General features: G+C 29.0%; 2 protein-coding genes across 5 annotated transcripts; one reads left to right on the forward strand and one right to left on the reverse strand.

Annotated features, from left to right (window-relative positions):
- Window positions 1–14104: 14104 nt before the first annotated feature.
- On the reverse strand, window positions 14105–81317 carry LOC113553759 (unconventional myosin-Va). Of its 4 annotated transcripts, none has more exons than XM_026957264.1 (19): window positions 81108–81317; window positions 70533–70812; window positions 30694–30924; window positions 28180–28490; window positions 22356–22527; window positions 21999–22171; window positions 21561–21720; window positions 21339–21455; window positions 20979–21226; window positions 20488–20787; window positions 20076–20249; window positions 19334–19523; window positions 18266–18437; window positions 17320–17531; window positions 17031–17229; window positions 16234–16397; window positions 15614–15813; window positions 14604–14703; window positions 14105–14541 (listed from the first exon to the last, which is right to left on the reverse strand). In XM_026957264.1, exons 2-19 carry the CDS (start codon window positions 70810–70812, stop codon window positions 14384–14386), a joined length of 3561 nt encoding a protein of 1186 aa, XP_026813065.1. In that variant the 5' UTR covers window positions 81108–81317; the 3' UTR covers window positions 14105–14383. The 4 variants fall into 4 exon arrangements, with proteins under 4 accessions (XP_026813065.1, XP_026813063.1, XP_026813066.1 ...); XM_026957261.1 differs by having other exon boundaries at window positions 14384–14541; window positions 30607–30924; XM_026957262.1 differs by lacking the exon at window positions 81108–81317 and having other exon boundaries at window positions 14106–14541; window positions 30607–30924.
- A 12917-nt stretch (window positions 81318–94234) lies between these two features.
- On the forward strand, window positions 94235–103945 carry LOC113554901. The gene is made up of 3 exons (XM_026958992.1): window positions 94235–94367; window positions 102350–102459; window positions 102856–103945. Exons 1-3 carry the CDS (start codon window positions 94365–94367, stop codon window positions 103772–103774), a joined length of 1032 nt encoding a protein of 343 aa, XP_026814793.1. The 5' UTR covers window positions 94235–94364; the 3' UTR covers window positions 103775–103945.
- Window positions 103946–144179: the final 40234 nt, after the last annotated feature.

Here is a 144179-nt window from a genome sequence, read left to right on the forward strand (position 1 = left end):
TGTCTCTTATATAAATAATTGCAAAATGGCACAATTATTGCCAATTGGCAATTACTAATTTTTATGTACTTACATATTATATTATTTATAATTATTAACAAAAACACAAATAACATTTTACTGTAATTATAATAGGACATTGGTACTGTTTATCGTTAAAGTTTGATAATATTTCAAAGTCATTGTGTTAACATCTAATATTATTTTAACCTGCGAGAGCAAAAAACGTATAAATAGTATAGATATGAAATAGTTTAAGGTGATTTAAATGTCATAGTTAATAAAAGCTTTTAACACTTAATAATATTATCCACAGAAATTATAGTCAAAGGTTAATTAATAATTTATTTATTTATTCCTTTAGTGAATATTATAATACGATCACGGGATCCAACGTGCACGATTATTATTTTAGAGATAACATTGCTGATTGATAAAAATATTTTTTTGTGATAATGACTTGTTTACACAACTATATACATATTACATACATAATAACTTTTTTCAACAATGTTTCTATTTGGTAAAACATACATAATTTATTCAATTATAAAAATATGTAGATATTATCAAAATATCGATTTATTTATTTAAGTCATTATTATAAATACTGAATACCTAGCTAACATATACTTATTACTTATAACTTGTATTATACCTATTTTTTTATTCGTTAGATATCTTTTGAAGTATTTGTGCCTTATATTTTTTATATTTAGTTATTATTAGAGTTAGGATGTTGATGACCTAAAAAATACACAAAAATTCCCTAAAAAAAAGTGCAAAAATACCCTAAAAGCTTCAAAAAATTACCTTGAAAATGGTCTAAAAAACTAATTAAGTAAGTGAAAAAATGTATTTATAAATACATTATAATTTTTATTAGAGATATAGGCGTGATAACGGGTGTAATAGTAATTTTAAATATGAATTATAGATTATAATATTAATAAAGTAATAAACAATAGTATACATTTACATTTTAAGCATTAAATAAAATTATTAAAAATAAATTAATTTAGATTTTAAATAAATTAAATTTGTTTCCAAACTCGAGTTTAACACTTGCTCCAAAATCTAAAATTGCCCCACAATGTACAAAAACTACAAAAAATGACTTAAAAAATGAAAAAATGACGTTAAAAATCAAAAAAATGCATTTATAGCTAAAAATGCCGAAAAATGCAAAATAAAATTAGAATATTCTGCATCAAGAGAGCATGAATCAAATTTTTAGCTAGAGTAACATTGTATAGAATTAAAGGAAAAAAAATGCAAAAGTCATTAACATCCTAACTCTAGTTATTATACTTACCTTCATAAACACTAATATGTAATATGTAGAGTATAAATTTAAATTTAATTTTAATAAAATCATACAATAGATACAAACATTAGCCGCACGTTATTGCAATGACAAGTTTGATACATCATAATACTTATAAAATATATGAATATTTGATGATTATTATAATGATAATGTATTATATTATATTATACATGTATAATTCACACATGGAAATATTGGAGTATTAAAATGAAATAAAATGAAACGAAAGTATATAGGTATTGTTTATAATTTATATGGCAAAATGATTTACTGAAATACCCATAGACTTATAGTTATTTTTTTTCTAAATAAATATTTAGCTTTAAGTTAGATAATTTTGAGCGGAGCGAATATTAGATATTGATTTTACAATGATGTTTATTTTGTGCATATTATGTATGTACGATAAGTAATCAAAAAATTAAAATATTTATCATTATAATAATAGATAATATTTAAACTATGAACAGCAATATCAATATGTTCATTATTTTGTTATAGCTCGTAAACATTGTTTGTGAATAGAAATTAGAATTTAGTACTTAGAATTTTCGTATTACTATCGTATTTTATACACACAATGATATTTTCAAATACATTGTTTTTGACAAAAATTAATTCACCTACGACCTACAGTATTACTAATAATAATTAGTAAAATATATTATTTTGTCTAATAGCAATATCAAAAACCGTAATATTTAATTAAATTTATTTTGTTAATGATTTAATTATTTCAATTGTATTACACCTAACATGAAATATACTCAGAGATAGAGCCTGATAGACTGTCTTCACTCAGTTGTTGTTCGTATACATTATATTATGATCCATCACAGTGACCCACTCAAAACCTACAGTACAGCAGAACGGTACCCTATTTTTCCTTTTGATTTCAAAAAGTTGTTATGCGGTAGTTGTTATGATATGTAAAGTGTAATAATTAATACGCTATTTCAGACGATACAACATCCGCTTGCAGTAATGTCTCCACGATATGATATTTTAAAATGTACATAACATTTATAGTTTTAAAATGCTCATAACTTGCTTTGTAATTAAAATATCAATTAAAGTTTCTGAGATTTCATAAATAATAATATTACCTGTACATTTTATAATAGGTTTATTCTCTAATTTTAAAAATAACAGAGTAGAATGGATTATTATCTACAATTTGCTGTTGTACGTTTGTAAAACAAACAACACACAAGGTGTGGCATCCTCTTAACAATTATATTCAATTACTAAGCCAATTAGTATGTTGTTAATAAGCTTTCATAAAAATTATCTTTATTTCTAAACTTACTAACTTAGTGCATGTCAAAAGAAAATATTTTTAGTTTTACATTTTGGACTTAAGTTAAATTTGTATTTACTATGTACAAGTGGGAACCTTAATCAATAATGCTTAATAGTTAGTTAACTTTAACTGTTAAAGCTTAGGTCAACAATTGTTATTAGTATGTATAATGCTATACTATTAATAATAACAATAGTAGTAGGTAGTAATAAAATATTAATTAATTAATAATAATAGTTATATAAGTATTATAATTAACATCGTGATTAATATTTTTATAGATATGACATGGGAGTGTGAGAACTATATTAATATTAAGAGGACGCCACACCAAAAGCGAAACGTATACACTATAATAATATACAACGACCGAGAGAGTGTCTGTAATAATATGTTTTTATATTAATTATATTTTGGCCAAAAAAGTTTTTGTATTAAAAATTAAAAATACATTATAACTTAAATTAAATTATATTGTATTATTATCTTAATTCTAAATTATACTAATTAAAAATAAAATATAAATTATTTTTTTTTACAATTAGTTATTTAATGTTCATTAAATTTGTTCATGTATTTTTTTATGATAATTTCTAATATAAATAAGAAATATAAAATATGTATTATAATGTGAATAAAAAACTCATACTAATCAATATAATACAATAATATTAATTTAAACATATTTACTATGTACGATATATCTGCCTAATTAAATTACTAAAATAAACATATAAATTTAATTTCATTATACCAATTTTTTATTAATACATACATAGATAGGTATATTATTTATATAATACTCAATGACGGATATCGTACACAGTTCACGTGTTGTTTCATCAAATCATTCAAATTATACATGTATATATAATATTTATTTTATTCCTTAGAGCACATTAAATTCTCTTCTATACAATAACGAGATGACAAAAACTTGTAACACTAATTACTAGGTAACATTAAGTACCTATATAGTATAGGTTTACACAGTGTAAATTGTAAATGGCACGCACAAATGCACAATTTAAATGTTATTCGCTTATATAATTTATAATTTTATATTGTTACTTAATGACACTAAATTTTATGTAAATAATTATGTTCTATACTTTGTACCACGGCTCGTTCTGTTATATATAAAAAAAAAAATAAATAATAAAGTTTTATTTATTATTTTCGTCGGCCTAATCGATATTTTGAACTTGTTTACATTTATGAAACCAAAATTGTTCGATTTCATTTCGAATCGTGTTATGGTTTTTATGTTGACGTCGTAGAAATACGTTATATGTCTTTCGGACAAGTGCGCAATTGGAGTAAAAAAAAAAACTAATGATCATAAAATATAAAGAACGAAGAATTGAATTATATAAATTATTTTTTTTAATCAAAGTTTTTAGTTTTCATCATCAAACTTGTAGTATTTGGTTCATCGTACAAAATCAAAAAATAAAACAAAATAAAAATCTGACGAATTCAATCGTTTTTTTATATGACTTTTTCATCTTATGTATATTTAATATAACATTGTTAGCAAATAGCAGTGAATAATTGGAAAGATACTAATAATTAGTAATTTATTTTACGATTTCTTATAGATAACATTAAATACCCGTATACACCCTACTAATTGCGCTATGGTTTTAGAAACAATAAACATTGCAGTAATAACTTAAAAGTATTAAAAACGAAAATCGTTTTACATAACACATCAATACAAATAAATACATGTGTAATTACTAATTTGACCTGATCTCATTGACATTGAGAAACTATATCGTGTCTGTCTTATAATCTTATATTTATTGATAAATAGGTTTGATATCTAACGCTGCTTTACGTTTATGATATTTGTGAAGATCATATCATTGAAACTCACTTGGTCTAATAATTTACAATTAAACGATAAACACTTCTATACAATACATTAAAATTGTTATTATTGTACTACTTAGTGCTTTATGAGTTATGGCCGTTATGGGTATGCTATACGAAATCAGTTGCATAGTATACTCAATACTTGTATGATTACTAATGCTGCTTATGTGCATTTACTGCATTTGTAGTACATTACAAAAATATACTTTATATTTTTCAGTTCATTTTTGGGGGGGAGTATTCAGATAAAAAATTTTCATTTTAGAGTATTATGGTTACCCGTTTTCTATCTTTTTATTGCATTTTTAAAGTTGTTATATGGTTATTTAATTTTCCGTCCTAATGAGATCACACTCAAATTAATAATATACCAACTATCTATTATAATTCGTGACTATTAAGTATTCTTAATTTAATAATATTTTATTAAAGTGATATTATTTTATTTGAATAATATAGTCCAATATTGTAATTGATATCGATATTTGTAATATAGTTATAGCCAATTCGCCGAGTGACCAGAACTGCGTGCAGACATAAACTAGTCGTTCTTTCCTCATTACAACACCTTACTGCTACGGTCCATCTACTTAATCGCCTGTCGCTCTAGATATAACAAGTTTATTTAGTGTCATAGGCATTTTATTTTAGTGATTAAAATCCATATTATGTTGTATTCGATATTTTCAATCACGTCGGAGCGTCACACTACTATTTTTTTGCATAATATAATAAAACAGTCATGGCGATAGGTTTTTTAACAGATTGCCCGCATTTCCGTCGAACGTATGCGCGAAGTTGTCTTTCGATGAACAAACTATAGAACTGAATATTTTCAACATCAAAAACAGTAATACACTTAAAACACTAACAATTCACTATACTACTAGAAAATACTGAATAGAGATTTGAATGCAACCATAATTAAACCGAATAGACGCATTTAAATATGTATAACAAATAACTATTTCACCTCCTGCAAAACAGCAAAGACGCAAAGTTTACTTTGTGTACCTACCGATGTTTTATTAAGTCTAAAAATACATTTAGAAAAAAATTATAACGATGAGACGAGACGTTCAATACTGTAAATAAACCCATCAGCAAAGAACGCGATTCGTCGATGTTGAAAGGAACGGATTGTGGTCTCGCGGTCATAATTTATTTTCAGTTTGACTCGTATTAAATATTAATACCTATAATCTATATTATTAGTACTTGCTATGACTAATTGTCATCAATGTAAACACGGTACAGGTGTCTGGTTCATAATAAACATTGGTAATATTAAAAGATATAGTATGTACATTTAGGTATATATTATATCAAACGAAAACTGAATCGAAATTCTCGCGAATTCAATATAATAATATGTTATAATGATAAAAATGACCTTCGTCCAGTTATTGGTTAACTTTTCAAGTTCATTGTTAATGACGAAAATAATCCATTGAGAGTGAATTTTATAACTAAAATAAAACCCGTTTTACAGCCGTCAGCGTGGGTATTGTACGAACCGTATCATGCAAATATTTTTCGATTTATATTATTATTATTAAGTTATTGTGATATGAGCGCAAAACTAATAATGATTCGAATGAACTGTTCAACCCACCGGACATAGTAGTAGTAATGAAGAGTAAAAGGATTTGTTGGGCAGAGGCACAAGGCATGTTTTGGCGCGCAGAATGAAAACTGTTGACTGTGTAGGAAAAAATGACTTTGTGGGACGTGTGTATTGGAAATGAAAAGACCCTCGGGAAGTGGGGACGACCGAGACAACGATTACAATATGACACCGCGTGTATCAGGACCTGAGATTGATAAGAGCAGAAATATATGGCAGGAATAGGTGTAGGTGGCAAAAGTCAGAGACGGGTGTGAAGAAGTGGTCGTTGTGGCTAGTGATGTTAATGGCCTGCATTACACCAATACAAAAACGAAAAAAATTATTGTATATTGCTGGGGCCTGGGGTGCCGCCACTGGTGATTTATTTTCCTTCTAATTTCTTACCAGTTTACCTGTTTACCACCATCAAACGTACTTATTATACTTATAGTGTTTATATTGTTGTAGACTGCAGATTGTTAATTGTCATATTTTAAATAGATAATAATAATAAAAAAAGTTATTGTATAGGTAATAACAGACTTACAGACAACAGGTAATTCTTGAACAGTTGATCTATATATAGTGCTAATTACGAAAAATTGAATTGTATCTAATAAGGTATCGCAAATGGATATTTATTATTATACATTTAAATCGTTGCAAAACGGTTCTTGACATTGGGATTCTTTACTGATGTTTAACACACGAATACTAACACAATAACGGCATAACGCACCGCATTGCATATTGCTTGTTTTATCACAATAAACTAAAAATGTCATCATATTAATTATGTATCAAACAACTCTATTTTTGTCCAGTTTATTATGTAATAATTTTTAATTAGGTACTATGTTGCAAAATATCTGTTTGATGACAATATAATTATACATTTTTAAATTAGTACATTATATTTGTTTTAGCAGTCTGTCTGTGTGATATGACTTTATGTTTTATGTACATCACAATGGAATTGAGTCTTAATCAAGTTAAAATCGAATAATAATCGAATGTTCAGTTCAATCGAATTGGTATTTGAAAATGTAATTATAAAGTAATAAACATAAACATCATAATATTTTCGTATTTTACAACAATATAGGGTTTGGTGGGCAGTGATAATATAATTTGAATGATTATAATTTATGTTGTGTTATAGACCAGTGTTTCTCAACCTTTTTAGCTTCGCGACCCCCAAAAAAAGTATAGAACATGGGTCACCAAATGGCGGTCCGCGTACACATTTTATCCGGTCCAGGTCGTAACATACTATTAACAACATTATAATGTGTTATTATTGTAAATTATTATTTTTTTTTTAAATATTATTGGTTTTTAAATAATGTAAATATGTATTTAGAATTTTGATGGCCCATGAAAAACTTTTAGATCCCTAATTTGGCCCTTCAAAAATATTAATTGGGGACCCCTGGTATAAAATATGCTCAATCACTTGACGACCCTCTCTCCCTATCTATATTAACTATAAATTTGTATCATATCGTTGGGAAAACCAAATTTTGAACGAAAGGTTCATTTTGTAAATCGGTATTTTATTATTTTTGACCACCACGACCCTTAGCCAGGGCAATCGCGATCCCTAGGTCGAGAAATGCTGTTATAGACTATAGTATCATAGGTATACACGGTGTGGGTGTTACAACTTGCAAGTAGAGATAAATGCAAAACGTTCACGCAAGGGAACAAATTTCAATTATAAAATACACGATGTACGTACACTCGATTATTATTGCAAGTAAAACAACACAAAGTCTGTTGCACGTGTGCAGTATAATATATTATTATACTGTGTGGATGCATAATCGTCAAAACCAGATTTTCAGATGTAATTTTGTTTTTAATAAAAACCCATAAACACGTTTGACCTTCAACACGTTTGGTACAAAACAATATTTTTTACTAATCTGTTATATTCGTCATTATATCGTCAGATACGGCCATACAGGTCGGATAGTAGAAGGTATATCAAACACGTCATATTACATACGTTACATTATGTAATATTCAGATTCCGGATTAGCGATATTAGTTCATTATGAAACGCTCAAATGCTGCGAATTAGTATTATTGTAATTTGCGTACAAAAAAAAAATACGCTTGAAATTTATGGTATAATAACATAGCATTAGTACGGGCGTTTGTACATACAGAACACATTATTTGAACTATAATCAAAGTTACCTACAGTGTCGTAAAATCACAGAAATTTCTACTGACAATATCATACAAAACATTATAGTGTATACATTACTCTATGACGTAGACTACCGGTTACAGAAAAAAACATCTAGATCTATCCATATAATAACCATGGTTATGCATAATTGTATATTATGTATAAGCAGTAGACGCTAAAAATATTGCGTTTTCCGTTTCTGCTAATTCTCAACAAATATTGTAAATTCGTTAACAACAGAACAGCGTTTTTTTAGAAAAAAAAAATGCTATACAGAGTCATTGAATACTTATATAAGTTGTAAATTATAAATTTATGATTATTGATAAAAACTACGTGTTCAAAATTAGATTTTTATTTATTTCAATTCTAAGAAAAATATTCTATTTTGGAATGTGAAATTAGTCATTTATGTTTTTCATTCATACAATTAAATATTGATAACGAAAAAATGAATTGTAAAAAGCTGTCAACTAGGTAACAACTCCGCTATATACCTACTAAGTGTAGATGAGTGTAATTCTTAATTAAGTATCAGTAGTCTCAGTATAAAGCAAGGCATGTTAAATTTGAACTCAATGATAAATCGAAATGACGAAAAATAATTTTAACCGAAGTCTAACTTTTTGATAGCCATAAGACTCCTGTAAAATGTAAACAAATTTTAGTAATTTTTCGTTGTTGCCGATTTTTTAAAAAAATATTTATAATTTTTTGTTCCAACTAGATCTAATTTGCTACCAAAAAATCTATCTCAAAGTTGATAATCGGAAAATTATATCTACTAATAGAAAAAACGATTCCTGGCACAAAACGAAATAAAAAAAACACATTTTTGTAAAACTGTAAATTCTTTGCCCAGAATCTAAAATAGAATTTTTTCAAAAATGTTCATTTATCAAAACGTTATTGACTATCGAGAAAATTAGTGTTTATATTAATAATAATCACCTTGTATATATAGGCGGTATACGAATTATATAATTTGTACAAGTTAACATTGTCGCGTTGTTATATAATATATAATAATATTGTATTGTAATGTGTTGTATATCATTACATTTTATACATATTTTACCCAATAAGTAACTATATTATTATAATTCATTATATTTAAATATAAAAGATTACATGTGCGTTTGACTATTTTATACAAGGGCGTCGAATTAATTAGCTATATAGTGTGAAGTTTAGAAGGTAATGATCGAAAAACAAGTCGAACAGCTGACAGTAAATATTAGTTATAAAGTGATAAATCTGTGAGCTACAAAATAAAAATAGCAAACATTTTCTCAGCCGTATAGAATAACAATGAATCGTAGATAATATATGCTTCAGCAGAATAAAAGGTATTTATCAACAGTTCTAAAAACGTTATTCAAGAAAAAACAATAATGAAAATTGTTTAAATTCAATAGCTTTTTCGATTAATCGACAAATAAAAAATAATTATTAATGTAATTTTTATTTTATTTTTTATCACGATGCTCATTTTTATATTTTCAGCATTTAAGATAAAATAAATTTAAACATGTTCTACAGGGTAGTTCATCACGCATAGGTACTCGTTCTCTATTTTTTCTTCAAAAATGTAGATATTCAAATCCGAAATTTGGATCATATTTTTATATTCTTAACATTTATTGTACTATTTAGGGATGAGTGTTCTGTTAACATACGATAAACATCTATTTTTTAAATGAGTACTCCCTTTCTACTGTAAATTTTATAGCCGATAGTTTTCCATAATATAGTTCCATTCAACCATTGTAATCGGTTAGCTATGGAGGCTATGGTGAATTGAAACTAAGTTTTAGTAATTAATATAAATAATCTGTTAACATTTATAATTTGTAAAAAAGATCCAAGTATAATAAACATTTGATTCAATATTACATTTATTTTATATTTTTGTAAAACTATTTTTAAGGACTATTTATTATTATTATTATGATTAGTACTTTTAAACCTTTTAATAAATAACTGATAAACTACTCTTTTGAATTTTGAATCGTACATTACATTTATTTTTAAAAAACTACCCAATTAAATAATGTACAATAAACAAGAGAAGTTTCTCATTTGACGAAATAGAAGTTTATATGTCCACATGGCACTCCATAAGTACTTAGTACAAAAAACTCAATAATTTGAAAATATGGTCTTTAAGTATATTTAAAATAATACAAAAATTAGAATTTGAATTAAGTAGCCATGTTAGATGAATCACACTGTATAGAAACATGTATTTAAGTTATACACGTTTCTATTACATAACCTCGTAAACCTTATATTTACCAAAAAAAATCTATTAAAATGTATAATATTATGCTTTTTAGAAAAAAAAACTTGATGATGAAGTACAAATACTGTAAGAAATGTTTATAATATCTACTGGTTTATTATTTTTTTAATCTGTAATTTTTGTTTTTGTTTGCTTAGCCGATCGAAAAAAATGTCACAATTTAAAGTCGTACTATTTGTTTAAGCTATTAGAATTTAACATTTCAACTTATAAATTATGGGATATGAGATGCGAATAAAATTATAATAAAAAATATTACTTTGTCAAACACAGATATTGCGAATCGCAATAAATCGTAGTTCACGCAAGCCGTAATTAGCGATTTAGCAAAATTTACTGACATTTTGTGATAGCGCTATAAGACATTTTAGGATTTAACCTTATTTTTGTGTTTTGATATAAATATCAGCAACGACCTAAGGTTTGAAGGTTATTAAGTTAACGAACCATTTATCATTCGTTCGCATTCGATCAATCTAATTAGTGTATCTACTTATATATTTATTATAATTTATAGCACTCTATCGAAATTCGTTAAGCAAATATTTTTCAACTTATTTATAAAAATAAAACCAAAGGATTTTAATTGAAGTGAAAATTGGTCAATGTCAATTCGGGTTTTAAATACATGTGAATTTATTGAATGCAAATGGTGCAATATTGTAAAATCGAATAGTAACATGTTTTTATTATTGTGTATCATTTTTTCGTAAGCGTAACCAACACATAAAAAAGTGAAAAGTGTCATTTATTAAAAAAAAAATAATAAATAAATATAAAAACGCTGGATGTATAACAGTATATACTCAAAAGAGATTTCTACGAGGGACTATAAAAGAGAGTTTATAATTTACACCACTATAATAGGCAGCAGAAAATAGTAGATAATTATTTGTCGTCGCCGTCTCAAGCGGATAAAAATAACACGATATTTCCACAAAACTACGAATGATATTAAACAAGAAGACAAGTGGCCAGTGGGTACCGCTTCTACTGTACATTAGGTGTCAAGCGGATCACTTTAACGTGTGTGATAAATTTAAGTTTATCGATACCTTTATTGACTCTCGAAAACCGAAAAACGTTTTGAGCGGAGACAGTCAGTCAGCTTTTATTATCAAGTACATTTCATGAAATATTTTTCTTTTTGTTACTTAGTCATTTATTTTGTATTTAATATAACGTTATGTTGATAAAAAAAATATTAAATATTTTATACGTTGTTGCTGCAAAATAATTGAATTACAACAAAGAACAAACATTTTTGGAGGAGAAGTAATTATTATACGGTTGAATATCCAATGTCAAAAAAAAAAAAATTTGAACGGTCATTAAAAATTAATTTGACTCCGGTAGAAATATTTACTAACAGCTGCTCAACTTGTAAAGAACCATTTATTGAATTTCGAAAGTATATTTAAATGCCTATAAAAAAATATTGTGATTATAAATATTTAATACTTTTTAATTGGAAAATTAATATTTTATCGAGAACCTTGTATTATATTACAAAATATTTATCCATTTTTTACCTATCGTTCGTACATTTTTTATCAGCATCTAAAAAAAAATACTATTAATTAAATAATATAATAATATAATAAATACTATATTTTTCATGCCTATAAATTGTTCAAAAAGAGTCAAAATATGTTAAAAATTGTACCATTTATAGAAAATAGAAATATAATTATATTTTAATGAAAATTCCAAGTATCTATGAATATTAGTTTTTAAATTACAACTAAAATTTGATTTTTTTGAAAACTGATTTTGCGTGAAAATTCCCAATTTTCTTTAGTTTGTTGTTTATTTTTCCCCATTACATTGAAAAATACTAGACATTTTTGATTTAGATCCAATTTACTATGTAATACCACCCTCAAATTGAAAATCGAACCATTTTATTTACTACTAATTATCATGCGCTCAAACACAAAAACATCACATACATCGATACACCGTTGTAAAATTCATCGTTACGCTGAGAATCTAAAATAGTTCTGCGCAACTTAAGATATCTAATCATTCTGTATACCAATATTAATTTGAAGTGAGCCTGTCGATCGAACGTTAAACGTTAAACCACTCGATTCGCGGAGGAACGGCAATAAGAATAAATAATTTTTATCTTCATAACATTATTATAAGGTCACTATTTTTGAGGGGTTCGACGTAGGCAACTCTTGCGACGTATCAGCGCCAAAATAATATTTTTTTGTGATTCGAACGTTTCAAAATTCCGACGTCCACGTCAAACGCAAGTGATCATTCGACACACGAATATTCAATATACCAATTTTGATTGTTGCCATCCAATGGCATATATCTGCATAAACTTTTTATGGTTGGAGAGTGTAACCATTCAGGGGAAAAAGTCCAACCCAAAATGTACAACAGATGAGCCGCGGTTTAACGAGTCATATGAATTATTTATGTAATTTTTTCTAATTCGTCAATTTATGTTTTATTAATAATTGGGTATCAACTACAGTGGTTGGAACATCGGGTTATCAAGTATAGTGGTGAGTTGGACGATTAATTATATGGATGGTGCGCGGGTAAAAGGGTAACGGGTAATCACTACTTAAGTCACTAGTTTTCTGGAAACAGGATGTTATTAAGCATCTTCAAAACTAGGTACGCAGTATTGTTTATTCCACTAGATGGCGCGTAATAATCGAAAAAAAAATCCTAAATTTACTTATTTCCTTTCGACCGCGCACCGTCCATATTATTATCTGTGCGCCATAGAAACTCGCAAGCGTAATTCAAATAAACATTTCACATTGACGAAACATGAAAAGTATATTCAAACGCCTCGAATCCCGATCATTATTCATTATTCTGTCGATTAATATGCACTTTATAATTTTATCGCGGAATAGAATTTGTTTTGTTTTTAGTCACTTATTATTAGCAATTAACGTATAGATTTCTGTCATAGAGTACGGCGAATGGTCGGAAAACAGAGACATCCGGTCTTTGAAAGCACATTACACAAAATATTTCTATAGGCAATATAAACGCATTTTCAAATATATAACAATATTACAAATACATATTATGTATATACATTATTTGTGATAATTAGCTAAATAATATTATTTTAGATATTTATGATTATGAACATCGAAAATCGTAATGTCCTAATATTTTCGATAGCCTGCGAAGGAGTTACTGTATTCTACGGTAACGTTTTAGGTCTCTTGTAATTTTCATTCCACACGAATTACAAAATCGTATTACAATGAACGAGCTGTGAATTAAAAATTGGATTTTCGATACAAACAAGTTGAAATTTCATCTTTAATGAGTATTCATATTATATAATATTGGCACAATTGTAATCATAATATAAAACAATAAAACAATAATTTATTACATCGTATAGTTAATTTCTTTTAAATAAATCCTTTAAAGATAATTAAAACTTAAAATACTTATATAATGACGTATTTTATGATAAATATATATTATATATTTATTACTTAAATATAAAATTATATTTCCACGACAGGCATGAAAAACATCAATTTGTACTAAAATGTATTTTTTTTTATATATACAGTACAGTTAGTTAACAGTTATATTATTAAGATAAGCATTTTTTTCGGAAGCGTATATATATGTAATTTTATACACTAGAAATTCAACAATCAATATTTATATAATACATAAGGCGAACATAAATTAACGTTTGATCATAAGTTTCGTGTTTGAGCATCAATGTCTACATTAAGGGGAAAATGACGTTAGATGGCGACGGGTCTTGGTTTCAGTTCCAAAAATTGGAATGGCACGTCCAAGCTTCTATTGCAGTGCTCGACCAGCAGGTGTCCTCTCCTGTTGGATGTACCCACTACAATCACAGAGTCACCTTTCATCAGCGCGACATCACAGTTTCCTTCTTCTGAAAATTGAATCGTTATTAGATATCGAGTTATTGAATATTGTGAAATTCAATATACATACCAGGAAAAGATTTTTTCATTATACGGCTTTGCGGATATCCCATTTTTGTATTACCAGATATCGTGTATGATCGACTTGGAGGTAATGGTGGAGGTCTTTCCTGGAAAATAAAAATAGTTACGTTATAAACTTGTCACCTATAGCACGATTATAACCATTAATTGCCTATTTTATTAAAGTCAGTTTAAAGTATATGTATAATGTTGAGAAACTGATCTTGAAAAGCTATGAAATTATATTTCAGATTTTAACTCTCCAATGGAAATTCAGCTGCCAAGACCCAGTTGTTGGGCCATGGGCAGAACGTAACGATAGTAACACGTTATTTAATTTATTACGTAGTAATGTAATATTGTTAAAAAAATTTTAAGTAACGAAAATAATATAATGGACATTACTCCTAAAATATAATAACCCATTGCCATTTCGAGCATCTATAATTAAAATAATTTTAATTAATAGAAAAAATAATAATATCATATATAAATTTCTATAATGCGTAAAAATTTTTTAGATTTTAACGAGTTACAATTAATTTTTCAATGTTTTGGACAACATTAATATTAACATTTTTTTTGTCTTGTTCAAGTCATACCAGCTATTACTTATATTATGGGCTAATGGATTTATGACTTTAGACTAGTTATACGTTGGTTTTCGTCGTTTTCGATCGACAAAAAATCAGAGAAATATACTCGTGTTCTGTTTTTTTTTATCTTTGTAATGTGAAAGTAACACAGTTAATGTTTAAGTAACACTTAAAGTAAGTTATTTTTAAAAGTAATTTATCCAAAACTATTGATTTAAATTACTTCTAATTAATGTTAAAAGCTTACTCAAAGATTATTATTAAGTTTAGATTGTTTATTAAGTTTGTCAATTTAATAAGAATAACAAATCACTAATACAAATACAATATTAATGCCAGTACATGGTACATTAAAATATGCATAAATGTAATTTAAAATCCTAAATAATTCTTATATAATTTATTGCTTAAAAATATTTACCAGATTCAATCCAAACAGGTTACAAGTCTGTATTATTTTCTGATCGAATTTCTCAATCTGGTCAGGAGGAGGTGTTCCCGTTATTGGCTGTGGCCTGGGTCTAGTCAAAGTCGCTGTGCCGCTGTTGGTTACTCCGGCGTTAGGAAGTTGACTACCAGAAGTCATTTTTCTTCCACCCATACCCATTTTGTTGTTGAGGCCTATAATATAGATGAAATAAAACTATTAGATAAGTTTACAAGTGAGCGTACGCATACATCTTAAATAACTAACTGAGAGCATTGGAAAAAATAAGATATCGAGTGAACGAGAACACCTAATCATATATTAATATTAAACGCGGTACGATAATAATAATAATAGTACCTGTTTAAAAACTAAAAGACATGTTCAATATGTATTAATAGTTATGGTATTCAATTAAACTCAATACATATTTTATACATATTGATATCGTTTCCGTCGATTATAATTAAACTATAGTCCTAGAGTCGTGTATCTGTTCTTAGCTAATATTAACATTGATATTAGCATAGAAAATTACGGACAGAATATCCTGAAAGTCGCGCTATTTAATTTAGATACTTAAAACTACTCAAATAAGGCATAAGCACACGTACATTGTACAATCGGGTTAGACACTTGTTGTATTTGCATCATGACTCGCTTAGTGCCCGGCCATTTTCTTCTGGTCCTCCAGCTCCTCCACGTGCACTGTATCAGTACAGCAGCATTGTGATGAGTCTGCCACCGGAGTTTTTCCAGATGTTGCCTTACGCCCTCACTGAAACATGAACGATTACATAAGTATGTCGTCGGTATTAGATGGATGACGTACAACTAGTAACGGTTTTATTGTTCTTATAAACAGTTTTTTTAGACATTTATGACGTTTCGTGGTCAATGTGTGTGGCGATATGTAGAAACAGTGTAGCCGCCCTTTTATTGGCTTAAAGAAAGATTTTAAAGCCAAAGTTCTGTAAGTATTTTCAATAATAGCACACATTTTTCTTTCGATACATAATTATACATTTGTGGAATACTTTTTAGACAAGCTGCGATGACTTGTGATTCTAGGTTATCTCGTCGATATACTGATAAAATTAAATCGTTTAAATTTAAATTTACTAGGTAAAAATATTATTACTTAAACTCTTTCTGATAAAATCAATGTTTTTTTTAAAAAAAAAAATACTTTTGTGGAAAATGTATATCAACGATGAGTGATGACAAATTTGGAATGAATGTATACTCAATGACTAGTAACTGATGAAGTGATGAACTGAGCTTTTTTTTGGGTTCGGCGTGGGATGTTATTGGGCGTTACTCCTCTCTACATTTTACTATAAGTGGTGCCGCCCTTTGCTAGGCAACGTGCGTCACGTGTACGTAAAAAATGTAAGTAGCAAATATTCACCTTAAGAAGACATGTCTCTTGCCAAAAGCCCAACTCATGCTCACTTCGCTCTGTTTCGTATCAATTTTGTCCTCGATGCATTGTAATATCAGATGGCAGTCTTCGGTCGCCCGATCGTCGGTTCGCAAGAGTTTGTTGAACGGTGCCAGCATTTTATACCTCAGGTTGAACGCCTTGTACCGCATCCGATGCGGATAACCTGATGAAAAATAAAAATTGTTATAATAGTACGTGGTTAAGTCGGTAGTCGTTATAATATAGCCGTTATAGTGAATTATCGTCGACTTACCTCCAGCCATCAGATTGACTGTTTCTAAGACTTGTAATGACCGTATCTGTCGCATGACTACCGCTCTGTCGAACTTGTCCGGGGTCTCGGTCGAATTCGCCTTAATGCAACGCACGAAATGTGGTCGGGCGTGCACCAGCGATCTTAGCAGGTTGTCAAGCCGCGTGTGGAAGTCTTGAGTTAACGTCGATACAGGCTCGTTGCCGTTTAAACTGGAAACAACCAACGATTATATTCGATACAGATTTTTAGTTCAATCCAACACAGATTAATCAATCTGAGCATTATGAGAACATGATGTATTTTAGACTTTAGTCTCATAGTATACAATACAATATGTATTAATAATATTATTATATAATTGATATTCGGGGAGGCCTGAGTTATTGGTAGATTTATGCAAGGGGATGAAATGTTATAGATAAAAAACTATTCACCAAGCTTGCTCACATCCACTTTACTCCATTTACTTCAATAATGATTTAATTCTAATTCATAGAACTTTTAAGTATATTTAAGCAGAAACTTTTGCTACATTAATACAAAGATTTTTCAAATAAGAGTTACCTATTTTTATTGTATAATTTCAATCAGAAAACAATTTGATATTTTTTTTTTTGTATTTGTTTTACGGAAGAGGGAAACGAGGTTATCCCCCAAAAGACAAGTGGATATACGTAAAGTTTACTAATTTGCGTATTCCGTATTTGTATTGTATAGAAAACTTCAAAAATACGTATAGATATTTACGGGTCATAAATAATCGAATTTTCTTATTTGCTAGTGATACCTGTCGGAGAAACGAATAATATCGTCTATCGGCGCAATATATTTTTTTTATGTAGTATAATTTGTGTACTATCAATATCGTAGGTAATAATCGTTATAACATCATTTATAAGTTACTGAATTTAAACGCTAATTTACTATATCATATTTGACTTACAGATCGGAATGCGAAGTCGGTGATATTCGAAATTTGATTCCTCTGGGTACTGTTTCTATGCTGTACAACGCTTTCAGTTCACTCCCAAACAGATGCGTGGCGAAACCGAACGAACACGACTGCTTGTGAAAAACGGATACTAAATCATCGGGCACTACGTCTTTGTTGGTTTCTGAAATAACAATTGCAAAATATTTATACGTCAGATCGTTACGGGATATGATAGTAATAATTGGACCTTTTCTTATTCTTATGATTGATGTAAATCTTATATTTTTATCATACAATTTACCAATAGGTGTCTTTTATTACTGTTATTACTTATTAATTACAAAAAAACAAAAATATGCATAAAAAAATTATATAAGTAATGTAGGTGCTAACATTGCCAACATAGGAAAAATCATTTTAAAAATTGTAAACCTACTTTAAAATAATACTTTGCACATGGTTGTACTATACTAGGTATTTGATAATTTAATTAAAGTTATTGTTAATTGACTATATTAATTAAAAAATAAGTTGGACGTCACAAACTCGATTGTATAGTGACTAGTGATAGATGATAGTATTTAAGTGGACGTCAAATATTGTCTCCGTCCTACAAACATACAACATAGCAAATTTATGTTTAACAGTTCCTATTTCGTGTAGTAATCTTTAATAATAGAGTGTAATGACCTATTATCAAACGTAAAGGTAAAAACATCATCTGTGTTTTCTAATTAATTGTAGTTGTATTTTAATAGTTAAGTAATATAAATACGAAAAATATTTAAACTTAAAAACTCTCATAACTTGGTTAAAAATTAAAATATCGTTATATACCCAAAAGCGTGTTACACAAAATTGGAACTATCGAAATCCATATTTTGGTATAATTTACATTTATTTTGTAATACAGAGATCGTTTATGGTTGTGCGTCTTCCTAAAGACCTAGCACATATTATTTCTGTAATATAGATACTTAGCAACTATCTATGAAAAATTTTCGAAATCGAATTACAAAGCATTATTATAAACTTTGATAGAAACCATATTTATGACGTCATGTATCTATTCTATACCTAGGAAATCCGAAGCGTCGTACACGACTCTGCCGGCAAAATGTTGTATGCCGAATGATTTGTGTTCAACCGACTTGGGTTCGAAAAGTCTTGGGTTGTTTCTGTGTTGAGATTTCACTTTTCTCAGATACAGTTCCACGGATCCGTTGATGGAACACTCGACGTCCAACATGCTTAACAAGCCAGTTCTCTGTAAAAAAAAACCACCAGTAATAATTAGTTACGAGCGTGTACAATTGGGAAGACAAACAATTTATTACGCACTAACATATTATTTAACTTATTAAGTATAATAAATTATGTAAGTTTGGAGAAGTAAACGATATATTATGTATTATTGTTGAATAGACTTTTTTTCTATTTCATTAACAGATAATCAAATAGAAAATTATTTAGATTGTACGCCAATTTCACATAGTAATATACTAATATATTTATTTTTGAATGTTATTATAATATGTATTATTTAAAACTTTACATACAAAGTATAAGGAAAAAAATGAATAGTATATTTTTTTAATAACGACTAACGAGTAATGAAAATTAAAAATTAAATTCAATTGGGCCAATTGAAAAATGATTGTGTTACTTTTATACCAACGTGGCCAACGCGGAAATCAATTAATTTAAGTTAGTATAATCCGAATCAATTAAATTAGTTAACTCGTCGACGCGGGCAGTCTCAATATGGTAAGTTGTTTCGATAAGTAAAGTATACGTACACAAAAATAGGTTTACTCACCAACGAAGATATGAGATCTATGCAGGGAACGTTGTCGACGTAATCGACTTCCACGTCGCAGTGTATCCCCTCGTCGCGACAGGATTCGATGCTGGATTTGAATATATGTGTATTGTAGAAATGCTGCATCGTCTCGGCGCAAAGATTGATACACAAGTGTTCGAGTTGACTTGGCTGTAAATTTCGATTAGGTGATTATTATTTTATGCGTATATCCAATTACGAAGTATAAAATTATCTAGTACCAACTTATTTATTTCCATGCCCACCCAATCTAAAATAAACTCTAATCTCACAATTTATTCTAAGCGATATTAAAAAATTAATCATCAACACTCGTTCGTTTTTGTGAGGCTACAATATAGTAGGTATATATAGATACCTCGAATACTGATATCGTATCACTACGTACTTTTGGTTCTTCGAACCCGAACATGTCCAATATCCCGATGGACCCGTCCGTGGCATGCCTAGCGATGTTCACGGCATTGTTGAGCGCGGCCATCGACTTGCTCGACTTGGAACCGGCCGTGCCGATGGTGGAAGCGTGCTGACTGGCGACCTCGGCCTGATTGTGAACCGAATCGTTGGAATCGCTGCTCAACGTGCCCAATGTCGAACCTAGTCGTTTCAGACTGTTCGCTCGGCGCACGATAGTCGCCACCGTCCTGCAGTACAACGCCTTGGCCAGAGAATCTCTAATCGAATTGGCCTGTGGAACGAGCAAAAGATATATGTAAAAAGCTGCACTTACCCAAGTGTAATAATTTGAAAATTTTAACTTTTTCTACGTTTTCTACTACACATTATAATATGTAATTTGTAAAACTCGATGCCACATCGTAGTGACGTATCATACCCAATAATGTTAAATAAAACTATGCTTCATGTTGATTGACTTACTGTGTTTGCGTCGCAAGTCGTTTTTATCAGTTGGGTGTTCCCCCGGGTAGTTTCTGAATGTGTCCTGGTGGTGATGCCGCGGAAGAGCGACGGGAACGTGATGCCCAGTAGTCGGGCCACTGACGCCAATTCGGTTTCGCCCTTAGCCACTACCTCGCCAGATCCGTTGTCGACGAAATTAACGTTGCCCAAAAGCAGCACCGCGGCTAAAACCCTCACGACGTCCATGAATGGAATGCCGAGGAGACCTGTGTGAACAGAAAACGAACCATATTATAATATTACGATGAGAACTATTAACATCACGATTGTTTGTTTTTAAACGTTGTATATACGCATAGTTATGTTATAGGCACATACCTAAGCACGATTTCCACGATTGAAATCTAATAGCGTCTTCGGCTTCATCCTGTCTGGTGTCGCCTTGCATCAGGTACTGGAGATTAGACGGCGAATATCCTTCCAAGTTTAATTTCACTGAAAATGAAATACAATATGAATATTATTTTTTAACTAGTTGTAACGGCAAGAACTATATATTATATTATAATATATACGAAGACCCTCTATAACAGGACCCACCTCTTTCTTCCTGAGATAGACCGGCTAGCATCTGGTAAAATATATGATAGTTTTTTTCGTTTGGCAGAGGGTGTACTACTCGGGTTTGGTCCAAGAAATAACAGTGTATTTTAGTCCTGTATAGAGCACCGTCGGTTACTTGTACTTCAATGAAATGACCCTGGAAAAAAAATGTCATAAACGATCGTTGTACACATTAAATTATTTTTCAACGAGATTTTTATCCCGCACAGTTTTTAAACACCATAATACATGACAATAGTAGACTACAAGACTACAATTTTTAAATGCCTACTAAAACATTTATGAAGTATTTTAAAATGTATACTTTGAAATTTCAAAAATTGTAAAAAATTCAAGCGTGAAAGTGGGTAAATGTACACTAAAAATCATCTGAAATAAATATTAGAGTAATATTACGTATTTGTCACGACTTACGATTCGACTAGATTCCGAATTCGAAGACGTTTTGGCGGATCCCAATGACCTCAGAACGGTGAACGCGGCGGCCAGATGTTTGAAAGCGTCCGTTTCAGGTCCACCTCCGGCTACGTCGAACAACTGTCTCAGTAGTAACATCGAAGCGTACGTCTTACCAGAACCACTAACACCTTTAAACAAAAGTCCCATCGTCACAACAACGTTATAAAACAATATTTCTTTGTACGGTACTTGATGTTTATTTATTTTTAACCGTACTCGAAGGTTCGGTAGGATAGGTGAGATGTTTCCTAACTTGTGAGGAGTCGACAATAACTTGTAATAATAGCATGCAACAACACAATATATACTAACCAGACAGTATGATCGCCTGTGGATATCCGGATTCGGTCTGCTGTCTCACCGCGTCCAGAATTACCTTGTGCAACTTTAAGTCTAGTGTAGCGCCTCTCATACTGGTGAGCGTCATCGGATTGCCGATGTCTTTGTACGAGTTCATACACAACAGAATTGGTCCTACGTTGGTCTGCAACAAGCACAAATCACGAAACATGAAACACCAAGTTTATTTTGCTTTGGATTCGTTTCGCGAATGTTAAAAAAAAAAATAATTTCAAATCCTCCGCCGATCGAGTTGGCGGCGTCTTGGAAAAACGATAGCGGTTCGCGTGTATTTGTCCGACAGACGATATTATACGATATTTTGTTACATATTATTTAATATTCAAGAAAACTATTCGAATATAAATCGGAATGTTATTTTACTACAGCTATAATTGGAATTTTAAGTTTTTAATCAACTCGTTTTGAAAACGAGTAATTTTACACTACTGTGATATAGAGGCAGAAGAGATTATAATACGACAATATCTATACGTATAATATTATATTCGTTAATTTTTAATAAAATAACTAATGAGTACATTACAATCACGTGTTTATACCGTCCAAAGTTTCGGACAAAGCCTCTTTCGATTTCCCCCACATGAAAAAAACAACAAAAAGTAATATCAAGTATATAGGAACTACTATTATTATATGTGTCATGTATATATATACATATATAGGTTTTCGTTATAACTCTAGCAGAGCATATTAATAAAAAAGTACTTTCGGTTTGGAAAATTAATTTCTCATGGATTATTATTTTTATTTTTGTCGTTTTCTGGTAAGTACACACACACGCACACGATCGCGCGCGTGCTCGTACGTATAATAATTCGTTTCGGCTTGGCGAACAAATTAGGGGTTTCTCGTCAAATCCGCCGGCGTCGAATTCGAGGAGCCCGCCCTGCAGCCCGACTGTATACGTATATATATATATATATACATATTTATAAATATTTTTTATTGAACGTCGATGCTTAATAGCTTCGTCCCGAGGGCAAGATCCTATACATATAATATAATATACTTTCGTACGTGCAGGCACACACACATGTGCGCGTGTGTGTGTGTGTGTGTGTGCGTATGTGCGTGTGTGCACTGGGCGCAGGTATACCCGATTTAGGTTTTTAATTTCACATCCTATATATTTACTGTATGTATATTGTAATTATCGTTTTATCATAATATATACGTAGTACAGTCACCACCGCTCCCTTCCACCGCCGGAGTCGCAAAAGATCCATCGGACGTCGCCTCCGGGCGTGCAGCGTATACGACGCGCACAGGTAAATCGATATAAATATATAAAATATATACATAATAGTAATAATCAGCGACGGTTATATTATTATTTATTACTATCGTCATTATTATTATTATACAAGACGTATTCGTCGTACTAGTAGGTACCCGTGTACGTATATACAGATATTATATATATTATGGTATATACACAGTGCGCGAGTATATCGCCGCCACTGATTGGAATGCACTCACCTCTCCCCCGACGACTTTTTACGGATGTGATCGTCAATTATTAATGTAATTAGAGATCTAAATATAAACACATTATTCAGTTGCTAAAATACATACTCGACTTATTACTTTGTAAAATATAAACATAAATCATATATAAATGTTTTTAAATTTGTTACCAATTCACCATAAGACATCGAATAGAGTAATATTGATGCATACGAAATTTGCACGTGTTTTCAACGGTCCCAAAATTTTGATTTTAATCTACAGACGGATCCGTATGTAAAAATTCTAGCACGTATTACACGTTAAAGTTTACCTCTAATATACATATGATGTCTACTATTAATATTATACAGAACGTTGATTTTTAAATTTTAATAACATATAAGAGTTATAGAGTTATAGAGTATACAAGAGTTTTTTTTGTGCATATATTAAAAAATAAATGATAAATATATTTAAATAATTAATTTCATTCATTTGTAGGTATATTCTGTAATATTTCTGTTACTTATAATATTTTTGTTATCTATTTATTAACTAAATTATTAATTTTTGTACTGTATTATGTACAGCGGTGTTTAAAAGACAAATTTATAATTGAGAACATTTTTTCGTAACACAAAATTATTATAATTATACCATGAACACAATAAGGTAGGTAGATTATTTATCTTCTAGCAGATTTCTTACGGGCAATGACAGTGTTCGTAATATACTTAGGTACATATATATATAGAGAGAATTTTTTGCAGGATAACAATTAATATTAATCTATTTTGCAGTAGATTCAAATGTGATACGTGTGTACACCGTTCGCGATTACGCGATAGTCGAAACGAGAAAAATACATCCTCCTGGCTGTATCGAAAAACGTCGTGGTTAAAGGTATCGAATTTCGGAAATTGGTGGTTTTTTAGATCGACGAAAGGCCCGGGCGTATAATACGATAGACGGATGCACGATTTGCCGGATGCAATCTAATACAATATGTTGTATCGGCTGTGGTGGGCTTACCGATTGCCTATATCTATATAACTTCTCGAAACACAATACTATAACACGTTGTTTTTTAAAGAACGAATTCCCGTCATCTGTCGACACATTGACACACCCTGTACATACGTTACGCGCATAGGGTGTTCGCGTGTGCTAGCGTCGCGTGTGCGTGAGGCGCGCACATAATTATTATATTATTATTATAACGACGGTTTGACGCGCGTGTTCGAAAATACCACAACTATAACACACCATAGGCTATAGAGTGAAATCTTCCGCCGCCGCCGTCGTCGTCATCATCATCATCACACCTACGTAACCTAATATATTATACGTGAGTTCACTCGACGTGATAACGATATTATTGATCACGAACCGCGGCGCGCTGGAAAACTGTTAAGGTATAGACAGTATTCACGACACCTGTATGACACCTGTTACCTGTATAATATTATAATATTGTTACAGTAGATCCATAGTATACGGCCGTGTTTGTTTAGCCGCGCACACATAACGCTTATACACATAAAATAATGTTACGAGGGTCGTACACATTATTATACTTTTTTACGAACGCGACGAGACAAAACGATAACACCGCCACGGTTTTATTACTTCAAATATCAATGCGCTGCATTTGTATTTTGTAATTTTGTACGCACGTGAAAACGTAATATGTGAACGGAGCGCGGATGAGGCAAAGGTGTACTTACCACTCGTGTATGCGTGTATAATATGCATACGGTCTATGTAAATAATACGTCGAATAAATTATATTTGATCCTTGCTCGAGAGTCTATAGATATATTAGTATTAGTATATTATGATAATTTGATACGAAAAATTTATTTCATTGCACTTTATTGTTACATTAACTTAATGGGTATCCATGATATGTAAGGTTGGCCACGATGCTTAACAAAACTGAAGCTTCTGAGTTTTGACAAACAATATTTTTATTTACCGATGATAAGGTTTTGTACTTTTATTCGAAATACGGCTAAGAGAAACGTCGAGGGATTTCTGTGGATAGTTGGAGGTCATATTCCTAGCTTTTTTTTTTAAAAAAAAATGTATATACTTTTAATTTTTGACAATACATATTTTTTTTTTGATTAGAATCAAGTCTATATTTTTCTCCAAATATTGAATAATTTATTAATTTTTTAAGTAATATTAAATTATTTGTTTTAGACATTTTATGAAATTATGGCATTACCTGTGTTCTTTGATTTTTATAAACTATTATATTTGTATTGTATATGTGTGACGGGAATCTCTACTCACATTATCACCATTCCTGTATTTCAGTGACCTATTTTTGAAGAGGGTAGTTCGGGCCCCGAACCGCCTACTTTACACCATAAACACTACTGCAAGGAGGATAATAATCACGAGCACACCTGCGAAATTTAACAATTTCGGCGATTGTATTCCATCACACACGACCGGTAGCAAGAGGTTTGAAGTTTTCACACAATAAACGGCAGGCGTTAGTTAATTATTATTATTTGATTGTTATACATACATTTTTAAGACAAAAAAATAATATAATAACAACAATGGAATTATATGCAGAAACTATATTATACCAGACGATATTATTCATGTGTATTTTCCTCGTGACTACGAGTGAACACAATATAAAATAATAATGTTATAATGATCCGATAATTATATACGTTTCTCGGTTTAAAGCTGTTTGCACGTAATAATGTACCTATCTATTTTACGTAAAAGTTCGATGGTCGTGTGATAAAACGGGTTGAATTTATCTAGTCTAAGACGCGCGAGGTTAGTACAGCAGAAGGATTAGGTACATATTAGAGACCGAAAACCGATGAGTTTAGCCTTCGAGAACAGTAAAATGTAATACAATATGATCTGTACGTGCGAACTGTCCTAAGAAATTTGTGCAGTTCAGCTACGTAATAAAATTAAATTCCGTAAAAATGTCCATTCACAAGTGGACTATTATACGAATGTTTAGCGATACGTGTTTGGAAATGGATACGCGCCAAACCTTTCAAACACTATGTATATACATTATACACTGCAAACTGCATGTCTATGTATATAATAATATACTAACGAAGAGATCGTGCAGCGGGGGGTATGAACAAGGTGCGGGTAAACGAAAATCACGAAATCGCCACCCGCTAGAGATCGGTGTCGGTCGATAAGAGATATGAAAAAAAATCTCGTGATCCCCTCCCATCAACCGGATCCAAACGCCTAATAAAAAAAACCTCTTCACGGGTAATATACACGTATATTATATATACACACAATATATGAACCGTGTAGACAGTATCCGACGTATCCGTACAATAAGCGTACACATCTAAGTATAATAAATAATTAGAGATGTACCTATAATATACACCGAGTGATACACATTTATCGCGAACAAGAGGCCGGATATAAACAATTATGTTCTGCGTGTTTTAATTGTATGATTTCGTTATTTGTTATACTTTTGAAGACTGACGGTGAAAACAGTTGAAATTTAAAAAAAAATAAAAATACATATGGAATTATTGGAATTCAACAGACTACGCTTGTGAAGTGGTGCTATATATACTGCAGGTATGACGTGTCGTGTACGACGGCGTTGAAAAGATTTAAAGAAGTTAAATCTTACGATACATCACAGTGATTCGCGGGCGTATCACCTGGGTCACGGTGTAATAATAAAAAAAAAAAAAAATCACGCTGTACGTAAAAGTATCGCGCGCGCCCGTATATACATGTACCCGTTCAGTTCCCATGGGCCCAGAGGTTTTGAGGTCTAGAGGTTCAAGGTAGTATGGTAAGGTACGCAGTGTACGTACTGCACCTTACGGAGTTCGCGTTTTTTCAGGTCTAAATGATAATGTACCATACTTATATTGTGTGCTAATGAAACGTCATTTGGTTTTACTATGCACCCGCGGATCGCGATAAAAATAAAACTGCAGTGTGCCAATCATCGCAACGATTTTTCAATTAGAAATCGAGACTACTCGAACACTCATAATCGGACAGTATTCGCCACAGCCGTCTTTCGTAAATACTACTCTCGTCCGTATGCTATTCGATCGGAAGAATTTTTAATAATATTGCAATTATAATTCATACATTTTAATCCATCAGAACTTCATGCTTCACACAAAGTTTAAAATTTAAATTTCACGTGATTTACCGTTTTCACATGAGATACGTTTATTATTTTAGTTTATGCATCTTTTGTGAATTCCAAAGGTCGGATTATATAATAATACAACATTTATGTTGAGACGAAAAATAAATAAATATTTTAGGTACTCACAAACATTTGCGTGGCGCAGAACCGACTTTGCAGCGCCTTGAGCACGGCATCCTCGGTCAACGGCCCGGGGAGATGGATTAAGTCACCGCCTCCGCCCGCGGTCGATCCGTTGCTGCCGGGTCCGTTTCCGGCGGCCGTCGGCGGTCCATGGAACGACCGGCGGTGTGTCCGCTGGTGATTCGATTCAGTCTTTTGCTGCGTTGCCACTGCGGTCGTCGAAGTCGCCGACTGCGTAGCATTTAGACATTTTGCAACGGCGGTGGCAGCTTGGCCGCCGTTTTGCGATTCTTCTTTGCCCTTGAACAGTTTATCTGCGCACAGTTAAAAACACATTGTAAATATAATTTGAGTACATATTTCACAATTTAGTTAGGTATTTGAAAATAGCTGATGGTGTTATTATATGTGCTATATATTTTTTCGCGTATAACGATAAAATATTTTCTAAATGTATTTGAAAAACAAAAAAAATCTTAAATAAAATCAACAGGTATAATTAATATACGTCTTATTATTATTTTTTTCATATGAAGACGTCTTATATATGTCTATACAGACATCAATACAAACGGCTTTACGTGGGAATTATTATGACTTTTCGTTTAATGTGAAATGGTTTTGAATTGGTTCTCCAAAAATCAATTTATACTTATTTTGAAAATACGTATGTTACGTTATTATAATATGATAATAAAGCGTCGTGATTAATGACATGCTCGTTATTTTTTAAACTATAAAAATTTGACAAATTGCACAATCATTTTTCACGTTGAAAACCAAATATTTTTCCATGCGTATACCTATTAATAATTTACATATTATATTATAATACAACATGAATATAATATGACGATTTAGTCGTAACTTATAAGTCTATTATATACAGCTAGATACCTAAGTAGTAATATTTATATTCGTCGCTTGTTGTCCGATAAGTTATAGGCATTATATTATAGTGTTACAACGTATACGCTTATTAATGCCTATATTGCACCGTTAGCACACGATTTCATATCAGGAAAATCAAACGAACTGTATTCGTGTGAATTATACAGTATACTCGATATTATTATCCTCGTACAACACACCGCCACCGCTGCAGCTATATAGTCACTACTGCAATCATATTATAACCATAGCTAAGTGTTCTTCTGCAGGATGCGATTATACTTTTAAATTTTAATTATTACTTTGCAACTCACAACTCCACAGTTATTATACAACCATTTTTTCCCATAGTATAGGATGATGTACCATCATTAAATAATAAAAGCACCAGCTGATGATCATTACGTTACAAAATAAATAAAATAATGATAATAATTATTATTTATACTATTGTAGTTGTTGTCGTTGAGTACGAGGAAATTAATTTCACTAAAGGTATAATTATTACTATATACACGTTTAACATAATGCACGTTGCTACATATAATGGATATATTATTATCCACGCGCGGGACGGACGGTTCGTATTAATAGGATATTATAATATTATTATGTCCGACTTTTGGTTGATGGAGTAATTACCGACGTTATTACGCACTCGGATCGCCATCATAACTTACGTCGTGTTTATATCGCATCATAGATATTTCAAGTACGGCGGTGCGGTATCGGACACAGGTCTTGAGGGGGGGGGGGTGGGAAAAAAATTATAATCGATTATATATCTACTGAAATATACGTACTATATAGGTATTGTATGCACCGAAAATTTGAAAAGCCAATTCTATGACGACTGTTCTTGGTTTTTTGTGCTCAATAACGATGAAAACAATTATATTACGTTATAAATACGTCATGGATACGACCATTTTGATTATTAAATTGTACACAATTTAGTTTTGTAATAATTTAAAATGGGTTTGTTTTTCAATTATCATGTCTTAATTATTTTGTTACATGGACGATAGATACTATTGTGTATTATTTGTATATAAACTTCGGCCAAATAGGTGATAAATATTTTTGTAATATGTGTACAACATACGCCGAATCCATAAGAAAATATTGCTCGTGTCGAATTTCATTCGACGTCGTGCATTCGCTATATACACTACTACAGTATTGTTATCCTAATATATAAACGCTTTTCGACGGCCACAAATAATATACCTAACAATAATATGCGTAATGTGTACAATAAACCGCACTGTAAATTTATTCGAATTTTAAAAGCCTCGAGCGTCGTAAAACTGTAAAAGCGAATAATATACGACGCGTGGCATACGCGTATATAATAAGTAATAACATATATAGGTATGATATCGAGTATCGCCGTTCGTAATATGATATAAAAGACATTTTTGCAAGACGTTTATTTTGCAAATGGGCTCACGATAATATTTATCTTATGTTATTTGTGGTTATTTTCACTACGCGTTTGGCACAAGTTCTGTCACAATTTATCGTTGAATATAGTACCTGAAACGGGTAAAGTGGGCAACGAAGTCCTCGGCAACACTGGAGGTGGTAACGTAGACTTCGATGGGCTGCTAGGTGCGGACTTACCGGCGGCCAGTATGGTGTTATTGTTGTTGTTGTTGCTGTTATTATTGTTGTTTCCGGCGAAATTCGATCCGGGAGATTGTTTGATAGCAGCCGGCTGAGGACAACCCTGGCCACCGTGCGCCGCTGCCGCTCCTTGGCCCTGGTTCAAACTGTTCCGGAGTGTGACCAACTCGGTGCTTAGACTTCGCAACCGTTGTTGCAAGTGCACAGCCTCGTTTGAACAGGACGCGTCTGAAAGAGCAAAGAAAAAAAATTGTACCATTAATACTTTGCTCGAAATGCTAAATATATAACACATGAAAATGTTATTAAATCTCGTTTTTGTCGATTATTAAAATAAAATCGATAAAAAATTAAAAAGACAATATTTGACAATACACTCGTACTAATTATTCATCAGAATCGTGGCTATTGACTCGTGAGCCATGGCTATTCTATCGCTGTACAAAATATAATATCTTTAGGCAAAGTTATAGTCTTGTCAAAGTAGAGTAGTGGCCAGTGGGTACTGGGTTATGCAGGGTACGTGTTTGCCGACCAATATTTTTTTAAATAAAAAGCAACTGGCGACGATTTTATTTTAAAAAATATTTGGTATTTTTCGGTTTATTAAATAAAAGTAACCTGATTTTTAATCATCACACGTTTTACGGTTATTTCGATATTCGAGCCAATACTAGTTGTGAAAATGTAAGAATTGGGCACCTACATTATATTGTGCATAATAATGAATATTAAATACGACCTCAAGCACCACGACGCCGTCGTTGTCGCGTGAAATCTCGATTATGATCATAATAATAATAATAATATAAATAGGTAGTTAAATTTGGTCAGATGGATTGAAAATAAAATGCGGACGATTATAATGTGATTATTATATACTTACACATACTACTTAAATACTTTACGCAAAATCGACTGCTGCTGCTGCTGCACGACAATAATATGTTAAATATTAATCATAGCATGTGTTATGTGTAAAATACAAATATCGTATCTATAATTATTATACTTAAATAAACGTATGCGCATAAATAATAGAACGGCCAGAGAGTCTGCGAGTTATATTATTATTATACATAATACCTGTGGACCTGTGCTTTAGGACTCGGCACCGGCAGATTAGATGGAAATGTTTTTAATTTATTTGGATTATGCAGCACCGCGTGTCGTCGCGACGACGTTATTACAAGACTATTTTTTTAATATATACAAGCCGATTTTTTTTTTTATTAATCTCGCGGAATACACCGCGTGATCTGGATTTTGAACTATATAATGCCGTGCGCGATATTTCGTCCAGATAGAACGTCTATTATTATTGTATTCGTTAAACCCGTATTAATATGCCGAGAAGTTTACAAAATTAACGAAAACAAATACCGGTTTTTGAAAATTATAAATGCGTAAGTTTTTATCAAAAAATTTAAATTTTAAAAAATATTGCAATTACGTTGAAAATGCTTGTTTATATTAGGTATAGGTAACTTCAAACTTATGGGGCTGAACTCTATTAGCTGATATACCTTGACGATATTGCATCATGTTCTGATAAAACCTATAGGAAATATTTTTTATTCAAAATGCATTAAAACAGAACAATGCATGCAGTTATAAAAATATAATATGATAATATATATGTATTTAGTTATATATTCTATACATTGTGTATTTTTGAATTTATTTTTACTATTAGTTTTCAAAAAATTCACATCAAGGGTAACTATCAATATTGGTAATAAACGGTTTCGAAAAAAAATTACTTGATTTTTGGTTTTATTGAACATATTTAATTTCTTTTTACTTCTTTGGATTACACTCAGATCTTTTCAGTTCAATTCTAAGTCAGAGTTCTTTATGATACTAACAATTTTACCACACATTATTTGGAAAAAATTTTTTTTGAAAATTTTATAATGTAAATAATGTGGTTGAATTGGGCACATGCGCTTAATATTTCTTTGTGGAACTATAACACATAAGTAGACGAACGAGTTCACCTCACGCGGTCACGTGGGGGGTTAAATTCAACCGCATATTTGGATTGAGGCTGATTTCGAAGTGTCGACCCTTCCCCCTGCATCCAACTCGTCGGTTGCACGATTGAACCCCTTGTCGGTCATTAAGTTTTATGATAAATTATCGCAACGAGTGACGTGGGAATATTACAGACGCGTGCGGTACGTGACCGGGGCGCGGAGGTCAAGCCTGGACCCGAAACGGGTCTCAATCTCGCTGCAGTGCCCGCACTAATCGCGTTTCTTTTCAACGCACTAAATTATCTTTTCGTACGTCGCCTACAAAACGATATCGGAGGCTGTTGTATAGGTACATACACACGCTGAACACTGTAGTACCGGCAGACACGGGCTGCTGGGGGTCCATACATTATATTCGCCACCGACGCCGCCGCATTGAGTCACTACATAATAATATTAATATAATATACTTGATATACGCTGCAGTGCAGAGATTTATAACCGTCCGTAATGACGACTATGAGTAATGATTTCATAAATTATTTCGGTTTTTAACAACGAGTACCGAACCTGCTATGAGCCGTAGCACGCAGGACTGTTTACATTACGCGGAAAACGTATTCTTCACGTTTTAGGTGCCCACCGTCTTATACAGTTAGACACATCCGTAAATCCGGTAAATAAAGTTATATTATACACGATTATACGCGTTATACATTGTGTCTAGAAAAACTGTGTATCCGTGAATGGTTGTATTAACCTTTATTATCACTTCCTTTAACGCACAGCGATGGCGAATCTAATGATTTCGAAAGTGTTTACTCCTTAGTAATATGACTCGTGGGTATCCGTAAATAAATCAGACTGTTTATTATCCCACTGTCTACATAAACTTTTAAATAAAATAGGTTTATTTAGATTGATCAACGGACACACTCATATGCCTCTGGTCGAGCAAAAAATTGATCAATTCAGAGCATTTCGTCAAAAATTGTTTAGCGAAACCAATAGCCATACTGAATTACTGGCGGGTCGTTTAAGGAACCGTAAACACTAAAATAACAAAATATACTATAATATTATAGAGGTTTGCGCAACACGGCGCACGAGCGTCTGAACGCCGAATTAGAATTAAGGACCTGGCCGTTTTATCAATTTTAAGCGAACACAAACGCACTAATTAGACGTACAACACTTCACCACCCGAATAGTAGGCGCGTCTGGCCTCTTGTAACAACAACTACGGTCGCCGCGTATACACGACTACACAACAAGCGCGTAATAATAACAATGTTAAGTTTGTTCGTGACCCGTCTGGCGTATAAACATCGCGATGATTTATATAAAATAATATGAGTGTAACACACGTCAAACGCGGCTCATTATACAATGTAATATTAATATGTACGATTCGAGACCACGAAAGTCGACGGGCATCAAAGCGATTTCGTTGCGGCCAACGTCGACGAAAGGCGCGGCGCGCGCGTGTGTTTTTTGGTTTTCGTTCCGAGAAAAGGTGGCGATACGACGTGTTTTTTTTTTCTTATCGGGACGGCAACGAAGGGGGAAGGATGGGTTTTTTATTCGGTAATTAATTCACGTGTCTCGTCCGCGGTCGGGAAAATGCGGACGAGATTTATTCGAACGCAAACTGGTTTGTCGGAGAACATCATTTTCTGTGAACATCGTCGTGCCCCGGATCGAGTCGGCACCGTGCTGATCCACTGTTGGCCCTGCGCTCACTATACATCGTTTTATGAACTGGAACCCTCGTTTGCAGTCTTTGTGCACTTTAATGTGTGCGTGCGTGGGTGAGTGTACCTACTGAGTACGCGTACGTGCGCCGAAAAAGGTCTGATGAATTTTGTGTTTCGCGTTTGTACACAATGTGCGCGCAATCCGTATCTTTGCCAAAAACACGACACTATATTTCACGGTGTGCAATTCAAAAGCCACGGGCAGGTAGGTGGGTTGGGTATAATCATCGTCATATAATACGAAATAACCGGAGATATAACATAATAATACGCGCCTACCGTACGGGAAGAAGAATATAATAGAAAAAAAAAAAAACTCAGAAAAATACCCCGAAAAAATCCCCAGTCGTTGTATTATTATTCGTTGGAACCGCATGCGTTTATTCATTAGAGTAAGTATATATTATTATTATTATTATTGCATTTCGCAAAACATGTCCACTACGCACATCATATAATATAACGGTTAAAAAATATTGTCGATTTTATTACTGTGTTCCTGTATACATATACATATATATATATATATAATACACACAATAATAAATGTAAATTAGCAGCTACACGTTTCCAGTTAATATGCGTATTATAAAATATATATAATATATATATATATGTAGGTGGTTTAGGAAGTTATGTGGCGTACACACGCACACGCACACACGCACACATATATATATATTCGTACACGTATGGTTTGATATCCCATGCTCAAATCGGCGTGTAAATCTCGCATGTGGATTTTTTTTTTTTTTTTTAGGTATCTATTAAAGCTTCGTAGACGCGTATTATTCACATGCTTCGATTAATGGAATTTATTATCGTTTTTGTTTACACTCTGTTAGTCTGCTATTGTAACTATACGCGTAGTGCTGCTGCTGCTGCTACTGCTATAGAGAATCGTGAAAATATTTAATAAGACCGTGTAAGCAAGTATACGTTACAAATTAAAAAATATCTCTAAAATCGTATATGGCAGGACCGCGTAATTAAGCGATTTTCATAATCAAAACGATTTTCGAACAGAAACGTCTAGGTCTGCGGTTCACGGGACAAGTATAATACATACATATAATAATATAATTACTTAGGTTTTTGAGAATAGCTACGCGGGTGTTCTATTGTTTGTGCACCGCTCCTATACACGGGTTTCGTCGATGATCCTATATTGAAAATTGCATTTCATTATGATATTACACATTGAGATTTAATTTTTGAAAATATTGCTATGCGGCAATAATTTTCATCACCGATAACAATCAAACATTAAAGTGCAATCCATTTTTTTTTATATATATTTTCATACGCCATAATCTATGATGGAACAACAAACTCGAATAAATTGTCGAATTCATCAAGTAATATTATTTTATTAATTTGATGTACACATGGATAGTCAGAACTAAAGTAAACAAAAAAAGAATAATATCTGAGATAAAATTATTTACTCTACTGCGTTACTTATGTATCGGTAATGAAATAAACTGCAGTTTTCTACGTAATGAATAATATGTGCATTTAAGTATTCGACTATCGTAATATAAACTATAAGCACGTATCACTTTAAGCGTTTTCAAATTTATCCTGGACTTGTGTGAGTAGTAGTCGTACTAAATTATTAAACGAAAAATTTTAAATAATAATATCTATAGTATTACTTTTTATGAAGTAAATGTTAATAAATGCATGACGTGTAAACATCCAAAATAATAATAAGAATGTGTTTTTATAGTGTTGCGTGTACAGTGTTGAAAAGACATCTGGGCTAAAATCTATTGTTTTACTATTTTGATCAATTATTTTGACAATGTATCATTTTTTTGAGATTTTATCAAATAAGGTATTTCATTTTAGTTTAATAAATTATACATTTGTACAAATCATTATTATTATAATAACGAGACCAAAATTATTATCAACCGTTATCAGTTCCCTGCAACAGGTATGAAATATAATTTGATAAGTATAGTTATGATTTTTATTGAAAAAAATTTACATTTATATATAAATTGAATTGATTAAAATTACTTTTATAATATAAACAATATTGTAATTTAGTTATTACCATTGTTCAAAAAATATATACTATTTAGAGGTAATAAGTACTGGTCACTGAAGTACTTACAAATGAATAATGATTAATGAACAAATTGTTTGTCTGAGCATTGGAGGCTAGGAAGGGGGCGTGTTGAACCTTTTGTCTGTGTTAATTAATATTACACTTGAAACGCAGTTTTTAAATCGTTAATTGAGCTCTTTTACTTGATTATCTCTAATTCTACCCCTGTTGTACATTTATATGTATCAAAATAAACACCAATCAAAAAGTGATTTAGATTATATTGCTAAGTGATAACACAAAATTGTAAACTCGACTGTCGTGGAGATAAAGGTAAAACGTCTAAAATGTATGCTATTGGATTCTTTTGTATATTATAGTTATATATAAGGACACTCAGTGTGCCTTTCCAAGGGGTCTAGATTACTGGATACCAATATTAAAATGATCAAATCTGAATGTTTCCGCGATACGTTAAAAAAGGTTTAGTCTTGGTCAATTGTACGACTTTTAAAAATACTTTTAACTCCAACAGTTCGGAATATATATAATTGGTTAATGACTAGTCTATTATGTAATCGGCAGAACAAATTGTAGGCATTGTTAGCTTATTGTCTAGATTGCTGTGACAATAACCGATTTTAATCATTAGCGGTAACGGAAGCACAGCTTCGACTGCAGGAATCGGTAAATACCACGTCTAACCGCGGTATATAAACGGTTTTCACTCCATACTACGAGGACTGTGCTATACAACATACTAAATGTTACCGTAGTGATTAGTTAACGCGCAATGTACGTATGATATATTATTGTGAGATATAACACAAAACCAACCGTAATAATAATACAATTAATCGATAGTCATTTAAATTATTGTAAAATACGATATTATACAATCATTCAGAGATAAATGTATATAACATTTTAAATGATAATACACACATCAGCGTGGATTAGGTATCGGTACTTAATATGCTTTATATTATGTATACAAAAATTCGGGGCGATGTTTTTATTTCGATCCAACAGACAGAGAAAGCCCCTCCGGTCAACATGTCAATTCCATTTCGTCGGACCCGCGAGAGATCGAAAACCACTTACTGTACAGGTCTCCGGGTCGCTCGTTTATGTGAGTTTGTATCTGTGTGAGCGTACCGAAAATGACTAATGAGCGACGTGTGTTCACTCGACTTGCGGTATAAACTTGAAACGGTATACACACAAGTCACATATACACACACACATAAACACGAGTGTGAGGAAAGGAAGGGAAAAAAGGAGTAATATTGTAATAATAATAAAACTGAAAAAACCTTGGGGCGGCCGAGAGGAGAATGGCCTCTGATTATAATAGTGTAATAGTGATGATGAACCATGAACCTGAAGCCGCGCTTATATATTATATGAGTGTGTGTATATAATGTATAATTTCGTCTGCTGCCGTCGCTGCTGCTGACCTCTACCGAAAAACACATGTCACTTCTGAAAACGCACTTCTTCCGATAATTACACGTAAGTATAATATTACTATACCTATACCTATATCAGAATCCGAATTGTTATAGCATAACGCCTCACGCCAAATATACCAGCACGAGAGCAGCATACCTATGGGTGTTGTTTGTTTGTCTTTCTTCTGTTTCTATATTATTTACACTCAGGATGATTCTCCGAGTATGGTCACCCCTCTTTTTCCCATTTAATAATACTTATATTCAAATGCTGTTTTGTGTTGGTTAACCATTTAAAGAGTGTCCGGTACTCGGCAAACTATGACATATATTAGTTTACATGATAAATACTATGTGGAAATCACCGGGCCCTTTTTACTGTTAATAATTTATTATTATTATTTTTTTTTTTTTGTATTCAGGGGTCTAAAATCAAAATAAATTTATGTACCTATAGTTTTAACTTTTAGAGTTATTAAACATTGTCTAAGGGTCGACCTAAAGATTAAATAATGTTCTTTTATAAATTATTAACTAGATTTAACATTCAGTCCAATATTAATTATCTATTAATTACTATAATTAGCCCTATATATCTTCTAAATATATTATAATGGTTTTTATCCTCAATAGGTACATAACATTTGATTGAAAAAATTATACGTTTATAATTTACATTGTAGAAAACGACTATTCTTAGTTGAAAACCATAACCTTATAAAAATCGAAATAGTTGAAAATATTGTCTCTATACGTATATACGATTAGACTATGAAAAAATTAAAGTAAGCAAGCTTGGTGTTTAATTACTGCCTGTATATATTTCACGCATAAAAATGAAAGTGAAAAATATATTTAAACTGTATACTGTTATTAAAAAACGTAAGCATTTATAAAATGATAAAAATTTTTCAAAAATATGATAAATTAGTAATGAATTCAAATTATTTATAATAAAAAATATTTACAAAAAGGATAATCGGTAGTTTTTTAGATATCGAGTGTTTACTGTAAATCCTGTTTATATAATCACTCTATGTAAATGCCTATAATATGAGAAAAAACACTAGCGCCGGTAATGATTTTAAAAAATAACAACGAGTTATCGGGTTTCAGATTAATGGAAATATTACCTGAACGTTAATAATTCGTATAAAAAAGTGGACACTTACCTATCATATTTATAGGTAGGTTGCACGCGTATATTCGACGTTATATCATATTAATTCATTATTATTATCGCCCTGGCAGCTGTGACGTCGCATAAATAATGTTGTGTTCTAAATCTTACAATTGTATCTACATTTCGAACGCGGGTTGTTGAAATAACGTCAAGATATGAAATTCGAACACGTCGCGCGTACATATTAGAAAAACTATAATAATAAAATTTACAACCGATGAGGATCAAGTGTTTATGAGTAACTACCGATTCCAGATGTCGGAAGTAAAAAATAATAGTTAATGGAAGACCCTAAAATGCCGCAAACCGGAAATATTAAAATTAATTATTGCGTAGTATTGTTGAAAATATTTAAATAAACTGCAGTCCCTCCCTTCTTTAACTTTGGCTGAATAAGTGGCAAAACGAGAACGACGATAAACCAATGGTATGATAAATTTTTAGCGTTATTATTTTTTATGTTATTATGAACATTGTAAGTAGTCCTTACTTGAGGTACGATTTTTTCAGTGTATACCCTATAATTGTAATGGAAATTAATTTCAAAAACGAACAAAGATGTTTCCCACATTTTGTTACTTTTAATTAGTAGAGTTTGTGAAAATGTATAGCATACAGTAAAATAACATTTACTCAATTAAAAATTAATGGACCTAACCCTAAGTTGTAAAAACTACATTTTTTACTTATATTCCAAAAAATAATAATACATTTTTCTTTACCTTGTGCATATTATTGCTTGAATAATATTATTGTATCAAAACAGAAACGACACCACCACTCAGTGCGGTAGACATATACCTACATAAACACACTCGCACAGTCACACTAGAGAATTAAGATGTTCTGACAAACGAAATGAAACTGTAATAATATACGTCAGAGTTTCGGTCATAAAACTAGTATTTAAAAACCTTTGGTGTCATAGTATATAAAAATACGGTCGGATTTTGGGGTCCTATTGTTGTGGGCATGCATCAAATACGAGGACGGATGAGAAGGAAAAAAAATAAATATGAAATAATATTATATGGTCAGCCGTCGTTTGGGGTAGGACCTTGAGAACTGTGGGACATATACACAAAAAAACTAATAATCGATCCACACACAACATGCATACAAACACACACGCACATGCAAGTCGGGTTTCGTGCTGCGTTACGGGACGTCGCGAGTCAAAGGAGCCGACGGACGACCGGTGTACCCGCCACTTCAGGCCCTTATCGAATGATTTATACGAGCGGTTCTGCTCAATATATATATGTAATACTATAATACGTGCACTTGTAGCCTAAATACGGTCAGTCTTCGAAGTTATTCAACATTGCGCATAATAATATTATAATGAAGAGGAAAATCGACGTTCACTTAGCAAATCAGCACGAATTTAACGTTTGTTTTATCGAGTTGAAAAAAAAATCAAAATATCGAATGTGTAGATTCGGCAAACGACAACGATGCAAACCGTATAGACCGGAGAAGACCCGTATAAAATGTGTCCTCCAAACCGGACTTCGTAAAGGTCCTGTCCTTGAACGAAACCGCCGTCTGGACCGACGGAGAACACAATATTGTAGCATGATATACATATACATATTACTTACAAAATACAAACATGTATATATGAACCATAAAATAATGTCATTGATAAAATCGTTTTTTTTTCAGAACTCGTATATTTTGTTTTGGGAAATCGCCACGTTCTCATGCGACGTAGAACTTTAGGGAGTTCCTAAACGGACAATCGCAATATAAAATATGAATTAACGCAAGTAGATAAATTCTTAATTTTATTTTAATTGTTCAGAACAAAATGTAAAAAAGATTTTAAACGTTTTACTTTTTTTAAATTTTGTTAATTTAATATATTATATTATTATTAAAAAAAAAGTATGGAACGCGAATACCACACAATCTTATGTATAAGCTGAAAAAATAACTAAATATGATTAAATCTACTATCTTTGCAAAAATGGATTATAAAATGGACAATATTTTTTATTATTATGGGTAGATAGCAAACATTATTACACTATCAAATAGAATTCAATAAAAGTAGTAATATTTAATATTTAAAGAACTCGTTTATAATGTATTTATCTATCTAATTTTGGTTTAGTTTCTTATTTTGTTAAAATATTTTATTTTAATATACCTAAAACAAATAATTTTCCACTATTAGAAGGTGCGTTCGATAATTATAAGTATGTTTTGTTGAAAATGTGTGATCGTTTGAAAACTAACTCCGTTTTTGTATCGTTTCCGTTGATTGATGTTTTGTTCTGTAGCGTTTATTATCTTGGAACACGTCAGACCACGCTCTTTATTCCTTATTGTTGGGACAAACGTACATAATTTAAGACATCATTTTCAATGACGTGCCCTTTTCGTTTTTTAAATACAAATTAAGGCACCTGTCGCACCGCCAGGGAAAACGATGATACTGTAGTAAGTTTTAGTTTTTAATAATTTCGTCTCTTTTTCAAGGATAACGGTTTTTTTTTTTTACATATGTTTTCATTACAATTTTTTATGGGAACATGTGTACATAAAAATAATCATCTAACCACATACACGCTAATTTAATTTATTCGACAATAACGGGTGGATGACACGAATCATAGGTATTAGGATTTAGGGTACGAGACATACGTTTCGAGATACATTACACGATCGAGAAAAATAATATTAGCATATAATATAATATGATTGATGATCTAAACGACACAATACACTAAATCAGATTACGCAGAGACTCGCGGCGATGACTACAATAATAATCATAGTATATAACAATAATATCATGATCAATGCGACCGCATCACGACATTATCGTTACCTTGCAACTTGATTTCCGTCTCCCAGAACTTTTGTAGCTCTGTGAAGTATTTGTCGAGTATGAAGACCTTAGAATGGCCCACGCTGGCCATCACACCCGAATCCGACACGGTGGTAAGTGTATAGGTAGATGCGTGTGTTTCTCTAAGGAACTGCAGCCGTCTTCGTTCGTCGCCAAGTCATCGCGGTTCGTGCCGCAAGTCACTCGTCCGAATTACGTATTAGGTTTGCTTCTCAGCTTGACGAGAAGTCACCGACTTCATCGCAAGAATACTTGCACATAATTACACTATAAATTACGCAAAAAAAAAAAAAATTACGAACTGGCACGCCGGACGGACACGATCGCACAACGCGGCGGACGGACACGGACTGCAGCGGCAGCGAGAGAGCTCGGGGCGGCGGCGGACCGACGACCGCGGGAGGATTCTTCAACTATCGAGCACCGGCGGCGGCGCTAACTATCGATACATGGCGTGTCTAAAAGGTAGGCGGCAGGACGTGCAACTATATAGGCAATAGGTAGGCAGGTATATAAGGTACACCAGCTCGTCGCGTTTCCATCCCGAGTTGTCTCGTTATTACATCTGTGGTCCGCGTTGCTCGCTATATTTTTACTGCTACTCGGCCGCGGGGGTTAATCAAAATCAAGGTCATTCGTACCGACTTTCTCGGTTTGTTTCTTTTCGTTTATTTTTGTTTTCCGGAAATCACATTGTAGGTATAGCAAGTGCGCATAATAATATACTGCACAGTGTTGTGTATTAAGCACTTAACGGCTTACCATATACCGCCGCCGTTTCGGATACCAATGCGACCGTTGACCGTCGCGACAGTACGCTAATGTATTATAACGAACGCGTAAACAAAACACAAATACGAAAAATGTATAATATTCATTGTATGGACATTGGACGTTACATTAAAACAAGCGATTCAATTTTTTTTAACGAAAAATTCCCATTTACAGATAACAGCTTTCACGCGATTCGGTTTACGGCAACATAATATGTCTAATATTGTCTATAAACACATATTTTAAGATAATTATATTATCATGAAAACTAATCAGAGTTGTACGTTTATTTTACTACAACAAAAATTGTATGTAAAAACAAAAGTGTTTGAAGTTATCGTATTATATTACAATGGTATTTATCATACGCATTATAAATTATAATATATAATGTGTGCAATGATTATTGGTTACCTATATAATATCATACACCTCCATTAAATCATGATAATAATCGTAAATTGTTTAAATGCTGAAATAAATGTGTTAATATACTGCATATTTACAACTATTTTTACTACTTAATGTTGATTTATTTTAAACGGTATTATTAAAAATATAAGAGTATAACCAATAAGGAAGAAAACACTCTTTGAGCATGCCACTTGCCAACTTCCACGTTTTTTTTTTAATGTAATCCACGAGTCTATGATTTATAATCAATACTTAATGTTATAGTACTATGATATTTAGTTAATTGTCTAATTGAATCCAGTATGACAGAGAAAATATAAAGTTAGTAACACATTTAATTAGTTTAATGAAAATAATACACAGATATGTAGGACAAAATTTTTTTTCATAAAATCAACAATAATTAATGTTGTCCCGTGTCCGTAAAAGCAAAAAAATTCTCGACCATCGATTGGCAGAATGATGGTTATACAAATAATGGGTATGAAAACCTGAATACACCAAAAGTTTACTAAAGAATGTTAAACTGTATCAAATTAATAATTAACAATATAAACTCGAATAATTTATAAATATTGTGCCTACTTATAACTTAGATAATTAATTATTATTTTTATAATTTTAACTGCGACAATTGATTTATAAAACACTTAATAAGGCTAAAACAATACGTATTTCAAGTTTATAGAAAATTTTGTAAATTCTCGGCATTCAAAGAATTGTGATATAGAAGAACGTAAAGGATCAATGAGATTTATGGATCATCGAACACGTTCAATATTAAATGTTTATTTTAAGATGGATATATGTATAAGTGAAGATGGAGAATAATAACAAATTCTCATATAATTGGTTAATAATATATTCTTTTACTTGATCAATTATTTGTTGAATAAATTATTTAAATACAATTTTTAGAGCATTTCAACTAAATTATTTTTTTATTTCGTATTTGAACCCGAATAATAAGATGCACAGAATAATGCGTTTACATTTCAAAGAAAATTATTATACATAAAAACTTTTAAAATTAAAGATGAATTTGTATTAATTATAATACTATTTAAGCGCCGTAACTCATAATATTAAGATTATTTCTTGTTATAATTAAAGTATATTATATATATATCTTTATCGGCGTAGCAAGAACATCAATCGATTTAAATTTAATACGCTCAGAATCTAAAATCGTATTATTTATTTGTTTATTAATTTATAAAAAATACATAACCATACACACATACACACACAAGGATAAAACGTGAAAAATGAATACATTTATAAAAGAAGAGTGTTGTGGATAAATACTGTAACGTAAGTCCTTAACGATATTTTGGAATTTTGGATGACGTTATGTTACATATTTGATATTGATAATGATAAATAATTAAGTGTTTTTAGAGCGCACGCAGTCGGGGTGATTATCAATTAAGTTGTCACTTTATCAGATTTCCAACAAATGATTATCTCATGGTGTGTAATTTGATGAAGTTTTCAGTATGCATAATAATTCGTACTTCAATAAAACTATTTCAATTAGATAATTGATTGAATACTTTTTTGTCACTTGGTATTAGCCAACAATATTGGTCTTGCTTTTTAGTTTTTGGAGAGGAAGTATTCCATCGTCCGAATTTAATTAGGATTACCTATTTCTTGGTTACATTTGAAATGGGGTGTATTGATATCTGATGTTTTTCTGGTATTATGACGATATTTTTGATTTTTAAAAATGAAAAAACTAGAATGTTCAACTTATAATAACTAGAATTATATATAGAGTAAGGTTAATATAATAAAGCTCGATCTATACATATAACACGTATAAGTAATAAAATATAATATACTTTTAAATAATATTCGTGTCAAATCGCGAAATATTATGACTTTAATTTTGAAAGATAATTTATGCAATTTATAACATCGTGTACTTAAGTATATAAAATATATACTAAGTATGTACAGAAAAATATTCAGTAGGTACTTACAGGTTACAGACAAACTTTAGGAAGTATAGGCTTCGCAAGTTTGAAGTTTGATCGTCCGCAACGGTTAAATGATGTTAATATACTAACAATTACCCAAACAATTATCTGGCGAACATCAATACGATATTTATATGGTACGACGAAATGGTACAAACAAAAAAATATTGTGTACCTATTGGCTATTAAGCATTATTATATGCATATAAATGATAATATCATATTACATAGTTTATTTATATGAAATATTTTATAAAATATATATATTATATATATTATACATGCGTGTGTGACGTGTGTGTAATGACAGGACTAGACAATATCTTAGGAAATACAAGGAATTTAAGACTTTTTTTAAATTTTTTAGAACATGATTACTATTTTATGTTTGTTCTTATATACGAAACTTTAAAAACACTTTTTATTTCCTAAGAAAATTTGTGGTTCACAAAGTATAAAAATTATAGGTAACGCTTATAATTTATATTCATAAATCATAATATTATATATTATAAATATGCGTCTCGCAGCGTCTATATGCATGCAAAGTATAAATATAATTTTTTTTCACAATATACCCATTTTGACGAGGGCGGGTTTTTAAATTAGATTTATCCAATTATTTTAGTTTCATGCGTATTGCACACACACACACACACACACATGTATAAAATATTATATATATATATATGTATCTTTAAAATGTTATGTTATTACGTATTATTTCGACATTACACACTCTGTTGCTTGGTAAAGCGTATTTATTTACTATACACACAGAGTAAACCTATATTATATTATCATACGTTGTAAACGGATACGTATGATACGAGTCGACAAACGCATATTAATGTCAGTGGACTTATTTAAACGAAAAACCCCTCGTGCAATAAATAGCGAAAGCTCAAATGCATTTATCTGAATTTATCTATATTATATAATAATGTTTCTTATATGAATTTTTTTGTCATTTTCCGTCCGTCGTCCATCGGTAGACATAGAAGCAGACAGCGCGACATAAAAGAATTATTACTATAATATATACCCATTATACATAATAATATATTCCTACATAATATTGTATAAATATATACAAAATGTGTTGAATAATATTACGTCCTTTATTATTATATTATATATATATATTATGTTATTGTATGTGTTCTGCACGTTACAAGTCGACAACGAATACAATTGAATGAATATTGTACACATTGTATTGAAATCTTCGCGATATAAGATATACCTACACCACTTCAATACCTTCTACATTTTCTTTTAATTGAGTGTAATGTTAAGAATGTTGAAAAATAAATTTTGTTTATTTATTAAAGTAAAACAGATAAGTAATCGTATTAAAAAAAAAAATATATTAATAAGATAAAATAAACCTCGTTTATGAATGAAAAGAGCGTGTATATATTATATGCCATAATATATATGTGTGTGTGTGTGTGTGTATGTACACGGGGTGCATTACGGCATAAATAAAAAAGTAATCGACAACGATTTTGAACACTAAAAAAACGATTTAAATGTTAATTCAAACAACGCTATTGAAATATATATATATATGTTGTTTTACGGTGTATATGCCTATTTATTGTGTGTGAGTTATGCGACGAAATGAAATACATATTATTATAGGCCTATATATATTTTAAATGTTTTCTATAATCATACTATAATCGGATACCTATAATATCCACTTCCAAGTGCGTATTTTAACCCGTATCAAACCCGAAATACCTTATGTACACACTATGTCGAACGGACATTCCCATTATAATATATTACATTAAGTATTTTATGTTGTTCGAACACCGCGCGATCATGCGATAAAAAAATTGAGTTATAAAGCCTACAGAGTTCAGTATATACGATACATTTTACGGTATTCGTACTTAACGTGTCGTTATATTATATAGTAATAACAATAATAATAATTGTCACGGGTATAATAATAATAATATGATATACTATTATATTGTTAAGCGCACTGCAGACGCGCGGAGAACATTTGGCGCGCAATAATTTTGTGACCGATTCGATTGTCCGTGCCAATTTTTTTCCATCGTCTTGGCGCTCTTCGACTGCCCGCACCATAGGTCCGATTTTTTTCTTCCCCTCGTTCGATCGTTTCTCGTTTTTTCGTCATGGTCGCGACGCCGCACGTACCTATAAGTCTGCGCGCGACGGAAGAGACCGCATTTGTCGACCTTTTCGGAATGCGCATTAACGGACTCCATTACACGCGTCTACTTATTTACGTATATACCTATATATCGTGTACGTACAAAAAAAAAAAAAGAAAAGGAATATCAGCTTTCCACCGCGGAAAAAGGAAAACCAACGTTCGGTGGTGTAATAACAATATACCTACAATATGATATATGCCTAAACGCAGACGGAAAATATCGATGTTGCGCTGCGAGACGGCGGCAGCGGCAGTAACTAGAGACGACATCGATGTTTTTCGTATCTGCCATTATATACACCTGTCCAGGGCCACACATACACGTATACACCAGATCACCCGACTCGTATATATATATATATACATACATAGGTACCTATACCCGTACACACGATGATATGAATATATGTGTGTGTGTGTGTGTATACGGCGTGTGGATGTGAGAATCGGTCCTGTGATGTTGCAGAGGGGCAGGCAGCAGCAGCGTTGGGAGGACGGTGGGGACGGCGGCGGCGGCGGCGGCGCACAGACTCCTATAGAGTCGGGTACGAAAACAGGTTTTGAACAAACAAGAAATAAAACATAAAAAAAAAAAGAATAAAAATAATAATGAGAAAGAGAACATAACATAATACCTGCGCCTTGGGTATTTCTTCGAACTCTCTTTCACCTCTACCACGGGCCGCCGCCGCCGCCTCCGTGACGGTAGAACCGAATGGAGAGAAACACCTTATCTCCTCCCCACCGGCCTTTCCTTAATATTATATACATGTATGTAAACGCGCGCCTGTGTGTGTGTGCGTGTGTATACGCGGGGAATGTTTATACTCGTATAATAGGCATACACGAATATCGGATATACATTATGTGTATGGGTAGGTACGAGTAGCCGTATATATATAATATAATAATATATAATACGACTGTTTTTACTGCATCGGAGGCTGTGCAGGAGAGCCTCCGCCGAGAGAATTATCGACGTGCCACTACAGCACACCACTATATAATAATAATAATAATAATATATAATGTACGATGGACGACTTAACGGTTTGCTGCCGCGACTTTCGAGGCGATCGCCGCGTTTTATTTCTGTCGCGCGCGGTCTCTGCAGCAGACCGACGGGTTCGACGACGACGACTATCGTGGCCTTTTTGTCCTCGCGTCCCGCCGGTAAACTGTACCAGACCGTTTGGCCGAGAAGCGACGAGTATAATACTAAAACGCATAATTGTACACGAATTTTCACGACCGTCGACCACCGACGGCGTAAGTCGGTCGAATTCGAGTATAAACAGACGATGACTGTGTACTATCATCATCGTCATCGTCGTCGTCGTCGTCGTCGTCGTTATACGTGACGCGTTCGTCATTTGAGCACTCCAATCGAGGGAATCGTCGTACCGCTCGAGTCTCCGTGACCGCTTCCGATCGGACGAAATTAATAACAAATATAACCCGTAGAAAATATGCGTAGGTGCGGTACACGCGGCGAATAAAATAATATAATGCGTACGAGTCGGGTACGAAATTGATTTCCCGAAGACGGGTATGTGATATTATGTACGTTTTATTGCCACATAAATAACATTTTTCGCGCGCACTCGCCTATCCGTACGCCGCGTATAGGTAATTATAATAATAATAAAATTGATGGATGCGTCTCGGCCATCGGTTTAATAAACGAAAAACGGAATAATTTCGTTCCGTTCCCGCAGAATGTACACATTATGATATGCTTTCACGAGGATAATTATTTCTCACTAACGCGAGCGCAGTATATATTATAATATACCCCCTCACGTATAAGAAAACCGCTGCAAGTCGTTACGCGTCGGGTTGTTCAAAACAATAATTTTTTTTTTTTTTTTTATGTATTCGCTCGCGTCGTCGTCGTCATTATAATATGGTGTTATTAATCATTATCATTATACTTATGTATTATAGGTACGTGCCTGGCGTGATGTATAATTAACATCATTATCCGCGTGTTTCGAACACGCATGTGCATAATATATAATATACCAGATGTACTTGTGTGCATTATAATATAATGTGCGCGCAGAGTCGTAGGTATAATAATATTATGTTAGTGTAAATAAAACGCAACTCATGCGACACGCGCGGCGCGAAGAGCTGTCTATGGCGATCTACCGATACAGATTGCACAACCCCGGTCGTTTGCCGTGCACATTGCTGATGTCGAGTCGGCCGATTTGTGGGGAGGGATTGTTTTTAAATAAATACCGTGTCGATAAAAAACCAAATTCCGTACTTCCACATAATACATCACACCTAATTCACACAATAATAATATGATATATACAGATCGTTTCCATATTACCAAATGCAGTGTTAATATATTATTAGGTTTGTCGTATACATTTCTCATCACAATTTCACTTAAATTCTTTAATCACGCGTTTATTTTTTAATTTCTTAGTCCATTATCCCTGTAAATTTCTATAACATGAAAATCAATTATCTAACGATTACGCGAATAATTTAATAGATTTAGGGATGATTTATTTTGAAGGAACGTAAATCCTTGTCAAATTTGCAAAATCTTCGAACAACGCCAGTGATGTGTTTTGTCTCACAACCATACACAATGTATTAACCAGATATAAGTAATCCGCAGTTTTTAGCACTATTGCGGTACCATTTCATATAAGCGCGTTAACTATGACTATCCTACAATAGTAAAACTAACACCCATTTAATTAACAACTCGATGGACAACTTTAAATGCTTATATAAAAAAAATAATCGTAATCTTAATTATGATCTCGATATTTTAAACTGCTGTAAGAATATTTTAATATTTTATTATTTTTTAATATTTTAATATTTTAATATTTTAACATTTTTAACAGTGATTACACCTTGTATATTTAAACGTCAAGAGAACGTTCAAAAAGTAATGAAATATTATTCAGAAAATGATGCCATATTATACAGACTTAAGTTATCATATAAGATCCAAATTACAGGTATTTACAACAAAAACAGAAAGTTTTGTCAATAAGTGGTGTTGCGTATTTTTGAATTTTACCATGTATTGGTGTAATGTCTGTAATTAATTTTTAATATTATTTCGAACTAAATTCATAATATCTCATTTAAATATCAAAACTATTAAATTTACAGTAACTAATACTGATGATGGCGATTAGCGATGAAATACCAAAAGCTGTAATCGTGACACGACATCTTCAGTACGTATTGTCTACGATCTAAAAGTATTAGATGTGGAATGTCCGATATTAATAACACTGTTAGGTGTCGAATACCCCGTGGGTGTCAAAAGTCCGCGAATACCCATAAATCACCCACAATATTAACGATTAGCCCCTCACTCCAATATTCGGAGTGAGGGGCTACATTTTTAAGATACGACGCCTACGACGCCTATACTGAGCAAGGGCGTCTACCGTATATTTTTTGCACCTGTGTCTCGAAACCGTAATTGCGTGAATTGCTTATTATATTATGAAGGTACATTGTATATAATAATAATAATAATACGTATAATATATAATAAAATGGCATAATATACTGCAGGTGCAAATGCATATGAATGAAAATTCGTTAATAACGTATTATAGTTGGTGTACAGTGGTCAATGATATCACTTCGTGTGGCATAAAGTATAGACCTCAGACACATGATATAAATATTACATGACATAATAATATATTAATAGCTGCACGCAATACACCCGCCCACTAATATACATGCAGGGAGACTCACTAGGTCCAATCTCGCTCACCCCGTTTTTTACTTTAGTAACGCATTAATTTAAATTCTGGTTTTTGTAATTTTAGAGTATGCATTTAAAGATTACATATTTAGATACTTAATTTTTTTATAACACTTAAAGAATATCCGATAGGGGTAAAAACTTTATTTTCAAATGAGAACAACATTTTTTTTTTTACGTATCTGAGCAAATGATTTTTATTTAATCTTGATACGTTAGTCGAATTAATAAATGCTTTGATTTTAAATTAATATTCCAATTTTCAAATGTACTATAAAACTAAATTCGAACGAGCTGTTTCTGAGTTAGTTACTTGACTTTATGTACTAAAAGTATATAAGTCCGTGATAAAATAGGTTAAACGATATTACGGGCTATCTGGAGATTTGAAAATTATAGTTTTTAATATTATAATGTATAATAGCTTTAATAACATTTTTTTTTTAAAAAATCGTAGTATAATTTAAGTACTAAACTTGAAATTATAACTATTTTATGCAAAACCATTATAAATTAATGTGCCTACAGTCCTACAATCATTAGTACATACAAAGTTAAATAAATCGGAGACTACTCGTCAAAATTTTAATTTAGATGCATCAACATTTTCAAAACAATCTTCTACCGAAACAGTAAAAAAGGATGGTGTAAATACGAATTTAAAAATAAAAATGGTTATTACAAAATATGATTTTAAGAGAATTAAACAACTCAAAAAGCATAATTTAAATAAACACGCATTGGCGTTTTATTAAAGGATAAATAGGAATATGCAAACGCAGTGAATATAATAATATACATACACATATAATGAGTTCTTATACGATTTTAACGGCCAAACTTAAGATTCTCAATATTAACCCGTCACACACACCGTGCAATAACATATACGAGTATTATACCGTCACATAATATTATAATGACGCGTACAGGTGGTAATTTAATTTTTTCGACATCATCGACCGCTGTGATAATACGTATAATATTATTGTTTCAGAACATAATATTATCGTCGTGCGTGCCCGCGGTTCACGTATCACGTTTTACAAAACGGACAACGATAAATAAAAAAAAAAAAAAAAACCACCCGCTGTTTACGTATTTCAATACTATGAATAATATTATTGTGTACGTGAGTGTACAGGATGTGTATAGGTACCTACACTGTGTCTACTATTTTCCGGCCGCGCGAGTACCTCTATCTCCGCCGTCGTCAAAATATAAAAAGTCATCGTGTTTTAGTAAACCGACGCCGCCGCTTTACTATTGCTATCGCATTTTTATATTAATGTTATAATATTATGTTATCATTACTATTTCACTATGGATTGTACATAAGTGTGTTACTGGCGGATTAGATGACGACATCATGTTTTTACGTGTTTGTGATTGATTATCTATAAATCATATAATATCGTAACACAATAATAGTTGTACCACTCTATTCATAGGAACCGAACGATTCCCTATACCAACGTATTTTCGGCTTCTACGATACATCGCCTAAATTATTCCTATACTGTGTACTCGTCCAGCCGAGACTTAGTACATACACTATAGGTCTCGATATGCTGTACGATTAGAATTAGTCTTGCATCTCGAATCACCGGACTTATAGTCGAGTCTATAAAATACTAAATATACATATACACCATACATAGTGTAAAAATCTTCAACAAAATAATTTTGTGTAAACGACAAAATGCCGCAAATCAGAGTTTTCCTTACGTTATTAATTATTATATATACTTTTCAGTTTTTATCTCGAGCACGGCCGTAATAAAATTGTGATATATCAACATTCAACGCCTCCGTCGTATGTGTGTTATGCTCATTAGCTATAGGTACTTAACATACCTGGCATCTCAATTTTTTTCTAAACTATAATAATAATAAGTAAAAATACTACTACAAACTATTCATTACGTGTATGATTAACTGTAAAGTATAACATTTAATAACATGCTGCCTATACTCGACCGATCAAATATTATATATATTAAATCCTACTCGTTTCGTACTTTGCGCGTTGTAAATACGTTTACACAAGAATGGTTTGATACATATTTTAGGTATAATTCGTACATAATAATAATACAACGTTAGAAATACAAACTCGTAAGGTGATATATGGTGATACTATACAACGTACTCTAAGTAGCGTAGTATTAAATCGATATTATCGTAAAATAACTGCCATTATAACATATATACCTACTAATTACTGAGTATAAAATATAATAACGTGAGCAATGTATTGAAAATCGAACAAAATATGTGCGTTTCGCCGTCAAGCAGAGTCCGTCGTTACCAAATTTAAGTACCTACAAGATAATTCTATATACGTTTAAAGCGTACGATTTTTATTCCATTTCAATAACCGATACGGTAGTATTCAAATTTATTGGGTTAAGTTTTTTTCATCGTGTAAAAGAAAAGCGTTCGTTCATCGTTATGTCGGTTACGAGCTGCACTGTCGTCGACCCAAAGGACTTTAACGACGGGTTCCAGCTCCTATATATCTGCAGCGCTACGTCTATGGTAAGTGGGTTATTGACATTTCCAGAAGGTCTGCGCGGCGGCGATATCACACAGTGTCCGCGAACAGCCTTCGGCGGCGGCCACGGCTAACTGGTTTCCACGACCCATGTGTGTTGTTATGTGTACTATTACTATATATTATTTATTATTTATTATTTTCCAAAACGAGTTTTGCGGATTAGAAAAATGGGCCTAAAACACGATTACCCGGGTACCGTAATAAGTAATCGTAAAGGGTATTTTATTCATCGGAAAAGGTGTCTGAAAAATAAATAACAATACAAACGTGTCAGCCGCCACTGCAACGTTATAAAATAAACGGAAAAAAAGATGCAAAATTGATAGATACACTGCAGCCGCAGATACATATAGTATATTATGTATTACTGTATACCGTACGCGCTCCGTCACGTATATACTTGTTCACACCCGGATGTATGCGGAATACTGTCTTTGAAGTATTGACGACGATATTATACCTACATCTATAATTCGTGTGCGTTCGCTCGCGAAAAGTGATAACCGACAGCTGTTTGTGACATTGACCGCAAAGCGTATCTTTAGAAGCATTAACTAGTTGCATACGTCCGCTACACGAATTGCAAGTACATTTATCTATAAAATGCGATAATGGATAGTCACATATATATATATATATATTATATAGGTACTTATATAAATTACCTATAATATTATGATACACTACGAAACTCGTTTCAGACAGATTCCCATAGGTTTGATTAATTATTTTATTAGTCTTTCTCGATTTACGTGTTAATGGTCAATGGGTTGAAACATGCATAGAGTGATTCACTAAGTTGTTCACCCAATCGTTTATCTTCAATGATGAAGATCCTGAGTTATTAAAATTTAAGAATAAAGGATATAATTTGTTTGATTTGTCAAAACTGTCGGAGAATAATAATTACGGTAGTATAAAATAAATATTTTATATTCAGTGTAAGAACTTGTTACTTGAACTATTATCTTTAGTACCCAATAAACACATAATAAGAACTTAGAAGCATTTCGTTCACATTTAAATTTAGATTCATAAACATTTTCAAAAAAATCGTTTACCTTAGCAATTTACAGTAGAAAAGAGTTAGGGTTCATCATTTTGAAAAAGTGTGTATACCAGTAGTACCACTGCGGGACACTCGTTAAATGGTTAATATAATTGTAATCGTATTTAAAAATAAAATTTTTCAGCAATTAAAAAAATGCAAGGTTATTAGATAAAAAAGGCATAAGGTGAAAAATGGTTTAAGTATCACACAGCACACGTTATTACATAGAAACTACTTATTGGAAAGCGTATATAGTGTTGGGATTCGACGTTGTATATTATATTATGTACGTATATTGTACACGATAATATGGGAACGCTATAAAGTAATAAACGCACTCATATTATAATACAGCTGATGTGCTTCGAAGACCAGACAAATAATAAAAAGACCACACACTTGTGTATTGGTTTTCTGTCTCTCGCTTGTTACGTGGATGCGTAGTACCCCATGTATGAAGGGTGGTGATTGGTGTCTCACACACCAAACTAGATTAAGATATAAGGAACCGTAAACAAAATCAAATCGGTAATTATTTTCTGAAAAGAATAACATATGATAATATTATAACATATACGGTATACTTACACAATATACATAAGAGGACTGTTTATAGATATTTTTATTACTATTATTGTTTCGGGTATGAGTCATGTTATGAGAACCGACGAACCCTTTTCGTTTTTAAAAAAAAACATTCTCTAGACGGGTAGGTTTCCTGTAAACACGATTGTCTTGGATAGGACGTCTCCAAAGATTGATTTTACGTTCAACTGCACGAAACTGGTTATTGTTGTATTTTTATTTTTAACGTATTTTTAACGTACACACTACATTTATACATGGCATAAATAACGTGTGATTAAAAATGTGCCGTACATAAATTAATTAGATTTATGTAACGTGAACATTTTTCTGAAGTACTTGTTTATATTTATCGAAATTTGATATTGAAAAATCGTACAACATGAGTATTTTTAATACAGCAAAGAAATCTAATTCAACACAAAAGGCCGAATGGGATCCACGGATACGGTGTTTCGAGATAAATGTCTTGCTACGCCCCACTCAACTAATTCAAAATCAGCTGAATACTATTTTTTAATCGTATTATTGTATTATTAGTACAAAATGTGGGAAAAAATCACGAACCCACTTCTTAATTGAAAATCTCATTTGACGCATGACAAGATACAGTTAATTAAAACTCCTCGGTGAACTTTGGTTCACGAAGAAAAATACATTTTGGACTTGTGCCAAACTAAAGAAGTTGTACATTAGTTGGAATGACCAATACTGAAGCATATAATAAAATGCATAATATACGAATTATAGGTGTACGAATAGTGTCTCCCGTAAATTAAAATTAATGTCAGTGTGATTTTTGACGTTGAAAATTTAAATCATATTTTAGTTTATCGTTCTAATGCGACGATACAATTTTTCCAGGTGTAATATGATTGATATACCTGTTATATCGAAGGAATAAATGAGACATACTTAACGGCATCAGTTCATGCAAATAAAAATGTTTATCGGACTCAAAGAACCAAGTAAATGAGAAAATACGATTTTAAATAAATTAACACCCAAATACGTTATTAATGTTTATAAGCTAAAATTTATGAGGCAAATCGTATACATGAATAATATATTTAAATTTAATACCATCATGCCTAAAAATTGTTATAAATTATAATTAATATTCAACTAAAGCTGTTGACGCCTGACTGTTGTTTCGCCCGTCGTGTTGTCGTTTATAATTTCATAGTAAAAGAATATTATACTATAATATATATATATACTATTATATAATATTATTTATTTATTATATCATCAGCGTTAAAAATCACATACACTTTGTGTAGACATCGATGGAATTTCGTCTAGTATAAAAACGAAAACGGTATAATAATAATATTTACTGTTTGTCTGAAAGTCATTTATTGGCGGACACCGTTTGAACAAAATAATTCAATAACTGTTGCTCTGCTGCGACGGCGAAGAGTTTTTCACGATGTCGGTGGTGCGTAACAGAAGTACGATTATAGATGTCCTCACACGAATGCGCTTGGACACGCGGTAATGTATTTTATGGGGGTATTAAAAAAAAAAAAAAAAAAACTGAACGACAACTGAACGATCTTATTAATATTTAACAGTCTCTTTGTGTTTGCACGTAGGCATCTACACACACGTGCGTTATATACGTCCGAGAAATCGCGGCTTAAAACGGAAAAATAAAAACCGGTAGGATAAATGTATATAGGTAGATGTAAAGTATATAGGTACGCGCGTAGTACACATAGTGAATAATATAGTATTTTGTTTGCCTGAGGAGACCTACGTAGTACAATGACCATACAGTGGTATATATTATAATATATTGTACAGTGTGTCTATCTATCTATCTATTTATATATATATATATATATTCAAGTGGCATTTATGTGCGAAAAGTCCGTCCACTCATTTATATTGAGTGGGGGTTCGGAGAGTGAAACGAGTAAATGTTCCGGCATTGCTTACAGTGCATCGGTACCTATAGATTTATAATCTTCTGAAAAGCCTATTTTTATACACCACAAGAATTTTGAGTTTTTAAAAATGTCTCTAGCGTCTGAAATTCTCAAAAATATATATATATTTTTTATATAAAAACATATCCGAGAGCTTTTGGCGACGATGATATAGATGTCGTAATAAGTGCGCTTAAAAATTATACATCCAAAAAACGCAAATTAGGTTTCGATTCCACTTATTGGACACTGCAGACATGAGATTGTTATCAACGTTTGTACAGGACAATTATAGTGGACAACCTGAATCGGCTAAAATTCACTTCGATTTAAAGGCGGAGTAATACGATGATATAAGATATTATTATCTCTTTCGACAGTGGATAAGCTAGCTGATAATGATTAATGACGGGAGGGGGGGGGGATAAATGTATTTGATTTGGAGCGCATATATGTTGAACGGGTATAACATATACATATGCCTCATCCTTGCATAAAGCCTGTGGAAGTATTGGAGACCACGGGTCGAAGTGATCGGAAACCACAGGATCGCGGGGATACTATGCATGATGTGCGCTTTGATTGTGAAATAGATAAGTATAACGAAAATGTACACTTGAAGTTAAAAATATTATTATAATAACTGGCGAGCAGACCGGGAGAAGCAATGACGTACACGTTAGTATACAAGCTGGCGAGTGGCATTCACACATCACACTCTCCCGAGTTACAAATAATACGTGCATTCTTCGATACTATATAGGTACATATAATAGTATATTAATATGTATATATGCGTTCACTATGTGTGTATATAATTTTACATACGGCACCGCATCTGTCGTACTCTATACCCTCCACTCATCACATAGACCTGTGAAGTATTCTTCGAGCAGCGGTGTTCCCGGGGGTTACCAAAATATTATACTGTATGCATCAATACTATTATAATGGCACCGCTATAATGAGGTTAATTGGTTCAGTTTTGAAATCAAATTATGAATTACGGGAAAACAATTATATTTAGGTACAATTTTATGTCTTACAGATGAGAGGGGTCAGAGGTGCGCGATCTCGAGGTACATTAATTCCCAGCGGAATCCATCTCATTCTACAAAATATTTTTTTAATACCCGATAGTCTTACAATAAGTAGTTGCAATATATAATATAAATTTATATTAGTAAATAGTTTTCTTGCATATTTTCTAAGTTGACTTGACATAAATAAAAAAATAATATAGATCAAGTTAAATACAAAAAAAATGTAAATAAATTTATAATGATTTAATAATATGTAGTACATATTTAGAAAATGATTGATTGAAATTGATCAATTTCAATGAGACTTTACAACGATTTGTTAGAGACGAAGCAAAAAAAAAGTTATTTTAAATTGTAAACAATTACATACAATCGTAAAAATGTGGTAAGCAATTAATTTTTTTTAACGAGGTTAGACTATAGAGAGTTGAAAATGTCCCATTAAGTGTCTGGTGTTCTGGTTTCGAATAGATCTTTAGTCCGGACTTGTATAATTTTATTTGAGGTCTTGATAATTTATTAGTTTTATAAAAATAATGCGCTTAGTTACAATTTCACAGCCCTTGACCGATAACTGATAACATACTGTATCAAGGGACGAAAAACAAAATGTTTTTTTTTTTAACCCGAATCTGCTACCAGTTTGACGGTTAATAATATGTTTTGCTCTCAGCCCACGAGTGTGAAATCTATAAATTTATAAAATTTCGAGTAAATGGTAGAATTTTAATCGGTTTCGAAAGTTCTGCGACAGTGTGGGTTCAGCCGCCGCATACACGACACAGAGTTTCGCTCGCACATATTATATTATTTATATTGTATATTATAATAGATATATGTTTTATGATTTCGAATGTTTTGATATTTAAATTTTCATTACATCCGATGCATATCTGCGAACGTAATATAGTATAATGGTGTGTTTGTGTCGCTATAACTGAGCACATACATTCGTTTATAATGCGCGCACGCACGTACCTACGCACGCACGCGTGTTTAAACGTCTACGTAAACATAGTACGCGATCACGACCAATATTTATATAATATATTATAATATTTAGAGTTTGTCGCGAGCGCTCGAGTTTTATTGATTATACCACAAAGATTTTAGACATTCATCGTATGATTAGACATTTTCATCTCACACCGTCCAATCAGCCGCACCTATCTGTATAATAAGAAGTTATAATCGTCTAATTTTTACACGTATAATACATTATATAATAATATACGCGCTGATGCACTGGAGATTATAACGTCGATTTATTTCAAACAACCCGTACAGTTTACTCATAGTATTACTTTTTCATTAATATAATTTGTTGGCTTCGACTTTAAATCATTTCAAATTTATCTACAATAAAACGATACCATGATGTATATGCGCGTTATTTGTTGGCTTCATAAAAATATTTTTTTATATTCGTTGAATTATTATCTTTCAACTGTCAACTAGTCATATGGCAAGAAATAAAAATCAAAATAAATATTAAAATATCAATACTTACCAACGACATCGGTATGATTTTACTTAGAAATGTGATATCGTATTATTCACTTCAACTATTCATAATATTATATTTATTTAAACCTATTCATCGATACGGGCGCTTGGGTATAATACCGATGAATGTTTAAAATTTTTAAAACGTACGAAATACGTTCAGAGGGATATATATATCGCTTCGATATGTACATATCGTAAACTCTTACTCTAATTTGTTCTATACACGTATACAGCAGTAGATTTACTTCTAATATCATGCGAGTTCACTGCTCATATAGATATTACTCGATTAAAAACGATTTCGTTTTGTTTTCGGTTGCCTGACACGGCACAGTGCACAAAAGACAAATATGCATATATATATATATACATACATAAAAACGTAATGCAATACTTGCAACACACGTAATATTATAATATTGATGTCGCTGTATTATGTTACACGCGCGTTTACCAAAATCTTATTCAAGACGGTAACGAATAAAAACGACTTTGAAACGATATATACATCGAGAATACAAATTGCCGTCGCCGGTAGTGTTTTAATTTGACATCAGTTCACATGAGGTATAAATCGGTTACGCGGCGAGGAGAAATTTATGTACAGATATTTGTCGAATCTAATGATACCCATTTCTTACTAATCACATCTTCGCTGGAATGCGCCTGTGCTCATTCGCGGTAAACGTACTGCAGCAGCTTCTGCATTAAGCCCATCATACACGCGTAGTATTACTACATTATAAGTATGCATCAGGTATTATTATTATTTGTGTACCCATAGATATTATTCTATCTTGTTTTGATACTCGAGACTGATTCGTTAATTGCTTACTCATAATCCGCGTGTTCTGTCGTGTTCAAAATGTTAGTCGGTTTACAAGTACTGCAATAATAGTCTCGTATACGAACGATTTGTCTGTTGCATCTCATACTCTGAGTGCGTTCGGTTGGCCGTAGACTGTAGCCGAGAAGAATATCTAACGAAAAACATTAAGGTCGCTCGCGTTCGTTAGACAATACTCTTTTTAGATGCCTACTAATTCGAAATCTAATAAAGTAATAACCGATAGACCGATACATGGCTTTTTAAACACAACAATAGATATTATATGCGCCGTGTTAAAAACACGACACGTATATGAACACGTAATTAAATCGACCTAACCGATATAAAAACCACAGCGTCCGCATAGTATAAGGTGCGTGCGTATATACAAAGGATATCGTCACCACTGCAGCAGGTTCGTTTCTTCTATACAGTTCTCGGGTTTGTTGAACGTATACCAACAAACGAAGATCGTATACGTAGGTATTTAATATTATTATGTGCGCACGCGTGTGTATATATATATATATGTACGTGTATAATATACAGGTATACAGGTACGTACTGCACGTACATATTATAAACAGCGGTTAATTTATTATGTAAATTGCAACGGTATATGCTTATGGGTGGCGTTCACGGAGCATTAGCTTGTCCCCACCACCATCGCCTCGCCGTATAATATCTGCCGTCCACCCTGTATATTAGGTACATTATATATATATATCTGTGTGAGAAAAAATACCCAGCCCGTGTATAATAAAGCGCACATACAAAGTTCTCAGTTGTCGCAGCGCGCACTGCACATATAGCGGTCGGTTTTCTTTATTTATCTTTCTACCACTCCAACTTGCCCACCGAACCCACTGCAGCAGCATCACGAGGTCGTGTTGTAGTATGTATACTAGTGCACTGAATGTGTTTGTGCGTGTGTGTATGTGTGTGTGTGTGTGTGTGCATATGCCGAGGCACATTATTACTATTATTATTATTATATACGTACACCAATACATACAGTGTACACACATATATTAAGAAGACACTAGGGGTTCGTAAAGACACGAGGAAAAGCATAAAACATATATAAATGTACACGAGCACACAATAAAATATTACGTAACTATGTAATGTGTTACAGTAAAAGTATGTGTCTGGCCATAGCTATAGGTTTTTTTTTTAGTTTTTAATTTGTACATCAAAATGTGTTCATATAAAAATACTGAACAATGAGCGAATATGATGATGAGATGATATATCATATATATATATAGAAAAAAAATTGTTGTCCATACAAATACAGAAAAATTACGAAATAAATAATTGACCAAATAAAATAAAACAAAAATGAAATAACAAAATTGTATTTTAAAAATTTAATATAATTTAAAAAAAATACTTTATGATGAAATAATCAAATATTTTAATGTAGTAACTTGCTTTATATTTTTGTAGAATATGAAATACGCATTTAACTACGTCGTGCGAATCGGATGGACTACCTAACGGAGAACTTTTTATTAAATCAATAAAGATAAAAATTGATTTTAAATCTTAATTTATTAATAGTATTATTATTGTATTATGATATATGAACCACGTTTTTATAGTTTATAGTACATTAGAAAATTGATATAATAATAAATAATAATTTTACAATTGGTTCTAAAACTTCAACTAAAAAATGATTTTATAAAAAATTATCAAAATGCATCATACAATGACGTAACTTAAATACATTATTGAATTAATAGTTTTATTATCATTATATTTGATTTGGAAGTTTCATTTTTCATACATTTTGTGTAAGATAATTGTATAACTTTCAATTTTTTTTTATATTTCATTTACAAGTACTTTTACATTAATATATTGGTTTCTTAAAATTTACAATTCTACATTTCTCGCTTGTAAAATTTCAAACTACAAGAATGATTTGAAGTTTGATAGAATTATTTTGTATATAAATTATCATACATAGAAATATAGAGTAGACTAATGCCTATACATACAACGCAGGAAATCAGATAGTTAAACCTAGATTTTACCGGTATTCGTAGTTTTACCGTAATATAATCTATAATATACTATATTATCATGTATTTATTTGGAGAGAAAAATAGTGATTACATAAACTTCGGGTATTCGCAACGATTAATCGCATTTTTCTATTTCGATAAATGACCCCACATGCCTAAACATAAGTTGTTTTATAGGTAGATATACCTATACATAATATTATTATAATAATGGTTAAGTGACGATCATATGATTTTTCAAGTATTCGTGTTTAGCATAACCGGATGTTCTGCGTAGAAGGTAAAAAACGGTTCGTCAAAAATTCGTCTTCTGTGTGTAGTGTAATTTGTTAATGTATATTCTGCCCGGTGGCAATGATCGGAATAAATATCTATAACAGTGCCGATTAAGGAGGAGCGAACGGATAAAATTTTTAAAACAAGGCGTTCGCGTCATCGGCTCCCAAATAAAGCATTCTCGACGTAAGCAAGTTCTATCCATTAAGAATAGTATAGCCAACAGCTAAATAATACACGTTTGTCAGCTAACTATAGCCTATAATACTATATACACTCAATATTGCATACGGGAGCTTTAAGAATAAAATTAGATCAATATTGCTGAATTTGTATTACTCTTGTAAATCGATTTGTATTAGGTACCTACCATACAGTTTATGGCTTATTTATTTTATTCAAGTTATAACTAATGTTTATTAACCGGATAAAATACAACGAATGTGATGTATACTTACATATTATAATATTCCGAAAAATAATCATTTTTATTTGCTTTTTTATAAGCTTTTAAATTTCACAACACAATATCCGTAATATTTCTAATAATAATATTTATCAATTATCGAAAGTAAAATTTCAGTTCATATTTAGCTCATTTACCTAGTATATATCAAGTATTAAATTATTGCGTAGTAAATAGACAGTGAAACTACAGTGTAACTTGATATAATACTTAATATTGTTTTATAATTTTAATAATTGAACTAATTATTAAAATTTAAAAAATGAGTGATTTATGGTTTTAATAGAATGTCCAGACATGGTGTAAGCTTATTAAGTTCAATGTTCAAATGCATAAAGTATAAATATAATACAATATTATAAATTTTATTTTTATTAATATATTTACATAATATAAATCATTCGTTTTAAATATAATAGTATAATTATACAATCACACAATTTATATTGGATTATCTACTGCAGGCTATATGTATACAATATTTTTTTTTTAAATTCTAAAAGTTTTAAAAATAATATAAATTACTAATTATTTCAAATGAAAATTAATAAATTAAATTCATATGAAAATATTACAAGTATTCGATTTAAAATAAGAGGTTGGTACTACAGAATGCAAATATCGATGTAACTTTACCTCTTATATAAAAATAATAGTATTATAAAATTAATGCTAATATGTATAAAACAAATGCATTAACATTATGTTTATGATAAAAGTATGGTAATATGCCAATATGCGAAAAAATATATTCTCTAACTGATTAAAAATAATTTCAATAAAGATATTTAATTAAACGGTCAGACGAATATCTATGAATTATCAATACGATTTGCATGTTTTATGTTTTTATATGATATGTTAAGTTAAGCTTATTAGTTATTTAATAATTTTTTTAAGTGTTGGTGTGTAATTTGAATTTTACAAGTTTTCTTGTAAGACATTGGAATAATTATTAACTAGTTTAATATAATGTGCTTCAGAATTGTTAAATTATTCTTACAAGTGCGAAACGAACAAATTTCCAGCCAAATTCATTATTATTTCATATAAAACATTTAATCAGACCAAAGTCATTTGAGGTCAATCATAACCACAATTATTAATAACCTTTGTCTTTCAACGGTTACTATATGCATTATACATAAATAATTATAGACTTTTTTATCACGATGAATGTTTGATATCATTATTACTATAAATTATTATGCTGTTTTAAACTAATAGATATTACACATTTTGTTTTTTATATAGTCGCTAAATTATAAACTAATTTTATTTATGTTCATCAATTTCGTTAAAAATATTTACGTATGGATATTTTGAGTGATAAATATAAAGTAAAATCATTTTTTATTGTAAAATATATATTATAGTTCATTATTAAAATTTAAAAATTAAACTACATTTTATTTTACTATTACTGATAAAATTACTTAAATAATTACAATTAAAAACCAAGGTAGGTATGTGAAAACTCCGATACAAGAATAATACTTAATAATCAAATATATTATTGTTATTACTAGTATTAATATAATAAATTAAAGCATTTAGTGCAATGAATGTATGTAATTTTTTAGTTAAAAGCATTATTGAATATTTGTAATTATTCACAAGATATGTATGACACGTGAATAAATAACATTTTAAAAAGTGGTAATAATAGATAAAACGTATTATAATCCATCGATTTCTAATTATTGTATTTATATTTTTTTTTAAATTTCGAAATAGTTTTATTCTATATTTCTTAAATTATTAACTGAATTGTATATAAGTAAAATACAAAACTGAATAAGTAATAATTAACTTGTTTTTAGTATTTAAATTATAAAGCATATGCATCTAATGTATAAATACATGTTATAAAAAAATTCATTTGTTTGAAAAAGCAGACAATTTAAATTTAACTTTTTTTACTATATAAATAAAATTATACATTCGAAATTGTGTTTACATATTATTATATGGGTATTTTATAAAAATTAACTATAAAATTTAATTAACAATTATTCATAATACGATATACATGCAGAACAGATACCTAATCAATAAAAAATATATTTAATAAAGAAAAAGTCGTGGAAGTCACTTAGTAGTTCACTGAAAAGGATGTGATTAATAATATTCTTCAATGAAAAACGATTCAGCAGAGCAGAAGTGGTTTGTGTCATTCAAAATTTCTTAGAATATTTAAGTATATTGATATTGTGTTTGGTAATGCCGAATTTTAAACGCCGAAATTTAATGCATTTTGTATACATTTAAAATAAAAATTTGTTAATAATATGTATTAGTAATATTTTCAACTAGGTCATGAAAACTTTAGGAAAACCTTGAATTACACTGTAAAGTATTTTAATAGAAAAAAATGTTATTATACATAATTAAATCGAAAAAGACTAGATGAATAAAAATAGCACAAAAAACTCAAAATATCTAGAACATTTTAATGTATAGAAAATGTTAATAGTTAATACAAAAAAAAGTGAAAAATTCAAATCTCATTTGTTTTTGAATTTTAACAAAAAAAACATGATTTTGCATATAAATCTGTTTTTCTGAATTTTTCATTTGTCTTATAAATTCTGGCCTTTCCTCTGTATTTTTTAAGTATCTACTGCATATAATTTACTATCAGAAACCATTCTTGAGATAATTATCGAATTTAATGAAAATAAGAGAGAAAGTATAGGTAACTATGTGCTGCCTAGTAACAAAAAAAAAAACGAATTACTGAATAACCGTAGATACTTGAAATTTTTACCAGCATTTTCTAATAAGTAGTGACAGTTTTAAAATGTAACATAACAAGTATTTTGACAATAATACATATAGATAAATTATTATATCAATAACATTTAATTAAAATATTAAATAATTGAAATTAACATTTAATAAAATAAGTAATGTATCAAATTTTATACCTTATAAAATAAAAAAATAGTAATAATAACATTATAATGTATGAACTTATATATCTAGCGCTCTCTCTCTGTAATATTTCTGAATAAATCTGATCAAACCGGTTAATCAGAGTTAAATAGTTTGTATCCATTTTATTTTCACGGCGTACCGAGTGTATGCAACATTTATTATTTTCGGTTATTTATTTAGAATAATCTAAGCTATAGTTAAAGGTATTAGTGTATTACATTTTAAATGGTTGGTAAAATAATCTGTTCGATAAATTTATAAATAATTAAAAAGAAATGAACATTTTCCTTGTATTGGGCGATCACAGAAAGTTTGTTTACCATATTAAAAACCGTAAATACATCGCCTATTAAATACGATTCAAGGTGGAGTTGTTTTAGTCATTTTTTATAATTTTATTGTATTATACAATATAATTGAAAAAAAATTATGAAACTAAATTTCATATTTTCATAAATAATAACTAGTTTATAGTTGGTGGATTTACTTATATTAAGTAATATTCTGCGTGTTATATATATATATTTGTTATTTGTTATGTATAATTTGTTTTAAGTACGTAATTAATTAAAATTAAAAAACATATTTTTAAAATGATATTTTAGTTGTAATTTGTTATTATGCTTATTTTGTATGATATTAATTACTTTATTAGTATCTAGTACAAAATTTTCCTATACTGTTGGCTGTTGCTATAGAATATTGAACTCTAACATAACACTACATACATATCCGTTACATAGATTATATAGTTTCACAGTTTTTATCTTTTTGTTGAAAAATGTAAGAAAAATCTTGATAATTTCTTCTTCTAAAACAGTAGATTAAAAATAAAATTGTTTCATTGATGTTTTTATATTTTATTTAAGAAATTATATTCGTATAATGTTAAACTGACATACGATGTTCCTAAAAAATATCTCTTCTTTTAAATCAATACTGAGTAAATTAACTACTTTAAATTACAACTAAAAAACCTAAATTGTTTTTTAAAATTGCTCCATTGTATGGATACAAATAATATTATTACTAATAAATTATTAATTTTTAAGTTTTTAATAAGGTTAACTGCTTAAGTAATTTTTTATACTAAATACATTCTAATTTAAGATAATTTTTTTTTGCTTTATGTTCCTTATTCAATTTATGATTTTTTTTTTTTTTTAATTAAATACGAATAAAATTAATTACAATTACAACATTTTTAAATTCATCATAGTTATATACTATTTGGTTTTTTATAGCATTTATAAAATATGAATAGTTAAGAGGACGCCATACCCACATGTGTTATCTCTGTCTTACTAACGTACATCATATCAATTTTCGTTCAGCAGAATACATTTTGTGATGTTAGCTTTAATATGAGAATAAATTTACCTATTATCAAATTTAAAGGTAAGAATATTATCTAGACAATGACATGCTTTTATTGATATTATTATTTTAAAGTGAGTTATAGCTATGTAAAATATTACAATTTTAAAATGTTTATAACTCACTTTAAATGATAATATCAATAAAAGCATGTCATTGTCTAGATAATATTCTTACCTTTAAATTTAATAATAGGTAAATTTACTCTAATATTAAAGTTAACATCACTAAATGTGTTCTGCTGAATGCAAATTAACATCTATATTAGTAAGACAGGGACAACACATGCGGGTATATCGTCCTCTTAAGTAATAATATTGTAATAAAGAATGTAAAAGGTATACGTTTGAATAAAATAGCTTTAATATGTCATACATCTGTATATAGAAATGTTAAGTACCTATACGCCAAATAATAGACAGCATACTAAACAATTATGTAAATATTATTATTAAATATTCAATCAACAATAATCTATAGAAACATTTTAATTTTCAATCCAGTAATACAATTACATTATTTCCTTTTAATTATAATTTTTTTTATAGAAAATAATTAAATTTATTATCTATGCAGATGCAGATTGTAGATTTAAACATAATATTGATGTTATCGTCACAGTTGAATGAATAATTGTTAAGTTGTAGAATTTATTTCAATTATAAAAAAATGTTAAAATATTTAATACAAATACAAATAATTTCGTAATTTGAATAGTTAGTGAATATTATCCATCACATATTTTTTGAAAGTAGTATTATTGTTTAATTCAATTTAACATGCATTTTGAACAACCTTATTAAATATATATAGGTGGCTACGGTTTAAATATTTAATTTTTTGTAAGTATTGATAAACCAATGCGGTTATTTGTTAACATAGTTTAAATAAGATAAAAGGCAATATATTTTAAACTTATTTAATCATTTTAATAGTGGATAGTATGTACATGTATTACAGTAGTATTTTAAAATTGTAATCTTTTACCTGCCAGCGTAAGATAATGTAAATAATTATTTATTATTTAGGAATCTGTTTTAATAAGTATTAATTAATTAATTAATTTAATAATAGGATTAAAATATAACGACTGATTAATAATTGATATTGCATAGTGATTAGTGATATATAGTTGTAACTCGTAATCAAAGAAAATAAGCTGACAAGTTAGGTTTCCCACAGAGATTTAAAATAATGAGTTAATGTAGATACCATTATTATAAATTATTTTAAATTAATAAATATTCATAGAACACTATGTAGTTTACCAATAAAAAAATGATGATTTTAACAATTATATTTTATATATTTAATGAAGTACCTAAAAATTATTGTACGTTATTTCTATAGAAGCTAATACAATATCATTCATTTATATAGATTATAGAGAGAGGATAATACTATAATAATAGGGGTGCTTAACATTGTTTGTTCCCATATTAACACCATACCAATTCGACTTACACAATAAATATTATTTTGTTTTAAAATGTTGTAATCATTAATGTATGATATGGTTTTACAAGATTATTTAACATTCGTGAATTATATTATATTTTTAATTTACTAAATACCGTCTAGTGTTATATCAAAAAACAATTTAATTAGTGAGCTATTCGGTATTATTGGTGTAGTAGTAATTAGTAGCGTAGCAACCTCGGCTTTTATGTATGCCGATGATAATGGGTTACAAATTTACATGATATTAGTATATTACCTATAAAAGCTCAAACAAAATATTCATATCAATTTTTAAAAATTATCAGATAAAAAACTGAAAACATAACATGTATTTAATTAATTTTTAAATTAAGTAATGTTGAAGTATATATAAATATAAATATTATAATCTCATAATAAAGTAGTATTAAATAAAAATAAACTATATCAATAGTTTCACGATTTAAACATTTTAAACATGTATTCAACGTTTTCAATTATCAACGGTTAATTTAATAGATTTCAATAGATTCTATTAACAACAATGTAGTTTAATGTTTTTTAATAAAGGATAATACTATAAGACGTGACAATATAGTAAATATTATTTGATATTATGTACGTACAAATGGTATAATCAGTACAACAAAGCATTTTGCAAATACAATACAATCAAATGAGTTAAGTAGATCATTTTTGTTTATGTTAAGATGTTAAATTATTTAAGTTTTTTATTTACATTTTAAAAGTGATGTACTTTTCCATACTGAACAACGCAAATAATTTAAATTACTTAATAATATTAGTAATATATTTTAATTTAATTTGATATAATACTTTATACCTATATTTTTAATTAACATCACTATTAAGATAAATAACAGTATAATATGAAAACGTTGTCAGTATATTCTATTTTACTATACATAATAGTATATATTATATTATAATACTATAACAGTCCCTAATTCATACAAGTCGTAATATTTATATACTAAAAACCAGTTTTGTACATAATTTTAATCGTGCAAGTAAACACACTCAACAAACGGTATAACCACCATGGAGCCTTTGGAAAATGAAGTTTTTAAAAAAAAAATTTTATAGCGTGCGTTATTTATGGATAATATTCGTGTTATAGGTCCAATCTAACATGTGCACATAAAACGGCATAACCGTCATTTTAATAATGTTATGTAAATATCGATACGATGAGTGTAATAAAACTATACGCAATACGCCTCAAATGCGTAATAATATTTCGTCAGAAAATCGCGTGTAAATAATAAATATCATTATTATAATATATACTACCTATACTAGGTGTATAATGAAATATATTTTATGTGAGGATGACGACTGTACCTGATTGTTGACATTGCAGCAAATTGGTTCTGCCCTGGAACTTGCAAAAAAAGTCCGGTCGTATGTTGTAGGCGGCCAAAAAGTGTCGACACAGCGCGGACACGTCGGTCGCGGCGTCTGCGTCAGACCGCAACTTTTGGCGATCCTCTGGACGCGGTCGTAGCCTGCCGTTGCGTGTCGATCCCGTCGGATTCGGTGGCGACGGTACAGGTCTTCCGCGGTCTTCGTACTTCTGGTCGGCTAACAGTATGGATTCGTATCCGACGGCGCACGGGGACATCTGGAAAACGATTTTCGCATCGTACGTTACAATATTAAAATATTACGATATTAAGGTGTTATCGTGTGTGCTGATCGCGGAACGACGTCGAAGTCTTGAAAAACAAAACAAATAACGACGACAACCGTACAGCAATGACGATGAAAAGTGAAACGTCGCGATGATAAGACGAGACTGAAATGAGTGGGCGAACGGTAAATAATAATATCGTATAAGTAATATTGTTATGTGGTCGAAAGCTGTATATGCTAAGCGCGTGCGTGAATTTGTGTACTGAGATTGTGAGTAAACGTGTGTGTGTGTGTGTGTGTGTGTGTGTGTGTGTGTGTGTGTGTGTCCACGATGTGTACATGTATAAATGCGCGCGCGCGTGTACGCGTATACGTCGGGGTAAAGGGTTAATAGGTTACACCCATCGTCGTACAAAAACGCACGCAGTTTTTTTTTTTTTAATATGTTATTTAGCGTACATCGTTTTTAATAACAGGCTATGATCTCGATGGAAAACTGAAAACCGGTACCGTCACGAACGACGGACGCTATATTATTATACATATATATATTATAATATTATTGTATGTAATAGGTACACGAGATTTCACCTCCCGCACAATACGCGCGCGGTTCGTCCAACCGTCGACCGAATCGGTGTTTCGATCCGCCGGACAACACTGCAGTATTATAGACGATTATTTTCACGGTACCTATACGTATCGTTACGATTAATAACCATTTTTCGACGAAGGTACCTACACATTTCGACGCCTCCAAATGTAAGTTATGGTTGCCGGGTTTAAACACTAATGTGCGGTAAATATACACAAACACATCATTTTTTTTTTATTATAAATGATTCATAAAATCACGCTTCCTCTTCGGTTTGTATTTCCTTACAACTGAATGACCTCGAATAACAATTTATAGCAAGCAATATTATTTACTAAACAAATTGTTAGTATAGGTTACTCGTTTTGAATCACGTCGTAGCAGAACATTTTTAACAACAATTATAAAATATATTATCAGCATTTATTTTGCAAAAAAAAAAATACTGATTTAATCATTTTTCATCAAATCAACGTTCGAGCTATAATGATTCTAAAAATCTCAAAGAAACGATAACAAGAGAAAAACATCACGTAGAGGTTATTATAATGTTTTCAAAATAATTATGGTTGACTTCATGGTGAAAAACGTAAATTAAATGTAGAACACGTTTTTTTCTTTAGCGATTTAAAACTACGTCTATTTGTGAGTACCTACATTTTCTTAAAAATTTAATATTATAAGATATTCAGTGTGAAAACCTATTGTTGAACAGAATAATATTAATTTCTATAGTGGGCGCGCCTCCCCACGCTACGTTAAATATAATATTTTCAACATACAATGACACCAACTCGTTCATTGTTTACCTTAAAAGTTAAAAAAATACTTCAACGCATGTTAACCGACCAAAAAGAATATACCTATACATTTTACATTTTAGTTAGAATATTGAATTCAGATGTGACTACTAAGAGTAGTTCTTGTATTATTTTGGTTTAGGATTTTTCTTTTATAATCGGGCGATAAAAAAAAAACGCATTTCGTTATAACACAGCACACACGGATTTCCGAATGTGTCACAAACACACATTTTTACCGTTATAAAAAAATACATTAATATTTTATTATAAAATAACACATGAATATAAAAAATACACGAATAGAACACGTATAATTAAAACAGACAGTTAATGAGACATCGTGGACAAACTGGCCGCGGTCGATACAATCGATAAACAAATGCCCGTGTCAACGATTACAGCCGAAACGCGTTATTGACGCTTATATTGTACTCGTGTACGGATTAGTTGACAAATACAATACTTGTACACATGTTGGTAAAACAATTAATCGTGGTAATATAATATAATCACGGGTCATTCACGAGGAATACATTCTCGAAGTTCAGGACCGATTGAAGATTATAATTTGTATTGTATTGTATTATACCTACGTGCTGTGTCATATCATTGTTGTGGTGGACGTAAAAGGGATCGTAGGTTAAACGATGTCAATGTTTTCATATTAAATTATAATTTATAATACATCAGTATATCCGATTACTGCGCGGGGGAGAGAAAAACCGGTACCCTCACTAAACGTTATAATATTCAAACAGGTACGCAATTACGTGTGTTACTAGAGTCTTCGCATCGTCGCGTACGTATCATAATAATTTAAGTATAGGTGCCTACAGTAAAGAAAGGACGAGTCAAATAACTTAATATCGATAACATTTTAAATAAAGTAGGTAGCCGTGTATAAATATTTTTTCTTCGGACGCTTATCGGTTTCACTGCCCTTGACCGCGATGAAAAATACATCATTATTATTATACGCGTGCAGGGGAAAATCGGATCGTTCGTGGATAAGAAAAGTTACAATAAACGGTGGTAAGCGGGTATAAATAGAATATTACGCATGCCAAAGGTGCTTAAATTGATGTCTGAAAACGTACGATAAAAAAATCATAGTTTATAAGTATTTTTATCGAATACTATGATTTAATGATCGTCAAACTAACGCGTAGAAAATACATAATAATAGGTATACCTTAATAGATAATTTTAAATCGCTATAACTTATAGTAATATGCCGATTAAAAATCCAAGTATTGAATTGAACACGAAAAAAAAAATCATAAGAATATTGCATTACGTATGAAAAATCTACAGCTATGCACATTAGTTGTTTAAAGAGAACTAAACACACTGATTGACAATTCATATTTGACAGAGAGAAAATTAACGACTGATGAAAAATTTTACTATTTATACCTGGAACTACATGTTACATAAGCTTTTATTTAATTCATAAATTAATTATATCGATTATACGTTTATAGTTATTACTCCGATCGATAAAATAAGATACTTTTTGACGGCTGCGTTTTTGAAAATGGCAATATTTGAGATCAAAAATACTCCTATGATTTAGACACGAAAACAAATATGTCAAACTAGATTTGTATAGTCTTTTAACAGTAACCTATAACCTTACTGAATTAATATTATATACAATTTAATCAAAACATATATGCGTATTCACAAGCGTGTTTGTCTAGCAATAATCAGGCCAATGAATTAAAATGAACACTAAACGAACTTTTTGAATTTTATTTTATGGAGGTACTGATTTTACTGGCTTCCAATAAAATTAAGTTTGTTCCAAATCATGAAATATTCCTAGATATCAAGCCTACCCCTTCCTCTCCACTATTCAAAACAAGACCGAAAATTTCGCCTATGAACAAACAAATAACACTTAAACCATACCGCCCATACCATTATTATATTATTGTGTCAAAGCTATACGCATATTTACGTCAAGTTAGCGAAATTTATTGATACGTATTGAAATTTCATTTATAAATTTCATGAAATCTGTTTTTATTTATTTGAATAGTATAATACTATAATATGCCAACATTATAATTATTTACATTTATTCGTTTCGAAAACACAATGATTATAAAATTATAATTAATTTACTAAATTCATATCACTAATACCTTTCACACGATGGGTTGGCTGATAAGAACAAAAATAAATAAAAACCGGAATGTTATTATCATATGATATTTATTTTAATTGCATATTCACTTTATACAATAACACAACAAATTATGGTATGGGAATATAATATTACTATCGAATTTCAGTAGTTACACTAGAATTTGAGTATATGACCGTTTATGAGTATAAGTATAAATATATAACTGGTTTTTGTAATTCAAATAATATTTTATTAAATATTTAGTAGATAGATATACCGGAATGAAATATTTGTAAAAATTTAACAGTTTTTAATACAATCACTTAAGTATGAATATATTATAATATTGTGAATGTTTCTTGTTGATTTATATAACCATAATTAAGGAAAAGCATATTATATTATGTTTATTTTATAAATATAGTATGATAGTAAAATACTATAAAAAAGTCTTGTGTTTTTATTAAAAAAAAATATTTTTAGTATATTAAGAATATTGTGTTCGTTAATCAATCAAGTCTTGAACATTTAATTTATCGTAGTATAAATATTTAAAGTTTAGATGATTTCATTCTTCATTCATAACTAGATTAGTTTCATGTTGGGATGATCTAATTCAAATTAAAATCGTTTGCATTATATTAATAAACTTACAACGAACCATAACGAATTTTTAGAAGCAAATTAAAATTACATAGTACTCAGTACTTGGAATTTAATTTCAATGTCTTGAATTTAAATACTTGGCATTAAGAATCTTGCTAGCTTGCTAGTAGGTAGGTATATTTTTATCATTTTATTAAGTAAAAAAATATCACGAAATCTTATTATTGTTTAAATCATAGGTTGTTATTTTAAAAGTCATAATCAAATAATATATTAACTTCATAAATTTGGTGTTCAAACTGTTCTAAGTAAATATACAATTGAAAAAATAATTTTTGTTTTGTAACGTTTTTGAAAATACGTCATTTTTTAGGAATAAACTAAACATTACCTTTTATCAATTATTGGGATTATTAACCTTTAAAGATCTAAACAATAAATGAACATTTGAGATAGACTTTATATAGAGTAATAATAATAAGCAATGTACAAAGTAGCAGTATATTATCATTTTTAATTTTTCAAGTGTGACTGAAAAATATTATAGCTTTAATTTTATATGTTTAAATATATATTATTATAAAATTAAATGAATATTATAATTGTTTCGATAAATATTTTGTAAAATGTAAATAAAAACTAGTTTTAATATTTGTATAATATAAGAAAAATCGAAGGTTTAAGAAAATTAATACCCAATAAAAATAATTATATTTGATGTATTAATGTATATATCCATACATAGTATAAATAAGGTAAGTGATAAGATTTTGACGTATCTCAAATTCTCAAAAACCAGTTTAGTTTTAATCACTGGATTTTAAGATGACTTAACCGTCTTAACCTTTTTTTATTGTTGTTTTCGACTATAATTAGATGAATAGTTGTAAAAATTAAAAGTATATTATTTTGACAAGTGACACAATTTTAAAAAAGAGTTTGAAATCTTACTAAAATATATGAGCATAATTTACTTATATCATTAATGCAAATGTACGTGTATTTAAATATATAATATTATTTTATATTTATTGACAAAACCAAAACAAATAAAGTTTGACTTAATATTATTTAACATTAAAATATTTAAAATTATGTTTATATCGAATATCTACATTATATTAATTGCGACGTACCATCATTATGCACACAATGAAAGCTTGTTATACACCTACATATATAATACTATCATTTATTAAGCAGTTTTGTAGGTAGAACTAATGAGTATAGGTATAACTAATATAAATTATGTTCAGTAAATTATTATAGGCTATAGTATACGACTTATGTGTATCGAAATCTAACTTCCATATGTTATACATTTTTTTAAATTTATTAATCTAATTGCTTTGTGAAGTTAATTGCATATTTTTGTATAGATAATATATTATAATAGTTTATTAGTCAAATAATATATTTAACTATTATTATATACTAACTATATTATTTATATTTAATAAATTTAAAGTAAATTAATTACCCAATAATTTTTTTATAAAATATTGCTGCATAACATATTAGAATTCAATACCGTTTAATTACGGCTAGAGAGAGATACTTTCTAAATTCATCAATGGTTACTAGAATATATGCTTAGAGACTTTGGAAAAGTAGATTTTTTCAATAAAATAACTATTAATGATTGTATTTAGTAATAATGATAATAAGCTATAAATTATTTTAAATCCCAATCCTAATTCCTGAAACTAGACTAATTTATATTAATTATGTACATTAATAAGTTATATGTATAATAGGTATATATTATATATAAATATATAATGGGTATTTATGTAAATACAAATACACTAAAAAAATTAAAAAATTATGTAAAATTATGTTAGAATATCATCGTAGATGCTTATTTTTTATGTAAGTACATAATTGTACAGTCTTACATTACAAATACATTATATATATAACTATATAGGTATGCGTCATGTGATAATACGATCATTTTTGATATCATCTATTTATGTGTGAATAAATAAATAAATTATAGACAGAAAATATAATTATATTTGTATACACTAAAATGTTTAAATTTTGTATTTAGGCATCTAAATGTGGGAATCCGCTAAAATATCAAACCTAAATAAAATACACATATTATGACATATCCCAAAATAAAATATTTCGTTTTACCACAAACTCTCCATTCTATGTATCTAATCAACACTACACACAGACCTAAAAATGAACACAGTGATTGAAATTGCTATCAATTCTTATTCACGTTACCACAACTCGCTCTTTGACTACTCATATATTCTAGCAAAAAACCGAACCAAACCAATGTTCGGTAACCCACCCAAAAGATTAAAAAGAAAATAATGTCGTGACCTACTCATCTAGCTTAACTCCATAGCCTCAATCCAAGAGTGTCGTCAGTAAGCGGTTTGCTGGCTTCTCTTTTTAAGTCTTTTGTGAAAACTTTTTTGTAAACAATTAAGCTTATTGTGCAGAATTCCTATGTGTAGATTGTTTAATTTTAAATAAAAGGAAAACAAATTTATATACACTACTATTATACAGAGTATACATATTATAACTATAATCAAAGTAAGTATTTGATGACCATATTATTATAGAAATCGTTTTGTTGGAATATTTTCATGTCTACGCAATATTTTAAAATGTAATCTATGATGCTTGTAATTTTGTAAGTATATTTATTATCTACTAATCTATCAATAAAAGCGGTGACCCTTAATTGGTTTAAATTATTAATAAATATGTTATATAGTAAGCGAATGTGTCAACGATAGTTCGTATATTATAAAAAAAGCGTGTAATTAGTAATAATAAATAATAATAGTATGATGTCCATCCGAATATCATACGAGACCGAGTCTATAATAATATTATGCTTAGAACAAAAAAACATAAATTTTTGAAAAATGTTTTCTCCTCTGTGGGGTTGCATTATCACTGCACAGTTCACAGACTAGCGATGACTTACATAAAAACATCTGAAAACTGCGTGGTATATTATGTATAATAATAATATATAGTGTAAACATAGGCGTTGCAACCGGACGAAAAGACAGCAAGCGAAAACGGCTATTGCTGCTCTAGTTGCCAATGGTGCAGCATCTGTGTCGGCTGCGAGGCGACAACAGACGAGAATTCTGATGTCGCTGTTAAAATTTATGGATACCGCGGTTGCTCCCGATGTCGGACGACCAATTTACAAGAACAATGGATCGAAGGACGCGGTCGCTTGGGTTTCGTGCGTATCGGCCGTCGCGCGGTGTCTAAAAAACTAATAAATAATAATACTACTACAACTACTACTATTACAACTACTACCGAGCGCGTATATCCATTGTTCGGGGATCGTATATTATAGATCCTAATGACGGCTACGTCAAGACAGTCGGTGGCGGTGCATGTGTGTATATAGGTATAATAATATATACTTACTCCACCGAGAATATAGGAATAGTGGGACCTGTGCGGGGTTAACATGCGAGAGGGGAAAAAATACGGTCTTAAAATTATTGCGCATTTTTTTTTTTTTGCTTCGACATAAACCAGTTCTCGATCCGATTTCAAACGACGGTTTATATGCAGCGCGCAGAGCCAAACGTAAACCGTCTTCGATTCACCACACTGCAGCCGCACTCTCTTCGGTTATTACAACATATTATTATTATTATTGTTATTAACATTATATTATTTAATACGACCCCCACGTCACGTCCTGAAGGTATGTGAGCTTTTTTTTGTTTTTGTTTTTTTTGTTTATTGTCGAACAACGCGCCTGCCTGCAGACGGTCGGCCGCTGTCGACGGGATAATATTAATGACACCGGTCACCGAGTTCGACAAAAGCCGCCTACAAATTATCGAAATGTTATCAGCATCAGATATCCGAATCGAGCTATTATTGACCGTCATCGTATTATAATAATAAAAATATAATGGTTCCCATCGACCCCCTCGCGTTCGTGCAACTCGTGCGTTCGGCGGGCAACGCGATGAAGGTATCAATATGATGTGCGTTGTTCCACCGGACGACCATTAAAATAATATATTTTGAGGTATACCGTGTATGCACATGGATTATTTTTCGATTAACAGTTCCAACGAATGAATGTATTACGAATAAATTACGAATATTTTTGATTCTATTATCCTCCACAGTTAATATAGTTTTGAGAAATTTTATGAATCGAGAATATTACGGACATTATTTTATTTTTTGCAGCTATTTCATATCAAGACTATGTACGTTTTTCGCTAAATATTTATTATTCTTCATTACTACTTATTTTAATTAATGAATACTAAATAGTTCATAATTATACTAACTTCTCAGTTCTCGTTAAGACAGTAAATTTATACAGTGGTATGAATATTGTAATGAAAAAAAATAACTTATAATAAATGTGTCTTTGCATTCGTTTTCTCATGTTAATTATGTATCCGACGGTATCTTATAGAAAGTTGGTTTTAAATAGCTGTAATAATTTATTTTTAATTGGAAAATTAAAACAATAATGCATTGTCTACGTGGATTTTTATTTTTCATCTAATATTTCCGACACTATATAATATTATTGTTATGTATTGTATTTACTGTGAAATAAAAATAAGATCAAACGAGAAAATATTTTTTAAAAGTATGAAAATTTAATTTTTGATATTTCTATGGCTGTGGCAGACGTTTTTTTAGATGGCGTGTGATCAAAGTTCCAAAATAACATTTTTTAGAAGAAGCAAAAATGACAAACATTTATAGGTACTTCGATATTTACGGCTTTAAGTAATTGTTACACGATAATAATCATGCAATTACCTATATCATTTTCAATAAACACATCTTTATAAGAATTTGTTTTTATATATCAACATAAAAAAAAATTTTAAAACCTAATATTTTCTAATAAGAGGCAGAAAAAAATAATAATAATGGTAAGAACAAATATTTTACATTTGCGATATGAATATTTGTTTGGGTTCATTTTTATTGTTGGGGAGGACATTTTATCAGTCTGTGTACACCCCTATGATTATAAGGTTTTTAAATGTATAGTTTTGTAATCGTATTATCTTATGAGTTATGGTAGTATTGTGTGTGCTCGTGAGTTATAAATCATTAAAAAATCGACATGACATTTTGGAGTGTGTGTATGTGTACCTAGATGAAACTTTATAATAATACATATTATTATTGTCTAACACTTGTAGATATTTGAGCACGCGGTGCGATATCAAAACCCAACAGATTTTTAAGGACTCGAACACTCATTAGATTATTCCTATCTTAAAATCAATAATATATTCGTACAAAACAATAAAAAAAAAAAAAAAAATGTATATAATATATATTATACGTACATAAACATATAGGTATTCCGGTATTCCGGAAATATTTCTAGATATTTTTATTATTGTGTTACGCGCGTATAGGTCATAGGCGGTATCGTTTTCCATTGTACTAAAGAAACGGTGAAGATTTTTTAAAGTCTAGAAAATATACGATATTATTAATGTCGCATTCTTTAAAGTTTAAGAGAGTCGTCGTCGCCGAGTCTGTATAAAAAACGACCATCGTGTGTGACGGTACCCCGTGGTAGACCATAATATTACACGTGTACCCAGTAGCGGATTCAAGGGGTGGGGGCGATTGCTCCCTTGGCAGTTATATTATGTATTTGTAATGCCTCACATCAAAATCTAAATTGTGCTTACAAAAGTTGAACAATTTGTCCTTCCCTCCCCCTCAAAAACAAAATCCCTGGATCCTGTACGAGTCAAGGAGGTACGGGATTACTTTGACCCGCGTTTTCTGAAGCGCGGCGACCGAGTCCGGTGGCGCGTACAATATGTAACGTCGTCGTATCCAACTCGGTCGGGCCCGACTAAAAGTCGGACGCGATGGCTGACGCGGTCCGCATAATTAATATTATTCTATACGACCTCGCGGCACAAACGAGATAAAAATACGAATTCGGATCAAGAAACCGATCGCCGCTCGGACCGCCCGTAATCGCCTATGCGGCGCGAAACATCCATCGTTCTCCGGCGCCCGCGGTGTGGAGTATCGATCTCTATTCCGGATATCCGCGACCGGACATTAATTGGCGATTATTATTATTTACGATATCATCAGAGAGACTATAAGATCGTCGATCTTACCTGCCGTATGGTGTGTCGCACCGCTGCAGCCACAGTTGCTACCGTCTTGGTCCGAGTCTCCGCGTGTGCGCGATGACGATATCCGCAGTGTTATTGTAGTATTGCGATCCGGAATCGCGGGCTGACTTCACGTGTCCCGCGGTTGAAGAGCGCGCGCGCATGGACGACGACACAAACAGCTGATCGCGCGCGACGAGCACGTCGCCGGCCGGTGAGCGTTTCGTAAGTAGTAGTAGTAGTAACAGCGGTAGTAGTGGCGAGAGCGGCGCGCCGTGGCCGGGCCCGACTTTTCCGCGCCACCAGCGGCCGAGACCGGCCCGCAAACCGGTTTCCCGCCGCGGTTGCGGCGGCGAGAGACGCTTCGTGGCTTCGACCTACCGACGCCATCTGTTCTCCGCCGTCCGGACGCCAGAAAAACGACAAATGCGTTTGTTTTCCGCGTACGAAAAAAAAAATTCATCTGAAAAACAAGAAGCAGAAGTGCACCCATCATTGTCATCATCATAATATTATACGATGGGAGGACGACGACGGCGACTACGCGCGAACAACGACGATAAACGAAACGAAATACGCGTCGTCGCGTATTACGCGCGCGATATCGATCTCTATGATGTATATAAATTTAATAATATGTATTAATATTATTATCGTGATTGGCGAGTGGTATAACCGTCACCGAGTACCTGTACCTGTACACCGTGTTATGTAGATTTTTTTTGATTTTTTTTTTACGATTTATACGATAGTACCTACTTACATATTATTGTATACAGATGAAATCCTGTGATCGTCATCGTCGTCGTGCGCTGCGTGTAACCTAACCTACCGTATATGTAAACGTCGCCGCGCGTTGGCGAGTAGTGCATATAATATAGGCACAGCGCTGTGTAGAATAGGTACACACGCGACACCGGTAGATCCGTAGATCAAAGATCTACTATTACTAACAACATAATAATAATAATAATAATAATAATAATATACAAACACCTGCACATGTGCGCGCCAAGCATCACTGGTACAGGTAAACGCGCGGCGGCGGCGGTTATCGCGCCGGTGACAACGACATATATTAATATATATTATGTATCGGTATCACTCTTGTGGGCAATGAACTCTGGACACCGTCGTGTCCTACGGTTTTCGACGTATCATATAGATACCTATTCGATTTCCTTTACGCGCGCACACGCGTTACGACGTGTTTTCGGTTTTTCGACGGATTTCGTTGTGTTTATAAAGTGTTTACACGGTTTACCCGCCGTAAAATATATCACCACGTACCGCGGCGATACGTGAACACACGGTCGGCATTTACATATGGATTTCGGTACCATAGGGGACGACGACGTTGTTCGGGATTTTATTACTGTGATAAATTATCGTGCTATGATGCGTTGAATATATTTAAACGCCGACGAAATGTGATGTTTTTGTAACTTATGTTTATATTTATATTGTATTATGTGTGACAAACCTACCGCGAATCGGTTTCAAACGGAGGAGGGGGGTTTATTCAAATTAATGTTATTTGGGTTTTCGGTTTTGATAAAAAAAAGTATAAAAAGCATATTAATTATTATTTATGATTTCAAAAATCAAGATAATTGATATAGAATAGTTAACAATGTCTAAGAACTCCGTGGGATGATCATAATTCAGAACCTGCATGATATTTAAAATATACATTTCTTATCTAACGTTTATAATCGAGTAACTTATGGGATGTGATTAATTAAACAACAGTAGACGATGATTACATATAGGTATATAATACTATGGTATAGTAAATAATATGTTCATTTGTATTATGTACATACGTACCTACCTATGGGCTATGTGCGTGTTGCTTCACAGTAATTTCACCGACCATTATATTATTATACACGGACAATTTATTACAAAACGGTTTATTTAGTATTTTTATAGAATGCAAAATTATGTATTTAATTCTTAAAATTTATAACAAACATTTTTGAAACACTACTCGGCACATAAATATTATCTTTATATTTCCTATATAGATGTAATTTTGTTCACATTTATTATAATTATTTATAGTGTTATTACCAACGGGTAGTTAATATTAATTTGCATTTGGTGTTGTCATATTAATTTATTGTTTTACGTGTATTAGGATATTATTTATTAAAAATATCATAAGTTCATAAGTCTGTTAAATTATAGCAATAAAATGAATAAATAAATAAATTATTGTTTGATGTATATGATTTAAATTAGATTTTAACGCTGTATTTAATCAGAAGTATAACATGCGAGAACGTTATAATTATAAATACATGTCCAACCGATTTTTTAACTAATCGTTAATAAAACGATTATATGCCACTATAAATAAGTATGTTTTTTTTCTAATGTAATATGATTTATTTAGTGTAAATTATATTAACTTAGTTCATAAAAATGATGTATGTTAATAATGTCACGCTATTACAACAAGTGATCAATAATAATAAGGGGTTAATTTTATTCGAGTAATCATATACTTAAAAATTGATAGGAGTGGTTTGCGCTGACTTATGGAAATACTTCACTATTTAAATTTAGTATATTATATTATTATGAGTAAAATAATAAACCATAATATAATAATAAATACAAAAAAAACTCAACTTAATTATTCCTGATACGAATTTGTATGTTCATTTATTTTGAAATCCAAAGCACGCATTTTATTTTTTATAAAATAATAAACAAGAACTTGAATATAATGTAAGAATAATCATTCTATAATATCTTAATGTATACCTACTTATAATATACAACAATATACATACTTACAACCGGCCTGCAACGGTTAATATTCAAATGACTTATATTGGTCTCACTGTCTCACATACTCATGGGCATATTATTGCATTATAACTATGTGGAAGATAAATGCACCTGAGATTTAAAATCCTAGAATATAATATAATAGACTTTATGATAACAACATTTAAATTTATAATTCGTATCAGAAAACGAATACATATTTTATTTTTTTTTAAACGTCAACTGCAGAGTAGAATTATACTACAATGCAGCGATCATTACAATTTATTAATATTCACAACGCACGAATTGAAAGCTGTACTATAATATAATAATATGTACATAATCAGACCTGGATAGAATCAGCAAGTTTTAACTCCATTAGCCAGGCTATATTTTGGTATTATATTAAGTATTAAGCTTGATTGTCCCATTTAAACGGGTTTTGGGCTAGAGAAAGTTTTAAAACTTGGTGCGCCGGTACTGTACGTCTGTACAACGAAGCAACGAATGACTAACACAACATAAATACCCCAAAATTCGATACTATGACATACAAATATAATATGAAAGTCAGATACCGTTCTATCACTCATTCATTCACTGAACGCTACTTTTAAAAATTGATAAAACATATAAACTTGAAATTTGGAATAATGGTTCTTCTAATGCTCTCAATGTGCAATAAGAAATATTCTTAAAAAATTTTCAAGCTTCCTTATTGTTTCAAATATATTTTTGTTTGTATATACTATATAGGGTTTCCATTGCTTACAAAAATAAAATAGTTAATTTTAGACCTGTACTTTATGTTTAGTCAAAACAACTCAAATAACCGTGTTAAAAATCTACGCCTAATGAAGTATATGTTAATTCCAAAGGCATTTAATTTGTCATGGGCAATGCTATACAGGAACAGCAAATGTACTATTGAAGATAATGCTAATATAAAACAATATTATTAATTATATATATATATACCTACTAGAATTAATTAACAAAAATAATTCATTAGCAAAAAAAACCCAACTCGTATTTGATTTGCCTATATGTAATATATTATAAAAAAGGAAATTTGTTTTTTTTTTTTTTACTGACGTTCTCAAAACAAAACCATACAATTATTATTTATTATGTGCACAAAATTCAATTTTGGTGGTATTGAGAAACGTTAAGTAATTTATTATTCACATAACACTACATATACCTACGTATATACTACATAATATTATGATATGTCTAGAATTTGTCAAGGAATCGCAAAACTAATATAAACCGTGGTTTTATAAATATGTATCTACTGAATAATTAATGAATTAAAAATATGACGATTGGGAATATATAGGTCATGAGTAAAAAATAAATTATTTTTTTTTAGTTTTTGAGGGTCAAATAGTTGCATACACATGTGACATGTATTGAATTCGACATGGTTTTTAGGAGTTCAAAGGAAAATATAGTAGGTACGCTTTTATATACGTATAATTATTGAACTTATAGTAACTGTTAAGTAACTTTTACACGTATTTGCGCCATTCGTGTATCTACATAATATATTGTTTCTCAAAAATCATAGGTATCTGAGCAGTAGACATTTGGAAGTAAATAACTCATCTGTGTCGGTCAATTGCGTTTTGCCGTTGGCCATATAAATACGGCATAATTCGTAATAAACATGAACGTCATACAGTGTTGTAATTCAATGGAATGTCTTTATTAGTGGGAGTATTTATAAGAATAAATAAAATAAAGTGTTATTTTTTATCATAATACATTGCATTTTTGGAAGATTATCAACTTTTCTACTATAAGGACGTATACACCAATAATATAATATTTTGAATTTTATTTAAGCGGTCGCGTGAAGTGTGACAATGTAAAAATAGTTGAACGCGATATTGATTAATATTTAATTATTTATGTGTTAGAACCTATTTATAAAAGTTGATGTTCTATAATTTTACCATAAGAATTAAATAATAATTATTAATTATAACTATAAATATGTAACCCATTGTTATTTGATTAACGTTAAGTCTAACATTACGTATAATTTAAATTTAAATTAACTAAATAAGCAAGAAATAAATAAATATAATAGATACCTATCATTGTCTACATAGTTTATAATATCTCAAGACCATATTTTATTTTTATTTTATTAATCAGTATAATTTATCCATAATAATTATTGGATTTAAAAATGTATGTATTATTATTATTTTAGTGCAATTCTATTGAATTACATATTGTGTAGTTGGAAATTTAAAATACTCTTGCCTGTATATGATACGCAGAATAATAAGCATATAGATATTTCGATTAACTTTCTAATTAAAAATTAAGACAATAATACAATAAACAATATATAAAATATATTACAAAATTAAAATTTGATATATTTTTAAAAAATTTAATGAGAATCTTGTGATTATCTATAGTGCCTACGAGGCACTGTCGAGGCAACCATTATATTATTATATTTATAACATTCAAACACTTCTTATACTTTTCATTTCATTTGTCCTTATATAAAAACATTTAAAACATTCTTAAATGTATGTCTATTATTATAGATGTTACAAACGTCAAGCATGTATATGTATCGTTTATCATTATGAGGTATATTATAAATAATAAAATATAGTGTTAGATAATCCCGAACGTGTTGCGTTGGTAATAAGTAAATCAATATACGTATACGACATACGTATTTTGTATTTCATTGTATTTCAAAACGATGATTAGTATACGTTTGCTGTTCAGTAAGTATACTTAATATATATAAAAAAAAAACGTAAGACATAACTTCTTAAGTAAAAAAAAAAAAATATATGATGATAATAAAACAAGGGTTGTATTCTTTAATCTAACAACGTCTACGCTATTTACCATCTTTAATCACGATGTGTTTCACAATTAATATCGATCGTTAAATATAATATTACAGTATATAGTAACATATTAGGATGCTATCTGTATTCCGTAGTGTTCTGTAATTGTATTGTGTAAGTAAATAAAAAGGGAAAGGGCTTTAAAAAAAAAAAAAAAACATAAGGTAAGGTGTAACGGAAGAGAATACTTATTAAAATGGTAAGTATAAAAATATTTGTGTTATTAGTTTTAATAAAATACCTAGATGCTTACTGTGTTTTAAACATTAAACGTTGTTAAAAAACCTATGTAGGTATAATAAGTATTATATAGATAACTGTTAAATATAACTAAAATTATATAATTTTAAAAATAAAATAAAGACAATTTATAATGCCTTTTTGTTAAAGAATATTATTATAAATTCAAAAGTATAAGAGACGGAAGATTCACTCTGCTATATAATATGTGTCAATTATACCTCTTCATCGTGTTTGAGTAAATCAAAACTATATAAGTAACTTAAAATGAATCTAAATATTTTTTAAATGTTATTGTGTATTGTATAGTAGTATGTTACGTGTATATCCAAACTAAGCATTTAGACCTTATGAAGAATATTTACCTAACTAAAATCGTTGTTTTTCGTTGAAATTAAGTAACTATTTTTGAAATTCAATCATTCATAAAAAATGTAAATGAATTTAAATTAAACTTTTTTTTTAAATTCTAATAAAATTAATTTATGAGGAACAGCGTATTAAATTTCTAAAATGCTGTTTTACCCAAAGACAAAAATATTATCATATACAAAATGAAAAAAAAACTAAAAAAAATCGAAGATTTTAAATTCCAAAAAAAGCATACCAAGAATTAAAATATTTTGAAATTTAAATTATACTTGGAAAATTTTAATATAAATATTTTGTGAAAAATTCAAGAATCTACAATAATTTGTTGTTGAATTACAATAAAAATCAATTTTGTGTAAAAAACCCAGTTTTTCCATATTATTTTAAAATTACGAAGAATATTTAACATTCGACCCCCCAAATTAACAACTAGATCCAACTTGTTACAGAAATTACCATCAAAGTTAAAGATTGGAAAATTCTTACTGTACCAAAAGATTTTAACAGTAAAAAAAAAACGTACATCGTTAGGTTTATGTAAATTTATTAACATTTATAGTCTCGTTCACAATCTAAAAACAATAAATTAAAAAAAAAAATTATTTTTAATAATGAATACACAATAAATTAATAAATAGAATTTGTGAATTCTCAACAAAAAATATATTTAAGTATATTTCTCTTCTGCCATTTTAATTACTAATTAGAACTACTGTATACATCAAACTTGCTGCTTATTAGCTTATTGTATTATTATTCACACATCTTTATTTTACTCCAATTATAAATGTATTAGTTAATTAAGGATTTCAGTATAGAATTACAAATTGTTGTGGTTTGACTTGATTTTTAAATTAGACTATATGAACATTATTTACTTGGGTATATATTATAACAGACTATGATTTGTTTTGAATCACACTATTTCCCAAACAAATAAAATAGTTACTTAAACATGTTTTATAATAACGCTGCACGCTTATGAAAAGAAATAATAATATAAGACAATATAATAATGATTTTATATTTTAAACTAAACTTTTTAAAACTCTATTAAAATTATAGATGATTTTATCCTGTTTTTATTACAATACATATTTTTCTACTGGCTAATTATAATTTTCGTATTCATTTCCTATTACTTTTGTGTTAATATACATACTATCTCTGATAGGAGTTTATCGAGTAATCAAATAACAGCTTGATTATTAATAGGTATCAGGGGCGGATCTAGACCAAGATAACAGGGGGGGGCGATTTTTAAAGGGCACACATTAATTTTGATAAAGTATTTATTTAGGTACATACATATGTTACTTTCCACAGTCTCGTACAGAATAAAAAAAATAGCTTTTACAGTAGATAATACTAATAAAAAATAAATCACTTTAATTTTGTTACCCTTGAAGTATAATTACGTCAAATACTAAAATCAGAGATTTAAACTATTTTCTTTGAGAAAACAGGGGGGGCGATCACCCCCAATCGTCCCCCTCTGGATCCGCCACTGATAGGTATATCACTTTTATAGGAAGTATAAAAGGTATTACACAACGCTTTATGCTACAAGTATATTACGCGTATAATGATTATCATTATTAAATAAAGTATTTACTATTTACTCTTAATGTTGAAAATGTTGATAGATCACATAACTAGATATAACTAATGGTGATTTCAGTGTTGTGAAGTATCTGAGTACAAGTATTAAAATATTATTTGAACTCATTTTTAAAAAATTGTTTTTACAATACAACAAATGATAATGTTTACTGAAAATTAGATTAATACACAAATTATACCTAATTATTTTTTAATATTTGGTCTATATTGTGTTAAACAATTATTTAGATTTTTTTTTTGGTAAAATATTATAATATATTTAAATACCAATTGTCAATGTATATTGTATAAAATCTGGGAAAAATACGACGGATAAGTTGTGCAAAACACATTAAATTAGAATTTTGGCCTACTTATTAGTATTGAAGATAATATACAAAACTACCATCTATGCCCTTGAAGATCCCACATGTTGAACGATATTATTGGTAACTGAATGCGAATTGTAATAAATGCGTAAAAACAAATCGAATTAGAACAAATCCTTCGTTGTCGTTTTCGTCTGAACGATATTGAGCGCGAACAAAATTTGGCGTGGGCTGCATCAGGAATAATATAATTTTTATTATTATTTTACAAACACGCTGTGTTGGGCTGATTGGTTGCGGTGACCAACCTACATCGCAATTTTGTAAGTATTCGTGGTTGACCGGGTCTAGGTTAACTAGCTATATAAATACACCCACTGGCAATGCAGAAAATACGCATCTACACATACTTGAAAGAATAAACATGATATAATTAAGGCGACATAATATTGTACATTGCCTCGGGGAAATATCAACGATCGTCTTCGCCGTATTGTAGGTAATAGATGTTTGGATTTTTTTTCACTACTCATTTATTATACAATATTGGTACAGGACACAGGTATTAAACATAGTGCCGATGCGTAATTTATATTATATTTGATACATTACGCACAAAAATGTTAATATCATGGCAGTTATACGAGACTAAGAAAATATTGACTTTCGACATACGTATTTAAATTAGACAGCACGCGTGATATTAGAAACATATGTAATCACTTTCGCGATAGTCCATTGATTTGAATAAAAATACGTTATTGCTAATACATATTATACGTACACGATAAATCTATACTCTAGTTTCTATACAATAGGCACCACCACTGTTAGAAGTTAATACTGTAAATATATGCGATGATTCACCATCATCAACTATTGAACCCCATTATTCACCACTTTTTATGCTTTAATAATGCAAATTCTGATTTTAGGAATTATAATTATGTTAAAAGACTAAATTTTAAAATACTTGATTTTTTATATAATTAAGGAGTATGTATACAAACTTATTTTATAATGAAAAGCACTCTTGTGTATTACAAATTGTTAAGCAAACTATATTTTGATGCTTTTAAATCGAAATTCAAATGAATAATTTTTGAATTATTATACATTGTATGTATTAAAGATAATAGCTAGGTTTATATAGGATATGAACTCTTGGATGAATTGAAAATTATAGCATTTAGTGTATTAACATTTTATAAATTGTAAAAATTGTGTGCCAAGTTGCATAAAATAATTGATTTATTTAATGCTTCACTAAAATATAATGTGACACTAAATCGTGTTTAAAAGACTATTAGCTCATTATTGACTCATATTAAGTGATTGTTTATGAAATCCAACATAAACATTAGGTGTATTATCTATTTTAAATATTACGCAAACCTAATACCCATTATTATTAAAAATATTATATCCTCAGACCTTAGTATATAAAGCTTAATATTATATTAATTTAATCATGTATTTGACAATTTATAATTAAAAATAAATGTTGTTATTTGAACAAACATATTTTTATAACTTCCCAGAGTAATTCTTTAATGGTATATATTTTTTCAATTATTTGAAAATATAATCTTTGAGTATACTTAAAAATTCCAAAATCAGAATTTATATAAACACATTATCAGATAATAGAGGCACTTGGTGAACCCCAATAAAACTAGGGTTTTATTTATATAATAAATATAATAATGTAATATACTAATATATACATTGCCCAACGTTTTACGTACCTACGTCAACGTTTTGTGTGTCGCAGTCGCGCGCATTACCACTACGGTAACATGAATAAATGTTTGTAATTACGAGTAGGTATATACTCGTATTATATTTCAGATCGTTATCTATCGCTGATGGAAAGGCGAGGTGTTTGGAAAAAAAATTTAAATGTATGTGTCCGCAATATGTTGTCGTTTTAAGTATATCTAAATCTATAAACTTTTATGACTGCCTTTAGCCAATAGGTATGGTTGTTTTAACAGGCTATGATAACATTATATTGATTATTGACGAATGATGAACAAACTTATTTTACATCATACCGGTCAAGTTGTCGTTTAAACGTTTTCATAACGGAACCGTATTGTTACGTTGATATCTAAAAATCGTTTAGTTTTAATGGGTTAAGTAATATATGCAGAGGCTATTAAATAAATAATTACAATTTACTACTATACCTACCAACATTATGATTGCTGTTAGTTTTAGTAGGTACTTGGGTGAAAAGTTTTGTCCTATATGTGTGTCGTGAATAATACGTTAAAGGTACACAAATGAATAATTAAGAAAATTGATTTTTCAAAAAAAAAAAGCATACATAATATAAACATATTTATTTTTATTTAAAATTAAATTGATCACTGTGTTCTCAATGAGAATATTCGTGTGGAGGCGCAGGAGTTATCTTTTTATACAAAATATTTAAAACTAAATTACACTGGTATTAGTATAAGAAATATTTAACATATAATCTTATTCAATTTTTTGTTTTTTTTTTCATATTCATATCGGATCCAGTGAGATACATATTTACTATATATACTGGTTATTCTGACCAATTAGCCAATTTTTACTTCACTATTAATATATTATTTTTCGTAGATCGTCCGAAGCGGAAACTATTCAGTTGCGGTGCGGAATTGTTTAGAGATTTACTTTTACTCGTGAACAGTAGTGATTACAACAATGCATATAGTTACATTACATTACGAAAAATATATATAGACCATATACAATAATTACAATTATTACGTTTCCATAACAAAAACTACTCGTGTTGTTATCTAACCCTACGCATTGCGCGAAATCGCAATGTGCTTTTAATGCCACCCTGCAGAGCCACACACGTACATAAATATTATATATATATATTCGTACTCGCATTGATAAAACGCCTATTCAAGGATCACGCAGTCACCATCATCATGTTACGTGCACGCTATTTTCAATCTGATTTACGATTCTTTATTATACTGTAGCTCCCATAAAAATATGATTAAAATATGTTACAATTGATACAGTAATAAAATTGTAATACTGATATATATATATATACACGTAATATCAAATCCAACTTAAACTATTATAATAACTATATATACACTAAGATGTTCAGAGACTTGCATAAAGTATTTTATTTCGTATATAATTTTATTTCTTCACTTTTTAATTTCTTTAGACGGTGCAATTTACTGATATTTAGTACTTATATATACGATCTCCGAAAGACAATGGTAAAATGTAATAAATAATGACGGACCGTAAACTTCCTTATAATAGTACATCATACATAATATGTTTACAAGATATCATTAATACTGTAATTCAAAATTGTACCGACCGACGAAATTAATATTAGACTTTACGGCTATACCGTTAATGATGTAAAGCTGTAACTTGTTATTATGATTTATATTGAATAAGTAATTTCTAAAAAATATTATAGTATTCTTAAAAATTGGTAAAATTTAATATTTGTACAAAAAAAGTATATGTATAAACTATCTATGTATCCTTCACTGATAACTAATAAGTAATAAGTGTAGTATGTTATTTATTTTTACTCGAAAACATTAATTAATATTTTGTTTTTATCAATAAATTGTGTAACTGTTTTTTAAAAGTATTTTTATTGTTTCATCAAAGTTCAACTCTGTGAGCTATAACTGTCATAACTCATAACACATATAATTATTAATTATTTTCTTTTTATCGACTAATTTGTGCAATGGTATGGAACATAGAAAGAATGAATTTGGCCGAAAAATAATACAACAACCATACTATACAGGTGTAATTGTAATTATTTCATTATTCATGCAAGCAGCATATAGAATTCATAAGTCATTCACTTAGTGTTAACTCAATCATATAATAAATATTTTTTTCAATCCCTAATCATTATTTTTTTATATTGTGCTATAATTACAGTACATAGATTATAATTATAAACTTGCGTGTAAAATAAGCGTAGAATTCAAAATTTTAAATCAATCGCAGATACTTTTGAACAATGCAACACGTAAATTACTATTAATATTTTCATCAAACCATTTAACTACACGGGTTTTTAAATCAAGATTATAAATTATATTATGATAGTTTTTTTTAAGTAATTAAATGTTGTAGGTATATTATAGTTACTACAATTAAGACTGATTTCTCATTTCCGATGAAAATAATTTCAAACCACAATAAATATCCTTCATTTAAAATTAAATAAAGTTATTTCTTTGGACATTCCAAAAATAGTATAGTTACCTACCTTATGAAATGTTATAATATTTTTTAAATTGTTTGATTGAATTAAATCATTTGATTTTGATTGCATAATTTAAATTAAGGTATAATGATTATTTCAAGTTTAAAATTTGTTTTAATGAATAGTTTATTAGATAATATCTAGGTTGTATATATATATATATATAAGTTTCTGAATTATAATAAACACTATTAAATTAAGTGTAGTAAGTATGTATGTTTTAAAAAAGTGGTTAAATAGCCATAGATCTGATTGGAAAAATCAGAAAAACTTTTCAGGCAGGTACGATCGTTACACAAAAAAAAGTAGCTCGTGGCTATTTAGTGGTTGCACGATTTTATTATTAGTATTATCATTATTAGGGTCGTAATAGGGTTCAACGAAAGTAATAATGTGCTATTGTAACTGGTATGCGAACATACATGGTGGCGCTTGGTCGCGGTCGTCGGGTTTAGTTTGCTGCTGTAGCAGTGGCATTGGATGATGACAGACTCCGGGAGAAGACCTTTCGCTATGCTGCCTGAAATATCTATACAAACTAAGTGCCATACGATAATATATAATAGGTCCCCACTGGTTCTGTTTATAAACATATAAAAAGCAAAATCTTACGATGAATTTGGTACAGTGCTCTTTGTCGGTTTAGGCTTGCTGCAGTATAGTCGGCCAAAATCATATAATTATAACTGGGCCGGTATCTGCGGGTGCAGTTTTTTTTTTTTTTTTTTTTAATTCGGTATTTCCATCGTTGCTACAATCAAACAAGATGGTAAGTACGACCTAATATAATTTATAAATCTACAATTTTTTATAACATGTTCAACATTAAAGTTGTGTATGGTTAACTATACAATTTATAAATTTATAATACTCTATATAATAAAATCAAATTTAAAAATTAGAAATTTTATAAGTATTATATTTTCACTTATTTATTTTTAAGAGGTTAAATTAAATGTATTAAACATTTGTTCTATACATTCTAAAAATAACTTCTAACTACATATTATACAATTATTACGCATTTTACAAGAAAAAAAAATATTTTAAAACTGGCAGATAATGTATGGTATATTAAAGGTACTTCTACAACATTTTTCTTTAAAAAACAATTAATTGACAAAAATTATAAAACAATGTACTTACTAAAATATCTAAAATTAATTTGTATCTAATACCTTATAATATATAATATATTTAATTTGAATCCTCCTAAGTTCAGTTTGTTAGATAATTCATGTATTTGAATAGAGTTGGCAATGTATATAATAAACAGTATTATAATAAATGATAGTTTCATTTGAAATGGCCCTGATTTTCTAATTATTTAATTTTTTCAAGATCGACGTTAATATTTGTGTAATAAAATTAAACAATTGTTAAATTCCAATTTTATTCATTTTGACTTAGTGTAGGAAGTTTTTAGTTTCAAAAAACATAATTAATAAAAATATACAAATTAAAACAATCAATCGCAACGCATTTATTTACGAAAAATAATGTATTATCTATTTTAGAATTTAGTAAAATGTTACTTTATTATACTTCTATACTTTATTCATAACTCGGGTAAGAAGTTAAATTAAATATGTTATATCTTCATTAGTTTTCATTATTATCTATTCTCAGGGAAAAATTTAATGTATATAATATAATGAATTAAATGCTGTATTTGTATGATATTCTCCGGTATTACATAATAATAAGTAATTATTTATTTTATTAGATTTAGACACTCTGCAGTAAGTTTTATAATTAGGATGGTAAAAAGTTTTACTTGGTACAAAATAAAAAAAAGAAGTCATCTAGTGGTGACGAAAAATTATGCATATTATGAAGTAATCAAAAAGGCATGTTGTTTGTTGTGATTTTTGATTTTTTGGAAGATTTGGAAGTTTGGAGGCTTCTCGATTTAGATGCCATATAAATATATAGAGAATAGGGAAGTCATATGTAAGATAAGTTTATTTTTAAAATTGATCTTTGAATTTTAATTAGAAAAAAGTAATATTCAATTTGCATACGCTAAATTATTTTAACCAATGCAATAATATAAATAATAGATTAACATTTCTAACATTTAATGAAAGTTAAATAGCTGCTTTACTTTCTTATACTATATACTAACATAGGTAAATACATCTTTTTGTTATAGATACAATTGATAGGAAACTCTGTAGCAGGTATTACATTTTGCAAATATTGCAATACTATATTAGATGACTATTCTGACATAATAATGTTAACTAATTTAAATTAGAATTATTATTAGTATTTGTTTATAGCATTTTACTATTTTGTGCGTTCTTTTATTAGCCATTCTAATAATGATATTTTACTACTTCTTACTAGGTATATAATACGTTTCAATAATGTATGATTGATTTCAATTGCCAAACAATACAAATGTCATTAGTTATACCATGTATAATGTTATTGTGATAGAAGTCACGTCGTGCAGATATAATAGCAATCGTATTAATTCAGTAACTCATGGAAATTGATTGGTTTAATTATTATTTAAATTAAATTAAAGGGAATCTATAAGCCACATTTTCGTTATTAGGCAATAAAATATTGTTTCATATATTTTGTATAATATAATTCGTGCCCAATTTCGTATGTGGATAATGGTTATGTAACTTTGTAATTGGTTAGTTATATTATGTGTAAAAAAGGATCCAAATAATATGAAACCATAAAATAACAAACAATTATATTTATTATAGCAGAGTACTAAAGAAGTGACTTTAGGGAAAATAGTAAAAAAAGTAAGGTTTTAAATTTAAAACAGAAAACTTAGATTGACTGAAAGACGATAGTTTAGTAAGCCAACATTTTCAAAACAATATTAGAATGAATTAGATCTATTATTTTATTTTAAAATAAACGATTAGTTGCTATTTATAAGTATATGAAACTATTATAATTTATAATTTTTAATATAGTAAGTATATATGTGTATACATAAAATATTTAAATTATTATAAACATATTGAAAAATAGTTGAAATATTTAGTTGAAATCTCAATAAAATTACAGAACACTATAAATAGCAAAAACTATCAAATAAAATTTAATGTTCAATAATAAATTTAAACATTTAAGATAGTACGAAACGGTTTAAAAACTTGAACACAAATGTGTAGACGGTTACTTATTTAAAATTGATTATTTCCAAATATACATAAATACCAAATTTAAATTCTATGTCTATATAATTTTATTAAATTTGAACTAAAAAATAATGCTAAATTCAATGTATTTTAGTGCTGTGTTATGTTATGTCGAGTCTAAGAAAAAAATTTAAGTCTGTCGAATAATTAATATATTTTTTTTTCATGCCAAAAACGGAAATGATATTCGAGATGTTTTGGGAAAACGCATTCATTGTTTGGCAAAATGTTGTCATCTCTCATACGCTCGTACATAATAATGTGTAACTCTAAAGTATTTCATTATTTATTATGTCCTTATTCATCACGTCTTTTTTTACGTAACAATCATCTTTTCTTACTTAGCTGCAAATAAAAACGTGTTCTACTTATGTTTAATTTCTCGTTGGGCAACGCATTCTATATTTCTTTGGCTGTAATCCACAATTAAAAATCTATGCATTTTGCTTAACCACGATCACTTATTGTTATAAATTATAATATAGTAATTAGTTCTAAAGCAAAATATACGTATATATATTTATCAAATTAAAACGTAATATACGTTTACTTAAATATTATGTTATGATCTAACGCATTAGCAGAAAGGTATATTATGAAGTCGACTAGTAATGGTTTATGGTTTGAACAGGTATCTAAACTAACTATTATTATTGACATGTTTGAGAGTTATGATTTAATCACAAGCAGATTTCATGAACGTAAGGTTATTATAAGTTATAGTAAATTACACGGCGTAGGTATTTAATAATATGCATTTATGTTAACTTTTTTATCTTAATAAATAATAATATTAAATGTACCTATAATCTATGTAATATATTTATATCTATATTAATGGACTTTCTTCTGCAGATTTAATTACGTCAAAACCATTCGTTATGCTTATTATCTCAATTGAACTGAAATCATTATCAAACACAATACGGTGTGCCGAGCGACATGCGGACGGTCGAATATTTCGACTTTTATATTATGTATATAATATACTTATACAGTATACACTATATACGGATTATGAGATCGCGATAATATTATAACGGACAAAATGATAAACCATTACGTGAACGGTCAATTGAATAGCTCGTGATTCCACTATTAAGCTTTTACTTGTATAAGAATAATATAAAATTTAAAAAAACACTACCTGTAATAAAAGTGCTTGCGATTATGAGCTATATATATAATAAATATAAATTACATTATAATTATATTATATAGTGTCGTAGACGATGAATGTGTTTTCCGGCCGGCCGTATTAATACGTCATTATATCAAATACAACCGCGGTGAAAGTGTTGAAGGGGTTAACGCGTTTGATGGTAAACGAAAATCATATTTTAAATAATAAAATCTACGAAATTTCGTGTTCAGAAACAAACACACGATTATTCGATGATAATTCTGCATGGATATGTATTCATAATGGTATATGTATTTGGCATTCGCTTTTTGTGCGTCTTTCAAAATACGATGACCAACAAAGTGCACCCTGCAACGAAACGCGATTTACGGTCAAGTGTTATTTTCTCTCACACCTGTTCAAGTCTTACAACCTTACGACAACCAAAGAAAGTCTACATAGAGAATAACCATGTAATGTTATTATTATTATTTATTATAATACAATATAGTTGGCTTACCTCACGGCTCACTGCAGTACCCGCGTTAAAGTCTTTCAGATGACATGGTCCGTGTACATGATGCCTATACGCGTTTATGGGCGTGTATCTATATAATATTATAATAATAATATAGTTATAACTAGTGTATGGTTATTACCACGTTGACTAGTCTTTACCCAAGACGACCAAACGAAAGTAAAATCCTCGATTTTTTTAAAACACAAACGGTGCGTGTACCGGGAAACATAATCTGATAAAAACTAGTCGTTAGGCACTTCCTGGAAAAATAAAAATAAGTCTAATTTAATGACAGATACATTCATAATGATTTATATTTAACAGACATAAGAATAAAATATTATGAAGATTATTATGTACACATTTAAATGTTAAATTCACCCGCGATTAATCTTATTTTATTATAGGTACGCACACGTTTTTTTTCTAAAATCAAATTTTTCTAATAGTATTGTATAAAAGCGTATCTCGTTTATATCTACGTTAAATTTTGATGCACATCGTCATAGTTGCCATAAACCATCACTAAAAATACGCATCTTTCTCATTTTAATAAATTCTTCCTCGTAGTCATTATATAATTATTAGTATTGTTTATACAAATATTATATTATACTTACATATTTTACGCTTACGAAATTTAAATTTACCTATTTATTTCCTTTACTTTATAATAGTATTTCTTAGTTCTTATCCATTCTATTTAATTGTGCTTGCCACTCCACTATTCAATATACGTGCCGGGGTCACACTACTATACATATATTCACCATATATCGCATAATCACTTTAATTATTTGCAAATCTTGTAACTGCACATCAATATAGTGTATTCATTTAATTTTTACCTATATACACATAGAATTACATCAACTATAGTGTTATAATATATTGATAACATTTGTATGATACATTATACACAGAAAAACTTTCATATAATATACGAAATAGTAATTTTGTATTTTTTTTAAGTGGGTACCAATAATGTACTATACATAGTATATACGTAAATATTACCAAAATCGAACTTTAAAAAAAAAATTATCTACTAATGAATTTGCATATTGTCAATTTTACGTTTATAATAATAACACACTTAAGTTTACTCTACGTTCACTTCTATTTTTAATGGGGATCAATGAGACTGAACATTTATATTGATGAATAAAATTATTGAAAAGGGATCGATAGTTAGACGTTATGCACACATATATAATTAATATTACTTAATAGCTATTTCATTATATTTTATGTCAGAACAGAAAGATAAACAAAGATAGTCTGTGCTCTATAGATTCTGTTTTTAAGGTTTGTAGATAAACAACGGTACATTTGCATCATTTTATCAAATAATTTATATCCATTATTTAATATTTAATTTATTTCATCGTCCTGCAGTAAATTACAACCATAGAACATTTTTAAGTAAAATATAAGGTATCCAAACTCTTTTCTTTAAAACAATTTAGTTGATCGAATTTAAACTTGTATTTCTAAATGATAATATTTAATATTCGTGACATAACATCATGTACAAACATATTTTACATATGTACTCATAATTCAGAACATACGTTTTGTTATTTTATAGTTTATGTAACATCATTACGAATACACGGTTCTCAGGAGATCCTAATTGTTATGAAATTTTAATACTTATTATTTAGTTCATCAACTTATAACTTCCTATTTTTGTGTTTGTATGTTCATTAAATTAAGTTATTAAAACCAGTGGCATAGCTAGCACGTAGGTCTGGGCCTACTTATTTTTCTCCAAAAATATATATTATTTATTATATCTTATTGAATGTGTCATCTATAATCTATATGATTATGTGTATATATTAATCCTTCCATCAAAAAATCGGGATATCAAGAAAAAAATCTCTTGCTGTACCACCGATTAAAATACATAAGATACTTTTTTTTTAATGTTCAGTCATTACAGATTATTTGAAATATTAAAAATAATATGTTGTACATAGAAAATAAATTATGCCACACTAACATGATAATATTATTTTATTATCAAGTAATAAGTTCGTAAAAATTGTACAAAATGATTAATGATAATATTTATTGTACTTAAGTAGGTAAAAAATACTCTATTCTACTTATTTTGAGTTAGATTAATGTAAAATAATGTATTATCGTAATAATATAATATACCTAATTGAAAAACTAAAGAAATTGCGGGAAAATAATATAGGTACTATATCATACACCTCATTATATAAATTGAGTTTTAATTATTCTAAAACACTTACATTCGAAATGATTTGTAATAAGTGAAAAATATTTTAAAGTTGGTCCTTGATGAATGACACCTACTATATAATAATATATATAATTTAAAATACAGTCTTTACAAATTACAAGCTATAATTTTACCATCATATATAGCTATCTTATAATGCTCACCTTCCTTAACAATAACCATTAATCAATAATCATGTATATTAATCATTTTATTAAATCACTTAGGTTAGGTTTTAGTTGAAACGTATAATTCGTTCAATTTTTCATATACAAGTTAAACCACATACGTTTATCTTGTGTTTAAATATATTTATTTAATACGTCATGCGACTAAAACATAAAAAATCAAGACTGAATCTAAATAAAATATTTAGCCCTAGACAATTGGACATACCGATTATAATAAAGTTTTTAAAAATTATGTTTGTGAATCCAATAAAATATTATTTATTACTTATTAGTTTATAAGTCTAACTTAAATTATTCTAAATAAAGTATTATCTTATAACACATTATAATATTGAGTACGTGACAAATATGTAGTGTACAGGGCTCGGATTTTGAAACACAATAAAAAATAAACAGTATTAAAAAAAAGAACTAACGACCATATATTTATTCAGATTGTCTGTTGTACAATTTAAGCCCATTCGGCTACCGTTTTACAAAAAGATAAATTCCCAAACGGCTCCAATTTACAACACAAGGTCGTTCCCATTTCATATACAGGAATACACGACATAGACTTAGGATTGTCTAAAAAAAGGTTTAGATAAAAATGTGTTAGTATACACTAAGTAAATTATAAACATAATATAAAAAAATTTATTACAGTGAATTAATTTTTATTAAATTTTAGCGTTAAACACTAGAAAAATGTAAAAAAAAATGTATATATTATATGTAAAATAATAAAAAAAAACAGACATGGGTAAATATTATTCGCATAATTTTTATACAATCCATACGTGTTATTTTATTTAACGGAAACTCGTCAATGATGTTTCCAATGAGTTTTTTTTTAGTACGTACATTTTTACTATTTTGTTCGGTCTGAAACATTAGAACTGTTATTGTTAATTCCCTGTATGCATTACTTAGAAATCTAGCATAACACAGCTAGAATATATATATTTATTATTTGTATAAAAAAATATTAATTGTTATTATTACTTCACTGACTTTAAGAACAATATACATATTTTATATAAGTAAGCGAACGTTTACTAAATCGTAACAAAATTTATCGTTGTTACAGTAGTGTTGTACTTGGGTAAGTTAGATAAATTCATTGAGTGACGAGTAAGCATTTTTAATATGTTAATCAAGGTTAAACTGTCTAGTTTTAATGAATGTGTAATGGAATGGTCTGTTAGAAAAAAAACAATACATTTTATCAAAAGTACATTATATAATAGTATGTACAAAAATTAAAATCTATTATAAAAATTGTTACTATGCTTTATATTATAATATTTTATTATTAAATTAATAAATTTACTTACATAGCACAATTATCTTACGAATATACTTTAATGCATACAATATACAAACCATAAATTAACTTATAATTCATCGATAATAATATTATATTATTATTATTATTATTAAGTATACACGTAATATTATAAATCATAATGTACCAATAAACTACTAAATATTTAATTTTTCAGTTGCTAATGAAATCACTGATAGTGACGATTGCATTAGTATCGCTTGTAATTGGTTTACCAACACCAGCACCAGAAAAGTCATTACAGCCAATTCAGCGTCAAAAAAAGCAGTAAGTAAATATAAAAATATTATTTAAACGCTTTAATAATAATAGCCTCATAAATAGCCACATTTTAATAAATAACAATATTATATATTATATAAATTTTATATTTTTGTTGATAATCTATGCATTGTTAAAATTAAAAATTATATAAATCTATGATATCTTAACGATTGTAGTAAATATTTTTTATAAATATTATAACTTTACAAGACTCACATTTAGCGAACTATGAAAATTACTTACATTGATAAACATCTCATATCTTATCAAAATTCTATACTAAAATAAACGTAATTTTTCTTAGACATATAAATAAAGATCTTTCAATTCCTTTAAAAATAACGAAATTATGCATATTTAAATGTAATACATTAACATTTTAAATAATTTATATTTCAGTGCTGACAGTGGTTATGGTTCAGATGTTGTTGGTTATGATTCTCATCATCACGAAGAACCACAAGGCTCATGGAAAAAGAAATTAACTTGGAAAGAAGAATGGAAACAAGAATGGAAAACGGTCAAGCAAGAAGTATGGAAAAAAACTTGGGAACAAATTAAAGTTCCCATATGGAAAGAGATCAAAGTTCCCGTCTGGAAGGAAATAAAAGTACCAGATTGGAAAATAATCCAAACTCCAGTTTGGAAAGAAATTAAAGTGCCAGTTTGGAAAGAAGTTAAAGTACCTGACTGGAAAGTAATTCAAGTGCCCGCATGGAAAGAAGTACAAGTACCAGTATGGAAAGAAATTCAAGTACCTGACTGGAAAAAAACCTATGTACCGGAATGGGTTAAAGAATACGTTCCAGGATCTAAACAGTTAGGCAAAGACCAAAATGGATGGGAATATGTTGCACATGATTTGTGGAAAAAAAAACTTATATGGAAACCAATTTGGAATAAGGTATGGAAAACTGAAAAAAAACAAGAATGGGTGACAGAGAAGAAACAAGTGTGGAAAGAAGAGAAAGTACAAATATGGAGGACAGAAAAGAAACAAGAATGGATTACCGAAAAGAAACAAGAATGGAAAGAAGAAAAAGTACAAATCTGGAGAACAGAGAAAAAAGAAGAATGGGTAACTGAGAAAAAGCTTGAGTACAAGACCGAATGGAAAGAAAACAAAGTTCCAGCTTGGAAAGAGATTCAAGTACCCACTTGGAAGAAAGTCTACAAGCCTGTGTGGGAAAAGGTTTGGGTAGAAGAACACCATGAACATCATGAACATCATGATCATCATGAATATGGCGGTGGATACGACGATCAACAAAATAGTTATGGTGGTGGCGGTGATAGCTATGGTTACCATAAAAAATAATTTATAATTCACCGCATCCACTGTAAATCTTTCTTAAATAGACCTCTCAAGTCAATGTATTTTTATGCCAACCAAATGTAAATAATTCTTTCTAGTTTATGTATTTTTTTACTTATGTTATTTGATTTTTTTTATATATAATATATATAACAACGTTATGTTATCGACGTATATTGATTATATTTATTTGTTATTTTCGTATCCAAAAAAAAACGCCGTAACATGAAGTTTTCTACGAGCAACACATTTTACACGTACTAAGATACATCATACAAAGTATAGTACATAATACACATACTTATTTACTAGAGGTCGCACTATTATCTATGGTATAATATTTGCATAGGAAATAGTTTGGATAACATCAGTTGATAAAATATAAACCTATTAGAATAAAATAATATCTGCCAAAATTAAATAATTATAAATCGGATTAAATGTATGCAGAGAGGGCAATTATTCCATATTCATGTTTAGTATAATTTAAGTACCTACTTAATACACAAGTACGATAAGTGGTGATGCTTAGAAACGGGTTTTATGTATAGGCAACATATTATACTCTTTGATTCTCAACATTTTGAGGCGTTACAAACAGTAATAACATAATATTATATTGTGTAAAAATATATAATATAATATTGTCCAATTTAAAGTAATACAATATATGGTTCTAATTTTTTTTATAAAAGTTCAAAAATAAGTATTTATTATTTTGAATAAACAATTATGAATGCATACATTTTCAGTTTAATAATTGTATTTTGTTAGTATATTATTTGTATAAAAGATTCATTAATAAAATAAAAAATAAAAACATTTAAGATGTAATATATTTTTACACGTGCATTGGTACTATAATAAACTATTTTTTAGTTTAAACGACCGATTATCACTTACTTAAAGTGAGTACATAACCATCAAAACATTCTTACCCTTAATATATTATGATATTTAGATAGATAACTAGGTTGTATAAATTTATATTATTTGATTGTTTGGATTAACCCACGAGGTTAAGTGTGAATCATAAAAAATTAATAATAAATATTATTAATTTATTATCTACTATTGTAATATTCAAACACATATTGAACACATTTTGCTATTTTTTTTAAATACTATTTTACTGTTTTTTAAAATATTAAAATAGGTATTCTATAATAAATTGATGGTTATAACTTAAATATGAAATAATTCATATTTTATCACCACAAACATAAAATATTAAATTGTTATCAAAATAATTGAATATAATAACAGAAAATCGGTATAATTATTATTACATTTTTAACAATCCTATAAAGTTATCTATTTTTTTAAATAGCTGTCACCTGTTTGCACTTTAATATAATATCTACGTATTAATTCAAATATAAATAATATAATATCAACTGATAATTTTACTACAATTAATTCTAATGAACACATTCGTATTCGTTTTTGTTAACAGACAAAACCTTGATCGACAATCTGTCATCAATAGGAACAGGTACCTAGTTACCAACGTATAATAGGTATATTTAAACGAATTAAAAGCAAATGTTAATAATTATTTAACAATGTCAAATAATTTTTAACACCATTTTATAATTATTTAATAAATTAATATTAGTTTTGATACAATTTAACTGAAACGTCATAATATATTTTGAGTTCATGAATGATTTCATAACAACTATGAATTATTCGACTACTTAATTATTGAAATAAAAAATCAGTAAGGTTTTAATGTTCACACCTACGGCCTTGCTGTTTCATGGGTTCTTCCTTTGGAATTTACACGAGTGGGCACTACACGCCGACATACATTTTGAACGCGACCATCATATAGATCACACTGGGTCTAAACTCAACCGTTCGTGGGAGGAAAGTAAATAGATAATAATGATATACTAATTTAGTCAATATATTGTATAAAGAATAATAAATGTGTTGTTATTACGTTTTGTTGTTGTCTCAAAACGAGTTTGGTCGGTTTTTTTAGAGACTTAGTATCTAAGTACCTAAATTTGACTAAAGGTGACCAACGACAACCATAATATATATTCCAAAATATTGCCACGTCAAAACTTTTTTAGGTTTCCTCTTAGAGTAGTACTTTTTCTTTCTCTCTCCCTATCCATTAGTATGCCATTAGTTTGGCCAATATAATTTTTATTTTTTTTCTAAAAGATCACAAGTGACAAGCGTAGACAAAAACGACGCGTAGTCAAAACTCCAATAGTCCAATATTGTCAAATAACAAAAATAACAATGGGTACCGTTATTTTCTCTTATTGACTAATGATACTCTATCACCATAATTGTGACTTAAGGCAGTTAAAACAGTTGTAAAACCATTTACTAAAGAAATAATGAAATTCAGATAAAAATGTCTAAGGGAGGATCATATAAATCGGTCTAGACATTTCGGTGTTAAGCCCATTTTGACATAATCACTTAAGATTTTTTCATAAAATAATGTTAATCGCGTTTAAATAATATAATGTTATCCATCTAATATATTTATAATTGTCACAAAATAGAAAAATATATTTATCAGTTTTTTCTTAATATCGTCCGTTACATACTGTACATCTTTAATACATATCAATTCACAATTTTATATAATCCTATAACAGTAAAATTGAGATAATATTATTGCAGAACACTATCTATATTAGCCAGTAGGTCAATATAGATATAGCTATATAGTTAACCTATGCACTGTATCGATCATTGAGTAATATAAGATTAGTAGTTAACTATAGTCAGTAGTCACCATGGCATAAGCAATTGAAACCTTCCGTGGACGTGGAATATTTGTACATGATGGGTATATGTATGTTTTTTATGTATCATTTAGTGCAAATAAATTTAAAAAAATTGGCGATGTTATTATAAAAATTCGTATAAGGTGAGAATTCATACATCAGTTGAAACTTTGGAGTTAATTTAATACTTCACTATTTTTACTATAAGTATTTATTAAATACATTTATTATGTTTTTAATTATTATAGGTTTTAAAACAAATAAATGAACATTCGACCCATGACTCGAAGGCAGTTAAAGTTAAAGTAATTTTGAAGTCACTAAAATACACGTAACCGACGATAGTAGGAAAAAAACTGATTAATGCTTTCTATTTTGTGACAATCGTAAATACATCAGATAAAAAAACATTTAATTATCTAAACACGATTAGAATCATTTTATAAAAAAATGTAGTGATAACACTGAAATGGCGATGCTGAAATATTCGGATCCGTATATAACTATAAAACATATATGCCATTTAATTATATTATGTTCCTCAATTCTGAGGTAAGCACCCAGAAAATCTAAAAAGATTAAAAAATATTTCGCTGAATTTCCTAGCAACCTCTGCCTTTAAAAAAAATAATTTAAAGAAACGTACACCTATTAAAGATTGTAATAATACTATTTAATTTTTTAAACTTTTTATGTAGGTACTCCAAATATAACTTATAAATAAAAAAAAGTAATGATAAAAAATATAATTAGTTGTGTACAAATCTGTGATCTATTTATAACTGTTATATCAAACCTAAATTCAAAGTCAATTTCTCCTCTCCTCGTATATCATGTTCAAGCAAGTGCTTACAATTACCTATACTAATTAAATTTCAGTTATTTTTAAAATTTTTATCGCGTCTTCTAAAATAATTTATATATCATTGCGAGCGTATAATAATGTTTAAAAATCATTGGTAAAAAAAGTTTTATTATAATGGGTAGGTACACGAATTTGTCATTATCTCCTACCAAATTAAATAATAATCCATTAGGTATTCAAGAGTCGATATTATTACCTATATCTATTTGACATTGGTGATGAAATTGTTGTTCGTATCGTTATTACGTGCGTATAGGATTTTATATGCATGCGTATATAGCCATTATAATATTACGTTATAATATTATGTACATGTGGTAAGCCAAATATTGATTATAATGATTAATCAAACGACACATATAATACCATATACGATATACGATATACCTACAAATTAACGAGTTCACTACTTATTTAAATGTATTATGGTACTAGTACAATGAAGTTAATATATTTAGGTCTAAAATTAGTTTAAAAATTAGCCATAGTACCTATAATAATCGTGGAAATACTCTATATAAAAGCTAAGACTTAATTACATAAGTGTTAATAGTATATACTATTATATTATGTATACATTAATCCTATTTCCTAGCGCTCGGTCACACAATTACAATCTATTATAATATTATGTATACATATTATATATATATATACATATATCCTGAGATTTTAGAGTAGACGAAACAGGAAACAATTAATGAGTATGAGTGGTATAACTGCCTGTATATTATATATGAGACCCGCTATTATGGCATGTATATGTAGTATAGTAAAATTGTGTTAATAATAAATTTAAATTTGGTATGCATAATAGAGTAACTTAATAAATGTATTTATTTATTATTTAGTTTTAAAAAAAATGTTATAATGCACATTGTAATGTGTATATATATATATAATAATGTATTACACATATTATAACAATTATAAAATGTTCCTATAAACTGTATTTTTCAGGATAATGATTCATTTGCGAATTAGACAAATCTTTAAAATACCTACCTATAAAATTATATTGTTCACGGGTATACATAGATATAAATACACATACACTTTATTAAAATATAGTGGGACAGGGAAATATAAAGTTAATCGAATATTTTTGATTTCCACATTTCACCGATTCATGCCAACAGTATAGATTATACTATAAATGGGTAGCTGCGCTTTTGGTATTATTGATTAAAATGTTGACGAAAAACTAAGACACCAAGTTATTTCCGATTATCATGTAAAATACCATTCTATAAGAAATCTATTGGTATATTATGTAAGGAAATGAAGATACTGGAAGTAAACGAGGAATACAGTGCACCCTTCAACCAGCTGGAGATCGTAAGAATTAAGTAGTGACATATTAAAAACATCAAAGATATACCCACCTAACATTCTTAAGAAATCAAAAACAATAGCTCTACTGAAACCTGAAAAGCCTACAGTACAGAAGCATCAAGTATTCAAGTTATTAGAGTAGTATCGTGACGGTAGAAATATATATATATTAAACGACTTACTTACTTTCATTGTCTCCACTCTCCAGTAATCATCACTTAAATTTGAGTGAAAAAATAATGACACAGAATATCCATCGTTAGTCGTCACAAGCAATCAATATCATACACAGTGGACTTAACAAAACAACGTTGCCATTTAACAAATTTTTATACGATTTATACGAAATTTCATTGCTAATAAATTAAAAACAACAAAATGTATAATTTTTATGTATTATTTGATATACCTAGGGTTGGCACTCCTGAAAATTCCAGGTATTGTTTTCGAAAAAGAATGATATTCCGAGAGTTTGTAATTAGTACTAAAATTAATATCTATAAAATATAAATTCGATATCAATAACGTACCTATTGGGCGTTTAGGCTATTTCGAATTATTCGTTCAGACTCGACAGACTCGTATGACAATAATAATTGTTCGCGATTTCCAACTGCTCGTCATCTTATCTGGTAAGTGGTAATCATGTTCTTTATTTTATAATTATTAGGTAATTTAGTCAATACTGGTGTATTGTAGAACGTTGTGAATATACGTATTAGCGAATTGACCACAATACAGAATCTAAAATAAAATATTCTGTGTCATTATAGCTTCTCTATCTCATCTCATTGAGATGATCTCAATATTTTAAATCGACTGTCGAATATTTACGTATACAATCGAAAGAATTATCTATTTGAATTTTGGTACAAATTACAATTTTTAGTTTTATTTTTAGTTTTTACTACTTGAAACGGTGCAAATTATATTGATGCAATTTACAAAATCATTTAAACAATTTTGACGCACATTATAAAATGTAATATTTATTTTGAATCATTATTGGCGCAAATAAATTACAATCAATATTCCCGTTCTCATTTCTGGGAATTCCCGAGAAGGTTGGGATCGAAATCCCCGAGAATATTAAAAACTTTCAAAAATTACTAATTTTTAGTAATTATAGAATGTGATGTCTCTCAATTTATATATTTTTTACATAAGTATAATTGCATGATTAGATTATTTTATACATTTTAATAATTTCAAAATTTATAATTAAATTCCACTATATAATAAGATAGTTTATAATATAATTAATATTTTTAGTAAATCTTTTGACTGAAAAGAATATATAATAAGCAAATCGAAAAAAAATTTACAAATGTTTTGCTGATTAGGTATTCATTGTTATAGGAACCTTAGGAGAGAATCACAAAATGTTAAATATTATTAAATATAATATAATGTTAATCACTATACAGTTACCATGGATGTCAATGTATTTTACTTTAAGTGACGTATATTTAAAACTAACTATAATGTGGAAGGTTCTAGGACATTGGTTCTTAACCTTTTTGCAGGACCATTAGATCAGCGGTCGCCAACGTTTTAGAACTCACAGACCACTAAGTCCACAACTAAATTTTACAGACCACTTATACATTACACTATAAAAACTACCTACAACTATATAAAAAAACTATAAACATTCAAAGTTTATAGTTAATAGCTTTATAATATAAGACTATTATTTATTTATAAATTTATATATATATATATATATATGTAAAATGTACACTGTATGTCTATACATAAATTAATAATAAAGATTTATTTGATTTATAAAACAATTTAAGCTTAATCTATATTAGTAAAGTATTAAACATTTTTAATTATAATGCGATGTTTGTTCTTGTTTGTTTTGGATATTTGGCCCCAATGAAGTTACAGCTAGGCGAAGAGCTCTATTTATTTCTAGCTGGGATTGGTACCGAGTTTTAATTTTGTCACTGATAAATTGCTATTCTCAATCACTCGATCCCAGTTTATTCAGTGGGTAGTATAATCTAATGTCGCTGGATATTAGTTCTAATCTAATTAATAACATTCGATAATGATGATTACTTTATTACGGGTTTATTCTTATTTGACGTTTACCTAATAATCTTAATATGAACCTACATAAAATTATATATAATACATATGTATATTTATTGTACAACACACGCTCGGTATTTATTATAGGTTGATATAAAATACGATTGTAAATTATGTTCAAATGTTACTGCCGACAAACAAAATTTACCCTCGGACCACTAAAATTTTTCTGCGGACCACCGGTTGGCGAAATGGCGACCGCTGCATTAGATGGCCTATCAAGTAGAACTATGGACCATTTTCGGTTTTGGTTGAAAAAATCAAAAAGTTTTACTAAATACTACACTAAAAATGTTATGTTTTCTATTAAAATACATACAAGCAATTGAGAACCACTGATCTAAAGTGTTCAGACACGGTAATTCAGAAATTCTTGTCGGGGTTTCGATATGTTTGAGAAATAAAATTTGTTATTATTAATTCATATTGTAGAATTTGAATATTTATATTATTTTTTTTTGTAGTATCTCTCGTTCATCATACCTATTTAGTCTAGTACTTTCTTAATTTTAAGTTCTGGGAGGATTGATAAATATATTCATATTACAATAAAGTTGTCTGCTTTTTGGTGTATGTGTAGTGTACTAGTGTGTACAAAATAAGTAGTCGATAAAAGGCTTTGATTATCCATTTTGAGGGTATAGTTTAGAATAGACAATTGTTGGTGCGTTAGAGATGTAAAGATTAAATTATCCAGTAGTTTTAAAAATTATAAAAAACCATTAAGAAAAACGGGAGTTTTACAAAAAACTAGTTTTTGACGAAAGCGATGTTGTTTTAGTTGTAATTCAAAAACAAATATTTGTAGATATATTTGAAATGTTTAAAATTATTAAATTGTATAATATCATTTTCTATATACATGGTATAATTTAAAAATATTTTGAGCTATTTATAGGCTTGAGAAATTTTCAATTTTTTTTTGTTATTGTTTTTTTATAAATACCGTTAAAAAATTTTTTTTTAATAATCCAAAAAAATCTAATATTATAATATTTTATTTAGTATAATCATATACTAAATACATAGTATTATAAATAATACTATTTATAATTAATGGTATAATGCACTACAACTTTATACTAAAATATAAACCATCTTCTTAGTTTGAAGAAATTAAGAGTTCAAAGAATTGTTTGTACAAAACCTGTATTTGCAAATAATGCTAAAACTTTCAACATTTTTTTTTCGGTATTTTATTATTATTATTATTTAAAATGTACGTAAAGTAAACAATTTAATAAACTTTTTATAATTCTTTTATTTGTATGTTCATTGTATATTAATTACGTAAGACCATACATAGAACTACATATAATAATAACTACTGTTATTAAAAACTTACAATAATAACCATTTTTTTGATTAAATAATAAAAATTAATATATATTAAAAACAAAATTATTAAAATATAATAAAGCCATAGAGGCATTATATAGGAATAAATATTAGATTATGAACGGAGCGATGAATATTCGGTGAATAGTCGCGCGGTGAATTATCACGCGATAAAATATCCGGATACCGATGAATATATTGTATTGATTCTATAATAAATCCGTGATATGCTTTTTTTCTGTATGTCAATATCTTTTGGATAATAAAAAAACTTCATTATCAATTTTGAGAGTGGTTCTTGTAGCAAATTAGATCTGGTGGATATTTTAGAGGTTTAAAAGTGAAAAATTACTATGAATTTTCAAAATAACCGACAAAAAAAGTTAAAGAAACATAGAAATTTTAACGCAAAACTAGTTATTCACAAAATCGATTTTGTAACATAAAAACTAGTACCTGCCTATATGGCTATAGTTTAAATTTTTACTAAATTTTTACTAAATATTTATAATATTATTTTCTGCACATGCTATAATTTTCAAAATATTTTGACTCTTTGAATTATCCATAAACTTTTTACTTTTTCAATTTTTTTTCAATTGTTTTATATAATTTTTAAAACACTAATAATATGATATTTATTAATCGTTTTAATTAACGAATAATAGTTTTTATACTTCAAATTAATAAAACTAATCAATCATCTAGAATTTTTATTTTCAATGCAATTTATTTATATTTAATTTAAAATTTAGTTTTAAACAGATTAAAACGTAGATTACAATTTAAAACTACTGAAAATCTCAAAAAAGAAATAAATTGAAAAAATAAGTAATATTTATATAAGATAGGTACACCTACTTTTAAAACTCTTAAATTAATTAAGCACAAAAATATCAAATAATCATTTAGTTTAAAATGCAGTAAATTAAACAGAACCTATCAAAAAGTATATGAAACGAAAAAACAACGTAAATATTATACGTAAAAATATTCTCGCTCCTTGTCGGATGAATTTTACTGTAAAATATACACATATATTTTTTAATTAATACTTAAGCATGATTTTATTCTATAATATTATTAGTATATACTTGTAAATCATATATACATATAAAGCTTTCACAAAATATTTTTACTATTACATTACTTTAGATAATTTAATGTGAAAGTGTTATTTATTTTTTATTTACAAGTTACGGCATGTTTCTCGCGTACCTATAAACATATTATATTTTTATTTCCGTTTGTATAATACTAATATAGGTATTACTATAATCATCAATTCCGTTAAATCAACTCCACTTTGTAGTTATAAGCTTTAGGTTTAGCTCATCCATTACTAATATATGCTAATAGGTAATAATATTATATCTACAGTAGAATTGAAATCGAATATTTCATGATACAACTTTATAAGTATATATATTTAACGATACGTCGATACAAAATAGTTGTTAACTCGTGTTGTGTCGTACTAACAAGATAAAATAAAATCGGTTATTTATTCATAAACTATATAAACAATAAACATTTATTGTTTACTAACATAATAATATGATAACATTCTCGAAATTTGTCTTCGTATACTATTTTCAAATCATTATTGAAAATATAGTACTTAATTAAAAAATATTGTTGTTTCACACCAAATAATTCCTAAATATATATAAAATAATATATTTTTTTTCTTATTGTATTGTTGTTCAGTGGTGATGTGAATAGCTATTTAAGAAGCAACCACTTCATGGAAAAATGGGGGGTGGGTATCCCAATGTCTCCAGTCTCCAGGACTTAGACAGCTAGACTAGTCTATAGTTTATACTCTCATAGTCACGCCCAACGATATACCTATACCTAAGTTAATATTAGGTATCCTACGTTTTATCTAGTATATCTTCCTTAATGTTTTTTGATAGAACTTTACGTCAAGTTGATGACTTTAAGTTTGTGAAGATAAACTATTTCAATCACAATGGAGCAGTAGACGCTAAAATACCGCATGTTTGCTTAAAACATTTTTGTGAAAAACAGTTAATTTATTTTTGAAAATATGACTCGGTCTCCACGATCTCCTGATCTTAGTTTATTCGGAGTTATTTAGAATCTCGCGATTCGTCGTGAAATTCAAATAATTGATCAGCAAGCATTAAAAAGAGTACGAGAGAACTTAAAAACAAAGTGAAAGATTGCGATTGCATCGACGAAGACATTATTTTTAAAACATAACTTAAATGGCACGCATTTCATTACGTTTTTATGTCTATAAATAATATTTTCTCTTTAAAATTATATGAGTCTAATTCTTTCAAAAACTATTTCTCGCAGTCACTCTGTTTATCTATCACAGTGGATTTATTATGTAGGTTCATGGGAAAAAAGCATCAACTACGACGCTATATATATATACAATTTTATTGTGTATGAATCCATTTTTGAACGTATATGTGTAATGCGCAATTAAGTAATATAATTTAGTATGGTGTGTATTATGGATATGCTTGAATATATATGTATTATGCGCGTGTGTGTGATGTAAGCCATGACGACTAAATGGCTGGAAGGCTTCGATTGCAGCTAATATGACCATTGGTCGCCAACTTATAGATGTACAGCTATTTACAGTAATTTTATACGCACCAGGTTTTAAATATAGTTAGGTACTTAGAGACACATACGGCATACCTCTAAAGCATACAGTAGTTGATATATCATAAAACGATGAACGCATTTTTATTTTATTCTATATTTAAAAGAAGACCTTTCTTAAAGTCGTGGTATTGCATAACCAAGCTGGAGTGCATACTACGTATTATGCTGAACATTCCAATAATACTTTCACACAGTATACATATATTATATATACAATATATATAATTACAATTTGATCTGTACATACTGTAGTCTATAGAAGTATCCGGGCGGATGAATTATTATTTTCATAATTAATGCAATCGTATCCGTCTGATAGTATAAAGTGCCGAGTACCTAATAGCTAACGTTAAAATGTTATTATATTATAATATTTTTGTACATAATATCTGTTTACAATTAACCTGCAAGAATGCTTATCACCATTTTCACTTTATTCACGTATCTATAAAAATTCTAATTTTAGAATTTCTCATAATTTTACTTTATGTCTAGATTTTCAATTATTAAGAGTACTGTACACTTAATAGGTTAGGTTAGATATACCTATATTACGTATATAAATGTCTGAATGCTTGATGTATATAAATGATGCATTTGCATAATACTATTTTATTCTACCATGCATACTAGTTTTATTATTATAGTTTAAATCGAACAACAGCGGTCAATACTCGCGGATATACTCGATGTAACCAATACCTAACGAGAACAACGCGTAGGTACAACTTAGAGTAGGTACAATTACAAAGTTATAATGGCTGTTGTTGATAGATTTCTTTGAAAACAAAATTTCTGCACTGAAATATTCTTCTCGTAATCTCATTGTCAGTAGTCTGAATGTATATTGTATAATCTGTATATATATGTGTGATATGTGTATGTGTCAATATATATATATATATTGTACACACAATACATACTGGCACACTGCGATATTATGTTCTCACGCGCATCGAAAATTGTTTAATCATTATTGCGTCAACGAAACAATAAGACTAATTGAATTATATTATATTATATAGGTACATAATTCACGATCTAACACTAGTATTATCTATTTTAATAATCCTATACGTCTTTAGAATCCGCCTTCTATTATTTTATCTCTCTCACAAACAACTATACACAATTAGCCATTTAGGATGAGGTATTGTCTTCCTATTATATATTATAATATGCGTATTAAACGGTTATTACTGCTTAAATGTTTGTTAAAGAATAAAGATTCATATGAATTATGACCCAGTGAAATATTTTTACTGTAAAATAATATTGTAATTATAGTGATCGTTCATGTTGTTAGCGAAGCATATTGCCTACTGTCATATAGTATCATCATTATTATTTGTTATACATTATTTGTCACTTTATTAACGCATGCTGTATACTCCGGTTTTTTTACTAATACCGTAAAAATAGATTATTAGAACTTATAAATAAATAATATTTTGAAATAAATCTTATTGCGTATAATAACATACATAATAATACAAAATACATAGTATCCATAAGTTTCCACGAATAATGTTTTTAAATTTCGTTTAAATTGGAATTTAAAATGTCTATACAAATAATTGTCTTTAAACATTTTTTTAAATTGTATGGTTTCAATATTAATTACTTATTAAACTATTTAAACTTATATATATTTTTATATTGCATAGATACAGAATCATAGTATGCATTGGCTATGCAGCATAGCTATCTAAACGAGCTATACAAAACTAAATATTAAAAAATAATAATCTTATAAATTGTAATTTCATATTTACATATATTTTATTATTATTGTAAATTTCTGATGGAATATTGATTTAATTTATGTCTACGATACCGTTGACCGGTTTGACCGGGAAGAAATGAACCTATTTGCATGACTTGCCTTTTAAGCTGAAAAATAGAAAATTTTTTTTACTAAATACATTTTTTTACCATATATTAATATATTATATAATTAGACAAAAATGTCAATATCCATGTTGAAAACTATGAACTTATGACTTAAAGAATGTAAAGGTTAAGTATATCATTATAATGTAATGTATTTAATACACAAGTTACAAACTATTTAATAATTAGTTTATATCGTTATATGCTTAATTAAATACTTATTACTGATATTTCTTAATTTGATTTATCTAATTATTATGTGAAGCGAAATTATTTGATTTTGAAAACACGCCGATAAAATCAACCAAAGTTTAGTGCACATACAATAAGAAAATGATCATGTGTGCTTAAAAATATGGGTCCAAATTTTAATCAAACCATAATCAGCCAAATATTAAGCATATTATATTACATATTAGATAGTATATATGTAAACCACACATATACTTACATATTAGTTCACTCGTCATATAAAACTTAACGAACGATTTCAATTCAAAAATTAAATAACTTTATAGATTTTATATTTATTTTAACTATCAGTGATAAATTATATAAAAACAACCATAATTTATTCATTGAAGTAATTTAAAACCATAAAAATATCATAATTATAAAATTATAAGACTATGAACAGTGATTGAATAATATTACTAATATTTATTGTAATATTATTCTAATATTTATATTGTACATATCTTACGGCTTTTTAATATTATTTAGAATTATTATAAAGGAACATTAGTTAGAAATAGCTTTGAATTTATGACTTATTTCTAATTTATTTATTTTTATATATTGACGTATTATTAATACTTTTACAATCCGATACACTTAAATTGAATTCGTTGATTTTGAATGGAGAGATAAATGTATTATTAATGAATGTTTATTTTTTTTCTGTTGATCATCATCTTCAATATGTAATATATTTTGAATTTTGTAAAAATATGCAAAAATATGCAATAACCCTTAAATATGCAGAAATATGCAAAAAAAAATTTCACTATTAGTTACAAACTATTATGGTTCTTATATATTACTGACAAAAATCCAAAAATATGAAAAGAAAAAGAATGCAATTGCATTGAAAACTATGCTCTAGTTATGAGTAACATTCGAGTACATTTTTTTAAATATCAAGAGCAACGAAAAGAAAAAGGAAAAACGGGAATTATTTCTATAAACGACGATAAATATTTATTCGCTGAGTCGAATTTCTTAAAAATTGAATACATCCCACCTAAGTTTTTCTTATATTTGTATACAAATATAAAAGTATATTGGCACAATTTTTTGAGATGTATATGAAGTTTAAAATTTTATTATAGTTAGAAATTTATTAAATAATTCCGTTCGATATCTAAGTCTAGAAAATTTAATACAAGATTCATAAAAAGTAATTCATACTGAAATCATAAAATCTAAATAACGTATAAATACAATTATTTTTTATTGACATTTTAAGTTAAAATTTAAACGAAATGACTTATTTAAACGATAAATAATTATGTTAATCATTTTATTATAATTGAAAATATTATTCTTGGGAACTTAAAACTTTTATGTATATTATATTATTATAAATTTTACTATATGCAATGAAATTATTGATTTTATTTTAGATATTATCTTGTTAAAAGAGACATATTGAATATGCTCAAACGGTTTACTCAAATTGCTTTCCATAGTATATTTAGATTATTAATTAATGTATCAATTGTGCGCGTGTATTATTGTCTATTGATTATTTTATCAATTTCCGTATGTTCAACAATTTTATTTTTAAGACTTACAGTATTTTCCATACAGATTAGGAATTTTACTTAAATAAAATTTAATATTATTGGTTAATAAATTTAAACATTAGAACCATTAAGATATGGTATTTTATTAATAGGTATACCTATAATTATTATTTATTTATTAAACTTAAATTGTGGATATAAAAACATTACTTAACATCATTAGATATTTTTTCTAGATTTTGTTATTTGTTGATAATTTTTTATCATTATTTATACTAATATATTCACTTTAATATACAACATTTTATTAAATGGTGTGTAATAATTATTTATTAGATAACCTAAATTATTGATTTTAAAATATTATGATAATTTATCTTGAGGCAGCTTAATTATTTAATATGATTATGCATTATTTTTAATGATTGTTTTTAATTTAAAAAAAATTAATTTTTATGATTTTTACTAAAAATTGATTAATCATATCTATTGGAGGCAATTCCAGTACAAGAAGGCCAATATTTAAAATAGAAGGCAATTCAAGTGACCTTTTTAAAAAAAAATTCATGGGAGGTAATTCAAGGGTCAGATTTATACTCCATAACATCTATGGAAGTAATTAGGTTGTCTAAAAAGTTACTTTTGGACGCAAATAGGCTATGTCCCTTTTTGAACCTTCTTTTGGTGGGACTCAAATCATCTAATGATAATAATGATGGACGCAAGTAGTATGCACCGAACTCTCTATCTCCGACCTAGTTGAGATGATTGATTCTACTGTTTTTAATTGCCGCATACGTGCTGCAGTAGAGTTTTATTCTAATAACGTACCTGTAAGGCAGGCACGTAATTTAGGGGAGCCGTAGTAGCGATCGCCCCCCCCCCAAAAAAAACCTTATTTTAGTAACTAATAATTAATGAAAAAAAAAATGTTTTAAGCATCAACTATTCTTAAAAAGGTTAAGTGCTAAAAAAAGAAATAAGCACCTATTTACGTGCCTAGTGTAAGGTAGGTTTCAAATGTTTCAATAGATCTCCCCCGTAATAAGACATGGATCTTCTTCGCGCCAACCACACCACTGCAACCGCTATGATATAAAGCCCGTGAGTCTAAAATAAAGTCCGTGCTACATCCATTTCATATTCGACATATATCTATACTCCATAATATATTATGTATATTATTATGACATCCCCTTCCCCTCAAGGTCGTTCAAACAGTCACGTTCTCCGTCCGAGATGATCGCTATGCCTCCACTGCGTCGTAAAATAGTAGGTAGGTATATGTTATATATATTCTATAACAGTTCAAAGAGTTCTATCGATATGTATAGCAGTTATCTAACCTGCCAAATTCACAGGCTGGACGTCCCTTGTAATTATATGTATACCTATATAATATTTTCATAACAGACAGAGGCGGCAATTTTATTTTTACATTTCAGTTACATAACTACTATTATACGTATAATGGCATACAGTGCGGCCTCTACATAGGTACTATGTACATAATATACTATAATATATATATTCTATCCTTCTACGCTTTTACGGCACGCGTGCTCCAGAGAATCATGATCGCTTCTAGCTGTACAGGAAGTGTCCTGAGTCTTCGAGGATTGGCGGTAAAAAATAACGTTATTTCATATTCTTACTTTTTTTCTTTAAAAAAATAACGGCGGCATCGCTTGTCTTGTAATGACGTAATTCATATATTGGATTTTTTTTATTTAAAACGCCCATAGTCATTCAAATGGTCGTCTGCTACAGCAGATTGATCAGTGAAATTGTATAACTGGTTGCTCAAAGCCCCCTCCCCTAACCCATTTATTTAGTATTATCATATTATTTTCCTTTTAACCCGAATGAAATAAGCTGAATACTGCATATCTACGACGATATCATACTATGCTATTGTCTCATGGAATAGGTATATAAAATACAATCAATACCTACACTAACGATTAAGTATTTAAATGTGACATAACAGAACTACAGAACAATATAATGTGCCCACGAGTACCTATAACATAATACAATATACAGAACAAATCATTATTAAATATTAACAGTTACGTAAGCCGCATTTAAATTAAACCTACATGTTGTACTAAATCACAGCATATTATTTACATTTATTTATAATGAAAAAAGACAATTATTTTCGGTTTAAGTCTTTAATATATTTAAAGTTTTTTTTTGTGTTTTAATCGTTGAGTATCATAAATATTCAATTGAATAAAATCACTCATGCATTTTTAGGTGGTGAAAATTGAAAAATTGGTTTTTGTATCAATCAGTTTTTTTAGGGGTACGTGATAAGAATATAAAATGATAATCAGTTTGGTTTTAATTTTGGGAACAGTTGTTACATGTCTAGTATTTTTGAATATTAATATAATATATTTTCTAGAATATGTTATGATTTTTTATCAACGATTTAAGTTATTATTTTGAAGAAAAATGTTTATTGTTGGTTTGAGTTTTTCATCCAATTTATCGGTGCTAGAAAATCAGATCTTGGACAGTTTTAGTTTTGTATTGTACGACTACCAGTCCGCACAAGTATTATTGGGATTATAGTTAAATGACATTCAATATTCTTATCAAAAAATTATTTCATACAGTCACACTCTTAAGATGGTAAGACATTTTTGTTTGGAATAAGCCACTTTGTATTCACGTCAAATAAAATGTCCATGAAAACATTACAAACATTTTTTCATGTTGAAAAATAAGATAAGCGATTAAACAGTGACGAGCACTTTTGTTGTAGGTATTAAATATTAGAATTGGTTGATTTGGAAGCTGTTTATATAATTAGTTATTCATTAATGCTGCAGTATTAATTATACTCTACTTTCCCATTAGTTATAACTATAAGCATACAACAATAATTGTTCGACGTTACTTTCCAACAAGCTATGTATCGGACCGGTTAAAAATACGGAAATTAAAAAGTATCTACTGTTTATACTTTATACAATTGCTTTATTCACAATATTTACATAAATAAATATTGATTTCTACCCAGTAAACTCTAAATATTTATATACACAATTTCCTATGGGTATAATTAATCAGCAGATATAACTACATAATAATAAATACCAACTTTGAAAAATTAAATGATAATTAAATACAATAAATTTATTATGCTATAAAAATATAAAATATATAACAGCCTAATGATTGTACATATCTTACGGCTTTCTAATATTATTTAGAATTATTATAAAGGAACATTAATTAGAAATAGCTTTGAATTTATGACTTATTTCTAATTTATTTATTTTTATATATTGACATATTATTAATTCTTATTAAAACTAAACTTTAGTAAAACGTTAATTTGTTTCATATAAAAAATAACGCACATACAGTACCTACACTAAAAACTAGCTTATAGAGTTTGAATCGTTTAAGCTTACATAATACTTTTAATTGCCCCTCCCAAAACTTAAAGTTCTTATAATATTTAGTTTTCTAAATACGTATAATAATGTGTGACAATATTTTAGAATAATGTTAATTGCGTGAACGTGATTTGCACCATCTACGAATATAAGGTTACACCAATTCTCATAGCCATAATATTTGTAGAAAGTTATAAATTCATTTTATTTATAACGTAATCGATGAGAATCAAATATCAATATCTATCTTTATACATATTGATATTGCTTGTTTTTTTTATACACTAGTAGCATAGTATAGTAGTTAGTAGATGGGCATGAGTTGCCAACTTCAATGTTTGTTCGAACAACAATGGTAAATAAACTCCTACAATATTAATACAATTCTCATTGAATAGAAAATTTTTTCGATAATATTTTTGTGTTCCAGCATATAGGTATTACAATTTACGGTTGTTAAAACGATTATACGAGTATTAGTTAGACATTTCAGATATTCATATTTACAAATTAAAAAATTGTTATAATATGTATTGTTATATTAAAATATGTAAAAATTATGAACATCCTACAACAATAAAATAATTATAAAATAGGTCCAGGTTAATACCGTTCATAGTACAGTTTGATCGGTTAAACCGCAAAATAAAACAATAAATAGTTCTGTTTGATATTTGATATTATTATCTTATATATTAAGTTAAATAAGTATAATAACTAATAAGTATCCAAGTATATTAGTCTACAATTCGAAATTTAATTTTCGGTGACAATCTGAGTGTGATTAACTAATGCTTAACAGCGAAAAATATGTAAAATATTATTTTAAATGAAATGAATATATAATTACCCCAATCAGTTGTCATCAGAAAATACTACCAAATAAATATCTTATCAGGTTCACATAGTAATTTGTAAACGTAAATTGTGTTTTTATAATAATATATAAATACCTAGACGTGTGGAAAGGTTTATATGATTCAACTATTCCGAATTTATTTAAATATTGACGAATAACTTAGCGAATAGCAATAAATAATATTTGCAATAATTACCTACTATTGTTTTATTTGGCAGACTTATTTCTAATATTATATACTTAAAATAAAAATAAACATCGTAAACGACAAAAATTAACTACATATTTAAAATAATAAATAAATCGTTGAATAAATTCTAAACAGTTTTAAATATATTAATTACAACAACATATAGGTAATTTTATTGTTCATTATAATGACTTAGTTCGAATGTTAATAGCCGTAAAAATATTATATAAATATTAATAATTCATATATTTCTTAACATCTTGTCCTTGGGGTAAAGTTTCATCTCCTTTGGCATTCTTTGAGCGACCTGCGGTCGAGTAATAGTGTAGCAACGACCTTGCCAGTGAAAGTTGTTGCAATAGATCATCGTCTCTATACCGGTATACAATAAAATACATGGTACCTATAAACATCTAATACTACCTATTCACGCATGATCATAATATTATTTTTCGCTATTATTTAATAGTTTTGTTTGTGCCGTTTAAATGACGTACCGGTTAAAAAAATTAAAAATAATACATTTTCGCAGTGTGTTTACAAAATCATTCAATTTTTTAATTTTAGTATGTTGATATTCTATACTTCCGGCTACTCGAGTTTTGATTGTTTTATTCCTATACGATTCGTGGGGCATTTAGATAAATAAAAATAACTCAAATACAAATAATTATTATGTAAATACTATATTAGTTTCTGGGTCATATTTTCTGTACAAACATGTATGATGTATATAGAAAATGATTGGACATTTGAAGGAGTAATAAGTAAAATGATATATAAATTTTTAGTAGTTCCATTAATACATAAGATGTACATACTAATAGCCCTTATTAATATAATTTAATCGTTATACCTGAATGATTATATTGTGAAATAATAAATAACTAAAACGTTTATTTATCTAATAATATACAATATAGGTATGAAGAATTATTGCAGTGTCATGTATTAGAGCTATGAATAATTAAATTCGTACAACACTAAGGTAATAATAATGTATTAATTAATATAATATGTTAAAATCAAGTCTGTAATGATACACACATTATGATGTATCATCAGATTTTATTTAGATTTATGAAATTAAATTAAACAATCTCTCATACTTGTTCCCCAATAAATCGTCACATCAAGTGATTAAACAGATGTAATGATTCAAAAACGATGAAACAGGTGTATGATATTAAATTAGACATTATATGAATATATTTATTATTTTAAAATATAATTTTATCATAACGCTTTATTTAACCATTAATAATATATCTGTACATATTTTTACTCATTACAAGTCTAATATATTATTGCCATTTAAGCACTTAAAATAACATTTTTAAATGTTTATAAACATATAATGTATATAATATATTTAAATTTTAAAAACTAAATAATCTACGATATCATCGCAATATATTATTTGTCTTCAATTGTATAAAATAATTTTAGTATTTACAGACGAAAATATATTAAAATATAGTAAAAACGTATACTACACATCCTATTAAAATCCTATAATACTTTTAAATTTTAAGCGGAGTGAGCAATGAGTGTATTTATTTTACAATAATGTATAATTTTTTTTGTGTCTCTGTCATCAGTCATCACCATCTAGTCATAACCTATAAATGTTTCGATTCTCAACTTTGGAAGTAATTTCTGATAGAAAATTGGATTTATAGTTAGTACTTTGGTAACTACTTCAAATTTTTTAAATTTATTTTTTGTTATAATTCAAATATACATAGCTGTTGATACTTTGAATTTTTACTAAAATTAAAATGATTTTTTTTATTTATTATTATTATTACAGACTTCAATGTCTAAGGTTATTTATGTGTTCATAATATAAAAATTAATGATATATAAAAGTTTGTTTTTTCTTTAAATTTTTATATTAGTTAAAAAATAGTAATATTAATTTTGGTTAGAAATTTAAGGATTTTTCAATTTTTGAGGTATTGTCTTCATTGAGAATTTCTAGTTTTTCCACGGAAAACCTAACCGCGGTATTGATAAGATATTTCTAATATTTTAGAATTCTGGACATTCTTGAATGATATGTTTAATCTTTAAGATAACTATGCATTTGTTACAAAAGAGTGCTGGATCTTTACTTATGAGGTATGAGTGAGTTAGAAGGTTATGCTGTATTCTTACTCTTGTGATGGCGATTTCCTGCCGTATTTTTAAATGATGTGGAATATGCCACTTATTCATGCTTTTTTAAATTCTATTGAATGTATTAGAATATTAGATAATGAAATAGAATTTCAATAATTTTGCCAGACCGTATTTATTTTTTGTTTAATCGAATTTTCCATGTCACTAACCGGTATGTTGGTGATTGCGGGGTACATGATTGTTTTTATAAAGAGATTTGCTGTTTTATCAGCCGTAGAATAATGCTGACGAGTGATATCTAAATATTTATATTAATCAATTTTCTTAAAAATATTTTAGCTCTTTTTAAACTATTTATAGGCATGAAAAGCTTTCGAATTTTTTCTATAAACGCCGATAAAAAATTATTTACTAAGTCAAAATTTTTGAAAATTTAATACAAGACCCCACATAAGTTGTTCTTATATCTATATAAAGTTATAAAAATATTAAGAATGCATACATACATTTTTTTAATTCATTTTAAGTTCAAATTTGAATGAAATTACGTCATATTTAAACGATAAAATAACGATGTTAATTATTTTGTTATAATTTAAAAATATTACACGTGAGAATTTAAAACATTTACATATATTATGAATTTTACTTTACGTAATAACATTTTTAAAATATGTTTATTAATTTTAAAATATCACTTATTTATACCATCAATAAACCTAATCACAATGTTTTACAATAGATTAATGTGGTATTTACTCAATAGTTAATAATAATAAAATAACATATGCATACATTTATATTATTATTATTAAATAATTTAATACTATAATAATATAATAAATGAAATTTTTTGGAAAAAAATGAAATTACTCTATCGTAATATTAATTGTAAAATTAATCATTTTAATATCACTACCAAAAAACGTATCGTGAAATATACTTAATATATGCAGACTAACATACCGTATCCGCTCAGAATTATTTTCGTATACAATAATGTGTATTATTGAATTCATATTTATCTCGTATATTACAATGATTCACTAAACACCTACTATACAACAGAGTGTTACCTATATTAACTTACTCGCCTTTTTTTTAACTATCCAAAATGATGCAATATTTTAATATTTTTTTAGTAAAATGCACAGCAAACAGTCGATTTCTGATAATTATTACATAAATATCCAATTGGTCTTTATCTAAACACAATAATACGACGTTTATCAAACATGAAATTATTTATTTATAATAACCGCATTGATAATGTTTACGTGATGATAATTCGTATAGATAAAATGGCAGTTGGCATACTTTTCGGGCACAACGGGAAATTGGAACATATAATATTTCGTTGTGACATAACTGTAACGTAGTTATAGTAGACGGACACGTATCAGCTAGATTGGATAAATAAGTAGGTACGAGAGTATTATGTGCTTGGCAAACGTCCTGCGCGAGCACAAGTTACGGTCCGCCCGCGCGTCTGTCGGCCCCGCTTGAGACTCGCAGCAGTGAAAGCGGTCTAACGTATATATAATAATACTATAACAATAATAATATATAAAATATTTTATATATATAATGTAACAAAACACACTCACGGTCGTGAATATCAATTGGCCATTCAAAGGGGGAAACACTACCAATACAATATTATCATCAGTATCGATTTCCTAGTTGACTATTTCGTAACAACGCCTAACTATATAATATAATGCTATTATACATTTATACAAACGTAATTAAATCGCGTGTACGTATACACATTAAGCAAATCGAAAACGAAATGCATCATAGACTTAATATAAACAGAACTCGTGTTGTGTTTATATCGTGTGCAGTGACGTGTTCAGCTTTTTTGAAAGAGGGGGGGGGGTATTCATTTTTGACTTGTTATAGAACCTACATTTTTTTTCATGTAAATAATACATTATTGAAAAAAATCCAAAGCGGGGATGACACCCTGATTTCCTCCCGTGAGCACGCCATTTGTTGTGTGTGCATCATATCATACCAATATTTTAGCATTTGGGTATGAAGAGCTATGATTCATATAATATTATAATATTATATATTTTGATGCAACAAGTGTGCAGGTTTTTACAATATTTTATGCGGATGCAACAGTGTGTTTAGCTTAATCCACGCCAAAATGTAAAATTTTTAAATGGGTGGCGCTGGCGAGACGTACATCTAAAAACTTTGTCGATTGGTTGAGATAATCGACTTTAAATGTTTTACATGGTTTTAAATGCTCACAACACAAAATGTGTCTTACACTCAACTTTGCCATTTGGATTCCATATGGCCATATTACAGCATTATTCGTAACTAGTATTACACATAGGTACATAAGACATAACATACAAATTAAAATCACGCTAGTGCGTTGTCAAAAATGCATTTTTTATCATGAGGAATTATTTTTAACTCAAACTAAAGATCTTTTAATCCATGTATATATTAATAGAAACACAGTTTAACGAGCAAAACTATAACAAAATTACGATAAAATAGAAATATTTACGCAATACCAGTTTTTCGTTAGCGTAAAAACTTAACATTTATTTTGTTCTAATTCTATAAATATTAGTAATTGGGAGACTTTTTAGGAATTTTCGTTATTATATATTTATATTATATTATATTATTAATACACAAAAATTTTATCAAAATATTTAGACAAATAAATTTTAAGCTATTTATTTATACAACTAACCTATTTGCACTGTTTTACTGTAAGTTTATATTGACTTTATAAATTAAGAACGATAATGCATTATTATGATAAAATAATATCATAATAATAATTATTATTTAATACCTATATGCGATCGCGATGTTTAAATGGTAAAAATTAGTTCAACTTACCATTGTCTTGCTAAGAATTGTAAACAATTAATTATAAAATATCCTTAAAATTAGAGAATATATAATGCACCGCTCAGAACCGTTTTTCGTATGCAATGATTTATTATTAGATTACAATTAAACATAATATCAGTAACCTACTCAAAGACGAGATACACTCTAAATCTATACCTACTATCTATCAGAACGTCTCCATTGATTTAATAAACTTACAACATTGTGGGTATACTGGTATTACCGTTATAAATTATATAACATATTTATATCCGGTATTTTTGACACTTATAAAAAATAACCGTTATTTGATTAAATAGGTAGTATTGTAGTGTTTGCTCAATTTAAGGATAGATTATTTTGATAAATTTTTGTGGGTACCTACTTTGTATAATTATACTTTAAGATAATATATTATTATATTTTATAAACACTATGGTATTATTTTAGATTAACTTTAAGCTATTGCCTATTTATACCACAACCTATGAACATAAGTAATATGGTAAATTGGTAAGTCAATGTTGATTCAAAATTTAATAACAATAATATATGATGTATATACTTACTATTATTAGTATAATAATTAAATATTAATAAAATGTTTTACCAACAATTAATTTAACCCACTGTATTACTTTTTACTAATAGTAAAATAAATTACTTTGCTAGTAATATATGTAAGTACACTCGACACATCCTATTGTAGTATTGTACAGCGGAGAGGTTAACTACTTTCTGCCTTTTTTTTTATTGATTTTTAATTACACGTTATATAATTTATTTTAATATTTTATGATTTTACTTTAGTATAATGTATTAATATGTATAATGTATAATGCACCAATAATAATAAAATATATTTTGCTTAAAATCATATTTTTAGTGGTTGGGAAAGGTACCTTAGCAAAAACATATAGTAGCTAAAAAGTTAGTTGTAACTAAAACAAATTTTAAAATATAATACAATTTCGGACGGCATAAAGTTCTGAGCTTTTATCACAATAGACTACAGAAGACTTCGACATTTGGTCCTCCGCACTTCGCGTAGTATCTACCTGCGCTCAGCAGTTTCTGTGTATTTTGAATAAATTGTATTTATGATATTTCAATTTTGTATGGCCAATTAATCAATAGTTAAATACAGCCAATCGTTTTTATACATTTAATAAGTGGAAAAGATAACGATTGGCGGTAATTGTTAAAAATTAAAATAATAATGTGATTATCCGCTCGTGAGTAATTCTTGATACCCGCTATAATAGGTGTTGGCGTGGAGTTGAATACACTGTCCACGAGTACATCAAATGCAGCTATAGGTAATGCAGCGGAACACTTCTCGATGATCCGAGTCATGTGTAGGTACATTGTGTATTTGCTAACTTCATCACTTCTACAGAAGTGCAGACTATGGTTTGACGAAACACCCCAACCTAGAATTTTCTAAGTCTTTTAAAAATTCCAGTGGAGAATTCTAATTTTTTATAGATGAACTAAGACTATAAATTATATTATTTTAAATACTAAACTAATTTTTGTTTATTTAGTGACATGAGGGATTATTGACAAACAAAATATGCCGATAAGTTAGATATATTATATGTACATATATCATATGCGAAGCGAACTAAAATGTTAAGCATACAACATTCAGCATAAGAATGTCATTGGTTATCCAGTATAATTAAATCTTGAGTCGAGTTTATTTTTTTTTTATAACTAACACAATTATAAATAATATATAGTTAGCGCATTATAGTTAATAAACTAAATAATAATTAAATTTTATATAAAATTTAAAAAAAATATTAAATTTTTTTTACGTATATGTATGCATATTATATTATTACGTGATTATGTACCTATCTAATTAGTAATTACTAATTAGGTATTATTAAACTTTGCTTAAATAATTCCAATTTCATTATTTTTTAATTAAATTTGATATACAATATTATTATATTTATATATTTTATACATTTTTATTGCTCGATCTGTATTTTTACAACATTTTTGTTTTTAAATTATGAGTTATTACATACATAATATTGAAGATACATACTTAATATTGGGTACGGTATCTTTTAATCATGGTTTAATGATCCTTTCATAACTATAAATAAGTTACTTAGGCAGTTATTTTTAAAATTTTAAACCACGATGTACTATTTATGATCACTGTGGTTTTTATAAGTACAGTTGATTGGCTTGAATAGATAATAGTGCTTTATAAGGTCATCTAAGAAACTTTCTCTGAATAAATTATAATAATACACAGTTTTTAAGTCCATCGAGTTAGTATTGTACTCCATTAAGCAATTCATCACTTGGTATATATGTATTATTTAATATATGAAAAATGTAAAATAATCTAATTTATAATATTATAATATATTATATACACATTTGTGTTTGTTAAACGTTTTAATTTTTTTTGCAGTATGTTAATTTATTCGACGGATGATTAAATATCTTTTGATTAAAAGATTATACGTAATAATTATAATAAACCGATAAAAAAACATTAATTTTTGTACAAATACTATTTTTTTCCAATAATTATACATTATATAATTTTTTTCAGATAAGAATAATATATAAGTACCTTCGAAGCCAGTTGTGGTGGTCAAGGGGTCAATTGTCTTACATAAATGATAATTATTGTTGGGTTTCATTTGCCCGAAGCTATTATATATTGAATCAGGAAATCTATGCCAAGTAGGTAATAGGTAACAAAAATGGGGTCACTTTGGCAAGCGGCTAACAAAAATGCAACAGTTTATTTTGATAACTATACATAAATTATACCATTAATAATTTATAATTAAATACCTTGTTAAATCATCATTTTATTCGGTTTGTAATACTTTAAAACTTATTATAAATATTATGAACGCATATTTATACAAAATAAATACCTATCACAAAAACAAAAAAATATAATTCTTTTAATGACAATTTTTATGCAAATTTAATTTGAGTATTTCAAAGTATTTCTTTTTCTTTTTTATTGTTTAAACAATATATACTGCACATTTATTTACGCAAATAATTTTACAAAAACAATAGTTATTACTTATTATTATTATAACTAATATTAATAGAATAGGAGTAAGATTTTAAAAATCGCTTGAAAACAAATAAATATATATTATAATATTACACTGATTAATAATAATGAAATATTAAATCAATATAATATTACAATACTAAAAGCACAAAAACATGATCGACTGATAAAAGTTGATCGAAATATAATGAATCAAAAAAACCACTGAAAATAGATCATTTCACGAATTAAAAATATTTGTAGTGGGAATTGATGAAAAAAAAAATAACGATAAAAATAAAGCGAATAAATGGTAGGCTATATGTAAATTTTGTCAAAATAACACTTTTTCTAAAATTCTTTGCGGTAAAAAAAAAATTTAACATTAACAAGCTGCGGCAATTTATTTTAAATAAATAATATATATAAGTACTAGATGCATATAGATACGATAACACATATTAGGTATACGTATATACTATATACATACATCATATATAACTATAATCTATATAGTATTATGTACATATTATATCGTTTAATTAGTTATATTATGTTGAATACAAATATGTTAAGAAAAATCTAAATTTATTTTTAAGTTTAAACGCTATATATTAAATATCAGTTTCTTTACAAGAAATAATACTACTTAGTAGGTATACGTTTTTACTATTTACTAATGTTGACATCAATAGAAGAAATAGTTATTGAATTACTTTATCGTTTAATATTTGATTTAATATGGAACTTAAAACAATGTTTAGCCAGAATATTAAACAATTAATAGTGTTGAACAATTTTAAATTTAAATTTAAATATGAATAATAAATAAGTGGTTTTAAAAACATGGGAATGCTGAAATAAAACATGCACTATATATATAGTAGGTAGGTATATAAAATAAATTGCGCAGTTTGTAAAATGTATCTTATCAGTTTTGTCACATATTGCATAATATTAAAATTATTTTGCCGCAGTTTACATATCGAATTTTAGAAAAGGTGTAATTTTGCAGCAGTTTACCATTTCCCAAGTGGTAGACGGACGATCTATATAATATAAAGCGAAAATTGTAAAAAACAATTTTGATATCATTGTTTCAACCAATAAAGTTTCATTCTGTAAAAACTATATGGAAAATGAACGGATCGACGTAGTCAATCTCGATATCGGAGGAAGCTGAAGTCGACATACACCTACAGCAGCAATGGATACTGATTATCATTTCATCAGCATCTATTTTCTATTGGTTTCTTTTGGGAAAAAATAAACGATGATGGATACACATAGTAAGTACGATATGGGGCGGGCGGTCTGGTAGCAGCGCTAGGACTTACAGACGGCGATGCAGAGAATATTTATTTCTCTTCTGATACGGTTGACCTTGGAGCCGGTTAATTTGTATACGTTTGAAATGGAAAGTAATAGCGGAAGATGAAAATAATATACGTACATTATTCAACGGTTAACTACAAAGAATCTCGCGCATCTCAGATCTGATGGGCTGCCCGGACTTCCTATACATATTTTATACATTGAAACTGAACCCACTTCAGCTAGCACAAGGCTGTAACCGGCCACGGCGTTTCCTGTAACTACACTTAAATTATAGCTGATATGTGTACATCTGCGAGTTATATAACTGCAGCTGCAGCAGTAATTTGATTATTTTATTTATTATTATTTTTTTTTTATAGCTACGCGATAGTTAATATTTATGATACCAAAATATAGCAAGTGTATTATTGGTATATTTGACTGAAGTTAAGGGGCGGGCGACGAGATTATAAAGGATCATCGATATTGCGCAACTATAATATTAAAACGCTATAATAATTAGACGTTTTTATGTACCTATTAGGCCTGCTTCAAAGTCACGTTTATGTCATAAGCAAGTTTTTCAATCTACATTTTTTAAACTCGTATGTCTTAAAAGATTACGTCGATAAGAGCTCAAACGCGCATTAATCGCAAACGATTACGCTAATCAGAACAACTCGGGGTACCATGCACCACGATAAATATATTCGTTAACGGCTCGGTGTCCGTTAGTATGTTCAAAATTACCACTTTTTGCCAAATCCTTCGTGAACACAAAATTTATTACGAGTACAAAATTGTAAATATTTTTAATAAATATTTTTCGTTATTTAAACATTTTGATATGTTTCATGAAAATAAATAATATTATAAGGAATAGGTATCTATTAATATAAAAAAATTGGTATTTAAACTTAGTTTTTAAATTAAGTTTTTTTTCAACTAATTAACACCTGTAACAACCCAGATTAACCCGAATAATAATAAGTAACCAAACATTATTGTTTACATTTTTTTCTGGTAGAATACATCCAGCACCAATAACCAGAAAATCAACAAATGATTTGAGTGCAAGGCCCCGGGTAAAATATTGGTCGTTGCATAATTTCCCGAATTTGCAGTGGACGTGGGTAGTACCTATAATACTATAATACATAATATATCATATATGAACTCGTATAATGTATGTAAAACGCGTAGAAACAAATAAAATGTACAAACTGGGAAAGAGCTTGTACGACGTCCGATAGAAAGTTGATCAAGAAATTCGCAAGGTCGCAATCCACCTACGAATATTCAATATCTTCCAGTCTCTTTCTCCGTCTCCCGGATAGGTTAGGTTTACGTAACATATTATGTTTTATTTTTAAGGAAAAAAATATTTGTATACATATAGCCTACAGGTATTATGGAAGATTACTTTACGTACGTGAAATTAATCATTATTTTCATTCGCGTGGTAAACTAGTTGGTAATTATGTACATGCAAATAATTCAAGCAGTCCAAGATATCAATAGGTATAATATTGTTAGTTCCTAATTATCCTATGTTTATTTGTTTTCAAAATATTTTTTAACGATATTCGAGCGTCTACGTTCCGTATTATTACTATTATTATATTTTCTTTTATTACCTACACGTGTTTTTAAGACTCATATTATTATTTAGTGCGTCTTTACTCATTTTGCAAATGTATTTATGTATTTAATGTTCTGAAGGCTGCAACACATTACAAGAATGAAACCAATTGTTTATAGGACCCGACGGATACTTATAACTAAATATACGTTTAAAATGCATAGACAATATGTTATTTTATATACAAACGATACATACGAGTATTACATGTACCAAATAATATATAAGTACGTGCTATTTGTTTAATGCTTACCATATTATATAGTTTGCGTATTCATTTTCAAACCAGAAAATGATTGGTATACATCGAAATATCAATTACAAAACGTATTAAAAGTTTAGAGACTTATTAACCGAAAAACTTTTCAATATATTAATGTATATTTCATATAAATAGACTGAATCTGCAATAGGTTACGACGGCCCATATTTTTGTTGAACACGTTTTATTTGAAGCTAAAAATACATCAAACAGTAATAAAAAATAATTTTAGTCACTCTGTAGATTTCGCTTCAAAAACGAGCGTAGGCGTTTTTCGCACAGTTATCATTAAATTACATTCATAATATGATTCCTACAATAGTCCGAGATAATCAATAGAAAAAAAAGCGGAAATACTAAAATTCCTAGTATTGATGAACAAGGCGCAGATGTCATATTGCACCTTTCTAATTTCTAAACGTTTAATTTATTGACTGTTATATTATATAGTAGTAAACAACTTATTAAATAATTCTGTATTCAGTTTGATTGTAATTCGACAGTTTTCGAGTTAAAACAATTACCTGAAAATAAGATTGACATAAATCGCTTCTCAATACACCATTTCTTCACGATCGTTTCATTCAAACAGTCTTATAGGTATCTAATTAAACGTAACGACTCGAAACGAAATTTATAATCTCATAAAATATTTTAAATAATTATTACTAACATCCAATAATGTATTAACACCAAACGCCTGTTCACTCATCATATGCTCAATTGCAAGACAATAAAATACAAATGTTAACGAATATTATAATACATGTTTCTGACGTTTATGATAAAACGGTTAGCTATATGCTACATGTTATTATTAGGTATAACATATTGATTTCACTTTTCATTAATATTATTACATCCATTACGACTGTAACTGAAAGGTCTAATCGACCAAAACAAGATTTGGTGATAAATATCCGATTGTAAATGAACGTACCTATACATCATACGAGAGTTTTCTTTCAAATACAGTAATACAATATAAAAATTTAGTTTTAATGTATATTGTATATCAATTTTAGTGACAGTTAGTTATTGTACGAGTAAACGGGGGAGGAGAGCAACTTAAATAATAATTAAGTAAAGGGTTGAGTCGATAAGTGTCAAGTGAAATTTTTAGGAAAATCGTTTTTATTATATATTTGAACTTGTTGTAATATAGTATAGATCATTAACATTAATATTTTAATTCAAGTGAACTATTATGTTTTCAGGGATAGACAATTGATGACTTTACATAACATGGATAAAGATGTAAAATGTCTATCACCCCTAATAGTTTGAAAATGTCACATTAACACTTTTATCTGTAATTGAACGGTAATACTATTTGAATAATAAATACCTATAACATACAGACATTGCAAATTTAAACTTAACAGCAAATGTCACCATTCAAGTGTTTTGTTTTTAATAAACGCTACATTGCATAATTAGAAAATAGATTGTTATATTTTTTTATTTCATGTTTTAAAAAAAAAATATTTTTTCCGCGAGTTTCAATACATAAAAATCGAATTTACTCGACATTCAAAAAAGTAAAAATGATATAAAATAATAGAAAAACAACGTTTAAAAAAATATTTGTTTAATAACTTATAATTATTTCTATATACATATAGGTATGTAAAAAATTTCCAAAAACGTTAATACTTTTCGTGAAAATAAGATAAGTGTTTACTTTTAAAAAAATAACCTTGTATAATTATAGGTATAGTAGTTTTTTATACATTCCCGCACTATAATATCATAATAATTATGTAAAAGAGTTCTTCCGGTCATCGTCTTTCCGACTTTTGTTTATATCTTACTCGCGGAAACGTTAATAACACGATTTACCTATTCATATTATATACTTATACGACATGATAATAATACAGTATATATAGTGGCTTGTTATCACAATGGGACAGACAAATGAAATTCGAATCGTGCACGCAACCGGTTAAGTCGCGCGACGGCTTGTGCGACTACGATACGCGGTTATGTACCACGTACATACGTATATAAGAACACACGTGACAGTTACGAGGGCAGAAAAACCGCACTGGATATAATACGTTCCTATATAATATAATATATCCACAAAATGATTAATTACCATTTATTCATAGGCCGTAGTGTTGTAACACTGGTCCATCTCGGGACAGCATAGGTATAAGGAATCTATATAGGTACCTATATGTATAATAACATAATATAGGTAGGTACGCATCGCGTTTTATGGCCGAGAAAGTCTTCTGTTGACGAATATTCTATACAATAATAATTTAACGTGTAATGAACATTGCACGAAGTAGACTAGAAGTTGTGTTTCAACGCGCGTAAAATGTATATACAATATCCGAAACAAATTAAAACAAATTAAAACGTTGACACCTGATGGAAAATAGGCTACCCCATATATTAAATCTCGTGTGAAACGTGCGCGTATAACTATATAATCATACTATTGATAAGTGTATGAAATATTTACTATGTAAGACGTAGGTGTTATATATTCCTGTTACATAGAAAATATTGTATCGATATTTACTATTTAGACAGGTAGGCACTCATGTTTTCGATCGACTATTCGAAAAACGTGACGTTAATATTATAGCAGTTGTAATTATCTACTATATTTATAAATAGTATATACATAATTTGTTAGCGTCAAAGAATTAAAATGTGTTATTTCATAAATATCCTAGGACCTATAGTTATAGATACACTCAAGTTACTTCATATTCTCATCAAATAAAACTGAAAAAATATAATATAATATATAATATACTTAACTTTATGGGTGTTTTATTGTTTTATAAGCTTCCCATCATAGTTCACTGTTCAGTTACATCATGTATTTTAATTTTTGAATTTCATTCAGATAGATTAGAATATTTCGAATTTCATACCGATATAACCATTTTATCGTTTTCAATATAAGTTGACGTGACAGAGCCTACCTATAATATCTATATGCGTAATTTTGTCTCTTATCAGTTATCAGTATGAGTATATGCTACATATATAATACATAATATTAGGCAGGCTTGTTTTAAATCTTCAATCATCACTAATTTACCCACTAATCGATTTAAATATCGTAAAAATGGTGTGTTATGCAAGTCAAAATACCACAAAAATAAAATTTGTAAGAGTACTAATAAATATGTAAAATACAGGTAATATAATTTTAATTTTCATCTTAATCTACTTATTTTTAAAACAATAAAAACGTAATAATTTATTAAGGTAAAAATGTATTTTAAGTTGTTGTTTTGAATTTTAAAATGTTTAAAAAATTAATAATTATTATAAGCGATCCACGGTAAAGTCTATAGCACTCATAATTCTGGATTTTGATACATGTTCGGGTAATCCTATACTCGAGGAAATTTAACTCGGAAGTTAAATTTTTAAAATAATAGGTTTGCACGTGGATTTATTAGCTTTCAAAAAACGAGTATTTTTTGCTTGTGTATAGAGTTTCAATTGATTACAGAAAATAAAATAGTTATTATATTTTAATATAGTTTTACTTATATTTTATACTTGGTCAAAAACTCAAAACCACCCAAATCCAACTGAAAGTGTTAAAAGTATGTGTAGCTTTTATTTTTTTACCGTTTATTTTTTAGTTTGTACAATTTTTTTACAATAAGCCCAATAGATGATAGTTAGATATATACGAAAAAAGAAAAAGAAAGAAAGGCTTGATTGGCTTGATTGAAAGAACTATTCAATAATAATACTTCATGGCATGGGTGGGAGTGGTTAGACTAGTAAGTCGCGACACCAGCTACGCTTTAAACGTCGGCCAGGGTCACCTGGGATTGTTCGGGAAGAAAGGTTTTGGATGAGGGGTTTTCGGTTATTAGCTAGTTTAAGATGGAAACGTTTGTATAGATTTTTAGCAACATTTTTGACTGTCGAAATGAGGAGATCCCTGTGAAGGGTATCATTCAAAACATAGAAAGGAGCTTTAGTTATCTGTCGGAGGCATTTAGATTGAAATGTTTGGGTTATGTTTTTTATTGGAGTCTTTGGCTAATCCCCCCCCTCCGAGTTGAATTCCGTAGGACCAGATGGGTTTGATGAGTAGCTAGTAGATAAGGATTTTATTATGTAGAGCGACATATTTGTACAAAAGGAGGGGGCGAAGTTGTCTTTGGCGATTGTTGAGAACTAGTCGTTTGTTGCGTCTGTGGGTAGCCCATGTGAGACGGCGATCCAGGTATAGACCTAGATAACGAAAATTTCCAGTAGTTAGGAGAGGTTGGTTGTTGAGTATGGTAGGGGGGCAGGTTATGGGTCTTAGTGTAAATGTGCAGTGGATGGATTTGGATTCATTGAGTTTGAATTTCGTAGCTTATATTTAACGCTGTTAATAAATTCTTTGGCATTATTTAATTTGTCATATAGTCAACGCCATGCAGCCATACAGGAACAGTTATATTTAATATAAATACATCTATTATGTAAAATCAAAACCCTAAAATGGATGACTTATGTAAATTCACAGTTTTCAATCGATATTCACAACATTTTTGTCAGTATATTCAGCAAGACCCGTAGTTCCATAGGCTATTTTTTACTTTTTAACACTTAAATGTGAATATAAAGTTGACTCACGAAAAACCATAATTTTTTTTTATATATATTAGTATACATAATATTGCTACAATGTTGCAGAAAATTCATTGGTTACAAAAAATAAAACAATTGTTATGATTGGAAATTATTTGATATCTATACATTATAAAGGGTAAAAACAAACCAAATAAGCGTGTTAAAAATCTGTGCCGTTTACATAGGGTTTTAGAAGCGATAAATCCACGGGTAACGCTGTGCAGGATCAGCTTTTTATAATAAATTAACTGGTACTTATGTTGAAATGTTTTATGGTGCTTTATTACTGTTAATATTATATCCAATATTAATTTTATAGTACCATGTTTGTACAATTTTTGTATCAAATATTAATGATGTTTGTATTTACTTTAATTTATTAATAATGTAAATATATCAAAAGTAATTTACGATTTTAGAAATGTACGTATGGAATAATTTATTATTCTATTCATTTTTAGGATAAAGTATTTTCCTATTTAATTGTGATGTAAATATACATACATGTATACATTACTAAATTACTATATAATAACCTATATAAAATACTTGCGTTACTTAACGGATTCAAAACTTTAACGGTAGCTATGTAGCATATTAATATATACATCGCCCACATACGCCGTACGGATACCACGCGTATTAAAAACGATAAACGCTCTATATTACATACGTATAATATTGTAGATAATTACGTTTTATGCAAATATACGAAAATGTGATGATGACAATACCTGGTATTTAAATAACTTAAGTTAAATTATAATATAATATTATATTATAGTGATGTTTAATTTTTTCCAGACTAGATTATTGTTGTGTACACAGTATACATATCATGGTAAATGTAATGTGTATAATATTATGTACGTGATGTCATATTGTCATAATAGCTGTATAGTGTATAACATAATAGGTTATGAAATACAAAATGCCTAATTATCGTTTAATTTTAGAGCAAAGCGGATGATGGTGATTCTCCTTCGCCTCTAACGGTGTTATGTTTAAATTACGTAAAGTTTTTTTTTCCCGAAATTTTGGTTTGGTAATTATTGTTATTAAAAAATTATTTCTAACCACCAAAACCACGAACTACTAACAATTGAATGCATCATACATGCGGCGGTGGTCTAACAAAATTTGACAGAATTCAATATAAACATACATTTATACGCCATACGCGTGTAATTATGATAATAATTTACAACATGTAACGTATACATATACGATTTTTTCTTAGCACTGACATTATACTTAATAATTGATCCTAACACGGAGTCATGCACTACGAAAATTATATAATAATTATATATTATCGCTAAAAATACTATCTGTATACGCGTAATAGGTGTTAAAACATTTAATTTTACGTTCACGCGGAATACCAACAATAATATTATTAAAATCATAAGCCATAAAAGATACACCTAAAAATAATAATACGACTTTTTTTTCAAAATAATCCATGGTAATAATAAACCGACGTTTAAATTATTGTGAATGAGTATTTTTATAGCTTATAGTTTAATCAGACCCGCCCTGTTGTTTGCCTATAAAAAATATACACTCCTCAAACATCATATGTGATACAACACAACATATTAATAAATAGTTAGGTCTCATTTGGTCAGCTTGTGTTAAATAGCAACGTAAGAAAAAATAATTATCTCCGCACTCGTGATACATCTTCTGCATTAAGTTTTATTAAAAAGTTTACTCACAAACAATTTACTTTACTATTAAACTTTTACGTAAATCGACTGTAAACATTATCAATAAAAATAATTATAGACATACACTAAATTATAATTATTATAATTTATAATTGTAAGTTGTAACTATTGGGTATAATTTACTAATATATTTTATAGTAAATATAATAAGTATACCCGCGGATCAAACGTTGAATGTTTTATAGAAAATCACAACTATAATTGATCTATCATCTAAGTATTTTATAATAAGTACATATTCTATAATGGAACGTCTCGACGGCATTGTTTTTCCGGAAAAATATATAAATTATAGTATGAACTGATCGTTTAAATATCTTGTCTATGCATAAAACATTCCGCGAGTAGTTTAATTACACATAATATAGTGTGCTCCGGATGATAATTTTAAAATTTAACATTAATTTTTTCGAAAAGTAAAATTAAAAAGTAATTAAAAAAAAGAGTTACATGTTGGAGAAGTACGCATAATATGCTTATATTAATCGCTGGTAAAAATTAATTTATCTATAAATATTGGATCCTGACCTACTCTATATAGGACTCATTCGCAGAATTGTAACACCTATCTTTTTCATCTTTAAATTAATCTGTTGAAAAAAATGTTATTTTAAATGGCTTTATTTTATTTTTCCGTAACATCCTATGAACGAAAAATCTAATATCCATGCACCGATTTGCGTATACCTACGGATAATGTTGAACCTATATAACTACTGTCACTCAATGACGTGGTCAATATTTGTTTTATTCTTTGATCCACCTGGCCTGTTGACTATTTTATTCATTGACATTATTAAAGAGTTAAAATTAAGTTTATTATAAAATTTGTAAATAAATTTAATATTTCAATACTAATATACCACGCTGTCATACACTAACTAATATCTATATGATTTGATCAATTTTCATTAAATTTAATATTTATTTTAAAACAAAATAAAAACTTTTAAAATATATATTATCATAAGAGTATTGAAAATTATATAAACCTAACCTTTAAGTAATTTATACTTAAAAAACTTTTTTTTTTAATTTTTTAAAAATAAAATTTCTAAAGTTCTGTCGATGAAGATACTATGAGTGATTTGAACTTCTGAGACGCACTGTATAGAATATGATGGGTACATGTATAATACATAATATAATAATACGTACGATACCTAAAATATAGACAGTATGGGTTAGTTTTTACAAATCTTGAACCACATTCGGTTAAATAGACTCTGTTGGACAATGGTTCAACGTGCACGGCGATGAGTAGAAGTTATTCGGAAACCGGCCACTTCCGGTAGTATAAAGGCACATAATAATATAAACATACGGTTATGCAGCATTATAAATAATCGTGTGTTGACGTAACGATTGTTTACCTGTAGCTTACGTATTACGCTGTACGCGGATTATTGCGGTACACACACACACACACACACAAATATTATATTTCTTACACGCATATGCAAAGCATCTATCTAACCTAAGATGATGGGAATGAGCGAAGGAATACTTAGAAACCACAGAAAAATGTATATTTTTATGTATCAGAATACTGCATCAGAGTACAAGCAGCTGTAATGATATGATAATAATATTATAGACTGTTGTCGATGTGTGCATTATGACGGAACATGTACAACTGCAGTACAACTGCGCAAGGAACTTGGGGTTAGCGCTCACGACTGGTTAGATTAGCCGCACTTCCGGCTCACCGATTGGTCGCTTTCGCGTGTGATTTTTTTCTATTTCACTAAAAGACATTGAGCAACTATTGAAATCATTAGATGATGACAGGGAAATCCAAAAACAAATGAAAAATTGATACCTATTATACTATTTACTTAGGTGAAATAAATTTACTATTTATGAATACATTAATAATCTTGATAAGGTATACACAAATATTACTTGACACGAACAATAAGTAAATATATTTTAGAAATTATAAACCATTCAAAAATAATAATATGTCTAAGGACTAAGGCACATTATGATAATAAATTAATTGATTTAATATCTAATAAAATATATTTTTCCAAATCCAAGTATACGCATGTAAATTACTTAATTACACATAGGTTCATTTACATAAATTACAAATGTATATGAAATAGCAATATGTTTGGTGGCATCAACAGAACTTGGTTAGCCGAAAGCAACATCAATCGCATAAAACATATATTACAAAAGAAAAAAAATTATGCAACTATAGTACAAAAATATACATAATATATTATTTATTATGTATAATAGGTACCTATTCAAAAGTTTAATTAAAAATCACTATTTCTTTTTTTTTTTTTTACTTGATGGGACTGAAATAATTTAATTATTTCAGATAATCTTGCTTTCTCCAGTGAACTGGAGACGGCAGACGCGAGTCTATTTCGATACTTACCAATCTCATCTATAGATAATAAGATTATTTATCTATGTTTATAACATTATTATGCGCTACAGCAGTTGCCGATAATTTGAGCTTATTCGTTATTACAACTATACGTATCATAATATTAAATTTCTAATTTGCTATAGTTGTTAGGCACAGTATATACGTACAACATTCATATCAGTGTAAAATTTCTCGAAAAACCGTTAGGGGCGTCAAAGAAATTATAACAGCGCAGTTATTGTAGTTATAAATGATAATAAATAATAATATTTATGATATATGTAATATTATAATATGCAGTATAATGTGATTTAAACATTCCGATATAATATATTATAGCCGTTTGTTGTGTGGCACTGTTACAGAGTGCCGAGCGGTATACGCCGTACGCATATAACATACGATTATAATAATATAATATAATTATCGAAAAGACTTGAACGCCGCGAACTGTTCGGACAGAAGTCGACTATATATAATGTATAATACCTATGTATTTTGTCCTGCTGTAGTAGAAGTGAAAGCGAATGCTCTAATAATAACAACGCAAACGATTATGTTTGATCTATAGAGACGATCGTTTTATTTTTTCAAAACTATTATTACATTATATACTATTGTTATCAATATGTTATCATTATTCGTGATTATAATGAATAATGATATACGAACTCGTATTGTGTATAATAATGGCCAATTTGTTCGATGAGTGTTATATCGATGACCGCGATAAACGTTTGTAAACGGGTGTCGTAACTGCTGCCAGAGGTTTCTGCCAATTTTTTAATTTTAACGCGTAAGAAATTAATCAAATCGGCCATATTATTATCAATATGATTGAATTTTTCTACTTTTGAAAATAAATTATAACATTATTATCACATTTAGTGTTTATTGAAATCGACGATGAAATACAATTTTAGTAGTAACCTCGACATGATAACTCAAAACAAAATGTTGAAATTTGTATATTTAATGAAATCTCGTCTGACCCAAGTATGATCTAAATTAAATCATTTAATTATCTATTGCTCTATGCAGTCATCGAAATATTTCACGACAAGAATTGAATTTATTTACAATTACAACATTAATAAATAACCGTTCTATAATACATTTGCTGTACTATTATAATGTGTCGATTTTCCCGAAAATAGATAAAGATTCTACGGGTTCCAGCATTAATGCTATTATTTGTGGCATTCTCTAGTGACGCAGTTAATGTTTTTAATTACTACTTAACTGT

Source organism: Rhopalosiphum maidis, chromosome 2, assembly GCF_003676215.2.
Source record: "Rhopalosiphum maidis isolate BTI-1 chromosome 2, ASM367621v3, whole genome shotgun sequence".
Taxonomy (NCBI): domain Eukaryota; kingdom Metazoa; phylum Arthropoda; class Insecta; order Hemiptera; family Aphididae; genus Rhopalosiphum; species Rhopalosiphum maidis.

What these genes read in the sequence shown, in the direction of transcription:
- LOC113553759 (XM_026957262.1), bottom strand. Translation starts at nt 70,812, where the DNA reads ATGTCCCCGTGCGCCGTCGGATACGAATCCATACTGTTAGCCGACCAG. An exon ending in GCCCACTTTACCCGTTTCAG is followed by an intron (nt 28,491 to 30,606) that starts GTACTATATTCA and finishes AACTGTGCGCAG; the next exon opens with ATAAACTGTTCAAGGGCAAA. An exon ending in AATGAAAAAATCTTTTCCTG is followed by an intron (nt 14,542 to 14,603) that starts GTATGTATATTG and finishes TTCAATTTTCAG; the next exon opens with AAGAAGGAAACTGTGATGTC.
- LOC113554901 (XM_026958992.1), top strand. An exon ending in ATTCAGCGTCAAAAAAAGCA is followed by an intron (nt 102,460 to 102,855) that starts GTAAGTAAATAT and finishes TTTATATTTCAG; the next exon opens with TGCTGACAGTGGTTATGGTT.